The sequence below is a fragment of the Oryza sativa genome, chromosome 4 (assembly GCF_034140825.1).
Source record: "Oryza sativa Japonica Group chromosome 4, ASM3414082v1".
Classification (NCBI taxonomy): Eukaryota; Viridiplantae; Streptophyta; class Magnoliopsida; order Poales; family Poaceae; genus Oryza; species Oryza sativa.
Window position 1 is genome coordinate 34,847,608 of NC_089038.1, and position 110,794 is coordinate 34,958,401.

At 44.0% G+C, this 110,794-nt stretch overlaps 14 protein-coding genes and 1 long non-coding RNA gene across 26 annotated transcripts; 7 read left to right on the plus strand and 8 right to left on the minus strand.

Moving 5' to 3' along the window:
* Window positions 1-2,030: 2,030 nt before the first annotated feature.
* Window positions 2,031-4,574, minus strand: LOC136351043 (phytosulfokine receptor 1-like). Its single transcript, XM_066310081.1, has one exon. The coding sequence runs from the start codon at window positions 4,572-4,574 to the stop codon at window positions 2,328-2,330; it is 2,247 nt and encodes a 748-aa protein (XP_066166178.1). The 3' UTR covers window positions 2,031-2,327.
* On the minus strand, window positions 2,031-8,983 carry LOC4337367 (pentatricopeptide repeat-containing protein At3g50420). Of its 3 annotated transcripts, none has more exons than XM_015781626.3 (3): window positions 6,517-8,983; window positions 5,540-5,690; window positions 2,031-5,451 (listed from the first exon to the last, which is right to left on the minus strand). In XM_015781626.3, the coding sequence occupies exon 1, from the start codon at window positions 8,929-8,931 to the stop codon at window positions 6,772-6,774; it is 2,160 nt and encodes a 719-aa protein (XP_015637112.2). In that variant the 5' UTR covers window positions 8,932-8,983; the 3' UTR covers window positions 2,031-5,451; window positions 5,540-5,690; window positions 6,517-6,771. The 3 variants fall into 3 exon arrangements, with proteins under 3 accessions (XP_015637112.2, XP_015637113.2, XP_015637111.2); XM_015781627.3 differs by having other exon boundaries at window positions 5,161-5,451; window positions 5,540-5,667; XM_015781625.3 differs by having other exon boundaries at window positions 5,161-5,451; window positions 5,540-8,983.
* A 1,776-nt stretch (window positions 8,984-10,759) lies between these two features.
* LOC4337369 (peroxisome biogenesis protein 22) lies at window positions 10,760-14,140 on the plus strand. The gene is made up of 8 exons (XM_015780306.3): window positions 10,760-11,067; window positions 11,172-11,351; window positions 11,465-11,512; window positions 12,541-12,597; window positions 12,686-12,787; window positions 12,914-12,979; window positions 13,453-13,554; window positions 13,649-14,140. Exons 1-8 carry the CDS (start codon window positions 10,960-10,962, stop codon window positions 13,745-13,747), a joined length of 762 nt encoding a protein of 253 aa, XP_015635792.1. The 5' UTR covers window positions 10,760-10,959; the 3' UTR covers window positions 13,748-14,140.
* Window positions 14,141-14,980: 840 nt separating this feature from the next.
* On the plus strand, window positions 14,981-17,915 carry LOC4337370 (uncharacterized protein At2g24330). The gene is made up of 5 exons (XM_015780307.3): window positions 14,981-15,367; window positions 15,786-15,930; window positions 16,371-16,480; window positions 16,601-17,000; window positions 17,071-17,915. Exons 1-5 carry the CDS (start codon window positions 15,092-15,094, stop codon window positions 17,484-17,486), a joined length of 1,347 nt encoding a protein of 448 aa, XP_015635793.1. The 5' UTR covers window positions 14,981-15,091; the 3' UTR covers window positions 17,487-17,915.
* A 924-nt stretch (window positions 17,916-18,839) lies between these two features.
* LOC4337371 (uncharacterized) lies at window positions 18,840-24,605 on the minus strand. 7 transcript variants are annotated; one of them, XM_026025254.2, is made up of 9 exons: window positions 24,169-24,605; window positions 23,395-23,819; window positions 22,826-22,925; window positions 21,914-21,976; window positions 21,701-21,818; window positions 20,552-20,640; window positions 20,050-20,111; window positions 19,655-19,751; window positions 18,840-19,475 (listed from the first exon to the last, which is right to left on the minus strand). In XM_026025254.2, the coding sequence occupies exons 2-9, from the start codon at window positions 23,736-23,738 to the stop codon at window positions 19,419-19,421; spliced, it is 930 nt and encodes a 309-aa protein (XP_025881039.1). In that variant the 5' UTR covers window positions 23,739-23,819; window positions 24,169-24,605; the 3' UTR covers window positions 18,840-19,418. The 7 variants fall into 7 exon arrangements, with proteins under 7 accessions (XP_025881039.1, XP_015635796.1, XP_066165682.1 ...); XM_015780310.3 differs by having other exon boundaries at window positions 20,552-20,643; XM_066309585.1 differs by having other exon boundaries at window positions 19,618-19,751; window positions 20,552-20,643.
* A 23,648-nt stretch (window positions 24,606-48,253) lies between these two features.
* On the plus strand, window positions 48,254-49,634 carry LOC4337372 (two-component response regulator ORR6-like). Its single transcript, NM_001419945.1, has 2 exons — window positions 48,254-48,712; window positions 48,817-49,634. Exons 1-2 carry the CDS (start codon window positions 48,356-48,358, stop codon window positions 48,970-48,972), a joined length of 513 nt encoding a protein of 170 aa, NP_001406874.1. The 5' UTR covers window positions 48,254-48,355; the 3' UTR covers window positions 48,973-49,634.
* Window positions 49,635-55,796: 6,162 nt separating this feature from the next.
* On the minus strand, window positions 55,797-60,260 carry LOC4337373 (uracil-DNA glycosylase, mitochondrial). Its single transcript, XM_015778867.3, has 7 exons — window positions 59,826-60,260; window positions 59,516-59,736; window positions 58,369-58,527; window positions 57,947-57,977; window positions 57,086-57,221; window positions 56,877-56,960; window positions 55,797-56,192 (listed from the first exon to the last, which is right to left on the minus strand). The coding sequence occupies exons 1-7, from the start codon at window positions 60,037-60,039 to the stop codon at window positions 56,126-56,128; spliced, it is 912 nt and encodes a 303-aa protein (XP_015634353.1). The 5' UTR covers window positions 60,040-60,260; the 3' UTR covers window positions 55,797-56,125.
* A 5,230-nt stretch (window positions 60,261-65,490) lies between these two features.
* On the plus strand, window positions 65,491-68,862 carry LOC4337374 (uncharacterized). Its single transcript, XR_001544949.3, has 4 exons — window positions 65,491-66,211; window positions 67,063-67,169; window positions 68,135-68,206; window positions 68,626-68,862. It is a non-coding gene; the product is annotated as an uncharacterized lncRNA (long non-coding RNA).
* A 559-nt stretch (window positions 68,863-69,421) lies between these two features.
* Window positions 69,422-70,581, minus strand: LOC4337375 (early nodulin-like protein 6). Its single transcript, XM_015778305.3, has 2 exons — window positions 70,238-70,581; window positions 69,422-69,978 (listed from the first exon to the last, which is right to left on the minus strand). Exons 1-2 carry the CDS (start codon window positions 70,431-70,433, stop codon window positions 69,632-69,634), a joined length of 543 nt encoding a protein of 180 aa, XP_015633791.1. The 5' UTR covers window positions 70,434-70,581; the 3' UTR covers window positions 69,422-69,631.
* Window positions 70,582-72,357: 1,776 nt separating this feature from the next.
* On the minus strand, window positions 72,358-73,795 carry LOC4337376 (uncharacterized). The gene has a single exon (XM_015778023.3). The coding sequence runs from the start codon at window positions 73,669-73,671 to the stop codon at window positions 72,706-72,708; it is 966 nt and encodes a 321-aa protein (XP_015633509.1). The 5' UTR covers window positions 73,672-73,795; the 3' UTR covers window positions 72,358-72,705.
* Window positions 73,796-79,353: 5,558 nt separating this feature from the next.
* On the minus strand, window positions 79,354-85,461 carry LOC4337377 (uncharacterized). 2 transcript variants are annotated; one of them, XM_015780895.3, is made up of 5 exons: window positions 84,989-85,461; window positions 84,767-84,816; window positions 84,504-84,591; window positions 83,122-83,238; window positions 79,354-83,032 (listed from the first exon to the last, which is right to left on the minus strand). In XM_015780895.3, exons 1-5 carry the CDS (start codon window positions 85,424-85,426, stop codon window positions 82,973-82,975), a joined length of 753 nt encoding a protein of 250 aa, XP_015636381.1. In that variant the 5' UTR covers window positions 85,427-85,461; the 3' UTR covers window positions 79,354-82,972. The 2 variants fall into 2 exon arrangements, with proteins under 2 accessions (XP_015636381.1, XP_015636382.1); XM_015780896.3 differs by lacking the exons at window positions 79,354-83,032; window positions 83,122-83,238 and adding an exon at window positions 83,402-84,046.
* A 243-nt stretch (window positions 85,462-85,704) lies between these two features.
* LOC4337378 (ubiquinone biosynthesis protein COQ4 homolog, mitochondrial) lies at window positions 85,705-87,920 on the plus strand. Its single transcript, XM_015780897.2, has 3 exons — window positions 85,705-85,905; window positions 86,370-86,553; window positions 87,108-87,920. Exons 2-3 carry the CDS (start codon window positions 86,374-86,376, stop codon window positions 87,609-87,611), a joined length of 684 nt encoding a protein of 227 aa, XP_015636383.1. The 5' UTR covers window positions 85,705-85,905; window positions 86,370-86,373; the 3' UTR covers window positions 87,612-87,920.
* Window positions 87,921-88,199: 279 nt separating this feature from the next.
* Window positions 88,200-95,576, minus strand: LOC9271000 (BTB/POZ domain-containing protein At3g19850). Of its 2 annotated transcripts, XM_015780342.3 has the most exons (6): window positions 95,329-95,576; window positions 95,087-95,194; window positions 94,135-94,343; window positions 92,478-92,801; window positions 91,215-92,387; window positions 88,200-89,016 (listed from the first exon to the last, which is right to left on the minus strand). In XM_015780342.3, the coding sequence occupies exons 4-6, from the start codon at window positions 92,538-92,540 to the stop codon at window positions 88,552-88,554; spliced, it is 1,701 nt and encodes a 566-aa protein (XP_015635828.1). In that variant the 5' UTR covers window positions 92,541-92,801; window positions 94,135-94,343; window positions 95,087-95,194; window positions 95,329-95,576; the 3' UTR covers window positions 88,200-88,551. The 2 variants fall into 2 exon arrangements, with proteins under 2 accessions (XP_015635828.1, XP_015635826.1); XM_015780340.3 differs by having other exon boundaries at window positions 92,478-94,343.
* Window positions 95,577-95,863: 287 nt separating this feature from the next.
* LOC4337380 (anamorsin homolog 1-like) lies at window positions 95,864-98,658 on the plus strand. 2 transcript variants are annotated; one of them, NM_001419947.1, is given in 8 exon segments: window positions 95,864-95,977; window positions 96,094-96,251; window positions 96,901-97,055; window positions 97,136-97,231; window positions 97,310-97,469; window positions 97,555-97,691; window positions 97,790-97,864; window positions 97,966-98,658. In NM_001419947.1, coding segments are annotated over 7 exon segments (798 nt in total). In that variant the 5' UTR covers window positions 95,864-95,977; window positions 96,094-96,115; the 3' UTR covers window positions 98,005-98,658.
* A 1,440-nt stretch (window positions 98,659-100,098) lies between these two features.
* LOC9269053 (protein S-acyltransferase 11) lies at window positions 100,099-103,884 on the plus strand. The gene is given in 5 exon segments (XM_066309586.1): window positions 100,099-100,296; window positions 101,402-101,636; window positions 101,761-102,059; window positions 102,159-102,652; window positions 103,203-103,884. Coding segments are annotated over 4 exon segments (1,062 nt in total). The 5' UTR covers window positions 100,099-100,260; the 3' UTR covers window positions 102,651-102,652; window positions 103,203-103,884.
* Window positions 103,885-110,794: the final 6,910 nt, after the last annotated feature.

A 110,794-nucleotide genomic window follows, 5' to 3' on the forward strand; every position in this document is an offset into this window, starting at 1 on the left:
TAGCATTTAATACATTGCCACATAAGCAAAAATGTGATGTGGCAAAAGAGTTAATGAGGAGAGATGTAAAAAGATGAAGAAACCATTTCTCATACAAGAAAACATCTATACACAGGAACCAAGAATAAAAACAAGATGATAGATGCATAAAAGGAGAGAGAATATAGATGATTGGATGAGAATTTAATTTGAAGACACCATCCATTTGATAGATAGTTTCTACAAGTATGAAATCTAACAGATGGTTTCTAGGTTAGGGATGGCCTAAGTAGCTATCGACCCCCTACTGGTTGCACACTGCAGTCTTCCACGGGCACGAGATGGCCGAGCCGTCTGCGCCCCACCAACCGACCTCATCCACCTACCCCTACCACCACATCCCGTCCCGTCTCCTCCCGCGCGCCGCGCATACGCATCCGCCTTGCGCGCTCGCGGCGCCAACCGAGCAAAAAATGGCCACCGGCTCCGGCTGTCCGACTCCAGCCGCGTGCGCGTCACCAACTCCTCCGGGTCCTCCCATCAGATGGCGTTGTCCTTGCCTGGATTCTACTACTACATGCGGCTACCACGTTCAAACTCGCCGCTAATCCGACGCTTTAATTTGTCGGTATAAAAAAGATTATAGTTGGGGACTTGGGAGAGCTCAGCTCACGTCGATCGTCTGTACTGCACTTGTGTGTCCACCGCGTACGTACTGTAGCAGGTAGGTGTGTTTGCAGTTTTCGTGCACCTGTACGTGCCAGCCATGGAGTTTGGAGCAACGCGTGACCATTACTTTCTTTAATGAGATCGCCGTCGATCTGGAGCCAACCAGCCAGCCAACCGATCGAGATATGAAGCTGCCTGTTATCTACAGTAATCACCTTGCTGCTCACTGTCTCAGCTGTGAGATGGGTCACTGAAATCGCCGAAATCAACATAACTTAAGAACTTAAGATCACAAAATGCATTGCATAATTGCTTCCGATGTGAATAATTGTTCTGTACTAGTATAATAATCCATTCTATTATTCTGTTTTTGTCTCAATGAGTCGGTTCATTATAGTGGGACCTAACCTAAATTTCCGGCTGATTGAGCTACGCCCATTACTCGTACTCTCCAGTCTCCCACTCACGGGCCTGCTCCATTTTGGTCTTCTCTGCATCTCTGAATTCTGAATTTCTGATCATGCATGCACCGCTTATAGACGCAGGAAATTTCTTGTGCAGTGTATCGATGCTGCTGCAGTCGAAGTAGTATGTTCATGTGAACTGGAAAAATTCGGCGGAGCAGAAAGCAAAGGTTGTTGTCTACTGTGATGGCACACAGAAATACTAGTATAAAAACAGCTGCGTTGGATTGTTGCAGCCGAAGTCCCAACTTGCGGCTATTTATATGCATGTGTTTCTCTGATTGTTTATCTGTCGCGTGCGTACCTCGCCTGATTTGCATGCAGTCTGTGTATATTTTCATGTGAAGCTGAGCTAGAGTACAAGCTGATCGGTTAGTTAGCACTTAGCAGCACTAATCTACAGCTGGCCTGTCGTGATGATTAAATAAAGATTGGACAGAATAATCCTGCAAGTTGATGAGGTTTTGACTCCTGTATAATCGCATTCGCATGTGCCTTCTCCGTCCAGAGCTGCAACCATACTTGAGCATGTGTTTCGTTCTCACGGGCTTACCGTTCACTCACCTGGCTTCAAGTAGTCCACTCCTAGACTCCCCAGGTCCCAGCCCAACCAAGCAAAGAATTATTAGGCCATTTCAGACTTCGTTTGAATAGGGCCCTCATTGGCCCATAGGCGTAGATAGGCCGAGAAAAGAACTGCCCAAAACGAGGCCTGAAGGTTACGGCCCAAGCCTGCGGAGAGCCAACGGAGTCGTCGTCCTCCTACTAAAAGAGCATCCCCAAGAGTAGAGTAGTAGACCACCCCACCAAAAAACCAGTATTTCAACATGAAAATGAACCTACAAAACGCATAGACAAAAAAAACTGAACATCATAATTTCAATTCCGTTACAGCGCACCGACATTATACTAGTCATATAAAAGAGAAGAAGAGCTCTCCCATCTCTATTAACAAAACGGCTTTGTTCAGCTACAGTTATTACAGAGAGAGAGAACAACTTGAAGCTTAAGTATCCACCACGCAGCTATCAACACTGGCACATCTGTACCAAATGGAAATCATGTCTACAATACGATGTGAAAGCAGCACTGCTAAATGACACCTGAGTTGAAAACAATCAAGACACCAAAAGCTGGAGAAATACAATATACAGAGTACATAATTCGATTGAAGAGCCTAGTTAGAACTAGTGGAGAACCCCGTCTGACTTTGTTTTAAGGATGATCTTTATGTTCCCATTTCCTTCTGAGTCTGTTCAAGTTCACCATTGTTATCACATAAAACCTATCAAAGAAATTATCAACCATCTGAAAATACGCGGCCCTCCAAGAACTTGCAAAGAACAGTACGTTCCAGACGGTTAACAGTCCAAAGGCAAATCCAGCTTCCACGGTCAAAAAAAGCCCAAAAGTAAAACGTGTCTCAGAACTCATTTCAGTCGTGACCGCCCGCTTGTAGCATGACTGGCTCTGACTACGACACAGCGCAGGATTGCCCGCGAACTCCTCTTCTGTGAACGTGGAGAATTGGCCTCCTGCCGGGACATCTCCAGACAAATTGTTGTACGAAACATCAAACTTGGACAGAAAGTTCAGCTTCGTTAGAGATGATGGTATGCTCCCACTGAGATCATTGTGAGCTAAATCCAGTACTTCCAAGCTCGACATATTTGATAACTCATCAGGAATTGGCCCAGAAAAATTGTTAAAGCCCAAGTCCAGCACATGAAGCTTCACTAGACGGCCAAAGGATGGCAATATTGACCCAACAAGCTTGTTATTTGAGAGGATCAGTGATGACGGGAAGCTACTGAGTTGGTTGTACTGCAAGCCTTTACCAGTGGAAGTCGAATTCTTCTTGACGAAGGATAATGGGAGGTCTCCTGTTGACGCCTGCCCACTTGAGCCATTACTTGAAATTAAACTCTTCATCTGTGTAAAGGTTGCAGGAAGCTCCCCACTGAATGAGTTGTTGGACAGATCGATGTAGAAAAGACTGTCGAGGTTGCCTAACCATGGCGGGATCTCCCCATGCAAATTGTTCCATGAAATATCCAGCACACTGAGGCTCTTCAAGCTCTGCAGCCAAGGTGGAACCGTGCCCAAGAGTGCACAGTTCGCCAGGACAAGAACCTGCATTCTCTTGAACCCTTCGATGCCGTCCATTGGCATGGTTTCACCACCACGGAAGTTATTGGTGAGCACCAAGCTAGTTAAGTTGGGCAGGTGCTGCAAGACTTGCAATGCTGATGACAAGTTGGTAAAACCATTCCCCGTAAGAGAAAGGTATGACAGTGATGTCAAATTCTTGAAGCTCTCCGGTAGCTCCCCCTGAAGCTTGTTCCTTGCAAGGTTCAGCGTCCTCAACTCAGTGCACGAGGCAAGGCGAGGCGGTATAGCACCACGCAGCGTGTTGGTCCCAGCATCAAAGTTGTTCAGCCTCGTGAGCAATCTGCAGTCAATGGTAATCTCACCGGACAGCGAATTGTTCCTCAGGCTGACCACTCTAAGCATCGGGCAGCTCGACAGGGATAGAGGCAATGTGCCATTCAATTGGTTGGAAGCCAAGTTTAAGGACTCCAAGCTCCTCAATTTCCCAAACACATCAGGGATATTGCCATTGAACATGTTATATGACAAGTCAATCAGGGTAAGCTTGGAGAGGTTACCGAGGGCCTTATCGAGGCTGCCAGAGAGCTGATTTTCCTGTAAGCTTAGCCACCTCAACTCTGGAATCGTGTACAAGTCCTTGGGGAGGCTCCCAGTAAGGCCATTGCCATCAAGGAAGAGGTCGTTGAGCAGCTTGCACTGACCAAAGCCGGCCGGCACATCACCAGAGAAGGCATTCGCCGAGAACCGCAGGACCTTGACCGGCGAAGCGCAGAGCGCGGTGACGTTGATGCCGCCGGAGAAGGCGTTGCCGGTGATATCAAGAACCGTCAGGTTCGGCGCACCGGGGAACGCGGGGTGCGGCCCGGTGAATCCGTTGGAGGAGACGTTCACCACCTCGATCGCCGGGAAGCCGCTCGCCGGGAACGCGCCAACGAGGCCGTTCGTGCTGAGGTCGAGGCGCCGCAGGCACGGCAGGCGGCCGAGCTGCGCCACCGCCACGCCCCGAAAAGAGTTCCGGGAGAGGCTCCGGTTGGAGAGATCCAGCTCCACCACCCTCCCGAGATCGCATGAAATGCCCGTCCACGAGCAGCAGGAGGTGTCGTTGGGACCCCATCCGACCAGCCCGGCGCCCATCCTGTCCAAGCCATCGGAGAAGGCCAGAAGCGACGCCAGGTCGGCGGGGTCGCACATCTGGGAGTGGCCGCCATGGATGTGGAGCACGAAGACGAACACATGTAAGAAGCGGATGCAACGGCAGCAGCTTCCCGCCTTCCGCTGGAGGCAGAGGCAGAAATGGGAAAGGAGGCTCATTTCCTGCAGGGCACCGCACAAACAACGGCGAGTAGTCATGATGAATGTTGAGTAGCCTAAATTCTAGTACAACCTTGCCGGTCGCAGCGTGGGTTGTCTGCCTATTCTTGAATCACGGTGGTTGCATGGGAAAAATAAGTACTAGTAGGTGGCATTGACCTGTTTTGCAGCGTGGACTGGATTTTTGGTTTCGCACTTTCGCACAGCCGTTACTTTACTTGAGCTATTGTGCTAGTATCAAACAATACAGTTTTCTATAATACACCCAGAAGCTACTGTAAGACTTGCATGTGTTTAGTTCACATCAAAATTGAAAATTTGGTTGAAATTAGAATGATGTGATAGAAAAGTTGGAAGTTTGTGTGTAGGAAAGTTTTGATATGATGGAAAAGTTGAAGTTTGAAGAATTATTTTGGAACTAAACACGGCCCTAGAATGATTTCGGCAGAACCCTGAACTGGTACACTGAACAGTGCAATTTAGACAGGCGTTAGCTAACGAAGTTTAAAAAGAGATATACTGCAATAACTAAATCTGAACAAATCATAAACGTGAAGGACCCAGAGTTCAAGCTTCTAAAATTTCTTTTAACCGCCTAATGAAGCTACAACTACTATATGCAGGCTAGAAGAAAAATAATTGTGTAAAATCTATTCATGAAACCAGAATTCAGGGTAGTTCATTTGCCATATCACACTAAAACAAGCTTTTAATAAGAAGCAATATGCCCTGAACTTCACTGTCCATCTTACTATCTTTACGAAGCACTGGCTAGGAATTTGATGGTGAAAAATGAGCAGCAGACGAAGTTAACTATGCATATTAAGAGATTAATGATGGATCTGGATGATTGCCGAATCAGAGAAACTTGAGATATTCAAACTTCAGATTGATGGAGTATCAGCTGTCTAAAGTTCTGAAACAAAAGAAAATGAATTAATAAATCAAACTCTAAAGTGCTATGCTTCACCAACAAAGGAAGTATTGATTCAGATTTCAGGCACCTTGCATGGTATGAACGGCTTGATTGAGACAGGTTGCTCTGAAGTCCGGGGTCCTTATGCCGTTAGTTAAAACTGAACATTTACCGAGATAACTTTGACATAATGTCCCATAGAAGCAAATATCAAGACTGAAAAATGTGTAACCCATATACTGAGGAAGCTCTTGTCAGAAACAATATCAGATAGTACTCAACAAGCAACAACAAAATTATTGAGACCATTAAAAAGGGCAACATGGAAATTTAGCTAACTCAGAAAATCTCACATTTTATGATCAAAGTTGCAGAAAACCACATATATTATGATGTGTGGCACACAACCACATGTATTATGGTCTAAATATTTCATAAAACCCCACATTTATTGAAATCTTGATTAAGGCCCCGTTTGATCATCCGTTTGGCAGATAGATTTTTGACGCAAAACGAGAAATCTCATTAGCACATGATTAATTAAGTATTAAGTATTATAAATTTCAAAAATGAATTTATTTGCTTTTTTAAACAACTTATGTATAAAAACTTTTTTAAAAAACGCACCATTTAACGGTTTGAAAAGCGTGCTAACGGAAAACGAGAAAGTTGAAGTTTGAAGTTGAAAAATAGAACTAGGCCTAATTTTGCATATCTTGAACAATTCTTTTGAATTAGTAAAAATTTTAATTATCAACCTTAGTCAAGAACTTAAAAATTAAAATTTTCATGTACACACTATGATTTAGAATTGTAAGTAATCTGTGCTCAAAATGCATAAGGGTAGGGTTTTGTCAAACTTTAGAACTGTTATACCTATATGGTTAGGTGCCGCATGTCATAATACCTGTGGTTTTCTGTAACTGTGACCATAAAACAGAGGGTTTTCTGAAATTTACTCAAAACATATCCATAGCAAGAAATGCTGCTGCTGATCACATATATACACAAAAAAGGAGCAAGCAGTTGCATTGATGTAACGGAGAAAGACACTAGAGCACTGACCCAGAATTCTGTCCCTTTTTTGGGTTATTTGCACATCTATATCTTGTTTGATGGAGCTTGATACCTTTAGTGTCTCTTTCCTGCCTCCAATGCTGCCGGGAGCGCTAATTTGAAAGTTGGAACCATTAAATCGATAGGTTGTCCCTTCACAGATAATACCTTTCTTATGCTCAAAATCTTGTATAAGTCTATTTTGTTGCCATAAGTCATAGGACCAAAGGAAGCAAATGAAATCCTCTAATCTGTTCATGCAACTTAGCCACTTGACATGAACTCATTTTCACAAGTATCCAATAATTCCATGTTTCCTTTAAGTCTAAGCAATTCGCTGTGGCAATCATCTATATGAGAGTGGCATTCATCGTCTGCAGAGAAGACATGAACCACATTTTTCATCTCGACCCAGCTCAGCCCAGGCTCCTTATCAGCCATTAGCCCTCTCATTCTTTTCCTAATTTCAGCAACAAAGTCCCATTTACCTAAAGAGGCGTAAAGGTTTGAAAGCAATATGTGTGTTGAAATATCATCTGGGTCCTGCTCTAGCGCCTGTTCAGCAGCATGAACACCAATGGATAAATTTCTAAATGTTATACAGGAGCTTAGCAGAATTCTCCATAGTTCAGGGCATTTCTTGGCGAAAGGGGATTTCATCATTAAATCAACTGCTTCATCCAACAAACCTGCCCTACCCAACAAACTGACCATGCTAGTGTAGTGCTTGAACCCAGGCACAATACCATCAGTCATCATACAGAACCAATAGAATTTTCCTTTCTCAACTAGTCCGCAGTGGCTACATGCAGAGAGGATGGAGATGTAAGTTACATGGTCAGGTTGCAGCCCATCCCGAATCATCTCACCAAATAACTTAAATGCCATTTCAGAATTCCCATGGTTACCGTATCCTCCAATTATAGAATTCCAGCACTTCAAATCTGGTCTTTGTATGTTACGAAACACCAAATAAGCCCCTGGGAGAGCACCATTTTTTGCATACATGTCAACTAGGCTTCCGGAGGCACAAATATTGCCTTCATAACCACTTTTTACCACTTGAGCATGGAGCATCTCTCCTTGTTTAAGGCCTGCAAGCTCGGTCGTGGAGTTTAAAGCACTGCTCAAAGAGAAGCTGTCGACCTTGTAACCTTCCTGAAGCATGCTAACAAAGTACCTTAAGGCCAATTCTCCCTCACCCAATGAGGAGTGGCCTGCAACCATCTCAGTCCACATGATTACATCCTCCTGGGTAATGGAATCAAACAAAATCCGTGCAGAATGGGGATCATCGTTTGTAAAATACATGTTGAGCAGTGTGTTCCCTACAAACACGCTGTTCTCCAGTCCAGCTTTGATCACTTCGGCATGAAGCGGCTTCCCACCAAACATTGCAGGCAAAGTAGCAGAAGCAGACACCACAGCTGCAAGCGTGTACTCATCAGGGACAACTCGTTCATCGAACTGTACAGCCTTCAGCTGCACAAAGGCATGCACAGCGCTGCACCCATCCCCAACTCCAGAAAACCCAGCAATCAGAGTATTCCATGACACCAAGTCCGGCGTCTCAATTCTCTCAAACACGCGCAGTGCAGTATCCAGATCACCACAGCTTGAGTACATGTCGAGCAGCGCGTTCTGTAGTGGCATGTCAGGATCAAGCTCCTCCAACTTCACCACCCATCCATGGAGCACACGCCCTCGGAGGCAATCCCCAGCTCGTCCACAACCACTCAGCACTGACGAGAGCGTGCTCTCGGTGGGTGGCAATCCACCCCTCACCATCCGGCAAAACTGACCTAGAGCGCGGTCAAGGTAGCCATACCGCACATTGCAGTGCATCACGCAGTTCCACGCCACCCCATCCCGCGTCGCCATTTCGTCGAACACCTGGTTGGCGTCCCTCGGCGCGCCGCACTGGGAGTACATCTGCAGCAGCGCAGTGGGCACGATGTCGCTCGCGAGGAAGCCGAGCGTCGCGGCCTGCGAGTGCGCGGCGGCCCCCGCGCGACGGTCGCGCAGTTCGCCGGCGGTGCGCAGGAGGGCGCAGAGGCTAGGTGCGGTGGGGCGGAGGCCCGACGCGTGCAGGCGGCGGAAGAGGCGGAGACCCTCGGGCGCGTGGCGCGGGGCGCGGGAGAGCGCGGAGAGGACGGTGTTGTAGGAGACGACGGAGGGGCGCGGCGTGGAGCGGAGGAGCGCGAGGGCGTCGGGGACGGCGGAGAGGCGGGCGTAGAGGGAGAGCAGCTGGTTGGCGAGGAAGGTGGTCAGCGCGGGCGACGAGGGCGTGGAGGAGACCACGAGGAGCGCGTGGACCGCGCGCGCGCGGCGGAGGACAGCGCGGCGAGGGGAGCACGATCGGAGCAGCAGCGCCGCCGCGGCGAGCGCCTCCTCCAGTCCGAGGCGCGACCAGTCCGGTGGCATTCGTGATCACGCTCGCATGCAACGAACCAGTGTACGCTCCTCTCTCCCTCTTGAACGCTTTGCTAATGGCTGAGCAGTATTTACAAAACCACAGGGTTATCGTGGTTGTCACGTGTGGTAAACATTTTAGTTTTTAAAATCATGATATACCACCCTTAATGGTTTGGTAAACCATGGTTCAAGCCTCCCAACAATTGCTCGCTCAACGGAATTCAATTTTAAATAAATTATGATGATTGTTTTTATCATAGCTTATTTTTCAGCACTATTTATTTCATCCTTAAAATAAACCTATGGTTTCTAGACTTGGACGTGTCTTTTAGTTCTTTAATAAATCAAATATAAAAATGTTACTTATATATTAAATTTGGTTGCTTTGGTTAATTTTCTTAGGGCTTATCTTATCAAATAATTGAACAAACGATCAGAGAGGAATGTGCTATACTGATGCAACTAGCAGTAACCTCTGCTAACAACAATATCGTTCTGTCGTACATGCTTGACCCAGTTTCATTTTAGAGACTGCAAAACTGAAGACGTTCTTGTTCATCTTGTTTATTAGTCACACTATTGAGCCTGCTGGTATGGTATTAATAAAGGTTTCAGTTCAGTTCCTCTAGTCCTCTACTGATTGGTGAGTTTAAAATCGGATGTTTATCATGTTTGTGAAATAGAAAATTGATTACACATTATCTAAAAAAATGAAATTGTATTACAATCTGAGTTTCACTTTCATGTTTCGACGGATATGCCTACGCAGTTAATGTAGTACGTTACTGTTTTCATTCTTCTAGTTGGATTTTTTTTGTTTGGGAATGATTTTCTTTTCTGATGAACAAATATAAATTGTTTTGTTTTCACTCATTTCAGTCACCCATAGCGAGTATTCAGGTTCAGAAACCCATCGGTAGCTCTGGTTTAAAATGAAAAACAGGTCAATTCGTTGGTTGGTTCAGTTCAGCCTGGGTGCTTAGCTTGTAATGGTCATGTTATTTGCATACACTCTACCAGGTGGTCTACGCTAACTCCACACTTGAGTTGGAGGTATTGTCAAGCAATCAGCTTACTTTATTCAAAGCAGCTGAAGCTGGTTTTGTACAGCAAATACGTCGTAGTTTCGATCTGACGAGCACTAAAATGTAGATTTGTTTTTGGCCAGCAACTAAAAGAGGGCAGAGTTAAACCGGAAAGTCTACATCATTGATGCAACTTCAGAGCACACAGCTAATATTTATCAAACTAAAAAAAAATCTGAATCGGCACTTATTGATCATGAAAACAATACCGTATTTATTTATTCTGAATTTCCAAAGAAAAAAAAATAATACTATCCCGACACAAAATATAAAAAAACTAATACTCGGCCGTTCAGATTGTAGTATGATGTGTTCTACGTAGACACGTAGTATAGGATGCTATAATATTAACGAAGAAAATAGTTTCTTTTAAAGTAACATTTATTAAAGAAACATCATGGAACGAGTGTGTTTAGTTCATATCAAAAATGGAATTGGAACGATGTGATGGAAAGTTGGAAGTTTATGTGTGTAGGAAAGTTTTGATGTGATGAAAAAGTTGAAAGTTTGAAGAAAAACTTTGGATCTAGGCTGTGTTTAGTTCAGCGTAAAGTTTGGATTTTAGTTAAAATTAGAGATGATGTGACTAAAAAGTTGTGTGTGCATGATATGTTGATATGATGAAAAAGGACTGAAGTTTGGATCTAAATACGGCCAAGGCCAAATAAACAAAAAAGAAATTCTTGGATTAGTCCTTTCGTGGCTTCCTGTGCCAAGAAGATAAGCACATCAGTCTCATCACGCCCCGCCTCGCTTCCTCTCGTCGCCCCCGCAATTTCGCGGTCTCCTCCTCCTCCTCCTCCCCTCGTCTCCACCTCCCAATCCGGCGATTCCCCAATCCTCCACCACCTCCTCACCCACCCCCCCGACGACCACCTCCCCCACCTCGCCCAACCACGCGGCAGAAGCAAGTCAAGCCAAGCCGTACGGCACCCCACCCCCACCCCGCGCAATGCCGGGCCTCGCCGCCGACCAGGACACCGTCTCGCTGGTGCGCCGCGTCTCCCGCGCCCTCAACCGCCGCCTCACCGACCTCGTCGGCCTCCTCTTCCACCACAAGGTAAACATCGCGTCGTAGTTTCGGTTTTACACGCGCGTCGCGCGAACCCTAACCCTAGATGGGCTTCCCCGTCTCGTCTCGTATCGTGTGTGTGCCCCCACCAGAGCGCCGGATCCCTCGGGGCCGTCGCCGGGTTCGCCATCGCTGTCGTGTTCGCGTGGAAGTTCCTGCGGTCGTCGCCGGCCAGGCCGCGCCGCCCCCCCGGACCGAAGCGGCCGCTCGTCGGCCCTGCTGCCCCCGATTCCGCCGCTCGCGATGCGGCCGAGCCTGCCAATCCTGGGAAGGTTGGTCTGATCCTCTGATTGGTGTGATGATTTTTGGATAATATTTATTCTAGGTTCTATTTGTTTGTGGGTTTTTCAACCCTTGATTGGATTGGGGTTTGTGTGTATGGCAGCTGACGACACGGCAAATCGTGGTGAAGCGACTGGGCGGGTGTAGAAAGGTATGGTTTCTCCTTGCGCCTTGTCATCAGCGGGTTGATGAAACTTCGATGATGTGATATCAATTACGCGTTTAAGAAATAAATGTTTAATTTGCCTATGTGGCAGCTCATTGCTTGGGTTTGGCATGCCTGATTGTCTAATGTTGAGATAAATTATATTTGAGAACTTTTGGAATTTAGCTTCCATAAATGTACAACCACACGTGTAAAATCTTGGATCAATGAGAAGACAATGGCTTAAAATGCACTGGTTCCACCTATTGATCACTAATTACTACAGAAAGCCGCATTAACTTATGATGCATTACTACCTGTACTATGACGGGACAAAAGGTAAGGCTGTTGAGTCTAAGGTTATCGCATGCATGCAGAAAAGTTCAGCCTAGTGGCATGTTCAGAAGGTGGTCGGTCCCTGCAGCTGGGTGGTATTAAGAAAGCACTGACCTGAAATATCTGAGGCTTATTATTTTATTTTCTTTGAAATATTTGTAAATTGCCGGGATACAAAGAAACTTGTAGAGCCTCTACTGTAACCCCGGGGTCAATTGTTCACTCAAACTGCTCTAGCTACGAAGAATGGTGATTTGATGGGTTATTTTGTTTTTTTAAATGCTTTGTCTGTACCAAATAATTCCCTAAACATAATTTTATCCTGTGTTTCCATGATTGATTTTAAGGATCTAGAGCAGACCTTATTTGAAATTTAAGCCTGTAGGCTTACATATACTCCTAAACAAGTCAGTTTCTCTTTGTTTGAGGATGACCATAGCAAATGGTATAAGGAATTAAAAAATGAGGACAATTTTATTGTGATATAAGTTTACCACTAGAGAGCGAAGATCAAACTGTTAGGTGCTTTCTGGCTATAGTGATCTGACATAATACTCTTAGTTACAAAGAGCAAATGCTTTAGTGATTTAACTTGACACTGTAAATTGTAATCATAAATACTGGCAGACTTGAAATAAATGAAATACATATTTGGTTTCTTAAAATTTGCAGAAGTTCATAATTTTTTTTTTATCCAGGTGACTTGCCAACTGCTTGGTGTTGTCTTTGAGGAGATAACTCCTCAGGAGCTTCAGGTTTGTTTAGCAATGCCTCTTCCAATGGTTATGTGCCCCTCCAATAATTGCTGAAATGCTAAAATCATCTGCACTCTTCTTGATGCAGACACATGCCACTGTTAGACCTTCAGTGGTGGAACTACTACTCGAAATAGCCAAATACTGTGATTTGTATCTGATGGAAACTGTACTTGATGATAAGAGTGAGGTATGAATTTCATAGTGCATCCTTTCATTTCTTTGCAGTTTTATCATGTGAGATTTTTTATGAGAATTATCGAGGGAAATATTGATATATACCGTATTAATAGTTCTGGAATTTGATTTTGAGTAGGAGAATGCTCTATTGGCCCTGGAGAGTGCTGGACTTTTCAAGACTGGTGGCTTGATGAAAGAAAAGGTGAAATGTTTGCGTTACTTTTAGTTATTGTACTGCGTTTGTTTTTTTGTTCCTCTCATGTTCCCTCCATTCCCCACGTCATTTCAATGCTGCATTGAGTAATTATTCTCATTTTATTTATGGATGGTAGAACATGAATGGCCTGTTTTCACCAAATTCATAGGAGGATACAGATGTTAGCAGTTACAGTAAACGTTTCACATGATTGAACTTTTGGTAGAGGCAACTGATACTAATTGATACATGTGCATGGAAATGCTATTGGCGCTTGCATATCAGTTCTGCATATGGAGCTGACTTTGTCTGGCACTCATATCAGTTCTGCATACCCAGCTGAGTTTCAGTCCAAGTTCTGGCTGAGAAAAGAAGTATTTCTCCTGTATATTCAGAACCCTGAAATATCTAGGTGTTAAATAATTTATTTACTTCTGTCACCTACATCTATAATTGAGTGAAAAAGGTGGGTATTGCAGGTACTCTTCTGCAGCTCTGAAGTTGGGCGAACTTCATTTGTTCGACAGTTAGAGGCAGATTTTCACATTGACACAAGCCTCGATATAATTTCCCAACTATCTGTATGTACTCTTGCATCTTCATTTCTTTTTTCTTGGACCAGGTGCCTTCTGATAGTCATGTTCTACATGTTTATCTTCGTTTCTTTGCTACCAGCGGTTCATTCGGTGCCAACTCTTTGTTTCCTCAATAGAAGGAGGACAACTTGCGGGTAATGTATTTAACTCTCCAAGCCTTGAGCAGTTCTTCTCATGAAACCAGAGCATAATGGGGGTTCGTATCTAAACGTGGCGACTACAGCAGCACGTGTTTCAAGCTTTGAAGGTGTCATGTGATTCTGTGACACCAATCTAGTAGTAGAATCCTCAGGTACATAATGGAGGCATATGCGGTTGGCACATATGTTGTGTGCTATGTTGTGCCTGTTGTTCCCATCTTTCTCATAGCTGTATCTTAGCCTCATAGATAGCGAGAACTATAAGTTGGATGAGTGCAGTTCATGGCCATCTAATGGTGTTGTAAAATGTAAATTGAATGCCACAAGTCTTTTTTTTTTTGGGTTTATTAGTTTCTGTAGCTTTCATTCCATGACGAGCGAACTAGTACCTCTATCGCAATAGAAGCAACTGTAGCTGATGATTCCGGTAATCCGGTTTACTTTCGACTGAATGCTGGATGGAAATTGCTCCTCAAGCTGAGGAAATTAAGTTGTGCTGTGTTTTGTTATTGTGGGTTAGGAACTAATCCTTAACGCAATGAAGTGGTGGATTAGCATATGACTAATTAATTATTAGCAAAAACTTGATAAAGTATTAATATAAAATTTTAAACTTTAAAGCAACTTATAGAAATTTGTTGTAAATGTCGAAAAATCTATTGTGTTGTTTTCTAATGTATTATGTCAACTCTCTAACGGGGTATGTACTCCATAGAATACATATGAGGGCTATATTGTTTTATCTTTAGAACCATAGAAGTCGGTAAAGAGGAGGTGAGGATTAAGATCCGCTGCATGACATGTGGGTCCAGATCTGATCTATATCTCACAAAGGCGTGATGCAGTTGATTGCAGAGGATCCTGATCCGAAAATAACACACCCTAAACTGCTCTCATGTTGAATGGTTCCAAGCCAAGCTAACATTTTTGCTTACAAGCTAAGCTAACCCTTTTGCAGTAAGCAAATTCAGGCGCCATCACCGTATTCGAACGTCGTAGGCGGCACCGCGGCCGTCAACTCCGACGAGCTGGCCGCCCATTGCAATTCAAAACTAGGCTGCCGGGGGCCAGGTCGTCGTGGAGCCATAGGGTAACACACACGAACGCGTAACATTTGCATTTGCAGATGGTGAGGAGAAAGAGAATAAAAACGGGGGGAGAGAGAGAGGCAAAGGCAACACGTCCGCACGCCCGCCGACCACCTCACCACGACGCCTTTCCGCTCGCCTTTCCTCCCCAAAAACGCGGCACGAAGCGATCCTTCCTTCCTTGTTTCCGAAAATTCGCCACGAAGAAACACGTACGAAATCCGCAGGGCAGCTTAGCGTTTTCTTCTTCTCCGATCCGATCGGATTCCCCTGCCCCCGATCGCGGGAGCTGCCATGGCAGAAGGCGACGCCTACGCCGCCTCGGCCGCGGCCTCCGCGGCGTCGCCGCGGACCCCCGCGCCGCCGGAGACGCCGTCGACGCAGAAGAGGAGGCAGCGCGGGCTCGTGTCGCGGGTGTGGAAGGGGATATTCGGGCGGCGCGAGGACGTCGAGAAGCTGCTCCAGGCGCTCTCCAAGGAGGAGGAGGCCGTGCGCTCCCGCCTCCGCCGCCGCGCCCGCGCCTCCCGCCAGTCCGCCCACAACGTCCTCGCCATCGCCGCCGCGCTCGAGGTATCCCTAGTTCCCAACTCCCCCGCCGTTCCCCATCCGGCTAATCCCATTCCGCTCTGCTTCCTTTATTGTAGCAAATATAAATGTCATGTTCGTCCAGACGAATCGATCGCTTGTAGGTTGGGTCGATAAAATCGAGGATTGATAAAATCCAGTTCCATATGAAAATCCTGATGTGATACAGCTTTGGGAAGCTAATTAGGCATCGATTATCATGACATACAGCCTGCTAAGATAAATTATGCCGTATTATTCTGCAATTTTCATGTCGTGTCAGAGATTGTATGATGCATTGCATTGCTCTAGTTCTAGTGACACCATTAGGCATATGCCTGTTGTTAGATTAGATCAGGGCGAACTGTGTTTTTTCACAGGGTTGTATGTGTAAGGAAATGCTTATTTCTCCTTTTTGGAACAGATTGCGGCTGTTGGATATGCGATTATGACTACAAGATCACCGGACCTCAGCTGGCAGATGAGAGCAACCCGGGTGCTGCCCATGTTCCTGATTCCTGCTTTAGCTGCTCTCATTTACTCAACTATTACAAGCGTCACGAAAATGCGTAAGGAATACTTGCATCTGCATTGTGCTGTATCTTACTGCTGTGTATGTTCTGTTGTGTTCAGGTGTTAATGCAGCATTAGGCTCTACTCCCTTCGTCCCATAATATAAGGGATTTTGGAGGGATGTGACACTCCCCTGTCCAGATTCGTAGTCCTAGGAAATGTCACATCCCTCCAAAATCCCTTATATTATGGGACAAAGGGAGTAGCTATTTTTCCTATCCCTAGAAGTCAGGGAGACAAAAAAAAACTATGAGACTGCCATGTTTCCTGCCAGATTCTCCAGATGTTTTTGAGTTGACCATGTTACTTCCACACTTTATTTTTTTGTCATTTGCCGAATGGTTTTGTGGAACAACCGAGTTACGTCTAGTAAACTGCTCCAATTAATACACCCTATCCTTTATGCCTAAACTGCAATACTGATTCTATCTTGCAGTTGACAACAGAGATCAACATACTCTTGAAAACCTCCGTGCTGAAAGACAGGCTAAGATTGATGAGTTGAAGGAGAGAACGAATTACTACACTACTCAACAACTTATACAGGTGGGCTTGTTGCCTACTTGCTCTATGTTATGGCCACCCAAGTGTGCTATTTTTTTACTCTTCCCCTTTGAAAGGTTTACATCTTCTAACTATTGCTGAAACTTCGTTTTGGTCATGCAGAGATATGATCTTGATCCTGCTGCAAAAGCTGCTGCAGCAACTGTTTTGGCATCTAAACTGGGTGCTGATTCTGGATTGAGAGTCTTCTTGGGAGATGAGTCGAATAGGGATGCAACATTGAGTAAAAGTAATGATGCCCAAACTACTGGACCGAGGCAAAGAAAACCAGGACACTTGAGCAACAGCACTGGAAGGACATACGGCCCTGAGTCATTAGGCGGTTCATATGCCTATGATGGTAATGAAGGTGTCACCACTCCAAATCAGAGGACTGTTGACCACTTCAGAGGTCCAGCTGGTAATGATGGGGGATGGCTCGCACGAGCAGCTGCTCTGCTTGTAGGGGAAGATCCAACTCAGTGCTATGCGTTAATATGTGGCAACTGCCATATGCATAATGGTATGAAAGTGATAACTATCTTCCCAATATTTCATACAGATTCTATATAATAAACCATTCACTGTTGCAGGTCTTGCAAGGAAAGAGGACTTTGCATTCATTACATATTACTGCCCGCACTGTAATGCCCTCAATGGACCACGGCAGCATGATGAGCATGAAATGGTATCTCCTGGTAAGGAGACTCCTATTTCTCATTCCGATGGCAGCATTGGCCACGCCGGTGCAAACCTTGCAAACTCAGGTGCCGGCAGCCCTATCGTGAAAGACTTACCCACGGTTGAAGAATTACCTGCGGAAAGTTCTGTTGCTACTAACTTACCATCTGCCGAAGAACTACCTGCAGAAAGTCCTATTGCCAACAACTTACCAGCAGTTGAAGAATTAGCTGCAGAGAGTCCTGTTGCCAGTAGCACACCTGCTATTGAAGAACTACCTGCAGAAGGTACCGTGGAGAAGGCAAGTATTGATCATCCTGCCAGTTGATCTTTTGTAAAGTAACTGCATATGTATTTGTTCATGGAGGGCTTTTAAATGGCTCACGGTGGTTTTATAGTTTGCTGCACTGCTCGTTGCTCAGAAAGCACACAGCTTCTGTTCCAAACTTCCAATGTTTTGTGCTTGCTACATAGCATATGCATGTTGCAGGATAGTGGTTTTCACTGGTAGTGCTAGATAGGATGTTTTCCTTGTGTTTCGGGCACGGGGCAAGGCTCATTTTTCAAGTCCAGTAACAGATCTTGATTAAAGGGGTGTTCTTGCATTTTTCTTTTCTGGAGTGTATATGATTGTACAGTAGTACTATTTGAGGTGCGATGAGGGGTCATTTTCGGCTTTTTAATAATGGATTATAATTTTTGTTGTACAGTTGCAGTATTTACTATGTCAACAACACGCAACATTGGTTTCTGTTCATAATAACCTGTTAGTTTGGAACATGTTGCTATCAACATAATAGCCTGCTGAAAATTTGGAACATGTTGCTGACACATTATTTATCGTGTTTGACTATGGAACTTCCCAAAATTGTGCCCTGAGCTAGCACACAGGATTAGTGTGTTTTGCCTAAACTAGCCCATAGGGCGTCCATCCTAGTTCTCCCTCCATCTTAAAATATAGTATAGTAATAGTAATTATTTCTTGAGTTCTTTATGGAGGCGAAGGAAAAGTGTAGAAATGCCTTTATTAATTGTCCTGGCCGGTAGAGGTGAGATGTATTTTAGATATTTCATCACTGTAAACTTTTACCCATGGTACTTGGAACTTTAGAACAAAGTTTGAACTACTAGAGTATTTTGGAACATAGATGAAGATGAAGATTAAGTTTTTTACGTAAAACGAGGTGGTATTAACATATGATTGATTAATTTTTAATTATTACAAACTTGAAAAATAGATTAATATGATATTTTAGAACAACTTTTATATAGAAAGTTTTCACACGAAACGCACCGTTTAGTAGTTTGAAAAGCGTGCCACGAAAATCTTAATCTTAATCTAACTGTTATTGGAGAAAAAAAAGGGGAAGAGAGTAGAAGATCAGATGTGGTTGGCGGAGGACGGATGCAGTTGTCAGCGCAGTACGTGCGGCCGGTTACTCATACTGCCTCCGTTTCATATAGAAATCATTTGAACGTTTTCTAATTCAATTTTTTTAGTTTTGATTAAGTTTATATTAAAATTTAGCAATAAAAACTTTTAAAATATATTGAATGTTAGATTTTGGTGCCATAAATATTATAATTTTCTATAAACTTGATCAAACTTTTAAGAAGTTTGACTATAAACGAAGTTCAAAACGACCTGAGGGAGTAATAAGGGCGATCACAGAACGAAGTATAAATGCAATGGGCATTCTATTCAAAACCTAAAGCCATCTTTTTGTTGGTTTTATCAACACGATCTTCCAACTATGCAATAATACATAAGGTGCCCTCCTAACTCTCCAAAGTGGAAAAACATACAAGGTACCCTTCCGAAAAATATATTGACGACCAATCAGAGAGAACAAAACAGGACAGGGGAACACCTCCAGCCATCCAAATATTTACAGTCACTTGTGTGCGTGTTACTCACTCCCGAATCAAGTGTCTGGTGTATTCATTTCGCTGGATACCCAACCAGGTACAACAACAGCAACTCGCTCGCCCGTTGCGCATACCCCCGCAAGCAGCTGCAGGCCTCAATTTCCGGTGCTTTCAACAGCTTTCAACTCGGGCAGGTAGGCAGGCGGGCAGACAATCAGATCACTGGAAAACAATCTCGCTGGAAGAAAGAAACGCCGGGACTGTTCCTGGCGCTCGCTCACTCGGTGCGGCAACTTAGCCTTCTTCATGGTACACGAAACTTGGGCGGCGGAGCTCCAGCCATCTGCTCTTTTTTTTCCTTTTCAAGTCCTTGTTTTCGTGTATGTTTATACTAGCTTCGCGGTTCTTGCTTCATATGAGAGGTTTGCGTTACGCCATACGAAGGAACCTAGCAGTGGGTGTCGATCATTGTGGTTAAGGCATGTAGATTACAAGATCCTGCTGTTAACATCCTATGTATCGACTACTTTAAGAGCAAAGGGAAGAAAATGAAGTAAATGGTGATGAACGTGCTGAAAAATACTGCGTACATGTTTGAATCTCTTGTGATTACGGGTCCCCTCTTACCATTCTGTCCAGCTGAAGAAGTGAACTCAGATGGTCTTCGTTTACTTGCACTGGCAATTGGGGCATCTGGCCCATGATACCAGGCGTCTCGCTCATTCTGCAGCACAAAAGGAAAAAATATTATATTTTGTTTCTACGAACATGAATATTGAATACTGCCTAGAACAAGAAACACCAGTTAACAGGAAGCAATCCCAAAATGATAAAAGATGGTACAGGCTTTGATAATGATAATGGAACATGATAATGGATGGTATAGTTAACTAGGGGCTCCTATCTAATTTGGAACATAATAATGGATGGCATGGCAGTGTTTGGACATGAAGAGTAAAAATCGTCCTCAAAGCAATATATAAAGAACAAGATACATGGCGGGCACATAAATGACGCTTTACCTGCTTAAAATATTTTTGAAGTTGTTGTTTGTCCGAAAAAAGAGATCCGTGTTCTCTCCCGTCTGCAAGAAACTCAGGATTCAGGCATAATAAAATTAAAAAGAAAACAAATGGTAACCCACACCTGTCCAGTTGTCCTGCCTTATTTTTAATATTCATAAAGCCTGAGAGTGACAGGTTCCAACTTATATTAAGTGTTTCCCCATATCTAGTAATTGATGGCAGATGACATTATTGGTTTCACACGATGCCCCGTAAATATAACAGTTAAAGGGGCATATATTTTCAGGGCAAGGACTAGTTGATCACATATTACGACAGCATTTTCAATAGATAAACCGACTTTTAAACCAACTATTGTAATGAAATTAAGATGTTTGGCAAGCATCATATGCTCCTTGACCGGCACTCATTAACTTTTTTTTCTAACGTAAGGGCACTCATTAACTTCAAAAGCAACAACTTTAGAATTAAAATGCGAGAAGTTTATGGACATACAAACCTTGAATGTTTCGATATTTGTGGCGATTTGGTTGAGTAAATGATTGTTTTCTTCCAGGAGATGCTGTGTTGCACTATCCACGACAGGAACTTCTACATAATGGAACCAGATGAGTGTTTTGGGAGAAATAAGACATCATAAGATGCATGCAGTTGCATTGCATGAGATAGTTGTAGGTATCTAAAATGATAATGAAACCCAAGGTGTTTTATTACATTATGTTCCTAAAGTTTACGGTGAAAGATAATGAAAGGATGAAAGGCAAACACAAAGAATATAAACAGGAGGGTGCAACGCAACACCCTTTTCCTTTACTATGGGATGTATGAACCTTTCCTCCATCATAGACCTATAAACGGACAAAACTACATGATCATCAAATACAGCAACCCCCATTCTTTTGCAGTTGTGGATTTCTAGCATCCGATGATATCAGTAAGCTTGTATCACGAAATAATAGTAAAGCTAACAATTGCTATTTTCCAAGGTATTTCACAAGAAAAAAACAGTTTCTAAAGATGTTACCAAGGATTCATAATCATATATAAAAGATTGCTTAGCATGGAAATTGGAAACACTGCTACTTGCTTGTGTTTTGTCCTAGATCTTTCTTGTATTTGCACGGGGATCTATAGGTGACACAATCTTAATACAGCATGCGCACCACATAAAGGCATCTGAAGTTTGCTTCCAGAGGATGCTTCTACTGACTACAAATGTAGTAAGCAGCCTCAAGAACACAAGCAATTTGAGTTTGTTAGGAATTCTTGGAAGAGCATTAAAATCTACTCATATGGTATGTATATGTATATATATATATATATATATATATATATATATATATATATATATATATATATATATATATACACACACACACACTTAATGTTAGCCCAACAATGTAAGTGTGTGAACCACGTTTCTATGATGAAATTAAACAGAGGGAAACACTGAGTCTCAAGTTGTTTTTTTAACATGGGTCTTAAGTTTTGATGTTTACCTCACTATCTAACAGACCTAAAGTTTTCACAATTTTAGAACACACTGTGGGTCAAACCTCAAACTTGTAGTACAGAATAAAGATGAACTAAAACAGCTGAACAGAAGAAAGCAAACATATAGATGTTAATGTTATTGCTGTGGTCTTGCCTTCCTTAGGAACCTGACATTGCTGATTTGTATGTTGCATCGATATTGAGAAAGGGGTCACAGTGTTTGCAGGTGCCAGGTGAAAATTAGCCATGGAGGCAGATGCAACCATCTTGTCCTGGATTGGCTGTTGAGAAATTAAACTCAAAAGAACATGGCTGATACAAGCAAAAGAAATGAGGTACACCAAACAAGTTACAAATAGAAAACTACCTTCATGTCTCTTATCTTTTTCCCTGTATAAAATCCATCAGGTTTCTTCCTTCTATCTTTACTCTGTAACAGTAAACGAATGTGAGCAGAATACAGTGCATGAGCTGCTATACTAATGCAAGCCAGTAAACAAATAACCTGTTGGAGGAGCAATGTAAGAGAAAACAATGCATGCAGCAACAGCTAAATATCAACTACATGCATCATGGTGGCTATTTCCAAATTTTACGGGAGGCACAAAAGCTTTGTACATTTTGGTATTAACGGGAGTAAACAAACAAAGTATCTATTTCCAGTCTGAAACCACAATGAACAGCTTTGTATTAAGAATAAAACAAACAAACAAAGTGTCTATTTCAGCCAGGGCAGGTCATTATTATGGCCTTAAATGCTGTGTATACTTGATATGCCTGTTGGAATTGATCGTTTGCTAGAACTTTAAAAGCTGTATACTCCAAGTTACAATACGGGTGTGTTTAGTTCACGCCAAAATTGAAAGTTTGATTGAAATTGGAATGATATGACGGAAAAGTTGGAAGTTTGTGTGTGTAGGGAAGTTTTGATGTGATGGAAAAGTTGGAAGTTTGAAGAAAAAGTTTGGGACTAAAGTCAGCCTACATCTAGAATGTAATTGGCAGATGGCAAATTATCACATCAGTCACAAAAGGAAATAAAGGATTATAAAAAGTAAAATTAAATATATGAAGCGCTTAAGCACCTCTATCAAAAAGTCAAAAGAGCAATGTGGTGAGGGTGCTAGGTGGTGTCAATTTTGGTCTTCAGTGTACATCTGACTTAATTTTTAGCGAAGTTAAGAAGTTCTTCTACCCAATTTGCACATGACCAGAATCAACATATATGTTAACAAGGAAACAGAAGAGATAATGTGACATTTGAAAAGAGTAACTTAACTGTAGCCCACCAACACCGCAATGCAACATCCCTGACAGTCCTGTTGGGTAGCATAGCTGCTATTTTTATGTACTTCATGATATTCGGTTCGCGAGCATATCTGCCAGTAAGATTGAAGAAATTATGAGGAACTGAAAAGAAATGGTCTGGTCCCCAGATAAGATTGACAAACCGGATAGTGACTTTATTAATCAGCTATAGTGCAAACATATAGTCGTAAGGTACTCAAGTGTGGCTACCAAGACGTTTTATGGTTTCGCTGGCCCGGTGAAAAAGACGTTCTATGGTTAAGAACAATGATTCTACAAGTACGCTAAATAATCACAAAAGTGCTATAGAACATTCATTGATATTGCTCTCAACTCAAAAGGTAACAGGGTTCAATTGAATGAATCCAGCTCCAGATTTCCTGTTCCGGATTGATGCTCCATTAAACATAAGAGGGGAGAAAAAACGGCTTGTTGCACAACCAAAATTCCATCAGCCACAACCGCACAAGCAACAAGTCACACTAGCACAGCACAGGCAATAGCAATTCAGAAAGCAAAAGGGGAATAGGGATTTGCTACCTCACAAGCCCTTCCTTCAGTGTGTTCAGCTCACGGTCATTCCAATCTGAAGGCGAACCAGTGACGAACTTGTACTTGGGCGCCACCGTGCTACTGAACGCATCCCCCGACGAGCTCCTCGACGGGCCGGCCACCGATGCGTTGCCCAGCACACCGGTGTTCGGAGAGACGAACAGCCCAGCGCTGCTACTAGTCCCGTTCATGCTCCTCGGGGCCATCACCATACCGGCCGCAGCGCCGGCGCCACCGCCCAAGTCGCTGTTAGATTGGAAGGAGAGCATGTGATGGTTGTACATCGAGGCCGTGATCCCCTGATGGAATCCCATGCTGGAATCGGCGGCCATCTCACAGAAACAACCAAAATTCTCGATCTAATCCTCCATAAACACGCCCCAAATCCTCAGGGCGCTCAATTTGGATCAAACCTGCACAAATCGAGCCAGGAAAAAAATCTCACCCAATTGAAACGAAACGAGTAACTGACAGAGAACGACTTTTTTTTTTCAGCAGAGGATCGAAAAGCTCGACGAATCCCACGAACTCCAGCACGATCACCAAGGGAATTCCTCCCTCGAGAGTCGTGCACGCGTCACACTCAGCTTCGCATTCCCGACTCCCGAGGAGGATCCGATCGAGAGGCCCTGGGAGATGACCAGGAAGGAGACCCCACACCTCAACACGACCAAGCCACCACAACCACCGCAAGCAACCACCACCCATAACTGAGTCCCCCACAAATCCAGACGAAATCCGAACCCAACCCGGCGAACTCACCTGCCACCGAAGCCGCGGAAGGATCGTCCTCCGCCGCCCCCGCCGCCACCACCGCCTCCACCTCCACCTCCCCACGCAATGGTGGGGGCAGACTCCAAGCCGCAGCAGAAGCTCACCAGCCCCCGCCGCCGCTGCCAAAGTCCTCGAAAATTCCTCGCCTCGAATCCAAATCCAAACCGCTCTCCGAATCAGGAGGCGCGCGGGATTCTGCGAGAGGAGAGAGTCCTCGAAAATTCCACGCCCTGTTCGTTCACCTCGAATCCAACGAATCCAAACCACTCTCTGAATCAGGATGCGCCGGATTAAGCGCGATTTAGGAGGCGCGCGGAATAAAACTGAATGAGATGGTCTCGCTCGCCGCCTATATAGATAAAACCCAACGAACCCGAGAATAAAACTTTTTTTTTACGAACCCGTTTGATCTAAACAAATCGCGTGGAGTTTTGGTTCGGAGTCTTTGTACTTAAAACGGAGGCTACGAGTAGCCCCCCTACCTCTAGGCTTCACGCCCATACCCTTTGTTTTTGTAGATATTTGGCCCCCGGAGTTCGGGGTTAATTACGGTGGCGTGCCATTTGGCGGGCAAAGTGTCGGCCTACGAAACGGATCAAGCGAGGCGGGGGACGCATCTCAGCCGTCGGCGAGTGGACGGCCGGATGCGGGGGTGAATTCGGTTGGACGGCGCGGATGCGTCCGGACCGGGCCGGATGGGCCGCCTCGGCACGTGGTCCCGAGGGGAATCTCCGAATCTGGCTGTCTTTTGTGGAATCACGAATGGGAACTGTAGCCGTTGGGGTATTATCGTTAGGCGTACCAGATCCCTCGCGTAAATATTCTCGAATGGGTCACTTACAGGTGGGCCCAGAAGGAGGGTGTAGTGGCTTGTCCCACTTGTCAGTGAGAGCAAGTTTTCTGGAAAGAAGAGATATACATAAAAAAACTGTGACCGGTTTTGTAGAGCTTGACAAGTAGACAGGCGCAGCTTAGTGGTAGCCGGTCATGATGGTTTTATGCTACTTTGAAAATGGTGAAAATGCTACTCTCAAGAAAAAGAACAGATGATGTCCAAGTCAGAAAAATTATAGTTGACCGTAAAAAAAGACAAAATAGGCTTCCGTGTTAACATATAATTTATTCAGCCACCGTGATAAAAAGACAACTTTTCTCCGGAATCTTTGCAACTCCAATATAAAAAGGCAAAGCACTAGGCAATATATACTTTAAGTTAGAAATAACGGTCTCATAAAGTGATGATTTGTGAGCCGCAAATATCTTGCTATGACAGCGTTCTAAAACATTTGGCTAAAGAAGGACTATTAGAAATTAAATAAACAATTGCTCACTCCGTTCTCAACTTCTCATCTATAAACATTTCTAGGTTGTTTAGTGAAGATTAGATCTGAGAAAAAGTTACTATAGTGTTCCTAATTAAATGAGGTGTGGTTCGAGGAGGGAGGGTGATTTATGACAGAGAGAAATTTAATCGACAGATGATTGATAGGATACTCTAGAAATACATATATTGTGTATAGAATTTGAATCCTAAAAAACATTTACTACGTATAAAAATTGAATCATAAGAAACACTAAACGGAAGGATCAAGTCAAAGAATTAACATGTCTATGCCAAAATTTTTTGAAGTCCGTGGCGTTGCGTTATCAATAGGATTTCAACGAGACCACTGATCAATCGCTGGCTTTCATATTATCGGTGTGTGTTAAAGATGTTGTACCACAATTTTAAAAAATAAATTAATATATACATGAAACTAGTACATGATACAAACTAGGCAAATTTTGCTACAGGACATAGCGACTTTGTGGTTTTAGCTGTAGGACATCGCACGAAGTCACTTTTGGGGAAAGACACTCTCAAAATGTGGTTATTTATCAGGGGACACTGCATTCATTAAATTAATATTTTTGTGCTGACTAAGCGAGAAGGGGCCTACTTTTTACATGGCATGACCAAATTGCCCTCATCTCCTTTTCTCTTCCTCTCTCTTCCTCCTTTAACAGTGAGGTCGCTACTGAGGCGTTGCAGCGGCGCGTGGGGACGGGCGTGGGTGGTGGCGCGTGGGCGATGGGCGGCGGCGTGCGGGCACACGCGGAAGACGGCGGCGCATGGGGATGGGCGTGGGCGATGGACGGCGGCATGCAGGCACACGCGGAAGACGGAGGCGCGTGGGGACGGGCGTGGGCGATGGGTGGCGACGTGCGGGCACACGCGGAAGACGGCGGCGCGTGGGGACGGGCGTGGGCGATGGGTGGCGACGTGCGGGCACACGCGGAAGACGGCGGCGCGTGGGGACGGGCGTGGGCGATGGGTGGCGACGTGCGGGCACACGCGGAAGACGGCGGCGCGTGGGGACGGGCGTGGGCGATGGCGCGCGGGGACAGGCGGCGCCGACAAGGGCGTCGCGTGATGCGGCGGCGGTGGGTGGCGCCGAGGAGGGCATTAGACGGCGCCGGGGGCGGTCACAGCTTGGGGGGGCGGGATGGCGACGGGCGTGGGCAGCGGCGCGCAGGGACGGGTAGCGCCGACGAGGGCGTCGCGTGATGTGCCGGCAGCGGGCGGCGCCGAGGAGGGTGTTGGACGGCGCCGGTGGCGGACGCAGCTTGGGGCGGCGGGATGGCGATGAACGGTGGCGGAGGCTGCTCGGGGTCGCGGGTTAGCGCTGTCCGGCGGCGATGGCGGCGAGCAGGATGGGGAAGACGCTCCGGTCGAAGGCGGCGGAGGCGCCACCGCCGCGCCTCTTCCGCTTCTTCATCTCAACCCTGCGAGTTCGATTCGTGGCGGAGCTCCGGTGAGGCCGCCGCCGTGGGAGCCGTCGGCGGGCGCCGCCTCCCCCTGCGCCGAGTTGGCCGCCCATCCTAGCGTCGAGCTCGTTGCTCGTGGCTGTGGGTGGGGGTGGGTGGGGTGAGGACGTCATCGCCGGTGGAGGTAGAGGAGGCAAGGAAGGAGGTTTGGGGTGGGGGAAGAATATGACAAGTGGGCCCGAGGGCATTTTTGACCTTTTACACTGTTTAGCTCTCCTATTGAACCAGAAATTAATATTTTATTGGTTGCAGTGTCCCCTGGCAAATAACCATATTTTGAGAGTGTCTTTCCCCAAAAGTGACTTCGTGCAGTGTCCTACAGCTAAAACCACGAAGTCGCGATGTCCTGTAGCAAAATTTGCCTACAAACTATACATACTCCCTCCATACTCACAAAGGAAGTCGTTTAGTACATTGACACGGTCTCCAATACACAACTTTGACTTCTTGTTTCTATAAAAATATTTATTGAAAAGTGATATATGTATACTTTTATGAAAGTATTTTTCAAGACAAATCTATTCATATAATTTTTACATTTTCAAACTCAATAATTTAAGAGTTATTCATGATTTATATTCCCAAGGTTTGACTTAAACATTATCCTAAACGACTTCCTTTATGAGTATGGAAGGAGTACACCCATCTGGTTAGAACATCCCGTGAGGAAGCGAGCCCACAAGGATTCCAATCCATGCAGTAAAAACTAGGCTACGAAGCGGATGGGCTTCAATGGATAGCAATAGCCAGTGTCCTACTATCCTTAGGGAGCTTAATATTTTTAAAAGCAGCTAATCAGAAACCATCTTGTGAGAATCCGAAAAATCTAGGAACTCAAGCTTCTAGTTATTTTCTGATTGTATAATTATACATTCTCAGAATATATATGATAATTAAAACAGTTTGAGAAAACTTCTGACAGTAGTAAGAGATTTTTGACATAAGCTACAGCTAACAAGAGCTATCCAAACATGGCCTACATAGGCTTTGCTATAGCTAGCATGGGGCAGGCGCACGTGCGACGCTCTTTGCTTTCGGTGAAGGCATCACGGCGCCCAATCGAGACGCGCAACGTTTCGCCACCTGATTGGCCAGCCGCGGCGGCACGGACTCTCACAGGTCACAGGGAAACCTCCTGCCCACCAAGATCGAGCAAATGCTGCATGGACACACCACAAAATTCCACGCACCGATTGGGTGTGTTTAGTTCACGCTAAAATTAAAAGTTTGATTAAAATTGGAACGATATGACGAAAAAGTTGAAAGTTTATATGTGTAGAAAAGTTTTGATGTGATGAAAAAATTAGAAGTTTGAAAAAAAAGTTGGGAACTAAACCAGGCCTTGGTTGGATGCCGCCGGTGTTCTCGTTGAGTCTCCTGGCCAACTTCCAACCCAACCGGGCAAAGTCCTGCTTCTCGTGAATTCTTTCCACGGCAATATCCATTTTCCATCTCCTGAAGAACGCCTTTCCTGCGTGGTGCTTTTTGGAAAAAGCTCCTTCATCCAGAACTAGCTTTATCATGTATCTTAGGGAAAAAGGTAGTGATGAACCCACCCGATACAGATGAACGTATTCGAATGATGGGTAGACACGAACTGGGTTTGTCGTTGTTGCTTACTAGGATAGTACCGATTTGGATGGTAGATATCGTCGAAATATGATGTTGAATTTCAGTATTTATATTATATATGTTGCTTAGTAACGTTCTTGGTCAACTAACCTAGTATGGGAGAACTATTTTATCTGTGCAGTCTTTGTTGGTGTGGTCATTATACAAACATCTTCGTTATAAAGCATGCTAGCGTGTTTGTGGTTGTTTGTAGGAGTATCTTTTATGTTTGTCATACATTATTACTTGTCATGTAATGATTGGACATAGATTTGTTTTTAGCCTACCTATAGGATAGTAATGGTCAATTAGGTGCTTAATTTATGTGTGCTTTTTATTACTTTGGGCATGTTTTTTTTTTAATTTTTTTCTACCAAAGATTGATTCCATGTAGCTGCATTTTGGTTGCACCGGTGCAAGTGGAATTTTCGCATGTCGTTTGTATATATCCACACACCTCTCACCACCCTAGCCCGACACGTTTTGGAATCATCTTAAACAAAAAACCCATTGACCGCGATAGAATACAAAGTCTTAATTTTTGCCTTGGTCAACCAGGAAAAAACCTTGCGATTGACTGATAGTTCCTGTTGTTCTCATCTCATTATTATCGTACGCGATATGCATCCCAAATTGTTTTAACAATGCACAAGTTAATTAAGACCCTGTTTAGATGGGACTAAAACTTTTAAGTCCCTATCACATCGGATGTTTGAAAATTAATTATAAATATTAAACGTAGACTATTAATAAAACCCATTTATAATCTTTGACTAATTCGCGAGACGAATCTATTGAGCCTAATTAATCCATGATTAGCCTATGTGATGCTACAGTAAACATTCTCTAATTATGGATTAATTAGGCTTAAAAAATTTATCACGCGAATTAGCTTTCATTTATGTAATTAGTTTTGTAAGTAGTCTATATTTAATACTCTAAATTAGTGTCTAAATAGAGGGACTAAAGTTAAGTCGATCCAAACACCACCTAAGCAACAAATTTACTACTCTGTGTACGCGTGGCCGTGATCATCACGAGCCAGGAGGGCTTGCTTGTATGGCCGTATTGATGACGAGAGGATGCCATGCCATGTAGCTAGCGTACTCATGAAGCAAAAAAATAGAAAAATAGAAAAGAAAAAAAGAAAAACAATGAGAAAGTTTGTGGGGCAAAGCAAAAGAAAGACAAGCAGTGAGGGCGACACAAAATTCCCCTGTGGGGAACACCACAGGCACGCCGGGGCCCACCACTGTACTTTTGAACGGACCAAAGAAAGAAAAGAAAAAAAAAGAGGGGAAAAGAAATCAAGGAGAAGCTGAGACAAGAAGAAGAGTGCCTCGTATCTGGCCTACTGCTGCGTGTCCCAAACCTTGTGGAAAAGGACCAAATCTGAAATCCCACATCCCACAATCCACCAAAGTGGAGCATCCAATCTTTTCTCAACCTTTGTGTTATTCTTTTTTCTCGCCTGGATTCTATGCATATTTTCGGGTGATTGCAATGGTATCTTTAATTGGTTTCTGATGAAAATAACCATTATTTTAGGGTGCATCGGTTACATAAATATTAAAATACCATGGTAGTAAAAATAGCATAAAATTAGAACCATATCAGTGATATGGTTCTAATTTTACAAAATTTTAGTAGTATGATCCTAACTTTATAAAATTTCAGTAGCGCGTGGCAAGTAGTATTATGAATAATAATGACATTTACAAATTTGGGTTGTTAGTGAACAAGGGATTTACCAAAACAAAATTCCTCTCACTACTCAGTACACATTCCATATTGTTACATAGAAACACTTTTGCAAGGTGCAAGTCCATAACAAATGTCTCAACACTAGGGTAATGTGATTGCATAATTTTTCCTTTATCTTTTCTCTCCTTTTTAAAAAATAATAGTTTGATTTCATATCCTGCTATTAAGTATTTTTACTCATGGCCCCGATCGCTTGAGCTACAACTAATAAGCAATAGAAAAATAACTGAAGCAACCGAAAAATGTTCATGGGTAACACTTTTATATCGCATAACTAGTGATTTAAAAGTTAAGGCTGAAAATAGACCATGGTGAAAAGTCCCAAAATCAATTCTAAAATTAGTTGTGGCTTATAAGTCAACAAGCAGACAATGAAAGACTACTAGTACAGTATAGTCAGTAGTCCAATCTAACTTGGAGCAGTATGGAAAATGGGACCAACTCTAAATTTCATTGTTGTTGTCTTAACAACCCAAATGAACCAGGGATGTACCAATGCAAAATTCCTCTCACTGCTCGCTACACATTCCATATTGTTGCAAAGAAGCACTTGCAAGGGGTAAGGGCTTATTTGGTTGCTGCCCTGGTCCGGGGGCTCTCGCTCAGGCAGGTCGATCCAGTCGCGGGCGCACAAAATCGGACGCCTGAGAGTTGTGCCTGAGTTAGACAAATTTTTCAGGGCACGAAGCAAACATGCCCTAAGGCCCTAACAAATGTCTCAACACTAGGCAAGCTAGTGTGACTGTACAATCTTACCTTTATCTTATAATCTTTTTTTTTAAAAAAATAATATAATTTCACATCCTGTTGCGAAATTTTAACGGCACTAATTGGTTGAGCTACGGGTGATAAGCCTCAGCCGTGTAAAGATAAATAAACGAAGCAACTGAAAATAATTCATATGTAAAACATTAACTTATACATGTATAATTAGCGGCTAACAAATTATGGTTGATAAATAGACTATGATAAGAAAAAAAAAATCCTAAAATCAAAGTTTCAGATTTTAAATTTTGACTACACAGAAGGCTACTACTATTAACTTGGAGAGAGCAAGATGGGAAATGGAACTTGTTCTTGTATGCGTTTGAGGTCACTATAGTACGGCGAAGAAGCCGGGTGCATTGTGACAATTTGGCTAATTAAACGCGGGCCCGTTTCTTCTTTCGGCATGACACGCCAACATGCTGCAACTTGCATCTCTGCATCGACATTGATCGCATCTGCCGTTGACGCAACTGGCAGCCAGCACCCCCAGGACAGCTACCCGTACGCCGCGGTGTCACCCTCCTGCTGGATTTTTCCTTTCTTTTCCTCCAAATTTCCACTCAGCTTAGCAGCAGCAGACACAGCTTCCATTTTGACAGCGACTAACAAATTTCATCTAGTAGTGTAGGGAAATTAATTAGTACTAGTAACTGCATATGACAATAGCATGATTATGACATGACTTAATTAGCTAATAATTTATCTAACCATGTCTTAAAGCCTAAGCCACTTCGTAGTTTTTTCATACTAATAATCCTGATCAATATGTAAAACCTGCAGGGTGTGTGTGACTGATATCTCGAAACTGTGATGTAATTTCACTACTGCGTCATCAGAGAAACTAAGGGTGGCCGCCGTTTTCAGTTGAATTCCGCCTGGGTTTGGAATTGGATGGATGAAACCGATATCCATAAGCAATTGTGCAGATCGATCCATCAACTGGGAGACGGTCAGGGCACTCGGCACCACATACGTCACTCAAAGTACTTTCTCCTTTCTGTGGTATGCACATCGCTGTGCTAGAAAGTTATAAAAAGGCATATATGTGTACATATATATATACCGGCCGGACAAGAGGAATACTTTCCCTTGTGTGGTTCACAGTGTTCATCGTATGTGGCTTCGGTTGGCTGCGGAAACCACCTTTAGACAATGTTGTTTTTAGCTTAAGGGGGTGTTTAGAGCCCATTCTAAAATTTTATACCCTATCATATCGAACATTTGAACACCTAAATAAAGTATTAAATATAGTTTAAAAAATAACAAATTATACAAATTACGACTAATTTGCGAGAGAAATCTTTTAAGCCTAATTGCTCCATGATTTGATAATGTGGTGCTACAATAAACATTTGCTAATGATGAATTAATTAGGCTTAATATATTCGTCTCGCGGTTTATTAACGGATTCTGTAATTAGTTTTTTTATTAGCGCTCGAACACCACATGCGATACTTTGTATAATAACCGATGTGACACACCAAAACTATACACCCCTGGATCTAAACATCCCCTAAATACCCACGAAAGCTCATGCATGAATATATATAGACATAATTATACATCATAAAGTTTATAATACTCCCTCCATCTACTTTTGATAGTCATATTTCATCTTGGCACACAGACTAAGAATAAGTAATTCTACTTATCATCCATATAAACATGCTACTAGTTATTCCTCGTAAACAAGCGATTCATTGATATTTACGTTTCTCAATGCCCATGTAGCCAATCATGTGTGGAAGAATGAAGAGTCATGCATTAAATCCGAGAAACTCATCAAGACGATAGGTTGTTGAAGTGAAATATGCTTATCAAAAATAAAATTTTTAGATTTGGAAATATGACTATCAAAAGTAGATGGATGGAGTAGTTCAGAAAGTTATCTAAGCAATACATATGGTTATAGATTTCTTTTTTTGAGAAAGCACACTTTTCAAAGCATAGACACATTAAATAACCGGTTGATAGGCTATGAGCTAAAATAACCCGACCTAAGCTGTACTCCCTCCGTTCTTAAAAAACAACCTAGGTGTGGGTGGGGATGTAACTCCACCTAGAACAATGAATCTTGTCAATCTTTTGTCCAGATTTATTGTCTTAGGTAGACATATCCCTATCTATATTGTTTTTTTTTGGACGGATGGAGTACTTCCGTAACAAATTTTAAATTTTGGAATTTAACTTTGAAAATAATTTTTTTTGTTATTTGTATCATTTAACTTTGGTTTTTAAATATAAGTACAAAAGTCTTACTGTAAAATAAAATTATTTTTCGTTCACCAGTCGAGTTCTTTCTGTTCATAGGCCACAACCCAAAATATTTACACTACCAAACGGGCCCCAAGCTACCCTCCAGTAGTCTAGCTTATCTCACCTTTGTAAAGGGGCTAGTGGTAGCATCTTTAATTTCTTCCGGTGGCTTAATAATCACAGTTTTCCCTAACAACTCCCTAAAACAACAGTTACAGTTCATTAAAAAATAACTACCCGTACGTACCAAGTGACAGTAGAATACGGTGTATGGCAGGAACAGCAAGCAGACAAAACACAAGAGAGCAAAACAAGACGAGACGTTGCAGTCGCATGCTAGTAGACTTGATCATTGCAAACGGAACGATAATTAACTACCATTAGCGTCAGCTTTTAGTGCTTATGTCCACACAGTGATGGTGATGTACCATTTACTTAATTACCTTTTTCTCAATCACATGCATCCCATTTAATTAATTAAGTAGATTAAGAGTTCTAATCTCAGAGTCTCAGCCAATGGTTAGAGCCTGCCCAGGATAAGTACGGCCAGGAGAGTGTATAATATATATTGTCAAAGTTCAGAATGTCCCAAGCTGGATTTGGAGAGAAAATGCATTTTTTATATGTCTCCTCTAAATAAATAAATTATATGAAAGCTCCATGAGTGGCTACATGAAGGCCAGCACGACACGACGGAGCAGTCCTTAAACTTTCAGCAAGCTGCTAGGTGATTACGGGGCAAAAGACATGCATGCATCTTGGTTACCCCTAAAGCAACAACATTAACCTACTACCTCCATTCTAAAATAAATACAGCCATAAATATCCGTATTTAGCGTTCTGACCATACGTCTTATTTAAAAAAATTTTAAAAAAATTTTAAAAAATAGCCACACATAAAGTACTACTCATGTTTTATCATGTAATAGCAATAAAAATATTAATTACAATTTTTTTAAATAAGACGAACGGTCAAACGTTAGATATGAACCGTGCTAAAACTACACTTATTTTGGGACGGAGGGAGTATTAAATATTTGGCATATTTATATAATTATTATACTAGTATATTATGATGAACTGGTTTGAGCTGCCAACTACGTGATCCCCCAACGGACGGACAGGACCACCGCTCTTGCTATAAAATTCGCTTTGCAAATGGTACGCATCTTGAAAGTTGGAAGGCCTACTTAGTTACTAGTTATATAATATAGGTCTATTTGAAACTAAAAACTTGTGAAACTTTTCTAGAGCATATACGAAAGCCTGAACTAACATATCTTTATATGTATATATTAATAAGGTCATCAAGGATGTCTCTATGTCGGTCGGTGCGTCGTCTGTCACTGAAAAAATAATTAGTCATAAATCTCATGGCAATTTAGAGTTCGAGAGGAGAAATCTAATATTGATACGAGAAATATATATAGGGTGGGTTTTAAGGGCGCATCGTAAGAATAAAAAAAACCACATGATTTTAACATGAATGGAAGTATAAAATAGAAAATTGTACAATACAATAAAAACACAGGAATGATCATTTGATTAAACCGTAGGAAAAACGTAGGAATCGGATATGAGAGAGAGATTCAAAGGAAATTTTCAAAGAGCTTTGAGCTCTTGCTAAGTTTCCTCCAAAATCTCTATAATATTGTCCATTCCATAGGAATTCCGAAGGATCGAATAGGATTCAATCCTTTGATTCAAAGGCATTCATAGGAATTTTTTTCTATAGTATTGAAATCCTCCAAAATTACTATATTTTTCCTTCAAATCAAAGGAGCCCTTAGATATCAATGAGCCACTCCTAGTTGAAAAATGAAACTTTATTGGGGTTACCAAGTCGTTTGCTGGTTTGAAATTTTGTGGGTGATGATTGAAACCATATTTAATCATCATTTACTTTCTTGGAAATTTCCAAATCTATTTGCACATTTTGTTTACCAAATTGGCAGGTCAGGGACATGCTATAACTTAGGTGTTTTCTGGTGCACCCAAAAATGTGCTTCATACGTAGTATATTCGCAAGGAAAGAATTAAGTACAGAAGACGTTGTAGGAATACAAAAGAGAAAGAGACGCGACTCCACCAAATCCATCCATTATTGCCACCGCGCATGACGTGAGAGGAGGCATTAACACTCTAGCTCTAGCAGTACGTTGCACAAAAGCAACCCCATTAACTAACACCGAAAATAAAATTTGTTGCCTCTGATTAATTAAAAACATAAGTTTGTTTACATTGGCACATAAGAATTAATTTAAAATCAACTTAGATGGGATTGTATCCTTCATTTATGATACAATTCAGAAAAATGGGTCGGGAAAGAGAGATACTCCATCCATCCTAGAATTAATATAAGTATTTTTATAATTATTTTTTATAAGAATTAGTGATGAGTGTAAAATTAAATAGAACATAGTTATGATTGGTTGAAATAGGGAAGTATTTGAAGAAATTAAATGAGATACATTATGATCTGTAGCACTTCCTAGATTTTAGTCGTTAGAAATTGCTATCCTTTAAAACGGAAAGTACAATTTATTTGGTTAAAAGCAAAGAGACGATAAAAAGATGAAAAATAACTAGAAGTTCCCAGGAGAATTACATTTTAAAAAGGTGTTAAGAGCTAGGACAACTACTCACATTTAAAGTCGTAGAAAATAAAACACATCAAAAATATCTTAGACCCTGAATAAATTAAAGAAGGCCAAAGTGCCAAGAGGAAGAGGAAATAGAGTAATGGAGAGGGGCAGAGAAAAAGCGAGAGATCCAGATAGTTGCTGGACAGTTGCGGGGCAGCATCATTAGGGAGCGGCTTTATCATCACCCGTTAATCATTTCGAGTTTAAGGTTGACTCATACTAGCAGCTACTCCTAAGCTAGTGCTAATCCTAATCCTAAAGTAAGCTCCACGCAAACGAGGCCATGCCTCCACCACATGCATCCCGCTATACCGGCCTTCCCATTGGCCAGCTCCCCGAGATGTGAGCTGCTACTCTCACTTCACTTCACCCCCGTGATCATTGGAGATGTATGCCACCCTAGCTGTCCTTTTCTCCTTTCCCCCCCCCCCCCCCCCCCCTCTAACATTGTGGTAGTACATTGCTCTGGGATCTGAAATAAATATAAATAGCCACATATTTTGAATTCAAAAAAAATTCTTGCCGTCAGAGATGATCATGGTCCTTTATAACAGAGGAATTTAATTCAAACTAGGGAACTTCCATGCACGATTTTGCGTGGGCTAGTTAAATTGAAATCATATACTCCCTATGTCCCATAAGCATTTTTAGCTATTAATCTGAATAACTGTGTGTCCAAATTCATAGCAAAAAAATATTATATTTTGGGACGGAGGTAGTACAATTGTACTTTGCATACAACTATTGCTACCAATAGGGGTGGGCATTCGGTCTAACCGAAAATTTCGGTCTCGGTCTTCGGTCTTTCTGTCTTTTCGGTTTTTGAAAAGTGAAGACCGAATTTCAGCGCAAAAATGTTAGTACAGACAAATTCGGTCTCGGTCTCGGTCCTAACCGAAATTCAACAATATTTTCATATATACAAAGAAATAATGGAAATTTTCAACACAAAAATCATAAAAAAAAAATCGTAAGCACTTATGAGTAAAGATTCTTATTAGGTTGCATGCCTAGAAGAAGTAGGGACGTGAAAATTAGATTTTAATCCTATTAAACATAGTGGATTGTAGGTTGCATTTAGACATTTTTTGATAATTCGGTCTATTCGGTTACCCGAGGAGACTAACTGAATTGACCGAATAAAATTCGGTCTTTCACTACCTAGGACCGAATTTCTCGGTCTCGGTCTCGGTCTTTTCGGTTCGGTCTTTTTCTGCCCACCCCTAACTACCAATCTACATTATCTTAAAAAAACATTAGATCCTGCATGATCTAATATCTTTAAAAATATATGTAATTAATGTGGTAATTTTAGCTCTTTAGGATGATCACCGTGTTTGTAATGCAATAAATTGCATAGAAAATATAGAACATAACTTATCAAACAAAATTCCTATATTTTAAAGGAGCTCTCCAGGCTAGAGCTTTCAGCTGCGAGTATATAGTTTTATCCTTTTTCTATAAAGAAACAAATCCTGATCTTTGTTCAAATAAATTGCAACCACTTATTGCAGCCAATGGGCCTGTTCGGCTCTGCTGCAACATTATTGTTGCCACAAACTGCTTATACAAGCATTGTTCCGGCCAGTTGCACCACCGCCGCATGAGTGTAGCCGAACAGGCCCAATGTTCACTAAACAAAGAGCAAATAAAAAATACAAAAAAAGGCACAGAATTAATTAATAACTTAATTAAACACATAAGGAGAAATATATTTATTTAAATCTATTTGTAAATCTTTAGCTAAACTTGACAAATATTTACATGCATAATTAGTGACTCCAAGTTTTAGCATCCCAAGTAAATGGTTTTCGTAAGCAGGTGGTGATGATGCCATCAGCCTTACAGTCTTGCGGAATAACTCCCAGGGCTCAAACGAGGAAACTGCCAGATCATCACTTAATTGGGGGAAGAATATGTGTTCGCCTGCGCTGTAGGCCTGTAGCGATTGTTATTCCCATCAAGCAGTGTGTTCCTCTTTTGAGAAATTTCGTCAGAAATCAGCCCACAAAGCGTGGGGGGGATCCGTATTCATGTTGACTCGAAAGCAAAGATCAGATTCTCTCGATTGCACTTGTTCTCGATCGCAATAATTCTGGTGGTTTTGAACGACTTGATTCGCCATCTATTTTAGTACGCGTATATTATAACTTTATGCTGCTCATTAGCTCATATCGCCATTAAAGTATATAATTCAAAATATTTCTATAGCTTATTTCCAGAGATGGTACCGAAATTCCCTGGGGTTCAGATTTCAGAGGACACAATATAGTGTATCTGTTTATTAGGTTGGCATTAATGCAGTTGGGCCTTCTATAATTAGACAAAAATTAGTGGGCCTAAAGCCCAAAAGTGGCATAATTATGGGCTAATATCTATGTCTAGTCTGAGTAAAACCAAACGGTTGAATTAGTGCACAGGTCTGAATAGCCCACATATGCAGAAATTCGGGCCTTGATTCTGGCCCACTGGGTAATTGCACAGCACTTGTTTGGGCCTTCGAAGTTGTTGTCCCGGCCCAATGAGGAAAAAAATGCTTTCCTGCAAAAAAAATTGTCATGGGATTCAAAACTATTGTGGTGGAGTCAAACGGTGAGTGTTCAATTTGTCAACACATGCTCAAGTTTATCTGGAAGTAGGGGCTTATTTACTGTTTTCTTTACACCATAGTGGAAAAATAATTGACTTGAAATATGTTTGATTTTTCCAAAGTTGAATGGGCCTTGACAGGCTGTAAATATATGACTGACATTTGTGGGAGGAGCTAGTCAATTGAAGCCTTCAATTTAAACCTTTATTTTCCTTTTATTTATTTTTAGAAGATTGCTGGAATAATATTGATAGCGAAATCAGTATAAAACTACTAAGAGCATCTCCAACAAACTCTCCAATAGGCTCTCCAAGTTAAAATTTAGCCATTTTAGCAAAAAAATCCTACTCCAACAGCCTCTCTACTAGAATGGCTAAGCCAAATGACTGGCCAAACTCCTCCCCTCAATGGCCAAATTTGGCCAGCCCAAATGCCTTGCTATTTGTGGGCCCCACGTTGAAGATGCTTCTCTCTCACCTCCTACTACTTGCAATCGGCGCAACTAGCTACTGCCGGCGACGGCTTGATGGCGCTGGCTTCTCCCCTCTCGCCGTCGTCGTCACCGTAGTCTTCGTCGTCCCTCGCCGTCGAGCGGCGACGGATGGGCACGGAGCCCGAGCGGCGGCCGCGAATGGCGGCGACGGATGGGAGCGGAGCCCGAGTGGCGGATGGCGGCAGTGGATGGGGACAGAGCCCGAGCGACGGCGGTGATGGAGGGGGCGGAGCCCGAGCGCCCGGCGAGTGATGGGAGCAAAACCCGAGCGGCAGCGGCGAATGGCGGTACCGCGGCAGTGGATGGAGATGGAGCCCGAGTGGCGGCGGCGACGGTAGATGGTGGCGACGGTAGGTGGCGGCGGCGGTAGATGGCGGCAGCGGATGGGGGCAGACCAGCAGAGCTTGGGGAAAGGGGGAGAAAGATGAGAAGAAGGAAAGGTTGAGACACTGACGCGTGGGTCCCACTGTAATAGACTTAGAATAGAGAGGGTGAATGGGGAGGCTGTTGGAGTAAACAACGAGTTTGACTTGATAAATTAGATGGAGAGTTGGCCAAATAGACATTTGGAGAGTCAGATTTGGAGAGACTGTTGGAGATGCTCTAATGTCTAGTCTACTTGCTACATTTCAGATTTTTCCAGCAGATGCGCTTGACACGACCAAACCACAAAAAATGCAATATGGATTTCAAACTGGAACCGTCAAGATTGCTTCGCTATTCTTTTGAGCAAATGTTGCTGTCAAAATCCCATTGAATATCTCATGAAATCTCTCCAGCTCCGGAGGGTTTCTGAACCCAGACACTGAAGCCCGGGTCTTCCGAATAGTAGCTCACCATGAACAGAATGTCTCGGCATTTCTTAATTCTGAGCTGACTACTTCGGTATTTGACAATGCCGATGGCTTCATTAAACTAGTAACAAGATCACCAGACGCAAGCACATCATCTTCAGAGTTTAAAAACCATATTACTTTGACCGCCCAAAATTAAAAGAATTCAACTATGTTGCGTGACTAATACTACTATATACTAGTACTAGTTAGCAAATACTACTCCCCTTAATCAAACCTCGTTGACATCGACTACGGAATTGGAAATTGCATCATTGGCTCGTCCTGATACGGATCCCATTTAGCTGCACTAGTAAACAACAAAATTCACTGACGTGGCGATTCTCTTCGATCCTATGATCTGCTCGAGAATATTGTGACATGCAGATTAGCTCCCCTCATGTTGACTTTCGAGTCACTCAACTCAACACAGCGAAACTGCCTCGCCGGAACAGTTGAGGATTTGCAGACAACAACCCACATACTGTGTATGTACAGGCTGCACGCATGTTCATTGGTATATTTGAGATTTGACAAGGTGAAAGCAAGAGATGAAGAATGGAAGGAAGGAGTCGTGCATACAGTCGTCTCACCGACCGATCTAGATGCACTAGACAGGGCAGTGATAAAAGATACTCCTTCGTCCCTAATTATAAGGTATTTTGATAGGATGTGACACATCCTAATATAACGAATATGAACATACTAGAATGTGTTATGTGTCACATCATGTGTCACATCCTACCAAAATACCTTATATTTAGGGACGGAGAGAATATGTGGTTTCAAGGGCTGTTTGGTTCTTAACTAACGTTACCATAACTCACTTTAGACAATGTTATGCAAGCCACACTTTTGTGGCCTACAAATTATAAGCCACACTTGTGGCAAAGTTAGGCAAAGAATTAAGTCTATGACATATGAGGTAAGATGGTAAGAAAGTGTGGCTTGCCATAACTATGGCAATGAACCAAACACAAGGCTAAGGAGGTGTGGCAGCCTAAAATGTGGTGTGGCAAGTTGAAGTATTGAACCAAACAACCCCTCAATCTCGAAATCTTGTGTTCAATCATCAATACACGAATAATTTATTTTTAATAAATGTTTAGAGGGACTATCTCCTTTTAAGACCAAGTTTAATAGTATAGCCAACTACTAGCTTCAAATCATCTATAGTCAATTTAATAGCTCATTCATACAATATTTATCTATAAACTATTAATATATAGTCCCACTGCACCTTTTATACACACACAACGTATTAGAGTTCGTGCTGCAGTTGACAAGAGTACAAATTTGTAGTCCGCTTTCTTTCTCTTTCTTCTCTTCTCTTCTCTATATATGTGTCATATGTGTTTACAACTAACTTATAGCCTACTCTTGTAATTGCTCTAGATCTCTTTTTTTTTCTCACCAACCGATCAAGATTCGACAGGCCAGGATGACAATGAGATTTACTAATTGCAGCCATGATTTTCCGCGCTCAACTTTGATCGTCCGTCTTATTTAATTTTTTTTATAATTAGTATTTTTGTTGTTATGAGATGATAAAATATGAATAGTACTTTACTCATGACTTATTTTTTTAATTTTTTTCAAAAGAATTTTAAATAAAACGAATGGTTAAAGTTGGACACGGAAAACTATGGTTGTATTTATTTTGGAACGGAGGGAGTACTATCTTGATCGGTGGTCTGGGCCGTGCAGTGCGTACGGCTCTAGGGCGAGGGATCTGCCACCGAAACCGATGCAGTCTCATCAATCTCCGGCGATAAGCAAATCCGCATTCCGCAAAGCAGCAAAAGGATAATCAGCCACGTGAGCCATGCCGACCATCCGGCCATGAGTAGCAAACGCAAGTGGCGAGTAATTTTGACCGCCTCGCGCGCAGTTTCGAGGCGCGCGACCGGCATCGAGCAGATGGCGCGCCGGTGCCACCACCGCCGTTTCTTGCTTGCCATCTTCTTGGATGATTTTTTCAAACACCTAAACAGATTGGTTTGGTGTTATATTGATATAGGGGTCAAGCCACCCAGCCGAAGGCTTAAAGAAAAGGAAAAGAACTGTACAATTCTGACGGTAAATAAGTTTACACATAAGACCTTTCAACTTCTAATGACAACAATTTCGCAATATGCTTCCCGTCGGCCAAGCTTGAGTGGTCTAACTTATCTCGGATGCGGTTGATTTTCGGGTTGATATCGTTGGATTTTGCCGGCGTCGGCGTTGTCCATCGTCAGTGCTACTACGGCGATCATCAGAGTTGAGAGAGATGCCGTTGTTTCTGACTGAAGAACGTACACCGATCACGGTACCAATAGTAAATACTCCTACTAGGAGCAGTAGTGAGCTTTTTTATGGATACGGATGATTTGTAAATGCTGTTCCCAATGTGGAGCAGCACAACCGATTCTCTGACGATATCTCCCCTTCTCGTACCGGACGCCCCCACTTGGGTTCTGATGACTTGGGCAAACGAGCCCTTCTCTATCTCTATCTCCGAAAGCAGCAGCAGCAGCGGCAAGGATTCGATACGATGCGATGCGATTCTCCGGCACGAGAGCATGTTGCCGCGATCTCCTCATCTACTCCTACTACCACTCTCCCGGGTGGTCCATCCACATCTACTACTCGCAACTTGAGCTGCAGGTTGCCGCAGTGAACATATCCCGGAGTAGGAGTACTACTCCTGTCCACCGTGTCCTCCTGACGCCGACTACTCTTGTGATTCTCGGGAAGCATATCCAAATTCACAAAAAAGAAGAGGAATGCGTGGGCATGGCTGGCGTGATTGTTTGCATGCAGATCACGCCTGCCTCTGCTTGCGTTCTCTATAGGAGTATCACACTTTCAGAGAAAAGCCTCTGCTTGCGTTATCTAGGAGTATCACAGTTTCAGAGAAAGCGAGCGAGCTGCTCTTCTCCTTTCCCTTCCCCTTCGAGGCAAGATACTCAAAGCTGCAGCCTAGCTGTACCAGATCTGCGTACCAGAACAAGGGAATGACTGACATCCAAATCGACACAAGCTGCGACGATGCTTCCCATGATGTAGAACCTAGAGACAAAAACAGTAAGAAATTCCCAGGTTCTTCTGACTAGCTCCACGAGGTGGTGGGCTAGATAAACTGAGTTCGGAGCCTCACCCATTCAACAAGTTATTTAAGAACCCTTCTAATATGTTCCTTTATCAATAAAACCGATGTTAAATCTGTTGTTTTTATACAATACGTTAAATCTACAATTTTATTAAAAAAATAGTTAAAACTATAGTATATACATTCTTAAATATGTAGTTTTATAAAAAAAAATATATGATGTTAAATCTGTACTTTATCATACACGTTCTTAAATTTATGATTTTCTGATAGATCGATAAAGGACATTTAGTTTTGTAAATATTACGTTAAAAAAACATACGTACGAGTGAGAAGGAATGAATGATGCGATTGTTCGTACCAACTTTTTTTTAAAAGAAAAATGCAAGTGAGAAAGAAGGGCAAAGGCTAGACAGATGCGATTGCCCGTACGATTGTAATTCCTGACCTGCCGAGGATTCTGAACTGTACATACACCCCCACCCAGATTCTCCGTATCCGTCACATGCCAAACCGACTGATCGATGGCGTGCACAGATCCAACACGATCAAGCAAAACCGATTTGGAGCTTCTCCTCCCATATCTCAATCCGTCGTTTTATTTTGTAAACTGCGTGCACCGTACGTTGCCAACTCCCTCTTCTTTTTGCACGATGCGTTTCAGATTATGAGCAATATCTGTATAATCCAATCGATGATTTGATGGTTAACAAATCATGTCCATGTTACTCTCTGTAACTTTTACACAAGTCGGTTAATGCTTACGAGTGAAATTGACCATAAAGTATGAAGTCCTAGGAAATTAGTACTATCTCCCTCTCCGTTCCATGACCAATGATCATCGTATAAAAAAACTAAAATTTTCAAATTACTCAATCGTATAACACGTGTTTCATTTAATGTGTAATATTATTCGTTACCTTATGTGGTGTCACATTCCCATTTAAATTAGACCTCTTCGGCAAGCAGGTGCAGCAGCCGACCACAGCCTGCCCGCTGTTTTTCTTCTTCTTTTTTTTTCTTGCTTCACTGTTCCTATCAGGCCATGGAGTGAACGGAAATTCTAGAGGCCCGAAATGAAAACGATACTAGCATGATCATACAGCTCCCATGTGATCAAGATAGTCAGATATATACCACTGCCGGCCATATCGGCAATAGACCGTTTCTTGTTTTTCCCTTAATTCCAATTCTCCGTTAACGTTTGACTAAGCGTAGGCCACCTGAGAAGATGGAAACGAAAGAGAAATGAAAAAGGGGACCAGTGTGTGCTGCTGGGGTCACAGGTCAATGCAGGTTTACATCCAGACACACAAGGTAGTTGGAGGAGGAGAAGGTTTCAACCAAAACTTTTCAACGCGACAGGTGAGAAGTTTCGACGCTGAGAATCCGCTCGGATACGTGGTTGACGCAAGCAAGCGCACAGATACGGCCTTCCTGCAAAAGCACACGGAATTCGCAGCTCCTGACGTGCCGAATCGGCGGCAATGGCATCAAGCCATGAACTTTTCTGTCGTGAAGAAAATATTATCCAAAAAGGAGAGAGGGAGGGAGCATGTGCCCCAGCTGATGGGACCACGATACGGGGCTAATAATTTCCTGAAACTTTTGTCGTGTAGAATATCAATGGAGATCTTCTAGCAACTGGTCAATGGAGTCAAGTGTACATATAACACATCGCAATTAATAGGCATGGGCGGAGTCAGAAAATCTCTAAAAGTAGGCACAACTTGCTTATTCTCTACTACTATGCATTTATATGGGTAAATAACTTTTTTTATAAACTATGCATTTATGCGGGTAAATAACTTCATGTTCAAATAGAACTTGGCAGAAAAGACCTTACCTTATTCAGATCGGGGTCTGACATCTTCTATTCTCACTAAACAAGTTAGAGAAATTAAACGAGTAATATGCAAGTTTAGGTACTGGGATGACACAGTCGAATAAGTTTGAGGATCTAAACAGTCGATTTGCGAGTTTAGGGACCGGGATGACACAACGGTACAAGTTTAGGGACCGGTGATGGACTTTACTCTTGAAGGAGTTTCCATTCTTAAATAGTATATTTTCATATTTGAATATACCTTTTGTATAATATCAGATATGTGGTATTCCTGGTAGTTAGAAATATAAGTATAGGATGTATTCATAACCTGTAAAACTGACACACATATATATCAACCTTTAGGAAACTTTATATTCTACAGTTATTGTGAATCCAACAGGTGAGAATACAGAGAAGCCGAGAATCTAAACAAAATGTTAATTTTTTTGGGGGGCTTTAATTCTGTAAGAAGTTATTACGGGTAGTAGAAATACTATTATAGGCCCTGTTCTAATGTAATGAAAAGGATGGATTAAATTTTGTATTAAAGTGGCACGTTTTTTAAATTGCTAAATAGTGTGTTTCGTGCGAAAACTTTCTATATGAAAGTTGTTCTAAAATGTCAGATTAATCCATTTTTCAAGTTTGTAATAATTAAAACTTAATTAATCACACGCTATTAACACCTCGTTTTGCATGAAACACTTAATTTTCATCTTCAGTAGATTCAAACACCACCTATGTCGCTATGTGTCAGTTTTGTTGTTGATCAAGTTAAATACTATCTCTTTATCCAAAAGTTTTAAGTATATTCCATTTTCTTTAAACGAGATAGTCATATTTGTAATCATCATGTATCCAAAACTTAAATAAAGATAAATTTAATGGTTGATTGAAACTTAAGTGGCTATCTTAATACTTACTGTTTGCATGGATGTATATATTTCTTGATTTTTATTACATATAGGATGAGCTGATTTTTCTTTGATCTTCATAAAAAATGAAATACGTCCCAGAATTATGGATGGAGGGAGTACTCCGGATAAAAAGATACACGTTTTGTCTAAGTCAAATCCGATGTTGGAATCGAGACAGAGACAGGGGAAGGACACATTGAAGGAGGACGATCACAAAGGACATTGCTTCCGATCTCAAGCGTCCGTAAATTGATCTTCTGAACATGAACAGGCCCAGCACAGCACGGAGAGTATCGCAGAAAACGCAGATGCACCCTACTACTACTCCTACTGGCACAATTATCCGATCTGTCCTTTTGGTATAGGACCAAATCGAGCAGCAGCACCGTGACATTCATTCATCCATCCATCCATCCGACCACAGCAGCAGCTAGCAAATCTCCACACCGATCTCTCGAATTTACGCACCCGAATCCCCATTGGTTTCCGCGGCAGAGGAGTTAATGGATCCCCTGTTCCGCTGCTCGCCGTCGATGCAGCTGGCCGGCCGCCCGGTCGGCCGGCATTCGTGCAGCCATGCGGATTGGGTGTCGATTAAAGGACGTAAACGGATCAATTTACGAACCCACTTATTTCAGTGCTAATAAATGGATAATCCGTATTATGAGGCATTGAGGCTGTGTTCGTTTGTGTCCGGTGAGAACCATCCCTTTGACACATAAAACAGAACAACATATTAATATAATATTAATTAAGTATTAAATAAAATTACTTTAATAATGATTTTTTATAATTTTTTAAAAGCAACTTACTAATACATTATTAATTATAAGTATTAAATAAAACTTCTTTAAAGCTGAATTAATATAATATTTTAAAAGCAACTTTTTTATTATATTTTTATATAGTTTAACTGTTTAAAATACGTATGCGCGAAAAAATCTAAGAACACAGCCACCCAAATATGGACTGACACGTTTACACCTTTGGTTAATTGCAGGTCCCCTCGTCGGGCGGCGTCGCGGTCGTCGTCGGATCGGACGGCGTACGTGCCGCGATATCGATCGATCGATTGATATACGTATCGATATCGAAAGCGAGCGATCGGATCGGATCGGCGGTGATGGCAACGGATTGAACCACCGGGCTTTGAATTCGCGCGGATCCTGCCATGCACGCCACGACTGATTGATACACTACATGGATGGATTGATTTGATCGTGTGGCATCCAGAGGAGATCGGGTCCAGGGTGTTGCTAACCCAGAAGCCAGGAGGTTTTGTCAGACTAAAAACTAATCAAATCAAATATGGCCATCAGGAGAAGCGATTAGTACTAGTATATTTCTTTAATCTTTCCCAGCAAAGAGCCAGCTGACCTTTCAGGAATGCTAATCTCCGAAGGACAAAATCCTCTCCCAGATGTTGGCATTGTCTGGTTCACACTCCGTATTGCCTTTCGGGTTAAGTCTCCATTTTTTTTAATAGTAAAAAACCGTGTTTCAAACAGAGACGCCTAAAAACAAGCGATCTGTATCATCAGTCAAACCCGCACTGCAGAAGAGATCAGAACAAAACTTCTTCCGAACCAACATATCAACGATGATACGGATTTGGATATCGACGAATCCTATTTGAACTGAACTAAATCAGCCAAACCGGATAGCTAAATCCAAGACCAATCAAAAGCGGATTGTGCAATCGAGAGAGAAAAAAAAGCAGAGAAGAATCGCACGCGGCACCCATGCATGCAAATCTCCGGCACGTAAACAACTCTCGGATTCGCCTTCTGATACCGCGAGCAGCAGCACAGCAACCACAGCATTCAAAAGCGAACATTCAAAAGCGAAGAAGAAGAGAGGAGATCAAAAGGCCAAAAAAAAAAAGAAAAGAAAAGAAAAACAGCTGCGCACGCAGAGGAGAGGAGAGGAGAGGAGAGGAGGAGGCGAAAGCGACGGGGGAGAGAGAGGGGCAGGAACGGCTTCTTTGGTTTGAAGCCAATTTTGACCTTACCAAAAATTTTGGTAGTGCTAAAATCAAATCTTGACAAGTTTTGACACTATCAAATTAAATGCTATTGAGTTTAAACTATTGTGTCAAAAAATTGATAGCAAACTAAATATACATTTGTTACTATTGAACCTACCATGAATTTGGTAGGGCTACAAATTGGTACGAAACCAACCAAGCCCGAAAATCCCAGGCGGATCGCGGGGTGGCGGTGTCTGGCGTGTGGACCCCGCGGATCCCGTCCCCGGATCGAGCCGTGTGGGTGTGGGCCCCACCCGCTGTGAGGGTGAGGGGGGGTTTACTCGATCCCCGAGCCTCGGATCCCTTTGGAGATCTCGCAGGATTTCTCCCATTTATTTTTTCTTTTTTCTTTTTCTTCTTTTTCTAATTACGAGTCACACGACACGCATATCACCCCGCCTGTATATATACGCCAGCGATGGCTGCGCCTCCAACTCATTGCAACCGCAAAGCCTCTTCTCCTCTTCTTCTCCTACTCGCTTACTCAATCGCTCGAGGATTCTTGGATTGGATTATTGGGTTGGATTTTGAGTTGATCAATGGCGGCAGCGGCGCAGGCTCCGGCGGCGGCGAAGGTGGTGGTGGCGACGTCGCCGAGGGCAGGCGGAGGCGGAGGCGGCGGCGGGGACAGGAAGGTGGTGCCGGTTGTGGTGGCGGCGGCGGCCGGCGACGAGGCGCAGAGCGAGATGCACGTGCTGGCGGTGGACGACAGCTCCGTGGACCGCGCCGTCATCGCCAAGATCCTCCGGAGCTCCAAGTACAGGGTGACCACGGTGGAGTCGGCGACGAGGGCGCTCGAGCTCCTCTGCCTCGGCCTCGTCCCCAACGTCAACATGATCATCACCGACTACTGGATGCCCGGCATGACCGGCTACGAGCTCCTCAAGCGCGTCAAGGTAATTTAAATTCGATTCGATCGAATTATCGCGATGATCCATGTGAATGTGGAACCCCCAATTTCTTGAGACTGAATTTGTTTCGTGTGTGGTTCTTGCTGCAGGAATCGTCTCAGCTCAAGGAGATCCCGGTGGTGATCATGTCGTCGGAGAACGTGCCGAACCGGATCAGCCGGTGCCTGGAGGAGGGCGCCGAGGACTTCCTGCTCAAGCCCGTACGCCCCTCCGACGTGTCGCGGCTCTGCAGCCGTATCAGATGATCGCTCGCTCGCCATGTTGGATCATGGAGAGGATGATTAACTCCTAGGATTTTTTTTGGTGGCTTTCTCAATTCTTGGACATAGTTCTTCTTCTTCTGCTGCTGCCTCAAACAAGAAGCTAAACATTTGGGGCTTTAGGAGATGATTAGCCTTACTGCCTTAGCAAGTTAGAATTGAAATTAGGTGTCAGGCATTTGCTTGTTCCCCTGTGTGCTCTGCAAAGACGCCATGAAAAAAAAACAGAGAGAGAAGAGATTCTTCTGAAGCTTCTGTTCAGGAGGTTTCTCTTGTCACAATGTTGAAATGGCACCAGAGCATCAATCTGTTCTTTTTAACTGTTTCAAGATCGGTCAGAGTTTTGACATTAATTTAAGTCTTGCCAATTAACCATGCATCATCATCATAGTTTCTTCACATATTTCTGTCCTTGTGATTGTCTTTCTTGTCTGCTCTGCTCTGCCCTACCCTGTATATGACTAATTCATCAAGAAAAAAAAAAGGGTCTCTTATCTGTTCTTTTCTCTATGATCTGTACGTGCTGTATTATTGTATCAGTACAGGTATAATCGCAATCTTGTTGTGATCATCGCACTAGCGTGTATACGTATAAACAAATAATACCACAAATGTTCTTGGCCTGTCTTAGGTGAGCTGTTGTTGTATACGGTGTGTAAACAAATGAAAAAGTCCAAAGGGGGAGCATAATATAGATAAGATAATTGAGGAGATGACAAGACGGTGGAAGGATCTGCTCAGAGATTTGCTTACCTGGAAGCAGATTCTTCAAAAGAGACCCTGCATTGCATGTGGCCTCTCAGCCCTGATGTCGTTGGAATGTACAGTGCTAATTCCAGATTATGAAAAGAGATCTGAAGAAAATAAAAATCTGAGAGAGAGAGATGCATTCAGATTGGTTAGCAACTGTTAGGTCAGGTACAGGAACTGTTCTGATTTCTTGCGATTTTCTGGAACGTCAAAGTTGGAGAGCCTGGATTGGACGTGTTGGTTCGTTGGAATAGTTTTTGGTTTGCTTGCGAGGAAAAGTCCACGAAAACACTGTGCGATATGCCATGCCATGTTTTTTTGCTTGATCGCTTCAGCTGTGTGTGTGAGCACGTCTGACTTTGACCTTGATTTGTTTACTGGTTAAAAACGATGTACTCAAACATTTTTATTTCTTTTGTCCATCTCCGTTTGATTGCTACGCATGGACGTTTCACTTGTGTAGATAAATCAAACATTTTTTTTCCCTGGACGACAGGTCGTCTCTCGTCTGCTCCTCGTTGCATCTCTACACTCAAAATCTAACCTGCACGTACTCCAAATCCTGATTGATAGTGAAATCGCTTTTCTTTGGGTCTAAATTCGTGTTGAATTAGTACTAGCTTAAACGGCACGAATGGAATCAGCTTGATGAGAAACTTTCCTTTTCTCTTGACGACATTGCATTGATTGCATTGCACGGTTAAGACGGTCACTAAACTCTTCCGGCCGGGCACCATTAATTTCACCAGTCACCACTGCTCCAACTGAACGTCACATGACCAATCGGCTACAGTAGCAGTATCTTAAATGCGTTAATGGAAAAATGTATAAGGGCAAGTATAAGCCTCTGCATGTTGCCCCTAAATTTACCACATAAGGCACTGTTTAGATTCTCTAAAATAGTAAAAGTTTTGTCATTTTATAGCACTTTTTGCCATTTTGGATCTAAACACTAGTAGCAAAAGTTGGCAATTTGGTATTTGGCATTTGCTAGTACATAGTAGCAAATTGTGCCAAAAAGTGCTTTGGGACCACTCCCTCTCTCTTTCTCTCTCTCACTTTAGTGCTAGAATGACAAAACTTTAACATGCATCTAAACACCAACTAGTACTTTTGTAATGCCAAAACTTTTGCCACCAAGACTTTTGCCATTTGCCATTTGCCATTCCAAATGGATCTAAACATGCCCTAAGATTAGGTGATGAGTTGGAGGAGAGAAGTTAGGAGAGAGAGAAAATGAGCCACCTCTCATGTAAGGGGCAACCTCCACACAATCTCCAAGAAAAATATAAGATGATGTGAGAGTAAATTAATGTTGGGGTTTGTGAACTATAGGTGGCATGTTGTACTTGTTACCTCTTAATTAATGAGAATATGACATGGTTTAAATTAGATATGGCACTCACCTCCATTATAAAAATTTCCCTAAGGGCACCCACAATGGTTATCTATAAGCTCTCTACAAGAGATACATGTCAGCATATTTTCCTACTTGGAAGAGATTAAATGAAGAGAGAGAGTAAAACTATCTACTAATCTGGGGATAGTCTATAGAGAAAAACGAGGCAATGGATTAGAGAGCTATAGATACCCATGTAGACATACTATTGAGGTGGTTTACTATTAATCTAATCTATTGCTGAGATGTACATATTTTATAGAGAGCACCTTATTTTACCATTGCGGGTGGTCTAATACTACCTCCGCCCCAATATAAATGTAGTTGTCGTTTTTGTGTCCAATGTTTAATTGTTCGTCTTATTTAAGAAATTTATGAAAAGATTAGAAAAAATAAGTCATGCATAAAGTATTATTTATATTTTATCATCTAATAACAATAAAAATACCAATCATAAAAAATTTTTAAACAAGATAAACGGTAAAACGTTGAATACGGAAACTCCTAACTACAATTAAAATAAAACGGAGATAGTAGTTCGTCATATCTCGTCCTAGATCAGTTTTTCTCTAGACGGAGATCGAGCGTACTGGCGATTCCGATTCTCTACGGGAAAAACCCAACCAAACGCATCGATCGCGCGTACGGGGAGAGTTGATGGCCGAGGCCGTATGCAGATACGAGACAGCGACGGGCGCACGCAACACGGCCCGGGTGGGTCGTGTAGCGTGCGTGCGAGAGTGCGTCGCGGCGCGTGTGGGGACCCGACGGGATCGTATCCCGTGTGTGGTACGTGGTGTACGGGGGGAGGTGGGGGCGTTGTACTTAAACTAAGCTAGTAAACCCTGTGTGCTTTGGTTCAGTTGCTACTTGCCAGTTGCCACTGCCACGGCCGCTGCTTCTCGTGGGATCCTCTTTTTAACAACTGGTCCATCCCCTAAGCTAGGAGTACTTAATTATGGTGTACGTGGAAGCGGTTCCTCTGACGTGAACTAACCGATAACGTGGTCATTGATAGGTCGGCCCATAAGCGGTGGGCCTAACCTGTCAGTGACCACGTTCCTCTGATTTCATGTCATACGATCCCAATCAGATGTACGTTTAGGTCTATACATTGCCACCTGAAGCTACCTCTCTAACTATGTGTATTGATGTGTATATTATATAGTACTAGTAGATATTGTTTCGGAGAGTGAATTTTAAACTCTCGAGAAACGTTCACTCGTTTTTTCATGTCACTCAAGTAGTTATAAAATAAATTAAGAAGATGTATAGCATATAATCACTCTGCAAATATGCAAGTTGAAATTCAAATTTTACATGTTAAAAAAAATTAAACTACAACTAGTTAATGTATATTCGCAATTAAATTTATTTTTCCTCGAAAAAAATGTTTTTTCATTGTAACATGTAGAAGTTAATTTTACATTTCATGTTTGTGGAATGATCTGTCACATGTTAATCTATCTTGTTGATTTTCTAAAAAAAATATAACCATTTGAGTGATATGCAAACAACGAGGAAATATCTCCTCGAGAGTTTAAAATAGTTTCCCAATTATTTTGTCATTACTTTTTCTAACTACTTTACGCAGGGTGTGTTTGATTACCAGTCATACTTTGCAGCTAAAAGTATGGCGTGGCAAAATGTAGCTAGGAACCAAACACCTCCACGGTATTTTCTCATGTGCAGTGGTGAATCCAGAAAACAAACTAGATAAAGCTACAATCATCTCTCTCATCTATGTATGGTAAAAAAAATAGCGGTGAGGGCTTCATCAGGGCTCTTAGAGTCTTCACGCTAATAGTGGAGACTCGAGACCCCGCTACCATATACTGGATCCGCTCCTGCTCGCGTGAAGTTCTAATATTTGTATATTTAAGTTTTTGAGGTTTAACGGCACGTATTTTACAACGTCATTTATTTGTAAACGGAAGCACTCCTGTACGAAAAACAGGTGCAGCACATGGTCACATTGCATTTACCAGATGGGAGTACATTAGTAGATGAAAATGAATGACGACCTCGCATTCGCGTAGAATGGACGACACAAGCAGAGCTGTCAGGTTGTGTACAGTGTATGCAAATTGAGAACCCCAGATGTCGTACATGAAGTTTACCCTGTCGTCCACAGTAGGCCATAGACGTGTCCGGTGCAACTAGGCACGTGCTACGGTTGAGGCCTCCATGACTGAACATCGTTGCATGGCCAGACCATGGGCGTTGGCGTTGGCGTTGGCATGGCTGTCATCCCATGGAGAAGCATCCAAATCTCGGGGATTACGGGAAAGGGATCACGACGAGCGAGGCAAACCGCGCATACAATCGAGAGGGCAGAGGCGACAAGCGAGAAGAACCGAGACCTGGGGCTACCTGCCGTCAGGTGGAACCAAATACTCCAATCCCAGCCCCAGGTCATGCAAAACGGCAGGCAGCCATCCACATTCCACCAGGCTACGGTGGTGTTCTTTTCTCTTAAAAATAAAAATAAAGATCAATCTACTTATGTAAAATAAGTTGGTATTAACGTATAATTAATTAAGTTTTAATTATTATAAACTTAAAAAGTATATTCATATGATATTTTAGAATAACTTTCATATAAAAAGTTTTCGCACGAAACACACTATTTATCAGTTTAAAAAACGTGTCATGAAAATTTTTATCTTCATCCAAAACTCTATAGAAATGAACTGGACAGCTCTCTCGTATTTGGCATATCCACGAGGGAAACGTGGGCGTGGAAACCATGAGCGCTCGCGGCTCGCTCGCGCGGGTTTTGCATGGCATGGAGGCGCGGTCTGGTGGTTGATTGGTCGGGGGGATCGCGTCGCCTCGCGCCTCGCCCGCGACACGAACGCGATCGCGGGGGATTTGACCGCAGGATCGCGGGGGAGATCTCGCGCGGTGGACCGCCACCCGACCGCTTGATAGCGGCCAGCGCCGACGCGGACGCTTGGCCTTCCCATGCCGCTGGCCGCTGCCACTGGCTGGATCGATCGGCACGGTCGATCGGGGTTGGGCTCATCCGGACCCCTACTAGAATAGGGAACACTAGTACGGTACTTACCACTGTAGTCCTGAGTGTCACAGGAGAGAGATCTACCCACCAGCAGTAACAGCTAATGGTTTCAAAGGAAGGGACTGTTTGGCACAGCTTTAGCTCCAGCTTCACCTCTTCTGGAGCTGGAGCTCAGCCAAAAATAGTTTCGGCTCAATCAAAACTAGGAGTGGAGCTGAGTGGAGCTCTCTCACAAAATAAACTAGAGTTGTGGAGCTGGGTTTAGGCAGCTCCACAACTCTACTCCAGACTCAACTCCTAGAGTTAAATTTAGGAGTTGGAGCTGTACCAAACAAGCCCGAAGCTTTTAGATTTTAGTAAGAAACAGCTAATGGTAATTTAGCTGATGAGTCTATAATTTGGGAATACAATCTTATGGTTTTTATAGGACTCCGTATATATTTTTTAAAACTTTACCATAAGCTACTTAAAAAGAAGTATAATGGCATGGTTCCAATTTTTCCTAAAAAGAATATCAGCCATGCATGTGGCGTGCATTCACCCAGTGAAGAAGGTAAGGAACTAGAGAGTGAAAACATAAAATACGGGTCCACGGTGACATGTACGTTTGCCCGCAGACACCGGCCATGCATGGGACCGGTAGGTGAGCTTACGATGTACAGCGTCTCAGGTCGTCAATTGCGTCCACAGGTACATGCTATCATGTCCCCAGGGCGTAATGATAATCAAATGGGCACGGTACAATCAAGGAGATTGGGCAGGAGCTAGCTCACCTCGTCGCTTTCAGAACGACCTGCGAACAGTGCAAGAGACCGGCTGCTTTGCTGCTAGACTTCCATCCAAGTGCGTGCCGATCTTTTCCAAGATCGGCGACTTGCGATGCTTCCATTGCAATGGAGCCCACTGTACGTACGTAGGTGCGATTTAGTAGTCATGTTATCAAACATGAGATGGAGCTGGGTGAAACATGGAAGTCACGCTTGCAGATCTGCAAAGATCCGGTGATTTTGCCCCGTGGAATGGAATACTTAAAATTTTGATGTGAGGCCGAGAGATTACGACGGGAGGATGCATCGATCTCACAATCACAATCTATCCAAGACTTGACGGAGCCGGAAGGATCGGATGCGATGTCAATACATGGAATGCCACCATGTCGTTTTCTACTGCCCCCGGTTTGAGCTGATGAGACAACGTGCATGGTTGTGTGTCAAGTTTCAGCAAAGCATCTGGACTCTGGATGGACTAACACGTTGCGATGCCTGATGCGTACGTACGCTGCGATTCTGGAGTTGTAACGCTTACGCTGCGGTTCTGGAGTATTACATGTCACTCTCTGGCTGCACACACGGCGACTGACGTGCCGGTTTTCTGCAAGCTCTAGAAGCATGGAGTATCTGTCTAATTATTTGCAGGCAACCACCTGCTGTACAAAAAATACTACAGCCACGGTAGGTATCGTGCGAGACGTGTACCCTTTCACCTGCTCATCACGGGCTTTAAATACTCACTCTGTACGTAGGTGCGGCACTCATCGAATTAAAAGAGGGGACATGTCTCTAGCACGGGAATTTCTTAGGATCTAAGGGTTGGTGACAGGCCTACGAGCAAAATCTAAGAGGACAAAGGGATCCCAGATGAGGAAGGACGATCTGGCTTTATGGTATTTAAAAAACTTGAAAGGCCAGGACGGTTGTTAAGCAATTCTTCAGATCTAACAAAGCGACCAAAATGGCGCCCAAGCGCTACGCAAAGTAGCTGCACATACGACAACCGAAACAATTTAGATGTTTCGGTGCGGCATTAGATACCATATAAGAACTGCGTAATTACATTAGCATTTTGATCGGCCATATATAATTTAAGGTCCTACAAAATTTTGGCCGAATTCGATGGTCCTTGCAACAAGTACCTTCAAAGCTGAGGTGGTTGTCAGGCAGACAGACCACATGATGTCTTCAAATGGTCTAGAGTTGCCAATCAATGGCAGATAGTCCCAGCCTCTCCAAGATCTGATTCGTTTTAGAAAAGTGCCTGTTTAAGATAAGCACAGCACAACGATCATCAATAAAAATTTATCCTATTGCAGGCTGATTCAACGATAATCACAAGGGCAAAAGTAGCATTAGAATGATTTGAATTGGCCCCATAAACAGTATCTGAGATGCCAATATCCAATTCACGTTCTATATGTTGTGCCTGAGCTAATGCTCATTTGGATCTAGCCATTAACACTAGTGAGTGAAAAGGCAAAAGTAATATCAAGTTGGCAAAAACAAGACAGGACAAGACGGCCAAAAGCATTGAGGGTTTATAGCAGTATAGCACCACTCAGCATGGACCGACAGTACCATTGTATAGTGGTGCAGGTGAGTTAAAGTTGATCTTAGGATAAATCATTATAACCCACCCACTAAATCATCTACAGTAACAAAGATACCAGCCATTGGTGGGTTGTCTAGCATCAAATAGATATTATGGCGCCGCATATAGGGCAATCCTGATATGCAAGTGCTGAACAATCATAATAATTCAGTTTTATACTAAGTAACATAGTCTTTATTCTCTCTGAAGTATGCTATTCAAATTTAACCTAAGTTACAGAAATATATCAGCTCTCCCTTCTGTGATGTTTTACTCCTATGTAGAGTCTAGTCTTATTTTTTAACTCACAGAAACAAATGAAGAAAGTTCATTTTATCTGACAAGAAAACAAACCTGCATCCAAAGAAACCTCTGCTTGCAGACAGCCCTGATGGATGAGCGGATTTCAAAATGTGGTGTTTTGTTTCATCAATCAATCTGCAAAACAGCATGCAGGTACTCTTGTCTCTCAGCTGACATTATAATAGCCAGTTTTACAAAATATTCTTTTGATAGCGCCAACATTCCAAGTCACAGATTTGCAGATGTGAACGAAGCAATACCTTGTCTTTGCTTGAGCTGAGTTTCCCCAGAGAATAAAGACTATTCCAGATTTCTTCAGTGATATTGTCTTAATGACAGCATCAGTAAATTGCTCCCATCCTTTCTTGGCATGTGAATTGGCTTGATGTTCTCTCACTGGCCCGACAAGATGAAAATGAAATCAGCAAAAATATACCCAACAAGATACAACTTCCAAACAAATCAATTCTACCACAGCATTCAGGCAGATCAGATACTGAGAGTAGATTTTAATGGGAAACTAACATGGTAATGATATTAGTATTGTTTATCTCCTGCTGGAAATGCAGAACAGCACAGCTGGTGGCAACCAAACTTCTAGTTGGAGCTTTCAGTAAGGAAATTGTTTAGCGTTTACATTATTATCCTAGCAATATAGTAACAACAAAAGAGATGTTTTATTTCTCTGATTATAGATTGACACTATAGAAAATTAAGAAGTAGGATTGTTCAGTGCTGATAAGAAACTCGTGCAAGGATAGAGCAACTAAGATCACAATAGTGAATTCCCATGGAATAAAGATTCTCAACAGAGGAATGCATTACTTTGCACTAAGCTAGAGGAAGAGGACAAGCAACATCAAATAAATGTGATACAGTAGCAACTGGAAGAAACCTTTGGGGAGCCTGTAATCCCCAGCCCATCTCTGTGGATGGGCCATGGATCGTGGGCTCCCAAAACAGGCCTATGTGTAATGCAACACTTTATTATTTTTGTGGTCATGATTATAAAAGAACCTACAAGTTACATCACAGTTTAATCAAGATTATGAATACATAAGAGCTAACAAAGCAACAAAAATAAAAATAGTTTTCAATGTAAATGGGAACAATAATCATACCAGTTAATACAGTGTTGAGCATAAGAACACCCTGTAAAACATGTGTTTCCCATGTTAGACAACATCTCCCAAAAAACAGTCATAGAAAGTTTATCATGCTTTGCTAAGAACTAATGGAATAACAGCTTATCCACTTTCTATATCAGATAGAATTAATAAGAACAAACTAGACCCTAGTGGATTTTTTCCTTCACAAGACCTGTCTCAAAGTAACAGACCTATCGTCTCCATGGCGTCCAAATAGTGTTATATATAGACCACAAAATACAAAACTATCTAGTTGTTAAAGGTACTAGTGCATACAAATCCTCTTGTTTTTGCAACACGAGTTAACATTAAGATAAAAATAAGAGAAACGGCATGTTGTTACAAATGTCAGGGACTCAGGGCAGTTTATTCGGATGTTTATCAAACCGCCTTACCTGCACAGCCCATCTTTCCAAGTTTCCATGTGAAGGCACGGTGCAACCTAGATCTTTTTGCAGCTCTTTAAATATGTTTGCTAAGCTAGAAGGAATTTTGATCCCCTCTGGTACTGAGAAAGACAACCCCATCGCCTGACCAGGTCCATGGTATGGATCCTGAAGAATAGACATTCCACAACATGACACAATGAAAATGAACAGTTCAATTCAAATGCAATTAAAGTACTGCAGGAACTCATGGCATGTTCTATGATGTCAGAAAGAAAAAATTACATCTACATGGGTCTAAGTTGCTCAGGGTTACAAGTACCGAGTGGTTTAAGGACAGATCAAAACATATGGTATGTCACAAAAGCAGTAAAACAACACCATCAATTAAAAGCTGAACAAAAAGGCGAGGCATAAACTTATTTTCCCCTGAACTAGCTGTTGTAGAAATATGATTGAGCAGGCTAGCATCCAAAATGATTAAAAAAAAAAAGGTAAACACTATTACTATCATATAAAGGGCAAGCAAGGTGAACAAGCTCAAATCACTTATTTTAGCATGATATGATACAAGGAGAACAGAAGCGATCATTTATATTCTAATGACATAATAATGCCTTATCCATGTTGTCAATCTAATGCCAAACAACACCAACACACTGAAACAAAAATAAGTACCAGATCCTCAAAATGATGCTACATTAGTGGACCTGTCGGGCGTTTTCCACTGCCTATCAAGCATTTTAGTACTATCTAGAACCAAATTCATACCATGTTCCGTAAGAATTAATCAACAATATAAAACAACAAAAACACCCCACATTAAACACAAATGCATCAATGGCCACAGAAGCAGTCCAGCAAAACAAGTGTTCCACAATCTCCTAGAATTAATGAAGCACACTATAAGCATCAAAGATAATTAGCCCCATTGCAAAAAAATCCTGATCACAAACAGCATACATTATCTATTACTTGAGAAACAAGTGCAACCATTACATGTAAGCGTTGATAGTAAATTCTACAAGCAAGGTAAAATGGCCACAAGTTTACGCTGCTATGTATATTTGAAAAGGATACCTCCTAAGAGCACAGAAATCCACGCGAATGGATTAGCTTAGGGAGTGACGAGAGAAAATGGGGGAGGATGCGATACCTGCCCGATGATGACGGCCTTAACACGGTCGAACGGGGTGGCGTGAAGCGCGTGGAAGACTAGATGCGGCGGCGGGTAGACGGGCACCGGGCTATGCAACCTCTCGTGGGCGACGAAGCGGCAGAGCTCGAGCGCGTAGGGTTTGTGCAGCTCCCCGGGAAGCGCCTCCAGCCACGTCTCCTCGACGAGCAGCTCCTCCAGCTTCGCGGTGCCGCCCGACGCTAAAACCGCCAGCACCAAAACCCTAAGGGGCGGGCGTTCGCGCGGACTGAATCGTAGATTGTGGTGGGGTGTGCGCGGGGTCACCTACCTTTGGACTCGGCGAGGCGGAGGTGGCGGCGCGCCCGGGCGAGCGCGAGGTTGGTGTCGGCGCGGCGGCGCTGCTCCGGCGAGAGGCTGGAGGAGGAGAGGGGGGCCGACGCAGCGGCGGCGGGAGCGGGAGAGGTGGGGCGGAGGCGCTTGGAGGGGCGGATGAGGTAGTCGGCGATGGTTTTGGGGGCGGTGGGAGGGAGAGGCGGCGCCATTGGGGAGGGGGTTGTGCTTGGCGATTTGGGGATTTTGTGGAGAGGGCGAGACGTTTTGCTCGACGAGCAGCGGGGCGGGGAGGCAGACGATGTGTAGAGGAGGAGGAGGCGGAGAGCGGGGTAGCGCTGTGCCCGATGTGGCAGTGGCGCGCGCGCGGGAGAATTGGAGCGATTGGCGCGCCCACGCCGCCGTCCTTGGCGCGTGATTTTGGCGAGGGTATGGCTGTGCGTGTTGTTGTGTGGGGGTATGTTCTGTTCTCGTGCGGCTCGTTGCTCCCCGGACGAAGAGAGACATCGCGTGGCGTCTGCGAGCCGAGGCGCTAGCCCGGCCCGGTTTCTCTACGGTCCAACAAAGACGACGTAGAGGCGCGGGTGGACCGCAGATCAGTTTCGGGGGATTGGCCCAGAGTCTAATCCCATACAATTGCATCAAAATACTCTCCTCTCAACCACCACACTAAAAGGGATCAGGTTCCTCTACACTTCTACAGTTGAAGTCGTGTGACTTTGTTACTGACGTATGAGCAGTATTCTAAATCTCCGGCAGCTATAGCCGGAGATAGCGGATTGAGAGGAAAACAGCTAGGATACTTCAATTTTAACGCTATGATTTATCAACCACTAATAGCTGCACTTAGTCAGAGATAGCCGCTAAATTACCCGTATATAGCGGCACTTAGCTGTGGCTAAACAAATTTAGAAAGCAAAAACTGAAAACGGGCTTTCGACTTGCATGGCCCATAAAGTTCAACCCAACAACAAACCCTAAATAGTCGACTCCTATCCTCTCCCACTCATGCGTTGTGAGACACGATCGAAACGGTGGCATCTTGCGGCGACAGCAGCGGCTCCTAAGGTGGCGGCAGCGGGGTGCCTCCCCCAAGTAGCGGCGGTGGCGGCGGCTGCTGCTGCTTCTCCCGGTGACGGCGGCTCCTCCCCCAAGCATCGGCGGTGGCTGCTGCTTCTCTCGACGGCAACGGCTCCTCCCCCAAGCAGTGGTGGCAGGTGCTTCGTCTCCCGGCGGCGACGGATCCTCCCTCAAGCAGCGGCGGTGGCTGCTTCGTCTCCCGATGGCGGCGGCTTCTCCCTCAAGCAGCGGTGACGACTGCTACTTCTCCCAGCGATGGCGACTGCTCCTCCCGGCGGTGGCTGCTACTTCTCTCGGCGACGGCGGCTGCCTCTTCCCCACAACGAACGGCCACCATTCCTCCCCATCCCCTTCACCAATCCTCCTCTATGTGCAATCAAGTAAGTGATATGTCAGTTTTTAGTTCAAATTCTATGAAAAAATTGAATTTTTTTCTAATATTTTCAAAAACTGCTAAATGTCTTAGCTGCAGTTATAGCCAGCTATAGCTGCTCTTAGATACTGGAGAGCTCAACCGCTAAGAAGCTTAGCAGGAGATTTAGAACATTGCATATGAGTCTGATGATCCCTAGGTCAGCATGTCAATGACAAAGACACCATACATTTGACTGCAGATGATTTCAATCCCACTAAAAGTTGTGTTCGGTCTTGTTGGTTGGGAACGTTTTCGCTTTGCATGGAAAATAAAGTAGCTCATTAGCATATGATTAATTAAGTATTAAAAAAAATTAAAAAATGAAATAATACGATTTTTAAGTAAATTTTATATAAGTTTTTCGTTTTTAGAAAAAAAAATCATCGTTCAATAGTTCCGGAAGTGTACACGTGGGAAAACGAGTTAGTGGAGGATGGGAACCTACGCATGCACGTTCATAGGATGAGTTAGGAATTTCTCCATCCTGCAAAAAAAAATGAGGTAACGCATAATTCATTAATTATTAGTTTAAAAAATAAAAATAATTAATCGTTTTTAAATAAATTTGTCTATATAATTTTTTTTGCAAAAAAAATATATTGTCATGCAGTTCGGAAATTGTGCGCGTGAAAAATTATTAAAAAAAGAAAAATGGTGTACCGAATGTAGCCTAATACTTAGAAAAAAAAACGAGGTAATGGTTTCCGCATCAAAGACAAGGAGGAAATGTAAACACAGCACTAAGAAAATCTCGTGTTTTTCTTCCACGCCAAATCCATTCTATATGTATAATACTAGCACGTCACCGTACGTCGACTTGGAATTTCTTGATAGGCCTGCCATGGTTGGTGGAGTTTTTTTAAAAAAAGAAAAATCTCAGAAACCTATTTGTTGAAGCTATTAGTTCGTTGCAAGTTTAGCTCGTTGTTTTAACTTTACTAGTAAAATGTCCGTGCGTTGCACTGGATAATGTCGCGGCAATTGAAGTTTAACTGAACGATTTTTTAAGCAATATAGTATGTCAATAATAATCGCAGAGTTTTTTTTGACAATTATTCCACGTGTATGTGTATAATATGAACGATGTACCTGATGAGTTAATAGTGTGAATGCCATGGTCATTTTCATGCAAGAGGCAATGGACAAAAAAATTGTGATTAACAAAAAAATGTATTTAAAATAGAAAATTTTCATAATACCAATAATAATCAAGATGGATAAAAAATACTTTTGGATATTTACTAATAGCCTTGTAGAGGTTACGCCTGCTTTCTCGCTTATGTCAACTCTCACGTTGTAAGCATGCGTCTTGTTTCACTATCATATATGGACCCGCGTTGAGACCGGTATGTGACATGTGAATGATAGCACACATTTTTTTACAATTGATATTTTTTATCTCAAATAAATATTAAAGTGAAACTTCCGGTGATTTTGATGTCAACAATAAAAAATAATAAACAAAAAAAATCACTCATTGTATCTAGCATCAGAACAGAGCCGTAGTTGTCGCCAAACAAATTGAGCACTGACTCCAAGCCATTGTTGATGCGCACACTGATCCACCACCAGCGCCTGAATCCTATCGCCTCTCTGCCTCTATCTCACGCGGATCCGCCGTCAGCGGTTACGGGAGGGGCAGATTCGGCGAACTCTTCTCATCCCACACTGATCCCGTCATCTCTCCGCCTCCCTATCGCACGGATTCGCTATCGGTGTGCGACGTGAGGAGTGGATTCGACGACCTCTTCCCCTCCCGCATGGATCACGTCGACTCTCTGCATCGAGAGGAAGGATAAAGGCAAAAAAACGATGGATGGAAAAAAAAAGGAAAAGGCAAAAAAATAAGACGGACGAAAAAAGGCGATGAATAAAAAGCGGATGAGAAAAAGGGTGAAAAAAAGATTGACGAAAAAACCCGGAAGCCTTATGTAAATCCCCGTGCGTCGCACTGTGTAATGCAGAGTGATTGAAGTAGGATTTTAACGATTTATTAAAGCACCCAACCATAATCATAAGAATCAGAGATATGTTCGATGACTAAGAAGTCGTGTTTGTTTCTAGACAATTAATTTTCCCTACATGTGCGGGATTGTTAGCAACCGAATTTGGTAGTATCAGCGTCGGAGGTGAAGATGGGATCGAAGCGGAGTCGGAAATAAGGATTGTTGCGGGAACAGAGTAAGAATCGGCTGGAGTCCAGATCGGCTACGACTAAAATCGACTAAATCTGAATCAGACTGGGTTAGGTGATACAGCCGATTCCGGCAATACGACTTGGTGTACAACATATATGCTTCAAGATGATTGCCGCACATGGATAGAGTCCTGAGAAGGCAATTGTATCTATTAATTAGGATGTTTTACGTAATTTCCTTAGAGATATGCTTAGGGCAAAAGTCTGCCGCAAAGACTTATGATATCTTAGAGTTTGTTAGAGATAATAGTCGTGTCCGGTATGGACATATCTTATAATTCTCGGGTATAAATAGACCCCGAGCCCTATGTAACTAAAAGAACACACGTTCAATACAATCTTGGCGCATCGCCACCCTTTTTGCTTTAGTTTTATTTCGACGAGTTATTGCTTTCGAGTTGAGCTGCATCGGTTTCGATCTTCAACAAGAGGTAAAACTTGTTATGACGGCTTGCGTTCTCGGGATTAGTGATTCCATCTTTATGACACTCTAATCTTGTTTATGTAATTCGCCGAGTTATCATATATCCTACATAATCCCTGGCAATATTGATATCTAACCTACAATCGGCTAACATCCGTCAATAGAAGGCAGCCGATTAAGTTAAATACCGATGCTGACTTAGATTATATAGGATATCTACCACTCTATGACACATCCGACGGCTTGATTGTCTAGATATTGTCCTTCTTTTCATACTTATAGCTGCATCAGTTAAGTTTGATCTTATGAGTCGTGATTAGAATCTCAATCTCTACTACTTCTCGGTTGCTGATTAGGGTAGCATCGGAGTTTCAGCCGATCTTACTTGATTTAACTACTTTTTATCCTATATGCTTGATTGACATGTTAAATCTGCCCTTTACGTTAAGATCTTGCTGCATTTAAGTATGTTAGGCTGTTGTTTAGTATATTCTACTTGCTTTGATATCTTAATATAAGGTGGTATCAGAGTATTAGCCGATACATGCTAGATCTATCTGATCGGTTATACTATGAACGTATATAGTCTCATTATTAATATATATTTCGATCTAAGTGATTTATACTGTCTCGGCATAGCGACCGATCTATCCCAATCACTTAATTTAAGTATATATCGATATAAAGATTATATATTGTTAATATCTGCAGTTGATCGAGTAGATTTAGTCCCTTCTTATTTATTAATGACTGCCGATCGATGCATATATGACATCGGCTCAAAGATAATTGATATGTCATCGGCACCTAGCCGATTGACTATCATTTATAGATTTAACTGCGGTTTCTTTGCTTCTATTTCTTGTTGATTACAGGATCAAATCAACTGGCACGCTAGCACACCCGAATGCGAGCTTTGGACCTGTACTGGAGTTAAGCAGATCTCCCAGGCCTCGTGTTTTCTGTCAACAGGGATGTGGATGATGCCTCTGACATGTGGTTCGGATGGTTGTAGCGATGGAAGAACGTTTGGAAGAACATTACAATTGTGTTTGCGCAGAAGGCGACGGATGGAAATTTATGTGATGAACATAAATATTGATATTTTTTAAGTAGGTAAGTTTAATAAAAAATAAATGGAATTTTCTGGTAATCTATGTGCTTTAACTATGAGAATATATAGTACGTGTTGAGACATGAAAAAAATGTGTGGAGTTAAACCGACGACACATTAGAATTGTGAATATCGATGCTACTTTTTTGCATTTTATTTTCTTTTCTGAAACCTTTATATCATTTTTTATAATTTATGATTTTTGTCTTAGTAAATATTGAAGTTAAGAATTGATGTTTTTTATGTTAATATTAGAAAAGTAAAATAGTGAGGAGGTGATGAGCTGTTGCACACCACCAACCTGACCAGCTGCCAGCTCTCACTTTCTAGATAGCTCGAGGAGGTCAGAGAAAATGAGAGCTGTTACACTTACACACCACTCTCTCTCTCTCTCGTTCTCTCTATTTCTCCCTGTTTTCCTGTGTCTTTCTCCACCTCCTCATATATCGCCAGCAGCCACTCCTGCTCAAAGCCGTCGTTGCCAACCAGATCCACCATGCCACCACCTGCTATTGCATTTAGCTTCTTCGATAGTGCATTTCCGTATTGAGACGGATTCACCCCTCCTCGCCTGGATCCCATAGTTTCTCTGCCTCCTTCTCGCGCAGATCCGCCATCGTCGGCGACGGGAGGGGCGGATCCGGCGACCCCTTCCCCTCCTGCACGGATCCCGTGGGCGGCTTCACTCCTCCTCGCTTGGATCCTGTCGTCTCTCCTCCCCACTGTCGCGCGGATCCTTCGTGGGTGGTGATGGGAGGTGCGGATCCGGCGATCTCTTCCCCTCTCACACGATTCTCGTCGTCTCTCCGCCCCCCTCTCGCACGGATCTGCCGCCAGCGACGACGGGAGGGCGGACCCGGCGGCCTCCCCTAGGGTGACGACGGCAATTGGTTTCAAGAGGTGCCGATGTCCATGATGAGACCGTATGCGTCTCATGGTCTCCATCACCAAAGCCGCCGATAGCGCCAAGAAGATGTACATTGCTCTTGAGCTCCCCCGATCCCCACTCGTTCCATCACCATCACTCAACGGACTCCCCGCTAGCTGTCCGGCCGGCCGGAGAGGAGGGTTCAAGCTTGCAGACGAAGGTGGACCGAGGAGAGCGCAGCCGAGTGGTGGCACTGAAGATAGTGGGCGTTTCTTCATGATTTCAGGTGCGTTCTCGGTTGATTAACATTTTCCTAGCTTTTTGATTACACGGTTAGACATGATTTTGTCTGTGTATGTGCATGTGGGGGTCCGAGGGATATGGATGGGTGTTTTTTTTTTTTGCTTGTTGGGGGTATTGGTGTAAACTTATCAGATATCTAAACATAGTAAATTTTTTTCTCCTGTAAAGCATATCTGATTCAGTTTATCTAAGTGCTTAAGTCCTATGGCTGCCATAGATTGGGGTTAGTTTTGTCCTTAATATAGGATTATAGGACTACAAACTCTTTGATGATCCTGTTTGTGTGTACCTGTGTATGATTACTTAGACTTTGTAGGAGCTGTTCTGCTATTTTCACATGCAAACTTTTTATCCATTTTTCGCATCTAGAATTATTGGTCAACCATTATTGAACTCATTTAAACTATATGGATCTGAAGTTTTTATACTGAATATACCTCATTAGTTGCCACACAAGGTCATATCTTGTTACAAAGTCAGTGATTCTAAAAATTAATTTGAGCATATCATGTCTGTGGAGTAGTTCATGTTCACTTTTCTTCTTTCGGAATTTGTGTTCTTTGTTTGTGAGACCAACATCTTCAGGATTGATTAAGCTGTTATACAGATATTTTAATCTTTTAGACATATATTGCTTGAAGAATTGAATTTGGGAAAAATGTGTAGTATTTCAGCATCCTTGATTAGGTCACACATGTTTTGACAAAATAATATGTTTTGTAATCATTATACTCAAGCGTATGTGAAAATAGTAAATTCTGGAACATGTTGATCAGTCCGAGGTTGGGAACATGTTAGTTAGGTAACACACTGTCCATCTGCTCTATGTTGTAGGGGAGGAGCGGATTGTTGAGTGGATTCGAGGCAGAGATGGTGGTTAGGATGGAGTGGTGATGTCATCGGAGGTTGTCTCGAATGCTGCAGTCGAGGTGTCTGAACCGGTGAGTTTTTTTAAGCTGATATGAGCTTTGCTATGTTTTTCTTTGTCAGAATAATTAGATTGGACAAATAGTTTATTTGATTTGTTTGGTTTGAGTGGATCAACCAAGAGCATATGTCTAGGTGGAGAAGTGTATTCATTAAAAACTTGTCCTGTTACTCTATATTGGTCGAATCTTGATGCGTTCTTCTCGGTGGGGCTCGTGGACGATAGCAATGTTCCAGAATTTACTACTAAAATTTTAGTAGTATTTCTTAAGTAGGAGGGCAAATTGTGTTTTTATGATTATGTTATCATGTAGCTTCCTAGTGCAAGAATCTAGTCGATAAATACTATAGTGAACAAAAGAATGGAATTATTTCCATTCTGAAATTCTAAACATACATATACATATGCTAGTCTGTAAGTGAGAAAATTTGTCAGGCAGCTTAATTCCTGGACTGAACTGCTTGTTTTCCTTTTTTTTTTGCCCCCTTAAAATGCAATGATACATCTTGTGACTACAAATGCCATTATTAATTACCAGTTGATCATCTTGATAAATGAGACCATTGCTGCTAGCTTGATCTCCAAAATCTTAGGACGCCCAACAAAACCGGTTTGGTGCTCAACAATTCAGAAAAATCCAATTAATTCAGATTATATTCGTATGATAATTGTATGGTGTCGATTATATTAGTTATAATGAGCACTAAGGCAAGTGTTCAAATTGACTAAGAATTCTACTATGATTTTGCTGTCAGGGTTATACAATAGATCATGCATTCGATTCCCGTGTTGAGGGATGTTCTCATGATACTGGGCAGCTATTGTTATGGATTTGTGTTTGATTATTTATTGAATTGGTTACTTTTCATATTCTCTGAATTTAGCCTTGAAGGTTAATCAGCTAAAAATTATCATGTCTGGCTCTATGGATTACCAGAAGTATCTAAACTACTCATTTTTCTATGTCAATTCCTGTAGAAATCTATTTTCCAACTTCGGGAGTGGAGGAGAAACTGGGTTCATGTTTTCACCGCCGCTGGTCGGAAATTGGTAAGGTTTTTGTCATGAAATTACCAATCTTAATTGAATTGGTTAGTTTTCAGTAGTTTGAATTTAGTCTTGAAGCTTAACAGCTAAAGTAGGAAACTCAACCTCTAAATGATAAATGATACTGTTCATATTGATATTTGCAAACATTCAAGTACTGTGAATTTTATTACCTCAAGGTGTTACTGTGAATTTTCCAATCAATATGACACGGTGGTTCAAAAATTGCAGATTAAATCAAATCATTAATTTCATGCTACTATGATATGATCTCATATTAATTTTGTTACCTCAATGTGTTACCGTAATGGAGTAGAACTGCATTAGAAATTCTTGAGTTATATATAAACCTAATGGAATTGTAACTGCATTAGAATTTCTTGAGTTATATATAAACCTAATGGAATTGTAACTGCATTCAGGGTTCAGTTTAATGATAACGTGGAAGTGGCTTGACCCCCGAGGAAGAGCCTCGTGATTTGTATTTTTGTATTTTCTTGTGTGTTTCTATTATTTCTATATGTATGTCTTGCCTGTGATTGTATTCGTGTATGTGTATTTTTCCCCTGCGAGAGAAATCTGTAAAATCGTGTTAGTGTGAGCGCTAAAAAATAGCGGTAGAAATAACAGAAGAAAAGGAAAACGGAGGACTTGCGGTTTGTGGCCTTGTGGGCTTGTGGTGCACCTGGACTTGTGGGTTAGGCTTTATGGGCTTGTCGCTTGGACCCGGGCTTGCTTGTGGGCCTGTGGACAGATGTGGCCTACTGGGCAATGATCACACACAAAAGCGCGTACGGACGAAAAATCGGATCTGTGTAAACTGCGCGTACGGACGAAAAAGCGTACGGACGACAAATTGGTGACGAAAGGAAAAATCCGAATCTTTTAGTTAAGATTTGTCTAACAAATTTGACTCCACATATATATCCCTCATGTTATTTTTTTTGAAGTCAGACCTATATATCATTCACATAGTAGATAGAGTTATATTTCTTTGATAAAAACCATTTGTTGTTTTGGTTTTGTAAAATACCACGTCGAAGTTATAGCAAAGTGATAGTTCAATCGAATAATTGTAATTTTCCAAATTATTATTTTTATAATATCGCAAAGAGTTCAATACAAAGGATGGTCCGCTAAAGATGGTTTATAGTTTATAGTTTAATCAACGAGAGGCGCGGTTTTCCACGGGAGAAAAATGCGAGTGCAAACTGAAGGTTTGGGATGCAACATTCAGCAAAGTCACAAATAAATTATCCAAAGTCAATTCCAAATACAAAAAAAAAATCTAAGTAAGAATTACACGAGATTGCAATGAACGAGCACGTCAAAAATCACTAAGCATAACACTCGCAAAGACCTGACAATCTACAAGACGATATCAATTCGATCGGGCATGCACGCAGGTGCATGCAGCTACGGTGACCATCAGACACCGTACACGAAGACCGGCAGCAGCATGGCCGCGACGGCGAGTCCGCCGGCGCCTAGCGCGGAGGCGGCGCCGCTGGGGTGAGGCGGTGTAGGGGGAGCGTTCGACGGCGGCGGCGGCGGGCTGGCCGGCGGAGGCGCGTCGTGGCCGATGACCTTGATGACCATCCTCTGCCCACGCTCGCAGTGGCCGGCGACGCCGCTGATGAAGTAGAAGAGGCCCTGCCGGTCCAGCCCCACCTCCGTGTCGCCGTTGTTGGAGAAGAAGATCGGGTGCTCCGCCTTGCACTTGTTGTAGTCGTCTTCCGTCACTACCATCACCGAGTCCTTCGCGTACTTGAAATCTGCATCAAATGCAAATCAATGTCGCGTACTTGTTATTTTTATTACAACCGGTAGAAGTTGAATTTAAACTTAAATGTTTATGATGTAATATATTTCATATTAATATATTTTGTCAAAATTTTTTAAATTTTTCGATGACTATTTAGGTGGCATGCACGAAACGATGAATATCCCCTCTAGAGATGAAATCACTTTCCCTGTTCATTGCCGACAGAATTATTCGAAATGGAGATTGATCGATCGATCGAGTGATCTTACGGACGCTGTCGCCGACGAGGAAGCGGTTCTTGGACGCCCAGTCGTTGTACACGCCGGCGTCTTTGGCCGGCGGCACGGCCCAGCCGTGTTCCCCACCGACCTCGAAGGTGGTGGCGCCGGCACGCCGGACCGATGCGCCGAGGAGGGCGAGAAGCAGCAGCAGCGCGGGGGAGACGAGGTGGTTCGTCGTCGTCATTACCGATCGCGAGATGGTGCAATGCAGAGGGCGGAGAGCGAATTAATAGCAGGTAAAGAGCGCGGATGGTCGAGCGGCAAGCCAGGAGCCCAGGTCCCAGGAGGAGGAGGCGGCGGCGGTTTTGGAGTCTTCAGCCAGGGAGGGAATAGTGGAGATTGCGACTACGTGGGCCGCATTGGCGTAGCTGCAATCTTGCATTCTTGCATGTCTAGTATGACTCGGCGATTGGTTGCCTCGTTTGACCGACGTGCCAATCAACTGCCAACTGCTAACTTGGTTCTCACTTCTCAGGCTCTGAGCTGATGGGCGTATCCTGGGCCTAATTGTTGTAGTGGAAGTTGCGGCCCTACTAGCCAACGGCCCAGTGCAGAACGCAGAGCAAAGCGAACAAGAACTAGTTTTCTTTTTTATAACAGGCTAAATATTGATTACCCGGCTTCTGGAGAAAGCTAAAACAAACACATTCTGAAGAACTACTACTCCCTCCATCCTAAAATATAAGAATATAAAATCAGATGAGATAATTCTTAGTACCATAAATATGGACGAGCTATAGGACTAGGAAATGTCTCATCTAATCTTATATTGTTGTATTTTGAGATGGAGCCCGTACACAGCCGTTGTATGTAGACGATGCACTGGCCAGTGGCAGCCTGGCAGGCAGTACGATCGTATCGGATCCAACGGTGTGAGATGCACCGAGCCCTCCTCGCTGGCACCGGATGCGTGTAAAAAGATACTGTAGCCCTAGTACGTTCGAGAATCCGAGCAAGCACGCGACTCCCGTATTGTAGTACTCCTACCCTATCTCGCACCAAGGAGGGACAGTGTGGTGACACCAAGGACAAAGCATGGCGTCCCCATCGGGAGTAGCGGAAGTGTATCGGCAAGCGCCGTGCTCTGTCGGGGCCGGGCGGGCTACCGCGACAGCAGCGGCCGACCTGACCTTCACCTGACCCTGCCCCGGCGCGACCTTCTTCCGCTTGCCGCGACGGCAAACCTGTGTGCCCCGCGCCGCATGTGCGTGCCCGCGAGATCGCTTGCGTGACGGCTCCGACCACCGCACACATGGGCGATGTGTGCGCGACTACTGTACTGTGCGTGCGCGCGCGTGGGCGTGGGCGGGTGGTGCTTGACCTCGATCGCCTGCGCGGTTGAGTGCGCCACGGCGTCCTCGTCGTCATCGTCGTCGCCAAGGCCAGCGCCTCCTTGCGCCTCTCGGCAAGCCAACCTCGCGGCTCGCGCCCACGCCGTGGTGGCCCATGCGGGCCGCGCCGCTGACATTTTCGCCGTACGTGCGGCCGCGGTTCGATCGCCGTTGGTGCCAGGTTGCTCGTTCTCTCACGCTGGTTGTTTGTACGGCTCGGCTAAGCTACTCCCTAGCTATGATTCCCCCATTCATCGTAACCACATCTTCTAAAGTATTAAATGATGCGATTTATACAAAATACTTTTTATATAAAAGTTTTTTTTAGAAAAATAAATGAATCTAAAATTTCAAGTTTGTACTCCCTCCATCCTATAATATAAGAGATTTTGAGTTTTTTTTACATCTTTTGACCACTTGTCTTATTCAAAAAATTTGTGCAAATATAAAAAACAAAAAGTTGTGCTTAAAATACTTTAGATAATAAAGTAAGTGACAAAAAATAATTCTAAATTTTTTTAAATAAGACGAGAAGTCAAACAGTGCAAGCTAAACCTTAAAATCTCTTATATTATGGGACGGAAGGAGTAATACATTAACACATCCGGCTCTATACAAGGGTTTGTCTACCTAGATAATCAAATGTTATTATATTTTACAACAAAGATAATACTTAATTATTCGTGCATTAATGTTTTGTTTCATTTCGCTCGCCAAAAAAAAAAAATCTGAGCCATAATAAGCTGATTGTTTCATTAATGTGTCTGTTTCAACTGGTGAAGTCGGTAAGAGAGATTTTCTTCACAAAGTTCCTCATGGTATACATACAGTATGTATGAAGCCGCAAAATTACATAGGTAGGTGAACAGTTGCCACGGTTTTCCCAAGTTTTTACTGGATTCCACATCTGCAAAAGGGTGCGAATTGCACTGTGTTCTCATATGTGGCAACCTTGACACACAGATAGTAGTAACAGCTGGTAGAAAAAGCACCAAACCACTGCATTTGGCTGAGACACCACCCCATGTTGCCCTGTACCTGTAGAACTGTACTACTTCCAGAATTATACTTGTATTTATACAGTGACATACCAGTATGGCTACGGACGACACACGGTGGAAACGGCTATTTACACGGCGTCTTTTCGGCGGGTCCCACCATGATGCTCCCGAGCTCCGCGTTGCGGAGGCACAGCGCCGCCCGGAACACGCCGTTGACGGCGTCGGACAGCCGGTCCAACGGCGCCGTCAGCTCCTCCGTCCGCCTCTCCACCTCCTGCACCGCCGCCCGCAGCGCCGCCTCGTCGAGGTCGCCGTCGCCGTTGTCGAGCACGGATTTGAGCTTGCCGACGGCCTCGTCGACGGCGTCCACCTCGCTGGGTTTGGTGGCGAGGGCGGCGAGCTGGATGGACACGGCGTTGAAGGCCTCGGTCCACGGGAATTCGCCGGAGACCAGGGGGAAGGCGATCTGGTGGAGGGCGTCGCCGCAGAGGACGGCGGACGCGGCCGCCGCTGCGAGCGAGGAGACGGCGTCGACGGCGAGGAGGACGGTCGCGGCGCCGGAGACGCGGTCGCGGGGCTGGTCGAACGGGAGAGAAGGGAGCGGCGGGGGAGGCGACGCCGGGGCCCGCTCGTCACGGTCGGCGAGCGCGGCGCGCGCGCGGCGGACCGAGGAAGGCAGCGGTGGTGACGACGACGAGAGGAGGTGGAGCGCGAACCGGGACAGCAGGCGGCGGCGGCGGAGCCGGTCGAGGCGCGCGGTGATCCCGTTGCAGGCGTCGAGCAGCGCGACCCCGGCGTCGAGGTGCGCGGCGACGGCGGCCGCGTCCCCCTCACCAGCCAACGCGGGAACAGCGTCAGCGAGGGCAAGCGCGAGGAGATCCGCGAGCCGCGCCAACGCAGCCAACGGCGACGCCGGCAGCGGCAGCAAACTCCCGAGCCTCGCGGACAGCGCGGCGCCGAACCGGGCGGACCCGGGACCACCACCCGCCGCCCCGGGCACCGCCTTGCCCGGCCTCCGCCGGTGATCCTTCACGCCGCCGCCGCTGGCGTGGAAAGGGAGAAGCGCGTGGTACTTGTCGGTGAGGAACATCTGGGTTGCTAAGGGTGATCGGATCGGATTCAGGTGAAGCTCGCGGCGGAGACGAGGAGCGAGGATGTGGCGGGGAGAAGGATATAAAGGTGGCGGTGGCGTCGCGGGGGGTGTGAACGGTGGCGAAGGTGAAGGTGACGGGACGTGAGGCTTTTGTCCCCGGCAAGAATGCGTTTCCGGGAAGGGGGAGATGGCCTCTCTCTCTCTCTCGGCTGTGAAGATGATGGGAGGGCGGCAGCGTGGGCCCGCCGCGTAAGACGCGTATCGGAAACACTTCTGAATAAGAATTCGCCTTTTCACTCCTCCACGCCTCTCTCGTCTCAATTGAGATAACGCAGTACTGCAGACGACATGTGTCCCTCTCGTCTCTCCTTTTGGTATCGATCGAGAGGGGAAAAAGAAAATTCAGAATCTAATTAGGGTTAGCTCTCTACTTGTCCATTTTAATACTGGACTTAATCGAGATTATCGGTAATCCACCACATATATATACTTTTACTTCAAGTATGCGCAATCCACCACATATATATACTTTTACTTCGAGTATGCGCGTGGCGTCATCTACTTTTTACCTTGGCATGACGTTTTCTTTCTGAACATTGGGATCGATTCTTTTTTTTCCCTTCTTGTTTTAGCGATCTTGTAATTGCACAACAGCACACCGTAGGTACTTGGCAGACTGGAATGAACACATACACGTAATAATTTCTTCTCCTACCTTGCGGGCTAAAGATATACGAGCAGAACATACTGGAACGTTTGGCTAAACCTTAAAGATATTTTTTTTCCTTATCGTACCATTAAGGGCATTAATAACTAGACTGGGATCACTGGCTTATTACCCCCACTAATAGAGCTTTCATCTTTATGACATTTGATCTTACAATCTCCAGGCACTCAAGCTCCGTGCAGGGCCGCGCGTTTCCACTGGTGACATCGCATCCTACATCATCGTACAACTACAAGTGCAAGGCTTGCACTCTTCTGCAGTTCACACTGGACTAGTAAGTTACTGTCAGATGGCATATGTGCCGACTCGATCAGCTAGGCTTATAAACAAGAAAATGTACGGGCTAATAGGTAAGGATGGGGCCATAATATTTTCTCTGGGTACATATTGATCAAAGAAAAAAAAAATCTCCTCCGATATGCAAGTTCTACTAGAATGTGCTTCTGCGATTAAAGTCGTAACGAAAATTTCATAGGAAACAGTTACAAAAATCATCTTTATGACATTTGATCAAATCGATTCCAATGCCAGGCAAATGTGGTTTAGTTCCTAACTTTTTCTTCAAACTTTCAACTTTTCTATCACATCATAACTTGTCTACACGTACAAACTTTCAACTTTTCCGTCACATCGTTACAATTTCAATCAAACCTTTAGTTTTGTCGTGAACTAAACACACACCCAAAAGCTGATCGAATCACAAAGTAGCCTAGCCTAGGTTATGACGAGTCCAGCGTGAACAGCACGCCCATTTTATCGTGATTTTTCTTTGGGGTGTGTGTCTGTGCCCATACCACGTCATTTTCTGATTTTTGCCGAGCCATTTTACTTTACTTACCGTGGATGCCACACAACAAACCGTACATCACTTGCAGGGAAGATACAGATATTTTACCCGTGCAACGAACCACCCCGTCTTTGAGGGTGTCGCGCACACGTGTAATGGGTATGTTCCCATGTTCTGTTACGCCCCCATTCTGCATGACGCAACGCTACAAACAGCACACTTCACTTCTGTATCATATGCAATGCAATACCGACATCATCAGATTAGCAGAAGTAGCAAAGGCCATACCTCCTGATACCTCTCCTGTGTCCTGATAGACTCGTTGGGGGTGGCAACAGCAACAGCAACAGGTGATGGCGAAGAAAAATTTACCATGAGACGGGGTCCAGTGCTACAGTTGCCACCACCCTAGCTTCGCTTTGGCTCCACGCATCCGAAACGGTAGGAGAGAAACGTGGGCGCCCGTTTTATTCTTCGCCCATTGGCTGTTTTTTGAAAACCAGGTTCGGGCCATCGACTTTGACCTGCTGAAAACTTGATCTGCACACAACATATGGATAATGAGCGATAATGGTAATTTGAAAAACTTTATAAACCTGAAATTAAGGAGCCGTTGACGCAGACCCTTTTGAATTGACGTGTATTGTAGGTTCAGATGGCCGACTTGGCCCCGTTGATCTTGAAAAGAATGATGTACAAGTGGGATAGGTACATCTAAAGTTTGGCATACATAAAGTATAAACTATAGCGATCTAGCAAGCTAGTGAAAATTCCAAAGTTTGGCTTGTATAAAGTATAAACTATAGCAATCTGGCAAGCTAGGGAAATTCCTAAAGTTTGGCATACATAAAGTATAAACTATAGCAATCTGGCAAACTAGGGAAACTCTAAAGATTGGCATACATAAAGTATAAACTAGCAAACTGGCAAGCTAGGAAAATTGTGAATTCAACGTTTCTGGACCTAAATATGAAAATAAATAAATGCCTATTTAACACCGGAGTATATAGCAAATAGAAAAAAAAGAGGCATTTTGCATGTAACATATGCCTTGATACTTGAGGAGAAAAAACAATGTATTACTCAGAGTGAAAGAAGAAGATAAAATCAAAATTAGAACTTTAGAAGTATGAAAAAAGAACCTGCAGATCAGCACACACATTTGGTTCTCGTTCCACTTTGATGCTTTGATGTGCTTAAAATGATCTCATGAGCCATGACTATGTGGCAACTCATAAGTCCTGTCTACAACTGTAACATATGACTGAAAAACACGGGGGATTTAGTGTGATAAATGATATGAGCATTTTCAGAAAACCTTGCATTAGTGCGTCATAGGCAATAGAATGTCTAGGACAGGATATGGTATTTATTTATTTGCCAGATCAATGTTGGCACACAATGAAGGAGTACCAGATCAACAAAGCTATCCATATAAACTAAAAGAGTTCTCCTTCCACACACTGTATCACACAGGAAGCAAATCAGCTAAACATCACAATCAACACAGCTAATATTTCCTGTTTTTTCAATTTTTTTAATTAGGTAGAGTATGCTAGGAATGTTCTTATCATCTTGCATGTGCTCAAACCAATCCAGGTGGTGGCCCCACAATATCAAACTTTAAGAGTAATCTGTTGTGGCACGAAAGAAAGCATCTTCCCTATCGCTAATCTGGTGTGGAATTTCAGCAAGGTGGAAAGCTGTTGCCGGATTGGCCCGGTCAGCTCTGAAGACCGGAATTGCAAATTCAGACTTCAGCGTTGTGGGTCATATGTGAACCCACTCAGGCGACAAAAATACCTGAACTTCCCGCAAAATAGGGGAGCAAACGATCTGTTTTGATTAGGTAGGGCACACATGGAGTCCATGGTGGTTGAAACTCAGACATAAGATAAGAACAAACTTATCTTCCTTGACAAAAAAAAGGGAGAAAACACCATGGTTTACCAAAAAAAAAAGAAAGATAAAAGGAAGTAGCATGCCAAATGTAATGTATCTAACATAAATTAAGTCTTGGAAAATAAAAACAGTGATGACTGTTATTGGGAAATGCTTGGCTACTAAATCTAATAAATGTGTTAGTTCATAAGTGATGGCCCAATCATACATTATTTTAGTCATTTTACTTGTTGCCTCTTTCCATTGTGTATGTTCAGAATTCAGAGAAATGTCTGATTAACTGGCACACATTTCTCAACTTACAAACCAACCATTGTTCTGTCAATATCAAAATAATAGCAAACAGAAGGTAGGAAAATGTGAGCTGTCGGTCAATACCTGAGCTTAAAAACGACAAGGACAATAAAAAGAAAATACTTACTGTAGGTGGAAAACAGCAAAGCTACTCAATGAGGAAATAGCAGTAAGTTTGTGCTTCCACAAAACCAGTCAACACAAAAAAAGTGAATGCCTCTTCCAGCTCAATCAGATGCTACCAAACTCGAGTTCCATAGGATGAGCTTGCAACTGCTAGCAAATATACAGTAAATAAGCTGAGGAAACTAAGTTCTGAACCATGGTCTGAATATCATGATATGTTTTCTTTAGTTCAACGGACAAGGCACCCATTAAAATTTTTGTAACACTCAAAAGCACCTTCTTTGATTATTGGAGTGCACACTTGAGATTAAAAAAAGCTGCCGCTATACAAAATAACTACCAAAGGCTAAAACCATATTCAAGTCCCACTTTACAGGTACACAAGCAACATATGTAAGAGAGAGAAGTACACAACACAAGAAAGGAGTCTATTTAATAAAGCACAATCAAACACATGCTAAAATATTACTACCTATGTTCTTTTTTACTTGTCGTTTTGGACATTGACACAATCTCCAATGTATATGTCTCATACTCTCATCATTACTTTTTCTAGTTATATATGTATAAAACTTATTAAAAATATAACCATGTGAATGTGTTTTTCATGACAAATCTATCAATGTCATTTTCACATCTTAACCTTTTTTTTTAATTTTTAATGATTATCATATCGAGATTTGAATGTGTTCTCTAGGATGTCATCCTTTTGATAACAGAGGTAGTACCTCTCCAATGGGCACCTCTTTCACTCTTTGTCACTAACTTCAGAAGAAGAATGTACGCAGACCGTAAAATGTAAATGGATTTCAAAAGATATTGAAAAAGGGTACATAAACCACAGATTGAGTTATTTCTCTTAGCATATCAGTACTGATTGAGAGGAAAGTTGTGATTAATGATATCGACAATTTAAGCATTTGTGAGGTTAATGCATGAAACGTATGCTTACCTTGCATGGCATCTGTTTGTTAGGAACCCAAAGGGATGAAATGATGAACATGTCAGCAAGGTAGTTAATTACATCCAATAACAGAAGGAAATGTTTTGATTTTTGACATGTAGAAGTGTGGAGCATTGCCATCCACTGAAATTTCTACTCAAGCCATCAAGCCCTGTCATTTTCCCATTAGTTGTTAGCTTTCAAACGAGTTCATCTAGAACTCTGGAATACACAGACGAAAAGAAAGAGGTAGATATGTAATATGTTCAACAACTTTTCCAAAAAAAAAAAAAATCCTCCATAGAATATTTAGCTAACTAAATTACCTCATTGTTGAAATTGTGATATGCAGTTAGCATCTTCAAAAGAAATAAGATGGTAGGATCTCCCTGAATCCTGATACAAATATCCGCTTCACTCAGGCTCAGTTTCAACTGACAAACGTTACGGTGAAACAGAACCATCAATCCATAAAGTCTTTGGTTGACTGCAGCAACCGTCATTCTGTGACCTATCATGCAAATGAATTGGTCATGATAGTGTAAAGTAACAGAAACGTTGAACACTGGGGCGAAAGTTCCCCACATAGGCTCGTGTCGCTCCAGCCCCAGGGGCGATGCGAGCGCCCCCACACGCGCCGGCCGCCGCCGCGCCTTCCCCCTCCCCTTCGCCTCGCCGCCGCCCGAGTGGCCCACCGGAAAGCCGGCCGGGCGCAAGGACGGCGGCGGCGGGGCATCCCGGCGCCCGTGGCGGCGGAGGCGGCCAGATCCGGGGCTGGGGAGGCGACGGCGGCGGGGCAGAGAAGGTGGCGGCGACGGGGCGGACGAGGCGGCGGCGGCGACGGGGCGGACGAGGCGGCGCTGGCGGCGGCCGACGGGGCGGAGGAGGCGCTGGCGACGGTGGCGACAGGACGGGGGTGGAGCTGGCAGCAGGGACAGGGCGGGTCCGGCGGCGCGCGACGTCACCGAATCTGGCAACCTCCTCGCTGGATCCGGCGCCCCCCAGTCCGGATCTGTCCTCTCCGGCGTGGGAGGCCGGATCCCCTCCGTCGAGGCGGCGACCGGCCAGCATACCGACGACAGTGTGCAGCCGGGTGTGGAGGCGGGGAAGAAAGAGACCGGCGGCTGTGTGGGCGCAGCGTTGGCAGCGGGACCCGCGTGAGAGACGCGGCTTGAGGCCGGCACGGCGCGAAGACAGCGGCATTGGTCCCTGTGCGGCGACGGCGCGGTGCTCGGCGGCGATGACGGCGGTGCCTCCCCAGATCCGCGCCTCTCGACCGGATCTAGAGGGTGGTCGGCTGTGGTGGTCGGCGACGGCGGTCGACTTGCGACAGCTGGTGACGGCAGTTGGCAACGGCGGCGACGGGTGGTTGCGGCAGTTGGCGGCGGCGACGTCGGCCGACGACGCCGGCGGAGGACTTGGCGGCGGCGTGGCGGAGGGCAACAGTGAAGTGGCCGCTAGCAGTGGCGGTGGCTCGCGGAGACGGTGGCTGGTGGTCGCGACAGCGGTCACCAGAGGCATGGCGGCCTTGGACGGCTAGCCGAGGGCGTGGGAGACGGCTGCATTTGGCCGGCGCAGCATCGTCTGGTGGAAAGGTCGGAGACCGGCTTGGCGCAAAGAGGCGCAGCCGATGGCAGTGGAGGCCGGCTAGTGCGAGAGGCGCGGGCGGCGGAGTTAGAGGCCGGCTTGGCGCGAGAGGCGCGGCCGGCGGTGAAGGAGGCGACTTAGGTGTGAGGAGGAGCTGCTGGTGGGTGTAGCGCGGTCTTCGGCGCACGAAGGCTGGCCGGCGAGGGACGCCGGTGCAGGGGTCCCACATGTCGGTAGAGCTTGTGTGGTGGTGGAGCATCGGTGTGTCAGCTGTGGATCTTACCCCTCAAGGGTGATTGCCGGACGAAAGCTCAGTCTTGGCTCCTTTGAGTTTCGACGGACGGCGGTGGCAGTTTTTCTGTCGCTTCTCTTCTTGAAGACGTCGTTTTGGCATCCCCTAGGGGGCAATCTCGGTTGTCCCTTTGTTGGTCTAGTGGCAGCCGGTCACGCTTAGCGGCGGCCGGTCCGATGCTAGCCTTCTCCTGGGCTTGTGTGTTGGCGATGTCGGTGTGTGGGTGGTGGTATTTTTTCCTTTTTCCTGTTTACGACCCTCTAGGGTTGTAATCTTGTAATTTTTTCCTGCTCTATCAATAGAACTTCGCACTGTCTCGTGCGAGTCGTTCAAAAAAAAAAAGTAAAGTAACAGAAACTTGACCCTATCCGTCTTGGTTGATGGGTTTGCTCCAATCATTATAAAATAAACCTTGAACAGGAAATCAGTCTACAATATATACAGAATGCAGTCCTTCGGGTGAAACTCAAATGTAACTGGCAGGATATGATAATATGCAAGTTTCTGATTCATTCGGGAACTGGTGAAACATCATATCATCCCTTTTTTGAGATATCACCCTCTGGGAATTATTAAGCAGTTTATTCAATTATGAATAAAATCTAAGAGAGTATGTGTAAGCTTAAAAGCTGTGGTTAAGTGTATAATTTGTCCATGAACAAAAAAAAAGGAAGAAGATAACATTGAATAGTATAAATAATAATCAGAAGAAGAATGAGTGAGTTTTCATCAATGTTCTCCATTAGATATTTCATACCTTTCGCATTAAGGGGATTCAAGCTGTATAGCTCACCAAAATGATGATTTCCTGTTCATATTTAAGGGAGGTACAAAGAAAATAACAATATTTTCGGGAAGCTAATGGGTTTACAAGGAAAATTGAAATGGTGCATGCATTAGTGAATAAAATAGTCAAGAACAAAATCATGATGGAATCCTGGAAGAGCTCTGAGAGAGCCTAACAGGAACAACCGCCCATATGCTGGTAGAGTACATCATCATTCGTATGGAAGAATATTTTACTGCGCTAAGAGTATCAGGGGTGTTTGATATCTATTTCTGAAATGAAACTCCGTATAGAACACCATAAAGAAAATCAAACATTAGCAGTCTCAGGTAGATTTAAAATAACATACGGGATTCGAAAGAAATGTTTGAGGACTACAGAAATCTCTATTCTGGTGAATCCTCCTGATATAACTAGACACTGCTACGTGCTCAACTCCTGTAAAATCCTTGAAAAGGATACATAAACGCTGAACTATATATCATGTGGTTTTCGAAACGATGAATTCATCAACCAATACATACAAAACAGTAAACAGATGCACGCCAAACCACACAGATGAACTTGAGGCGTACAAGACCAGCAACACTGAGCTTGAGAGTTGAGGCGCGCTACAAACCAATGGAATCAGAGCCTTAACAAATGGGACACGAAATGCCATCTTCCAATCTCCATGTCAATGTACCAAACCCAAAAGTCTGAGCGGTTACCGAAAGCTCACGAGTTGTCGAATTCGTTACCCTAGAAAAAACCGCACGCGCATCCGTACGCAAGCTAAGCACGAGCATACACGCATAGATAGAGAAAACTCGGGGTGAAAGGGGAGGGGGGGAATCCGTACATTACGCGCTGCTGCCCGATCGAGAGCCTCCTTCTCCGGCTCCGGCTCCGCCCCGGAGATGTCCCCAAACTCCAGTAGAGCTCACCCGCACCTCGCGGCTGGAGAGACTCGCGGCGAGAAGCGGCAGCCTCCGGCGGGGAGCTGCTCCCCAAATCGCGCGGCGGCCGGCGGCGAGAGATGGAGGGAGTGTGTTTTGCGTGTGAAAAGCTTCTGGCGGAAGCTATACGATGGTTGGGCCTTAGTGCGGGGCCGAATTAGTAGGCCGGAACGGGACTCCGGCCCACGTGCAGCGTGCGGCCCGTTCTAGTTTGCCTCACGCGCACCGTTGGAAATTGGACGACGTCTTCAACGAAAAATCAATGACATATGATAGCGAAAAAGAGACAATACAATATATACTGGTGAGAAGTGTTATACGTACGAGTAACTCATACATACGACTAGCGACTAGCGTACGTCTTACCTCATCATCAGACTAATCACGTAGCTTGGATTACCTTCATGTGAGTCCAGATTTTTCAGAGCTAGTTATGAACTTGTGGTTGTACACTTGTACGGGAGTCGTATGCATAGTTATTATGTATGACAGTTTGAGGGTCTATTTGGGAAAGTTTTTAGCAGCCGTAGCTTCTCGCATAATCTCCAGCTCTTCAAATAATGTAGACTGTCACTCAGATTATAAGAATATGAAGTTATAAAATCAATAAAATGATCTAGAAACCAGAAGATGAAAACTCGGATTTTCGGAAGCTGGTTATCAACCAACAGATTCTCAGAATCTTAAACTCTCCACACAGGACCTAATACACACTGTACACTGCTAAGAATGATTAAGGACTTTTCTTTAAAGATGATGGAAGAGCATTTTCCCGGCCTCCATATAGAATGAGTAAAACTAACTAGACAGGAATATTTCCATTGTTTCACTAAACTATTCACTATTCAGAATTTTCCCATCCGCCCGTCAGATATACATTTCTTGCCGTGTGAAACTTCCTCCTATTTGGATGGACTATGATGATGATGAAACATCAGCATTGGCAACCTTCTCCCGTAGCTTTTGTACACGAGCCTGAAACAGGGGGGGTTGAGTGTGTCAAAATGGAGAGTTCACAGTGTTACAATTGCCGTGCGTGTGATACAGACACAGAAAACACTAACCCTGAACGACTTGGTCCGGCGAATGGATGGATCAAGGTCCAGGGCATCAGCATAAGCATCCTCTGCAGCTCGGTACTCTTCCATTGCAAACAGAGCATCGCCTCGTGACAAGTGAGCCTGCATAGAGCAGCACAGCCATGACAAATAGGCCCATGGAAAAAAAAAAACAGATAGTGAATTTAAAGACTGGCTCTCTAAGAAACTCCATTTTATCAGTGCATAGAATAGAACGTTATGGTGTTTCAGACTTTCTGTTAGGCAGGGGGAGGCTCCATCTACATTATACAAGTGAATTTCATTGAACACCATGTGCGAACGTAAGCTATATGTCAGAGACATATAAATCAATAGAACTATACTTGCTATCGCCCGTCATCTTTTTTTTGAGAATGCGCAAAAGAGCTGCGCATCTTTTTTATTAAGATTGGGGAGAAATTGTGACATCTTTACAAAGCAACTGAAATAGAAACCGAAAAAGAAAGGTAAGAAAAGGAGGCTAAGCTATAATCTCGTGACATCAATTTTGCGACCACGACAGCCATGATCTACTATGGGAGAAGACCTGCTAGTCTCCAGAGGGCGGCCTCCTCTGCTGCTGCCCTAGCAACCTCCTCCCACGATCGCTGCTTCTGGTTGAAGACCCTATTGTTCCTTTCTTTCCATATGGACCAAGCGCCTAGGACCACCACTGTATCGAAACCACGGCGGAGTTGCTTTGCCACTCCCTTCCTGGATGCCGACCACCAAGAGATGAAGGAATTCTGAGAGGCGGGGAAGAGGTCCGGACGCCCAATGGTATTCATTACAATCCACCAGAATTGCGCGGATTCCGGGCAGGAAATCAGGATGTGGTCTATTGTTTCTTCTTGTTGGTCACAAAGCACACACCTCGCCGGGTGGGGCAATCCTCGGGGCCTCCGTCGATCTGCAGTCCAGCAACGACGATGAGCCACGAGCCACATGAAGTAACGGCAGCGGGGAGGCGCTTTGTGCCCCATTGGTCCATATGAAGGCTGAGGGCACTTGTGCCCCGTTGAATTGAAAATTAAGCATTTCACTGTCATGCCATCCAATGATCTAAATTCTGCAATCACTGTTCACTACTATTTAGTTTGGCAATCATGCCCAGCCATACTGTTTGGTTTTATTGATCATTGTAGCAACCTTTCCTCTCTGCATAAACTACTAGGTAGCCAGGTAGGTAATCTGTATGCATTTGCAAATGTTTGTGGCATACACAACAGTCCGCAGCAAACAAGTTAAGAAACACCAATGTGATAAGGAAAAAAAATATTTGTATTGTAGCAATCAACAGTATGGCTTGGCTGTGGACGAGTAGTAACAAGAAGATGATAAATTCAATTTACAGGGCAGGTGTTTACCTGAGGAAATTTCGGAGCAATCTTTGTTGCTTCCTCGGCATCAGCAAGCGCACCAGTGATATTCCCCATTGACAATCTAGCCCTAGACCTGCACTTAGCATCAAGCATTCATTTCAGTTAACGCAAACTCTCATTCTCACTTCCCAATAGTGCAACGAAGGCAGCATTTCCTAAGAGAAAAACATAAATTGTGAAAAATTAAGCTATCACACATACTCCCAATCCCAAACACTCGTTCTCATAATCAAAGCTACAGAAAGGACCTGCTTCTGTACGCCAAGTGGAGACCGCCACCAGCATTCATCTCGATAGCCTGCAGTGCATACAAGCAAGCAACAAGTTAGAAATTGGAACAGGAACACTACATGATAGTACCTGTAGCACGGGAGATGCAGCTTCCTTGACGCCATTTTCAAGAGAAAAGAAAAAACAAATTGGCAAGCACACTTTGCTTGGTAAGAATGGGGTGAATCCTCTGCAGAGACCTCAGTCAGGAGGGCTTCCGCTTCGGCGGCGCCACCCTTCTCGAGGGCGGCCTCCGCCTTCTCACGCGCCGCGAGCGCGGCGAGCCCCGCCGCCGCGTCGAATCCGGAGTCGCCGAGCAGGTGCTCCAGGAGCTGCGCGGCGCGCGCGGCGGTGCCCACGTGGCCGAACACCGCGGCGCCGCCGCCGGAGACGGAGGCGCCGAAGTTTGGGCCCGCCCCGCAGCGGCCGAGGCAACCGCAGGAGGCCACGTCGACGCGCGGCGGCGCGAGCCCCTCGAGCGCCGCCAGGACCTCGCGCCCGCCCTGGCGCGCGCACGTGCGGTTGGTGCAGACCCGAATCTCCACCGCCGCCCCCGAAGCTCTCGCCGTCGTGGGACTCCGGCGGTGGCGCGGGGAGGCGAAGGAGCAGGAGAAGGCGGTTGCAGCCGCTGCCGCCATCGCCGCCGACGAACTCTGATGAGGCGGGGGGACACGGAGGTGGAGTAAAGTAATAATACGTTTTTTAAAGGGTTTCTTTGCAAATTTCCGCGGACATTTTCCGGGTCCACGAGCCAAACCGGATATTCTGATCTCAATACCGACCCATGTTTTTGGTGGGCCTTACGAAAGCCTGTCTCTAGCGAGCCCAACTTTAGTGGGCCTAAATACGGTTAGGGAGGATGTGCGGCCCATGAAGGCTCGGCCCATTATACTGCAACTAGGCCCAATACCTAGCCATTCAGAGTTTCGGACCTGTGGCTATCGCGGAAGGGAGCGGCGGCGAACCCAGCTCGGTGAGTCGTCGTCGGCGGCGGCGGCGACGGCGACGGCTAGGACCACGTGACGCGGATCAGCTCGGAGGCAGCGACGACCCATCTCTGATCTCCCTCACGTTCAGAGGCGCGACCAAGCGTCGAGGGGGAGCGCTCGACGGCGAGGTACGCGTGTGCAGATCCCCTTCAACTCTAGGTCGCAACGAAGCCTCGACAGTGTTCCCAAATTTTCTTGATTTTTCTGTCACCTGCTAGTTTGTTGATCTGCTTGATTTGTTTGTCGCCTGCTAGTATGTTGCAACTATCGGTGCTAATCGATTTAGGCGATTCTTGCACATCTTTCTGTGTTGACTCGCTGGTGTTAGCCTGTTAGGAGTGATGCTCTCTAGCTGTTCGATGAAATGCCTGATAAAAGCATCTTTCCACGCCAATATATCTATACATTTATTCGCACGATTTGTTCCCCTTTGCTAATGTACCTATCACCATCGATTTGCATGCGATAGGATCATTGGATCATTAGATTACTGGTGAATGTCGTATAATGATTTTTACCATACAAAGTATTGAACAAGAATGCAAGTGGCTTAATGGTTCATTGTTCTTTCTGATTTCTTTTTGGTTTGTAGAGTCATGCAGGGGGCGCGTGTTAATCTGAAGGGGTGGCAACAGGCTGCTGTTGCATTCGGTTCTGCATTTGGGGCCTTGCTTGACCCTAGAAGAGCTGATCTGATAGCTGCTCTTGGGGAGACTACTGGGAAGCCAGCATTTCAGCGTGTGCTTCAGCGGATGAGGAACAGTGCTGAAGGCAGGGTAAACTCATGCTACCCTATATCCCCTAAAAGTGCAGGACGTTATGTCGATGCATCCATTTGTTGTGCTTGACCATCTCTTTATATATAGCCTTTATTACTAGCATATTCTGTAAATAGTATACATATATACTCAGCTTCTGAAACAGTAACAATTTCTCTGCCAACAAATGCTAAGGAGCATATGATGATTATACACCAATACTACGAAGTAGATTTTTTTGTGTGAAGTAGCATTATCCTTTTTACTTGGTTGTTTCAGGGAGCAATGTTATACTGAAAAATGGAATAGTGTAGGTCTTTTCATAAGCTGTCCATTTTTTTTGTTGTTCATTTGTTATTTATGCATTTAACTCTCCAAAATATCTTCCTTGTTTGGCTGCAGTCTAGACTTACCCATTCAATAAATTTAAACCTGCAATTGCTATACTTTGATGATTTTTTCCTTCTTGTTACATCACTGCCATGCAATAGCAACACATGCCAGCTGAAAATGTGTACTCAACACTGTGGACTTCTTTCCCAATTGACTTAACTAAGATACTATTCCTACAGGATGTTCTCCTGGAGCGTCCTCGAGTTATATCCACACAAGTTTCTCATGCCTGGGACATGCCTCAGAACACATTTGGTGCAGCATATGCTCAGTTCATGGGATCAAGGAACTTCTCACCGGATGACCGCCCACCTGTCCGTTTCATGGATACAGATGAGCTTGCGTATGTTGCGACCCGCGCCCGTGAAGTCCATGACTTTTGGCATGTGCTGTTCGGCCTTCCTACGAACCTGATTGGAGAGACTGCCCTTAAGGTCATTGAGTTTGAACAGATGTTCCTTCCAATGTGCATGCTTTCAGTCGTTGGGGGCTCTGCGAGGTTCAATGAGAAACAAAGGACACTGTTTTTTCAGCATTATTTCCCATGGGCTTCAAAAGCAGGTCTTAAGTGCACAGATCTTATGTCTGTGTACTATGAGAAGCATTTTCATGAAGATTTGGATGAAGTGAGGAGGAACTGGGGAATTATACCATGCCCTGATCCCAAAAGGAGCAGTGTTTAGACTTTTAGATCGGTACATTTTGCATGAAAGATGTCTGAACTTGGTTTTCACTTTGTCTACGTTAGTATTAGCTCTTCCCTTTCAAGAATAATAGCAAGAGTTATGCTATTGATACCTAAAAAAACTAGTAATTCTCTTTAACTTAGCATAGCAACTAAGCTTGCAATGTTGATGTTCCCTTTAACAATAGTGTAGATGAGTTAATTACATTTTTATGTGTAATACTAGCTGAATGCCGGTACTTCGCTATGGACAGAAGAAAACATATCATAATATTGTCTGAAATAAATAAAATTATATTTTCCGTGAGATGTGTTGCCCATCCTCTTTTTGCAGCACAAGGTACAACTATCCTTGCATAGTTGCATGTGCAAAAGCAAAATTAGAACCTCATACTGGATCAGAATCAAAATTATTTGGCAGGCCCCTTGTTGCCAGTGGCTGAGGCAAAGGTACCTGAAACCTCCTTGCTGAGTTGCTGGTACACGGCTACACCACCTCTGAAGAGAGAGAACTGCAGATTGGTGCGTATCCCAAAACGAACGGCAGAAGTAAAAAAAACTGAGACCAAATGGTACTAGTAGTAGGTAGTACGTCCAAAAGCTGCACTGTAATTATGGACCAAATCACCTTAAAGTTACAGCAAAAGAACAGAAGAAAGAAAGCATGCAGCAAAGGGACAATGGTGAAAAAAGAAATTTACATCCCCTGTCAATCTTGCTCATCTTCATCTATCTTACTCACACCGCCAACGCAAGACACAAAACGAAAAAACAAAAGGGAGAGCCCAATCAATGCAGTAGATCATCAACTTAATTTACAGGTGAAAAATTAAGGCGAGCTATGTAGTTAAATGCCCCTATGTGATGTGGTGGCAAATCTTGACCAACAAAAAGAAGAATTCAAAGAAGAAGAAGACGTATTACTGCTTGATCCATCATTAGCACAGCCTAGGCAAGCCTCTACCGCCGGTTTGATGGCAGGCGGCGGCGCCGAACGACGACGACGGCCTGCCGCCCTTGGCCATCTTGGACATCTGCCCTCGCATCTCCTTGCACGCTCTCTCCAGCTCCACCACCCGATTCTGCATCTTCTGCAGGTTCAGCTTGAGCAGCTCCTTCTCGTCCATGGCGTCCAGGTCCACGCTCCGGGCGCGGCTGCCGCTGACGATGATCTTCCTCGGCGTCTGCGACGGGTCAGGCCTGCAGCCGCCGGTGCCCTTCGCCGCGGCGGCGGCGGGTCTGATCTGGAGCTTGGACTGCTGCGAGGCTAGCGCCTGCACGGCGATCCCCGGCGGGATCCTCCGGTTCTTGGCCAGGTCCTTGCACGCCTCCAGCGTCAGCTTCTCGTAGTTGAGGCACCGGCATAGCGTCGTCCGCTCCTCGATGGTCAGCGTCGGGTGAGACTGCATGCAGACATAGAATAAACTTCAGTCAAATTTGCACAAAGTTCAGCTAAGTTTCATCAGCATTCAGCAACACTCTCTTGCAGCCTAGTTATTTAATTTGCAGAAAATTCAGCAAAGTTTCATCAGCAAACTAATGCCTTGATCAATGGTACTCGCTGTTAATTGTAGCACAATTAATTAGGCCCAATCATGCATGCAGCTAATCACATTAGATAGTGTCAAGGAGCAGCACGAAAAGAAGAGAACTACTCCCTCCGTTTCACAATGTAAGTCATTCTAGCATTTCCCACGTTCATATGATGTCAATATGAACGTGGGAAATGCTAGAATGACTTACATTGTGAAACAAAGTAAGTACATCGCAGAGAGAATTAAAGAATTGTTTAGTTCCTTTTTGCGCGCGCTTTACCACGCTTGAGAGAAAGGCAGTGGATGCGATGGGAAACAGGAAGCACAAACATGTAGGAGAGGATTAAAGAAAGGCCATTTGCACATAGAAAGCACCGAAGCCAGGATAAAGGCAAAATCTGGGCAGACCGGGCACTTGTTAAAGCCTCCCTAGGTTTCATTGCTGATAAACAAATTGGCGAGATCTCAGTTGCAAAAATGATCGGTTGGCCAAGACGAAATGGTCACCAATGTGATGGGCTAACGACAGTGTCATGGATCAAAAGTGAAACGCAGACAGGGAAAAAGGTTAAAGTTTACGTCTGCATGCATGCAAATAAAGCTTGAACGACTATGTCAGAAAAAAGCAGTTGTATCTATCCAAGGGTTGCCAACTCTGCAACTGTGAAGAAACAAAGGACCACAGTCCACAGAAAAAAAAATGTGATGCAGAAGTGCAGAAATGCTGCATGGATTCCTGAGGTAAGTATGTGATCAAGACATAGCGAGTTTCAGTAAGTTGAAATTATCAACTTATGATTTTGAAACAACTTAAAGTTAGCATTTTTGTTGAAATGGGATCAGACTTCAGTGGATAGGACTGGTAGGACAGAGGAATGTATGGTGGCCAAGTGACAAGGTTTCAGATCTGACGAACGAAAAGCTCACACTGCACAGTGCAAAAGGGTTAAAGGCAATGGAATTATGGAAATTGGACAAATGAATTGTTCTACCCATAACACAAAGTACTAGGCGATCTCTCTGTCCATCATTAGCGTCCCATGATAGTACTATCAAACTTTATTCAGTCCTTTGTAAAAGACCAGGCAAGAACAGGCCAACACACAGGAATTATGCAGTGGCTAAGAAAAAAACAGTTCGAAACAAAGTTGTTGCAAAGAAAGATTGGAAAGATATGCAGAGTCCTGGAGGAATGGTATATCCATGACAGAAGTTCCAATCAAAGAAGCTGTATTGAAGACAGAACTGACAAAAATGTAAATGTTGAAATCATAGCCATTACGAAGGTGACCTTCAGGTACAGCAAAAGCGTACTACCAGACTACTACCTAATATCTCTCCAACTATTAACCTTCCTATCACAGTTCTTGCCAGTGTTTATCAACATTCTAACTGCCTATTGCCACCTCCAGGAACTCATCATGGCTCCAATCATAGCGTGAGAGAATGCTCCTATTCACTGTCAGTGTCAGGTGAAATTCCCGGTGCCCTAAACTACCTACAAGTCTGTTTCTACCCAGTCATGATCAATCATTCACGAAGTCAGAAGCTCAGAGCAGAACAAGTAAACCTCAAAATCCAGCTAAGGGGGTACAGAGAAATACAGGATTCACGTCGAATTTTCCAAAATGTAAAATCTGGATGCTTACTAGACGACCAAAATGCCGTCTTGTCCCATGCACAACGGTAAACTTTACCTTGGCAGGCAAAGAATTTTACCACTGCTCCTACTAATCCAAGACTAGACTGGTACTTTTTTTTTTGCCGGGACGGCCAAAGGATGGCCGGCCAATTTCATTAAGATAGGAGAAAAGACTAGACTGGTACTGCCCCTATAATTAGCCACTCAATAGCATCAAGCTTTTTGAACAGCCTATCAATCATGTTCCCAATCATGAATTGAAACAGAGGTAGTACTATCCTATTATTCATAAACAGGTATTACTATTAGGACGAAATTAACATATATTTTGTTCACTGAGCCAAACACTACCACCGAAAATAACATTTTTTTTTGCTGAAAAATATGAAATATAGATTTCATAGAAGGTGATCTCTTTAATTACCTCAAGGTAGATATCCAATGCCCTGTACACGCCGTCGTAGCATTCCCGAGCCGAGTCCGGCAGGCTCTCGGCGACGGCGAGGAACTTGGACACCCTCAGGCCATGGTCCGGCGAGATCTCACCGAGGTACTTGTCGACCAGCCTTCCAACCTTCCTCATCCTCTGCGACGGCAAGTCGGCCTCCTCCTCGGAGCCGACGAACACCCTGACCAGCCGCATGACCAGGTTCACGTCGTACACGCCACCGTCGTCGCCGGAGACGAGGAGGTCGTCGAGCGTGGCCTGGTCCAGCATCAGCCCCATGAGCCTCTCCAGTTTGTGCCTGCACTCCTTGCTCAGCCCCACGGCCGACACGATCCGGAGCACCCAGAAGAGGCCCCGGCACGAGAACGCGGTGCCGCCGACGAGCGCCACGCCGTGCACGGCCGTGTCGGCGAGTCCGGCGAGTCCGCCGCCGCCCTCCCTGCACAGCGCCGGCCTGCGCGTGGCGGCGCGGAGGTAGTGCAGCAGGAACCGCGTCAGGATCAGGTTCTTGTTCTCGATGCCGTAGCAGCCGAGCACCCTCATCGCCTTCTCGATGGTCTGCGGGCACAGCGACGTCATGTCGTCGAACCACCACTCCCTGGCGAAGCACGGCTTCATCGACTCGGGCGTCTTGGTGGACGACGACCGGCCGAACCCGAGCGTGTCCGGCGACGACGAGCACGACGACGACGAGCGGTTCGGCGTCCCGACTGCCCCCGCGGCGACGGGCGTCTCCGGATTGGCGGTGATCTTGGAGAACAGCGCGGAGATGAGCCTCTCGAGGAGGCCGGAGGCGTCGGCCGCCGCGGCGAATGGCTCGCAGCTCTTGACGGCGGCGAGGACGTCGGCCCATGTCCAGTAGTAGAGGCCGTCCACGAATGCCTCTGCTTGGGTCAGGAGGTTGCAGGTGCACACCTCCTCGGTCATCTCCAAGAACACGGCGGCGCAGTGCAGGAGCGGGAGGTTGGACGGGCAGAGCGGGACGCGGCCATTGTTGTAGCAGAACCTGGCCACGAGCTCGAACCCCTCGCCGCCGCCGGGGAAGTCGGCGAGCTTGACGGACAGGCTCTCCGCCCGGCTCGTCTTCCTCTTCTTCTTCTCCTGCGTCACCATTGTCCTCAACCTCCCCGAGAACGCACACATGACGCTCTGCACATGAAACAACACCAATCACTTGTAAGAATAGATGATTCTTGATTACGTGAACCGATTTCAAAGATTTACGCAGGTCGCACGTACCTGATGAAGAAGAAGCGTGTGATGGCCATTGATGTGCACCTTGAGGTCGCAGAGCTCATTCATGGCTCGAGAGAGAAAGAGAAAGGGAGGGAGAGAGAGAGAAATGGAGGCAATGGCACTGCAGAGAATGGAGTTTAATAGTATCTAGGAGCAAGTGAGAATTGGGAAGATTTGGTTGCTTGGTTGCTGCCTCAGTTCAGTTACTTGGGACCTCAAGGCAGATACAGTCACAGCTCACAAGCTCACAGTGTAGTAGACTAGTAGTACCACATTGCTTGAGTGCATGTGTCCTGTGGAGAGATATGGAGGAACACCTCATGATCCCTGAGAAGAAAACAAAAGCAAGTTTTGGTCTGGGTAGGCAACAGGTTCTCTGAACTCTTCACTCTTCAATGCTGGGCTGATGGGCTCTGCATGCAGTTCAAAGAATGAAAGGGAAAAAAAAGCACCCCTGCCTTCCAAAGGCACGAGAGCAAACAAACAAAAACGTCCCCTTGTTCTATTCTAAAACAGAGAGATCTCATATGAAAATAAAGAAAAAAAGAGAGGAAAAAAACAGAGGAACAGAGAGATCTTGTTCATGGCCACTATGGATTGAGTGTTTGCACTGCTCAAGGAGATGATTCAGCATCTGGATGCTAAGATTGCTAGTGCGCCTGGCTGGAATTGATTGGCAACATGTCACCAACTTGACATCAGAGCACGCAACAAACTGTAGCTATGCACCCTTATCCTGTAGTATTACTCCAGTTCATGCTGTGCATATTTGTCAAAGTGCAGTAAAAATTCTGTGGCTAGGCAACGACCAACTTTTGCAGGATGAAAGATGAACTTGTAGCTGTTACAAGCACTGTTAAAAGTTTTCCCCTTCTTTTTGCTCCCTAGTCCCTATACTATCCAGACATTCTATGGCTATAGTACTGTTGAAAATCCTGTGCTGAAAAACAAGCTTAGAGAGTTGAGAGGACATCAGGACACATGGCCCTTACAATGTATTCAATTAACTAATCAGAGAGAGAGAGAGAGAGAGAGAGGTCGTGACATTTGTTCAGGCATGTGTGCTCTGTCAGGAGCTGGTGCAATTGCAGTGGCTCCATCGCTCCAAAAACCTATTATGCCAGGGCTGTCATATTGGCAATTTGATATGGCTTAGGCCACTCAAGGCTTTGGTATTGTCTTCTCCCTAAGAAATGGGCTTTGGAGTTTTACTGGTGCTCACAGTCACAGGCTTATCATATTCCATGTGGGAGTTGGAGAGGAGCCCTCTTTCATGCTTAAATTATCTGTAACATAAAGTGTTCATATGAAAAGATGAGGAGGATGGAGTATGGACCATTGCTACTACCTTTTTGGTGACATATTAATGGATGTAGCTCAAGAACCTTCAAACAAGAAGAAGAACAAACACGCAAAACAACAACTTCTTCTAGTTCAGGCTGAGCTGTCCGCCGGCCATACTAATAGAGGTAAGCGTGGGAAGATTTGCCAAGCGTTTAGTTTTTCATGTTCAGATGTTTAGGATGTCTAATATCAGGTTAGCTGATATACTGATATAAACACATGAGTTAACTAAGGGACAAATCAATTGAAAGGTAGGTACAGCATAGTCCACTATTATAATCTTATGGACAGAAATTCAGAGGGTCAAGACGAATACCGTGATAAGATATTGCTGCATATGCATCCAATCTAGCACGGCGAGAACAGCAGGGAGCAGCAGTACGACTAGCTAAGGAATCCCGCTCACAAGTGCCAGAAGAAATGCCACTCGTGTTAGTTTATCATCAGGCTCGCAGCAACTCCAACATGTGCAGTGTTAATACCACCATCAAGTACATCCAATGTGGTACTGTAGAAATTAACCACCTAGGGAGTAGAAGAGTATGGTCAGTTCGTGTTTGATCAGACAAACCTGGCTCTGAATTGGTTTTGACTGTTTCGGACCAAAAAAACTACATATTTGAACATCGCATTCGAGGAATGCGAATTCGACACATTGTACTTACAAAACTTTAAACCACAGGATTAACACGTCAAAGAAATGCTACTACAATGTATGCTACTCTCAAAATTTCGGTTGGCCTATCTTTCAGCTGAACTGATTAAAAAAACATATGCTACTGCGGCACCTGTTTTTTCGGTATCTTGACAGGTTAATCTACAACCAATAGCAATCAAAATCAAGAACAGTAGCAGCCAGCAACCTGTGTCAAGAAACATATGTCTAACAGATATCCACATATCGCGGCAATTATTCCCGCGGATGGATCACGGGAGAGGGTTTCGGGAGACAACCATAGGTTGGCGATGGCTAAAATACGGGTGTTGGGAAGTGGAGATGAATGTTCTCTTGGCGCCCACTCACCAACTGAAAACGGATAAGCGATTGATTCTCCTCTCCCTGGACGCCACGGCATCACCTGCCGGTGTTGCTCACGAGTGCAAGAGAGACCAAAGATGATAAAGAAATGCCGTACTCACTTAACGGCCACCGTTCTTCCTCTCATCGCCATCAATTCAGTTAGTGAAGAGAACCTAATTGCAGAGGTTAATTGCTACTACCTACTTCTAATTTTTTTGGATGCTTGACTAGAGGGAGAAAGACTTACGTTGTTCAGAGTTGACGATCTAGTAGAAGTATCTGAACTTTGTACACAATCTGTGGTTGTTTCTGAACCGAAGCGCGGAGCGCCACATTTTTATCAGCTTTTCTCTCCCTGCATGTTGAAGAATGTTCAGTCCAAAAATCCAATGGCGTGAGCATTTGAAAAAGATGAATGATCAAGTAAATGTACGGGAGAAAGCCAAAAGCCGCCATGAATGGGAAGGTGAAACGAGCAAAGGAGTTCACCTCACGAGGTAAACGAGATCCGCCTGCAGAGGAATGGCGATGGGCACTACTGGGGTCTGCAGGTCGCCGCGCGTGCCCGCGTAAACCAAGTCACGGATCCGCCGCCCCCCACCCCACCCCAGCCGATCAGTCCAACGCCACGCCGCCGGCGTGATGTGGGCGGCACGCACGCACGCACGCCCTCGCGTCGCCATCCTCTCGCCGCCGCCGCCGGCGACGGCCTCTCACATGCTCTGCAGCTGCAACTCACACGCGGCAGCGAAGCCCATCCCGTCGTCAGGCCTGTCCATGGGCCGAGACAACATCGAAGCCCGCGTCTCTTTCTGTATTGGGCCAGCGAAGCGGAGGACGCGCGGCCCATCTCGAGTCCCCTCGCGGCGGCATCGTCTCGTCTCGCCTCCGCGTCGCCGCCGCCGGCGAGAATTGGAAAGGCGACACGTGATTAGTTTAATCAGGAAGCTTCGGGAGACGCACGAAACCGCGAGCATTTCTGATTTCTCCTCCTCTAATTACCGCCTCCTCCTCCTTCCTCTACGTACGAAAAGCCAAAACCCAAATTCGCTTCCCCCCCCCCCCCCCCCCAAAAAAAAATTGCTCTTGCGGCGCCGCGGATTCTTCGTCTCCACCACCGCCCTCGACGTCAGATCAGGTATAAAATCCGTACGCGGGGTTCAATCTTCTGGCTGGTTGTTTCGATCTGGTTCCTGCCTTTGATCGAGTTTTGAGGGTGAGGGTTTGTTTTGGTTTTCGCTTGCGCGGTTGCAGGTGGTGCGGTCGATTTGAATCCATGGCGGCGACGGTGGCGGAGGCGCTCGCGGTGACGGACGAACTGGCCTTGCCGCTTCGCGCGGTGGGGGATCTGGCGGCCGCCGCGGGGGTCTCGCGGGAGGAGGTGGTGGTCATCACGCAGTGCGCCTCGCTTGGTGAGCTTCTCCTCGTCTCCTTGCTTCCCTTTTTCCTGCTATCATATGAGACTCCGATATCGATTAGGATTTTTCGTGTTTAGATTCAATAATATGGAACTGTGCCTAACCCTGTTACGAGCGTTTGTTCTTTGCTGGTTAGGATCAGTTCCAACTCAACAAATCGCAACAGTTCAATCGATTTCAATCGATTCATGGTAGAGTTCTTCGAAAAACAGTTTGGAGCTCACCATTCCTTTAGTTTCCGACGACTCCCCTTATGATGCTTCATATGCTAATTCCTATATAGATTCATTTCACCATATATGGGACCAAATAGGTTATGAGACAGTGCTATTGGTTGACGAAGGAAAGAAAAGAGTTTCATATTCTCACATCAATCATGAGGAGAAAATTTTGGAGATCATCTCCCTATATGTTTTGTATTGATTATCTAGATTCATTAGTGGCAATATTCAATTCTCACCCATGACTACTACTCCAAAATTGGAGTATGTTCCAAAATTTGGACCCTACAACCGACACACTGTTTTGCTCTGCTATATGTTCAGTTTCGATTTCTGTTATGCTTTAGTATACCTTATCCTTGTAGTATACATTTTGGTTTGTCATAAGCTCGTTTTGAACATTCCATGTTGGCATGGTTCAGGTGGGAAGTTACCTTTTGATGATGCATCAGTTGGTTCTGTTCTTGCTGTCATTAAGAAAGTGGAAAACTTGGGCGATCTGTTCATAACTGAAATAAGCAGGGTTCTTAAAGCTGGAGGCATGGTGCTTATACAGAGTTCCCCCTCTGATCAGGATGTATGTACTGTTTTGCCAATATACTTTATTTTGTAATGCTTAATTTGCACTCCCTGATCTTCTGATCTTCTCTTCATCAGCCCAATAACTCTATTCAGCGCAAGCTACTGTTAGGAGGATTTGTTGACGTGCAAGCTTCTGCTGCAAGTTCCCAGGATAGCGAGCATTCTGTTACTGTGAGTGATCTAGTGCCACAATATGTGTTAATGCTTCTGTGCCGTCATACTTTCTAGTGCTAACTGAATCACATGCAGATTAAGGCAAAGAAGGTCTCTTGGAGCTTGGGCTCTTCCTTCCCCCTCAAGAAAGCCACAAAGGGTCTTCCAAAGATTCAGATTGATGATGATTCTGAACTGATTGATGAAGACAGCCTCTTGACTGAAGACGACTTGAAGAAACCAGAACTTCCAGTTGGTACTGTTTTATAGAACCCTTCAGCTTTGTTCAACGTCTATAAATTTAATATGTAGATCCTGAAGGTTTGCTTATGTTTTACCAGTTGGGGATTGTGAGGTGGGAGCCACAAGGAAGGCATGCAAGAACTGTACTTGTGGCCGGGCTGAGGCTGAGGAGAAGGTGGAGAAGCTAAATCTCACATCAGAACAGATCAATAACCCTCAGTCCGCTTGTGGCAATGTGAGCATGACTGCTTTTTAATTAAGTGTTTTATTTTTTGCCTTTGGTCCTCTCCCTGTGAAAATCCATAGTTTCATCCTGTGAAATGATAATTGCAGTGTGGGTTGGGCGATGCATTTCGATGTGGTACTTGCCCATACAGAGGTCTACCAGCATTCAAGCCAGGCGAGAAGGTAATTATCTCTCCTGACCCTAAATTCTTGATTCATGAGAACACCCAAGATGCCAGTTGAACTTGTTTTTAAGAAACAACTCACTGTTCTCTGATTGGCAGATTGCCCTACCTGGCAACTTCCTTGCGGCTGACATGTGATGATAGAAGGGAACATCGGCAACAGCAGCAGATAGGAATTGGCTTCTTTAATTTGTTCGTTCGTTAGAATGTTGAAGTTGCTGACCAAGTATGGGTGTGATAGTAGATGGAAAGAAGAGGACCATTGCTGTAGTCCCTGCTAGGGATTGGGATCCAGTGCAGTTGCTAGGGTAACTGCAACTTAAGCAGTTGCACTAGCACCACATGATAACAAATTAATGGTTCTAGCACCTGTATACTGTAGCAGAAATTACTGTTTCACGTGTTTTGTAGCAACAAATCTGGACCATTGGATGAAAATACAAATGGATCTCAATCCCCCTGCTAGTTATCACCACTTTCTGGTTCCCAGGTTTCAGGTGTGAGTGTGACTCGCCTATGCGTTCTGTTTTGATGATATATGTAACTGAGAAAATACTGCACTGTTGTTTCATTGTGAAACTGTCAAATCTCAAATCGCACGTCGCTGCTCTCTGCTGATCTTGCAAGACAGTGACCCCTTAACAAATGGCATGTTAGTTTCAATGCAGTGGGATGTTGTGTTCTTATCTGCTGCGTGCGGCGTGGTGGTGGTGGTGTTACTTTTTCCTGATTATAGCCTTTTATTGCTGTTGTTTTGTTTGTTTTTCTGTTATATATAAATAATATAAGACCTAGTACTATCTTGTGCAGTTCGTTAATAAAAAAAAACGTATGTTCGCAGTATTTTGTGTGGTTTGTTTTTTAAAAAAAGACAAACAAATGGCATGTTCGTGATCCCTGAAAGTGCAAACTGCAAATATAAACTTATCTCTGCGGCATGTAACCCACTTGTATCAACTGTATGTACACAATAACAACGTAGTAGTAATAACACAGTACTAAGCATCCTATGCTTGAAACCTGAATACGACTTGTTAGCAGGAGCATAGGGTCCAAAACAGGAACAGTTCTCTGTACTTTAGAAGTGCACACAGACTAGCGACAAAAAGGAGATAATTTATCATTCGCGACGTTTTGGGCCGGTTCATTTTGATGTCATTTTTAACCTTACCAAATTTTAGTAAAGTTGACAAAAAAATGGCTACATTTAGTTTGCTACCAAATTTTGTAACTATATAAGAAATCCTACCGGTATAGTTGCCAAAATTTTGTCATTACCAAAATTTGGTAAGGTTTTTTTTAGCATCAAAGTGAACAGGTCCCTTGTCCGAGATACAGGATATCACCAAAGTAGGCCTTCTTTGAAATTGAACTAATTTATATGAAAAAAATCATGTAAAATACCTTTGTTCTAAAAAAACCAGAGTTGTATTTTGCGATTACATGGTAGAGATGTACACACACTATTACCAATGCAACGCTACACTAACGTCACGAGTGCGTCCCCTAGCACGTCATGTTTGACATTACTCTGTAACTAAGGGTTGTTCGGTAGTGCTGAACTGCGGTTGTACAACCGCAGCGCTGACGCTTCCCTAGCATCTTTCTTGTGGTGGGACTATACCTGCTGCTGCAAGGCCGTCAACTAGTAGCACTACCAAATACACCCTAAGTTTTTTTTACAAATTATTTGGACCTGAAGTTGTGACAAAATTGATAATATTTTAATGAGTCATTTTGTTTCTACAAATATAAAATCTAAATTACTATAATTTAACTTGAAACTTTAAACGTGGAGGTGCACTAAACATAACCTTAAGTGTTTTCCTTGTACCAGTGTCGCACTTGACCCGGTCTAGAACTTAACGGGGGGTTAGATCATGCGTATTTTTGTATATACATCATACATGTGCTCAAGGAAACAGTACCATATATTTTTTTTCAACTAGAATAGTCAAGCTGCTTATTATTATATAGGAATAAGAATGACACTAATGCTTGATTAAATAGCAATTTTTGAGCTTCATGAACCTCTCTGTTTACCTACAACTTTTTTTTTTTGAAGTTAAGCACCTACAATGAATAATCCTACATGATATGACATGGTAAGCACTACATGAAGTACTCTTTTATAAAAGAGAAAAGGGATTAAGAGCCTCCACCATGAAGCAATTCTTTTTGTTTGGTCTTTTGTACCGTTTAAAACTAACTAACCTCAAGTCATCTTCCCTTAAACCTGTTCTTATCGAAACATATTCTCTCCTCTTCTCCGTCTCCGCCTCTATTCCGAAGTGTAGAGAACCCTGCGAATTTCCCAACCACCGCCTCCGCTCTCTCAAGCCGGCCTCCGCTCCTCCGATCCGCGGGCTCCCGGTCTCCTCTGGTGGATCCGCGATGGAGGAGCAGCAGCAGCAGCAGCCGCTGCTCGAGGTTTGCCCGTCTCCCCCTTTTTCTTTTGCCGCGTGCTTTGGCGGCATCGCCTTGTAGGGGTTCCGTGCTGTTCTAGTGCTCTTGCGTCGAATTGGGTCCATGATTGGGAGCATCATTGCGCCTGATTTGCAACCGTCGGCTCTCGGTCTTGCCTAAGTTTCGCACCCATCTTTTTGGTCTCCGTTGCCAACACGCGAGGGAATTTCTAGCCTATAGGATAATTAATAATGGGTCGGGGCATCGCCCTCTACTTGTTATGTAGATTGTAGAGGTGTTTTTTTTGTTTTGTTTTGTTTTGTTTCTTGGGTAATCTGCGCATCCAGTTGGATCATGAGCTTGGGGTTTATCCTTTTGTGAGCTTGGGTTGTCTATTATCACTCATTCAATTATTGGGTTATTTTGTTAAAGGAGACGTCTGATGCTTGATATCTGGATTATTTGGAGTGCCAAATGCTCTGGGAAGTAACTGATATCCGACGAGTAACCCTGCTGTAGCCTTATAATTGATACGCTTTGGTCTGGATGGTGATTTGGCTTTAGCCTTATAATTTTGTTGGTCGGCCCAGACAACGAGTCTATGACCATGATCTTAAGTTGTAATGCAATTCAGAAACACGGATATTATCTGTGGTAACTGACATGATATTTTACAACTATGTGCTCCGAGAATCACTAATGTACCCTTTTTTGTTGGTAAAACTTCTGAAACAGGTACTAGCAACTTAAAATAAATTTAATTTGTGTTCAGAAAGAACCCAGAGATAGGCAGTTAGCACAGCATAATCAGTAAATTGTGTTGACATTGAACATCATTTATAATACATGATTGCAGTTTTGTTGATTTAGATATGACTGCTAAAAGCTGTGCTTACTGTGCTACAATCTCACGGGAGAAAATCTGTTATAAAGAATTGCTCTTGAATAAAATTATGTGCTCTTGGCTCAGTAGCAAGAATGATATTCCCTAAGTTTCTTGACTGAAATGATAAACAAGTCAAGGTTGTGAGTTACAGTTTGCTGATTGGAAAATGATATGATGAGTTGTTTTAAGTTGGACTAATATTCTCTACAGTAATGCGCTAATTGCAATTGTCCTTCCATTTAGGTAGAGCAATGTGTAACATCTATACCAGAAGATCATGAGGCCACTTGTTGGGGATGTGGACTCCGTCTCATTTTTGCAAGTTATGCTCCTGTTTTTAAGTGTGGCTGGTGTGGAGCAATCACATAAAGTAACCAAACTTCACGAAAACCTGACAGTGTATGCTTTTCTCATTGGAGGAATTTCCGGGACAGGTTCTTTGTGACTGTGCTCATCCTCTTCATGCTCTTCGTCATATGTAGGTTCCGAGTCTATTGTCATCTGCTTTAGATAAAACTTTCCATCTTGATCTCTCCATGTTTATTTGTTTATTCATGCAATTTGTGCTGCTGTTCCACATGACTAAACTTGTTGTCTCACAGGTGGTGGGGTCTGGGCGGTATATCCAGTTGTTTTCTCGATCAGCACATTTTGTGGCATCTTTCACTGCATATTAACAGGTGTACTAGCTGTATTTACCATCACAAGTTATTGCTTGGCCTCTTTTAAATCTGCTGGTGCACCGGCAGACATGCGGTGGGGCAGCTATCCCATGGTTGGGAAAAATGACCTGGAAAACTATACCTTCTGTACATACTGTAGTAAACCAAAGCCCCCAAGGGCACATCACTGCCGATCTTGCAAAATGTGTGTGTTAGACATGGATCATCATTGCCCATTTGTAAGTCAGACAACTCTAAAACTAACTTCCAATACCGTTATTCCTCTCTACTTATTTGACTTGACTTGGTTTGTTTCCTTTTTCTGTGTCCAACTGCAGATTGGGAACTGTGTGGGAGCTTCAAATCACCGTGCTTTTGTATTTTTTCTTATTTCTGTGGTCATCAGTTGTAGTTATGCTGCTGGTATGACCATTTATTCAAGTTATCATATATGGCCCCCACTAGATTTTGAAAATCTAGCATCAACTCACCGTTCAATGGGTTATATAAAGATGCTAATTGAGATTATTGGTACCTTGGCAAGCTCTGCATTCTTCTTGTCAGCAAGGGGTCTTGTTACAGTATATATTGCATTTGCTAGTCTATCAGTTAACGCCGGTATAGGTGTGCTGTTGTTCCAGCAACTTAGTTATATATATGAAGGAAATACATACCTTAACCGTTTAAGTTCGCTGAATGTCATGCACGGCGAGAGAGGCCTGCAAAACCTTATTCGATTTTTTGGGTGCCCCTACTCAGTTTCTAGAGTATTATCGGGCTACTCAAACACTGGCAAGTTACAGGACAATTCGAGTTCAAAACTTCTTTAGAGGTACATAATCACAAGTCTTCAAGCACTGCTTTCATTTCATATGTTGGTTCATGCATTTCATAAGCCATTTTTTATGAACTCCTTCCCGATAGATTATGTATTGTTGGAGTAAAAAAAATGTGGTCCTTAACTAAACCTTCCTTGCCTCTTAAATCCTTTGGCTTGGTCATAATGATTCATCTTGCTGGTTTCAACTACTTATATTTCTGCAAAGTTTTATTTTTACTTTTTCAACTTAAGGAAATGAATAAGCATGCAATCATGCATAATGTTAGTATCTAGGTATTACTAATTTCTCGTCGTGATTTTCTTTAAAATAATTTTAGCCTACTCACTTGAATGAAAAAGGACTGGAGCCAACTAACAGATTGTAAGATGGTTGTAGATGATGTTATTAGTTATTCCACCTGCTTGGTTACTGCACGCAATTCATTCATGATGTTTTGTAATCATTGTAATCATGGACTAAAGCAGAGGTTTCATTTACATGTTTTCAGTGGTAGAATGTGTATATTATCATTTGAAGAAACATTTATGGACCTTCTTGCAGACATAATGGTTCTGCTGCTGACACTAAAACAGTGGATTGACAGTCAATAGCCAGTTAGTTTGCATAACTGAAGCTAGTTGTGAACATAACATTACACAAAATAGTCCACGCAATCTGGTAGAGGACTTCATTTTGAAGGGAAGTTATACTGTCGGCATTAGTCTTGAGCTGGAACTGTTCTCACATTGATTTACTGGATGCAATTTCAGCAGATGCTGAAATACAATGTGGTCCAATATATTCATTGCCTACAGAGTACGGATGATCTTGAGGTGCTGATGGTTGAGGCCATAAATTGCTCTATCCGTAATTGTGAGCATCATCAGTACTTGTTCTGTGTGAAAGATCCCAGTCTAATGCTTCGGTGTTGCAGGAGAAATCAACGTGAAGATTAAATCTGGCAGTGATTTCGGTGTTGTAAAATGCTTGGACCACACCTGTTTGTTGTCGATACATTAACACGGTATATAGGAAAAGGAACCCCACGGCTGCTTTTGTACTATTTACACACTAAACTAGCCTTAAATTGGTCGGTAATCTTATAAACGTGTCATATACTGTTCCATGTGTTCTTGCCATTTTTGTCCAGATTTTATGTAATTCATTCAACTGAGCTTTTTGGCCTGACAATTGTAACGGGACACAGCTCACGTAATTAATATTGCTGCTGCCCTTGTAACCATTTGACCTCATTTTTGTTCCTTACGGAGTATGGCCTTTCATGAAATCATCAAAGTTTGGAATTATGGGAGCTGCCTGCGTCAGTTTGTTGAATGGTTCGTCTGAACATATATGCAAATGGACATGGTTACTCTGGCCATACATGCAACTAACCAAGCTGCATTGATTTCATCATTTCATAGCAACAGTACATTATATTAATATTATTATATACTGATGATTGCGTTGTCCGCCTTTGAATGGAGGCTGGCTAGGCAGACTTGTCTTCAGTTTCAGCTTCAACAGTTTCTTTCTTCTCCTTTTCTTTTGTGAGGGAAGGAATTTGGAGTATGCAAGATTGCCTTGGAGTAAGAACCTTTTTCTTTTCCTTTTTTGTGATTAGAAGGATAAGCTTCAGTATTACTTGTTGGCTTGTTGCATTTTTTCTAACCTTCAAGCTCGTATGATTTGATGTTGTTGTAATGGTCTGATCATGGGCTTTCCTGAACTGCAGATCTGAAGAAATTGCTTCAGCTTCCACTGCATGTACGGATGCCACTTGACAAGGATCTACCGTGCAATTTCACGTTGGATCGGGGAGAGATATTGATCATATTGTTAACTACAAAATCACTCTAAATTCAGAGAGAGAGAGAGAGAATGCGGCTAAGTTAACTGCAGGTATGTATGTCTCTCAGATCTTAATTCCTTCACATGCTTTCCTTCGATCGCAAGCAATTTTATCAATTAATTGCCTGTCCTTGCATTGCATTTGCATGCCCCGTTGTCCCAGCAGCAAGCAGGCTACCTCTCTCATCTCATCTTTCCCATGAATTAATCATCCATCTCTCTTTCTTCCTTCCTTTCTTTTTTTTTCTTTCTCTGCAGCCACATGTCATGTACAGATGTACTGCTATGCCATATACATATGCTCTCTTCTGCAACAGCACAATACGCAAGCTGCCCATTGCTACGTGGCACTACGATTCCGTACACACTTACGAGGTTAAACAATGGCGCATTATTTGATTACTTCTGATGGAATTTTGTGCTCTGAGCTGCACATGCAGGGGCAAGCTAGCATGATTTGTGCATACGATGCATTGTATATTCATCACCGAAGAGTACACAGACCAATCAGCAGCTGCAAAGTCAACATGTAAAATGGCAAAAGAAAAAGCCGGCCATTGCTATGTCCGGCCGGTGGGAGGAGAGACAGTGCAGTGCAAGGCTAAGGCCAAAGCCAAGGCAAGGCTGGCTGGCCGGTCGTCGAATCAATCGATCGATCGCCATGTTGCCATGTGCTTTTCCACCGTTGCTGTGCCGCGGCACTCACCGGCAGCCGCAAATATACTACAGAGACTCTGCTTGCTTAATTGGAGTGGGTGCAAGCAAACGACAAGCTTATTACGAGCTTTGCTCGCACATAGATTACTCCATCCCGCTTACAGCATGACGGGTTTCGGTGCCTTCCTCCATCTTTAAATAACTGATAACTTTAGCTTTACTATTTGAATATTGACTAGTAATTACTCTGAAATGGTTAGAGTAATTGAATAAAAGTTTCATGTTTTATGTTTAGAATATAATACAATTCAATAACATATTATTCCTTTTAGTCCTTGTAAATATTTAGTAAAACGACGAGTGGCTAAATTCAAAAGGGAATAGTGTCCACTATCAGTCATTTAAAAACATAGGGAGTATTTTGTCTTTTGTTTTACATCATTGGCAAGTATGAGGAAGCTATCACTGAATTGAATTGTCAACCAGTAGTAACAATTCTCAACTTATGAAGGGGAAAAGGATGTTTGTTTTTTTATCCTTCGGAGTTCCAACAATCAGGGCCCAGCTAAAGAGGGGGGAGCAGCGAGCGGAAATGGAGGGAAAGCAATCTCTCGTTTCGTTTCGTTTCATTTCATATCAACCTGACGTGCGTGTTGCTGCACAGGGGAATTGCAGAGGAGGAGGCCCGCTTGTCTTTACAGCGCAAAGATTCACTCACCAATTGCCACATGCTCCTCCTGCCTGTCTGCCTCGCCTCATGCTCATCCCATCTTCCTCCATGATCCATCCATCTATCCGGTTCGCTGGCGAGAATTCCATTAAATTTTAGTATTGATAAGTAAATTGATGATAAAATTTTATAACAAATACTTCTTCCGTCATATAATATAAAGGATTTTGAGTGGATGCGACACATCCTACTGTAATGAATGTACTCGTCTGTACAGATTCATGGTATTAGGATGCGTCGCATCCACATAAAATCCCTTATATTATAGAACGAAATGAGTACTAATGATATTGAAGTTTGTCTGGACTAAAAAAAATCTTTCTAGCTCCGTCACTGCATCCATCCACAGGAGAGAAAAGGGCAAGAATAAGAAATTAATCTCAATCGGAAGAAAGGAATAAACAATAATTCTCCATGGATCGATCTCACAGCTGCCGATTCAGGCCTCAGATCCAACAGAAATCCGCTTTTGTACCGTGAATTCGCCGCTCTTTCTTCCTCCTATCGGGAGTACGAACCGGGCTGGGGCCCCGATCCGTCCGTTCATCCTCCCCGCCTTTTCCTTCCTGTTTCCCGCGTCCTTTTCTGAGTCTTGTTTGCCTCTCTGCTGCTGCCGTTCGCCGCTGCTTTTATTGATCGGTCTTTTTTGCTACTGCCCAAGCTGTTGCCGCCGTGCTCTTGCCGTGCTCAATTAACCTGCAGCTAATCCGTCATCAAGAAGGTAATTAACTGGTATCTGAATTGGATTGTCTTTTAATCTGCTCTGCATAATCATCTACCACATGGCCTGGCATTCAGAAAGATTCATCAGAGATCAGGGATTAATTCATTCAGTACGTGCTGATTGATGTTGTAGACTTGTAGTAGCTTTTACTCGTGTGGCTGCACATTCTTTTCTCCTTTTGTTGCAACAGTGGTGGCCATGCATCATCCACATCTTTCTGCAACCCCAATGATATCCCCCTACATGCTTGGTTAATCATATGCCAAAAGCTGTGTACACTGTACACTGCAAGTTTTCATACGCTCATGATAGCGACTGCATCCGACAACAATCTGAGTAGCTAATTAAGCTAAGCCAAATTAGCCGTGAAAGAAAAAAAAAGTTCATAAATCATAGGACGCAGAGTAGTACTTGCCATGTCACTGCAAGAATTCGTGAGCTGCAGTGTCCATCAGATTAACCTCATACTGAGATGAGAGAAAGATCAGGTTTAAACAGTGACCTGACCAAGTGAATTTTCATTTTTTTTTTGGGGCCCTCACAAACAGGGCTTGTCCATTTCTCTGACAGTACATGTGGTCCAGATCCTCCTTAATGTGTTAGTGCGTACAAAAGCCCTTGCATCAACTCGATCAGGGACAGGATTAGCCTGGCAATTGCCTCTAATTGGCCCAATTAGTTTATTTATCAGGGGCATATGCATGCAGCCGGATGTACAGTGGATTATATATGCAGAAGAACACATGGCCATGACGTGATGGCGATAGCATAAGCAATGGAAGATGGATTAGAAAAAAAAAAACAAAAAAAACGCCTCATCACTAGCTGCAGCTGCTGCTAGCACATGGAAGGGACAATGAATCATATCGCTACACTAATCTGCACGACAAGCCATGGTTAAAGAAATTCCTTGCACAACTGGAGGCGAAAGTTTTCTCGACTTCTGTTTTGGAAGAATGTGTGTATGATATTCGGTTGCTGCGTCTCTCTGGCTATCTGCTCGTTCGTTCGATCGATCGCTAGCTCGTGGTTGGTAGCTGGTGAATATACTGTATTATAGCTAGATAGGAGTAGCTGATTTGTTTCAGTCCCAAACTAGCTGCTACTCACCGATTGGTAAACTGTAGCTGATCATTGAGCTCTTGCGACGGCCAGTTGGTACTGCATCCACAGACTGATCGATGATCTGATGAGATCGATGCATCTGCTTGTCCCGGCCGGAGACATCTTCTGACTGATCGATTGATCGAGCATGGAAAGGAAGGAAGAAAGTGAGGGAAGAAATAAAAGAATTCATCGATCGATCGATCACGGAGATGAGGGGGGAAATGTGCGTCAGGCATGGGATGCCTCGCAGTTGCAGATAACAAGATTTGGCCGATTTCATTCACGAAGGCCACAATATCAATCTTTGCGTCGTGTGGAAGATAAGTAGCATGTGTGAAGTGTCCTGGACGACTCCGGCTGCAGCTAGCAGCAGCGACAGCAGCAGCAGCAGCAAGCAAGCAAAATGCAACGTATATCCGTGATCTCATTCATCCATCGATCGAACCACCTGTCACCGGAAAAAAAATTCATGGCGATTGATCGATTGATCTATCGGATCCATAGCTGAGATCGAGCTCTAGCTAGCTAGCCCGTGCACGCAGATGCAGATGCAGGGGCTGTCTCTGTCCGATCGAATCGAGTGAGACCAACCATCCAAGCGTGCATGCATCGGTGGCCGGCAACTAGGCCTCCTAGCTTAGCCCTGCCTTGTCGATCGATCGATCGATGGCCAACGTCATAATAACCTTGGCCGGTGAGTGAGGTGAGAGTTCGTGCGTCTCTGCATACTGCGTCATCACCTATGCTTCACTCCTCCGTCCTCTGACCCCTCTCGCGGTTTGGAGTAGCTTTTGTCCACCGTAATTTACCTTCTTAATATACTGACCTGCAATCTTTTTGTGTGTTCGCCGGGATCGTGCAATTCTCACCGGAAAAGCAGGAGCTAACAACCAAAGCCGGCGTGTGTGTTGTTTTTTTTTTTAACTAGTAGGTGTGGTGAGAGCTGAGATTGGGTGGTGGTGGCAGAGCATGGAATTCCGGGAGTCCCGGTGCGATGCCGGCAGGTGCACGGAAAAGGAGGGGATGCGTTTGCGTGGGGCAGCGTCGCCATGAGGCCGAGCCGAGCCGAGCAGCCTGGCTGGCTGGCTGGCTGCTGCTGCTGCGTGCAGAGCAGAGCAGGACACCGTACTATATACCGGCCCGTGCCACACCATCCTCCCGGTTGGTTATCTCCTCCCGCTATTTATATCCCCCCGCCTCAGTGGGCCGTTGCCCCTCTCACTCCATCCATCTCTCTCTCTCTCTATCTCTTCCTCCTTGCAACCACCTCTGCATCTTCTACTTCCTCTCTCTCTTTCTAGATAGTTTTCTTGCTGTTCTTGGGTGGTGGTGGTGGTGGTGATGATGTGATGAGGTGAGAATTGTGATGTGGGGGGAAAGATGTGCGGGCATGCTTTCCACAGGCTTTCTTGAACTGTGAACTCGTGGGGGTGTATGTGCTCATGTTGGGATTGTGGTCGGTGGCCTCCAATTCTCTGAAAAGAAAGCTGAATTGTCGAGCTCCCCGTTCTGTCTTTGGTCGTCTCTACCTGTTGATGGTTCAAGAAAGCCCATGGAAACCATGCCGCGTCTTTGTGTGCTTCCCGTTCCGCCATCCGGAGAATTCCGGCCACACAGATCCCTGGGGGGGTTGAATTCTGTGGTTTTGGTTCTGAATTTGGATGGTTTTTGGCTCTCTGGGGCGTAATTCTCTGAGAATTCTCTGTGTGGGTGTTCTTGGACCATCCAGTACTTGTTGCTCACTTGAATTCCGCCGTTGCGGCGGAGAATTTTGTTGAATTCTTGGTGTTTGTTGACTTCTGTGGCTTGAGAAAGCCCATGGCATTATGCTGCATATTTACTTTGGTTAAATTCAGCAACAGGATGGTTCTTCTCTTCTGAATTTCGCCCTTCTTAAATGTGTGTGGTCAGGCGCAATTCGGCAAAGGTTTCCTTGCTTGGAAGTCTGCCTTCTCTGGATCTTGGTTTTCCTCGTTTTGTTTCTTCTGCTCGATCCTACAATTACTCTTGCTGCTGATGTACTGAATTCCCTACTCTAGGAGAATTTGGGTTCAACAGTTTGTCTAACATTGACTTGTTCTTTAACACACTGTTTATGAAAATTCAATTCAGCACAGGTTCTTATGAAACAATTGCCTGACGAAACACTAGAGAGCTAGCATCTGGATTCAGCGAAAAAGATCTTCAGATCATACACGCCCATGGAAGTTTGATGAAGCAAATGCTGCGGGGAATTGCTGAACGGTGCGACAGCCGGTGGAGAGAATTCAGATCAGAAGTACGCTCAGAAGGTTTGGCTGAAGCAAATTCCAGATTTTATTTCACTGAAGCAATCTTCAGAATTTGATAATTCAGAACGAAAAACGTACTGGCGTTTTCAGAGTCCATCTAGAATTCATCATGTATCCCAAAAACTACTTTTGCATCCGTATCCCTAATTTCAAAATGAAACCACTACAACCAACGCGTTTAAATTTCAAAATTCACCACTCACAATTCTCATTGGATCTCTCTGTTATTTGCCAGAATCCGAGCCCCGACAGCTCGTACTTGGCCACACGACCGGAAGCTACTGACACTTGGGTTTCCAATTCTAAAACCGGCACGAAATTAGCATACCATGCAAGCTCTCTCCTAATTACTGCAGCATTTACGACAAAAGCCCTTTTCCAAAGTAGCCCCCAACCCAGCCTCACATCCCTGACAAAGAAACAAACAGAAAGGCGAGCTACCTTAGCCTTTGCTGCTTGTCCTCATTAGTACTTCACCACTGTAATTAGAGCTAGGTCAGTTCACTGCACAACATTTATCTTTCCCCCTACTTTGGCAAAAAAAAAAGTTAATTAGAACACTACAAAATTCATGTAAAATTTTAAACTTATCGTATTCCAAACTGCCATTTCTGAGTAAAAAAAATTAAGAGAGAGAGAAATGAAGTGAAGTGAAGGAGGCAGAGGCAGAGCCGCCAGGGCGGTGGTGGGGGTTCTGTCCTGAGCAGGTGGAAATCACGCTTGTGCAGAAAGAGATCTGAAGGAGGCGAAAAGAAAAGAGAGAGAGAGAGAGCAAAAGCAAAACACCGTCTCT

Coding starts and splice junctions, on each gene's coding strand:
- LOC4337378 (XM_015780897.2), top strand. CDS start 86,374: ATGCAGGGGGCGCGTGTTAATCTGAAGGGGTGGCAACAGGCTGCTGTT. Junction 86,554..87,107: donor GGAACAGTGCTGAAGGCAGG/GTAAACTCATGC, acceptor CTATTCCTACAG/GATGTTCTCCTGGAGCGTCC.
- LOC9271000 (XM_015780342.3), bottom strand. CDS start 92,540: ATGAATGAGCTCTGCGACCTCAAGGTGCACATCAATGGCCATCACACG. Junction 92,388..92,477: donor ACACGCTTCTTCTTCATCAG/GTACGTGCGACC, acceptor TTTCATGTGCAG/AGCGTCATGTGTGCGTTCTC. Junction 89,017..91,214: donor CATTGGATATCTACCTTGAG/GTAATTAAAGAG, acceptor GTCTGCATGCAG/TCTCACCCGACGCTGACCAT.
- LOC4337371 (XM_015780308.3), bottom strand. CDS start 23,738: ATGGCCGCCGATTCCAGCATGGGATTCCATCAGGGGATCACGGCCTCG. Junction 20,112..20,551: donor CAAATATCGAAACATTCAAG/GTTTGTATGTCC, acceptor AGTTTCTTGCAG/ACGGGAGAGAACACGGATCT. Junction 19,752..20,049: donor TTCAAAAATATTTTAAGCAG/GTAAAGCGTCAT, acceptor TTTGTGCTGCAG/AATGAGCGAGACGCCTGGTA.
- LOC4337377 (XM_015780895.3), bottom strand. CDS start 85,426: ATGGCGGCAGCGGCTGCAACCGCCTTCTCCTGCTCCTTCGCCTCCCCG. Junction 84,592..84,766: donor CACTTGGCGTACAGAAGCAG/GTCCTTTCTGTA, acceptor TGCTAAGTGCAG/GTCTAGGGCTAGATTGTCAA. Junction 83,239..84,503: donor TTGCTCCGAAATTTCCTCAG/GTAAACACCTGC, acceptor TGCTCTATGCAG/GCTCACTTGTCACGAGGCGA.
- LOC4337370 (XM_015780307.3), top strand. CDS start 15,092: ATGGCAGAAGGCGACGCCTACGCCGCCTCGGCCGCGGCCTCCGCGGCG. Junction 16,481..16,600: donor CTACTCAACAACTTATACAG/GTGGGCTTGTTG, acceptor TTGGTCATGCAG/AGATATGATCTTGATCCTGC. Junction 17,001..17,070: donor CAACTGCCATATGCATAATG/GTATGAAAGTGA, acceptor TCACTGTTGCAG/GTCTTGCAAGGAAAGAGGAC.
- LOC4337367 (XM_015781626.3), bottom strand. CDS start 8,931: ATGCCACCGGACTGGTCGCGCCTCGGACTGGAGGAGGCGCTCGCCGCG.
- LOC4337372 (NM_001419945.1), top strand. CDS start 48,356: ATGGCGGCAGCGGCGCAGGCTCCGGCGGCGGCGAAGGTGGTGGTGGCG. Junction 48,713..48,816: donor AGCTCCTCAAGCGCGTCAAG/GTAATTTAAATT, acceptor TTCTTGCTGCAG/GAATCGTCTCAGCTCAAGGA.
- LOC4337376 (XM_015778023.3), bottom strand. CDS start 73,671: ATGTTCCTCACCGACAAGTACCACGCGCTTCTCCCTTTCCACGCCAGC.
- LOC4337375 (XM_015778305.3), bottom strand. CDS start 70,433: ATGACGACGACGAACCACCTCGTCTCCCCCGCGCTGCTGCTGCTTCTC. Junction 69,979..70,237: donor CCTCGTCGGCGACAGCGTCC/GTAAGATCACTC, acceptor CATTTGATGCAG/ATTTCAAGTACGCGAAGGAC.
- LOC4337369 (XM_015780306.3), top strand. CDS start 10,960: ATGCCGGGCCTCGCCGCCGACCAGGACACCGTCTCGCTGGTGCGCCGC. Junction 12,788..12,913: donor TACTTGATGATAAGAGTGAG/GTATGAATTTCA, acceptor GATTTTGAGTAG/GAGAATGCTCTATTGGCCCT. Junction 13,555..13,648: donor ATATAATTTCCCAACTATCT/GTATGTACTCTT, acceptor CTTTGCTACCAG/CGGTTCATTCGGTGCCAACT.
- LOC4337380 (NM_001419948.1), top strand. CDS start 96,116: ATGGCGGCGACGGTGGCGGAGGCGCTCGCGGTGACGGACGAACTGGCC. Junction 96,252..96,900: donor CACGCAGTGCGCCTCGCTTG/GTGAGCTTCTCC, acceptor GGCATGGTTCAG/GTGGGAAGTTACCTTTTGAT. Junction 97,232..97,309: donor ATAGCGAGCATTCTGTTACT/GTGAGTGATCTA, acceptor AATCACATGCAG/ATTAAGGCAAAGAAGGTCTC.
- LOC4337373 (XM_015778867.3), bottom strand. CDS start 60,039: ATGGCGCCGCCTCTCCCTCCCACCGCCCCCAAAACCATCGCCGACTAC. Junction 58,528..59,515: donor AGGCCGTCATCATCGGGCAG/GTATCGCATCCT, acceptor TCTATTCTTCAG/GATCCATACCATGGACCTGG. Junction 57,978..58,368: donor TGGAAAGATGGGCTGTGCAG/GTAAGGCGGTTT, acceptor CATGTTTTACAG/GGTGTTCTTATGCTCAACAC.
- LOC136351043 (XM_066310081.1), bottom strand. CDS start 4,574: ATGACTACTCGCCGTTGTTTGTGCGGTGCCCTGCAGGAAATGAGCCTC.